This window comes from Cebidichthys violaceus, unplaced genomic scaffold (genome assembly GCF_023349555.1).
Source record: "Cebidichthys violaceus isolate CVI_PGR_0920_01 unplaced genomic scaffold, fCebVio1.0.p SCAF_11, whole genome shotgun sequence".
In the NCBI taxonomy this organism is placed as follows: Eukaryota; Metazoa; Chordata; class Actinopteri; order Perciformes; family Stichaeidae; genus Cebidichthys; species Cebidichthys violaceus.
The window spans coordinates 10,477,280-10,619,287 of NW_027176274.1; the positions used below are offsets into that span (position 1 = coordinate 10,477,280).

The 142,008-nt window shown below is 40.3% G+C and overlaps 9 protein-coding genes across 17 annotated transcripts; 6 read left to right on the forward strand and 3 right to left on the reverse strand.

The window, feature by feature from the left end:
• Positions 1–371: 371 nt before the first annotated feature.
• On the forward strand, positions 372–2,891 carry dlx1a (distal-less homeobox 1a). The gene is made up of 3 exons (XM_068735142.1): positions 372–827; positions 1,109–1,308; positions 1,727–2,891. The coding sequence occupies exons 1-3, from the start codon at positions 518–520 to the stop codon at positions 1,976–1,978; spliced, it is 762 nt and encodes a 253-aa protein (XP_068591243.1). The 5' UTR covers positions 372–517; the 3' UTR covers positions 1,979–2,891.
• A 4,640-nt stretch (positions 2,892–7,531) lies between these two features.
• dlx2a (distal-less homeobox 2a) lies at positions 7,532–9,820 on the reverse strand. The gene is made up of 3 exons (XM_068735154.1): positions 9,340–9,820; positions 8,703–8,887; positions 7,532–8,579 (listed from the first exon to the last, which is right to left on the reverse strand). Exons 1-3 carry the CDS (start codon positions 9,650–9,652, stop codon positions 8,253–8,255), a joined length of 825 nt encoding a protein of 274 aa, XP_068591255.1. The 5' UTR covers positions 9,653–9,820; the 3' UTR covers positions 7,532–8,252.
• Positions 9,821–18,869: 9,049 nt separating this feature from the next.
• itga6a (integrin, alpha 6a) lies at positions 18,870–37,263 on the forward strand. 3 transcript variants are annotated; one of them, XM_068704471.1, is made up of 26 exons: positions 18,870–19,132; positions 26,626–26,750; positions 26,861–26,940; positions 27,053–27,314; positions 27,501–27,632; positions 28,492–28,705; positions 28,930–29,123; positions 29,204–29,298; positions 29,758–29,885; positions 29,964–30,053; positions 30,145–30,206; positions 30,292–30,461; positions 31,296–31,439; positions 31,543–31,658; positions 31,893–32,055; positions 33,023–33,109; positions 33,192–33,271; positions 33,362–33,439; positions 33,523–33,625; positions 33,715–33,891; positions 33,998–34,087; positions 34,664–34,771; positions 34,863–34,961; positions 35,061–35,186; positions 35,766–35,886; positions 36,358–36,443. In XM_068704471.1, the coding sequence occupies exons 1-25, from the start codon at positions 18,930–18,932 to the stop codon at positions 35,871–35,873; spliced, it is 3,234 nt and encodes a 1,077-aa protein (XP_068560572.1). In that variant the 5' UTR covers positions 18,870–18,929; the 3' UTR covers positions 35,874–35,886; positions 36,358–36,443. The 3 variants fall into 3 exon arrangements, with proteins under 3 accessions (XP_068560572.1, XP_068560563.1, XP_068560579.1); XM_068704462.1 differs by lacking the exon at positions 35,766–35,886 and having other exon boundaries at positions 36,358–37,263; XM_068704478.1 differs by lacking the exons at positions 18,870–19,132; positions 35,766–35,886 and adding an exon at positions 26,465–26,519 and having other exon boundaries at positions 36,358–37,263.
• A 427-nt stretch (positions 37,264–37,690) lies between these two features.
• nup62l (nucleoporin 62 like) lies at positions 37,691–40,396 on the reverse strand. The gene is made up of 2 exons (XM_068704489.1): positions 38,216–40,396; positions 37,691–38,114 (listed from the first exon to the last, which is right to left on the reverse strand). Exons 1-2 carry the CDS (start codon positions 39,851–39,853, stop codon positions 37,956–37,958), a joined length of 1,797 nt encoding a protein of 598 aa, XP_068560590.1. The 5' UTR covers positions 39,854–40,396; the 3' UTR covers positions 37,691–37,955.
• Positions 40,397–40,721: 325 nt separating this feature from the next.
• Positions 40,722–46,522, forward strand: pdk1 (pyruvate dehydrogenase kinase, isozyme 1). Its single transcript, XM_068704504.1, has 11 exons — positions 40,722–41,143; positions 42,209–42,350; positions 42,434–42,505; positions 42,584–42,768; positions 43,361–43,456; positions 43,546–43,623; positions 43,746–43,810; positions 43,904–44,002; positions 44,096–44,206; positions 45,140–45,253; positions 45,335–46,522. Exons 1-11 carry the CDS (start codon positions 41,035–41,037, stop codon positions 45,473–45,475), a joined length of 1,212 nt encoding a protein of 403 aa, XP_068560605.1. The 5' UTR covers positions 40,722–41,034; the 3' UTR covers positions 45,476–46,522.
• Positions 46,523–46,622: 100 nt separating this feature from the next.
• On the reverse strand, positions 46,623–67,736 carry ppp1r9ala (protein phosphatase 1 regulatory subunit 9A-like A). Of its 3 annotated transcripts, XM_068704514.1 has the most exons (20): positions 67,584–67,736; positions 65,056–67,087; positions 56,815–56,947; positions 56,590–56,710; positions 56,115–56,219; positions 55,652–55,787; positions 54,037–54,195; positions 53,837–53,890; positions 53,449–53,678; positions 53,088–53,184; positions 52,877–53,003; positions 52,543–52,694; positions 51,686–52,001; positions 51,546–51,603; positions 51,391–51,462; positions 50,758–50,956; positions 50,271–50,315; positions 49,271–49,387; positions 48,068–48,256; positions 46,623–47,828 (listed from the first exon to the last, which is right to left on the reverse strand). In XM_068704514.1, the coding sequence occupies exons 2-20, from the start codon at positions 66,928–66,930 to the stop codon at positions 47,670–47,672; spliced, it is 4,344 nt and encodes a 1,447-aa protein (XP_068560615.1). In that variant the 5' UTR covers positions 66,931–67,087; positions 67,584–67,736; the 3' UTR covers positions 46,623–47,669. The 3 variants fall into 3 exon arrangements, with proteins under 3 accessions (XP_068560615.1, XP_068560624.1, XP_068560625.1); XM_068704523.1 differs by lacking the exon at positions 50,271–50,315; XM_068704524.1 differs by lacking the exons at positions 49,271–49,387; positions 50,271–50,315.
• Positions 67,737–73,281: 5,545 nt separating this feature from the next.
• rapgef4a (Rap guanine nucleotide exchange factor 4a) lies at positions 73,282–106,645 on the forward strand. Of its 4 annotated transcripts, none has more exons than XM_068704528.1 (31): positions 73,282–73,684; positions 77,151–77,293; positions 77,397–77,485; positions 78,008–78,154; positions 91,757–91,829; positions 94,172–94,236; positions 95,347–95,397; positions 95,511–95,617; positions 96,023–96,144; positions 96,245–96,428; positions 96,525–96,609; positions 97,094–97,154; positions 97,324–97,400; positions 97,518–97,664; positions 98,584–98,699; positions 100,058–100,143; positions 100,507–100,585; positions 100,698–100,848; positions 101,661–101,749; positions 101,919–101,949; positions 102,031–102,109; positions 102,795–102,941; positions 103,810–103,907; positions 104,269–104,394; positions 104,545–104,723; positions 104,829–104,919; positions 104,994–105,044; positions 105,224–105,311; positions 105,440–105,504; positions 105,584–105,638; positions 105,817–106,645. In XM_068704528.1, the coding sequence occupies exons 1-31, from the start codon at positions 73,617–73,619 to the stop codon at positions 105,942–105,944; spliced, it is 3,078 nt and encodes a 1,025-aa protein (XP_068560629.1). In that variant the 5' UTR covers positions 73,282–73,616; the 3' UTR covers positions 105,945–106,645. The 4 variants fall into 4 exon arrangements, with proteins under 4 accessions (XP_068560629.1, XP_068560637.1, XP_068560653.1 ...); XM_068704536.1 differs by having other exon boundaries at positions 95,350–95,397; XM_068704552.1 differs by lacking the exons at positions 73,282–73,684; positions 77,151–77,293; positions 77,397–77,485; positions 78,008–78,154 and adding an exon at positions 79,663–79,716.
• Positions 106,646–107,928: 1,283 nt separating this feature from the next.
• map3k20a (mitogen-activated protein kinase kinase kinase 20a) lies at positions 107,929–129,692 on the forward strand. Of its 2 annotated transcripts, XM_068704562.1 has the most exons (20): positions 107,929–108,100; positions 109,649–109,838; positions 110,811–110,898; positions 114,777–114,878; positions 116,574–116,639; positions 116,763–116,791; positions 117,392–117,529; positions 118,850–118,936; positions 119,101–119,175; positions 119,269–119,375; positions 121,535–121,670; positions 125,052–125,096; positions 125,193–125,223; positions 125,324–125,463; positions 125,579–125,641; positions 125,753–125,842; positions 127,839–127,955; positions 128,121–128,195; positions 128,366–128,516; positions 128,686–129,692. In XM_068704562.1, exons 2-20 carry the CDS (start codon positions 109,680–109,682, stop codon positions 129,405–129,407), a joined length of 2,421 nt encoding a protein of 806 aa, XP_068560663.1. In that variant the 5' UTR covers positions 107,929–108,100; positions 109,649–109,679; the 3' UTR covers positions 129,408–129,692. The 2 variants fall into 2 exon arrangements, with proteins under 2 accessions (XP_068560663.1, XP_068560671.1); XM_068704570.1 differs by lacking the exons at positions 125,052–125,096; positions 125,193–125,223; positions 125,324–125,463; ... (4 more) ...; positions 128,366–128,516; positions 128,686–129,692 and adding an exon at positions 122,490–124,035 and having other exon boundaries at positions 107,930–108,100.
• A 1,295-nt stretch (positions 129,693–130,987) lies between these two features.
• cdca7a (cell division cycle associated 7a) lies at positions 130,988–135,057 on the forward strand. Its single transcript, XM_068735167.1, has 10 exons — positions 130,988–131,134; positions 131,841–131,978; positions 132,088–132,213; positions 132,296–132,496; positions 132,623–132,700; positions 132,785–132,976; positions 133,082–133,210; positions 133,311–133,460; positions 133,547–133,683; positions 133,777–135,057. Exons 1-10 carry the CDS (start codon positions 131,114–131,116, stop codon positions 133,808–133,810), a joined length of 1,206 nt encoding a protein of 401 aa, XP_068591268.1. The 5' UTR covers positions 130,988–131,113; the 3' UTR covers positions 133,811–135,057.
• Positions 135,058–142,008: the final 6,951 nt, after the last annotated feature.

Here is a 142,008-nt window from a genome sequence, read left to right on the forward strand (position 1 = left end):
TATTATCCAGCGCTGCTCCGATGTAGGTGACGGTATTTTATTAAATATTACAAATTTGGATAGCGCTGAGACAAAAGTGGATCAGGTGTTTATTGTATGCAATATTAGTACAAAATTGATTATTATTATCTATTTGACGATTTGTAAATAATAATACTAACAAAAATAATGATAGCGAATCTTGACATGTCAAGAGGTGTCTTAGATGTTTGTGGTTTTCCTTGACTTTATCGGCTTCTTCGGACCCAGCCCCAGCGTCGCCAATCGGCTTCCCTCTTGGAGAGAGTGGACCAATCAGCGACAGTCTTTGATGAATATTCATGAGTCCGAGATTCAAACCTTTGAGCGAGTTTGTCTTGGTCCACAGCATCATACCTAGGACTTTTCACAGGCACAAACTACATTTTCTTATGAATGGAAACAGAAAAAATCAGTTCGGCTTAAATTGGGATCCAACCTTCACTGAGATCATAGAAGGAAAACAACAAAAGCAAGACAAGGGGAACCGCCAGAAGAGATGACAATGACTACGATTCCAGAAAGTCTTAATAGCCCTGCCTCAGGAAAAAACGTTTTCATGGAGTTTGGATCCCCGAGTCAACAAATGTCGCCTTCCTCCATGTCTCACGGACACTATCCAATGCACTGTTTACATTCTGCAGGTCATACTCAGCACGACAGCTACAGTCCAGCCTCGTCGTTCCCCAGATCTTTGGGTTATCCATACGTAAACTCTGTCGGCAGCCATTCCACCAGTCCATATCTCAGCACAGTACAGACCTACCAAAACAGCTCGGCGCTCACACAGACGCGGTTAGAGGAGACAGGTAAGTGTGCAGCAGCATCTTTGGATCCTAAATATGAACTTTCTATGTTGGCACGGCTTTCATCTGTATACAGTCCTCGCTGCAGCGAAAAGACGACCCAGATGTTGGAATTAGGCTTGGTAATTATTTATTGCGTAACGCTATAAACAATGTATGCAATTAAGGGTAATTATACCTAAAGTACAGGCTGTAAAACTTGCACAGAGTATTCAAAGCTGCGCAGCACTGTTGGCTATACAACTGCCTCCTCATTCTTGTTCTCTTCTCCGTCTCTCCCTCAGTGCCAGAAGCAGAGAAAAACACAGTGGTCGAAGGCGGAGAGGTTCGATTCAACGGTAAAGGGAAAAAGATCAGAAAACCAAGGACTATCTATTCCAGTTTACAACTTCAAGCTCTAAACAGGCGATTTCAACAAACTCAATATTTGGCGTTACCGGAGAGAGCTGAGCTTGCAGCGTCGCTGGGTCTCACTCAGACACAGGCAAGTCCATGAAACCATGAAACACACTCACGAATAGCGCTCCACTCTGCAGGAGCACCGTTAGCCTTTTTTTTAAATTTATTTGTTTACACCTTTTAGATTTATTTTTTCCCACACAACAGGCCTTTTTCTAAAATTGTTATTATTGTTATTATTATTAATGAAAACCATTCATCAAACAAGGAAATATTGTTTGACACCAAGCTATGGGTTAATTTTGTTTCCTGTCACTCATGTGTTAATTTCAATGACATCTTAATACAGTAATAGCCTTTTATAATCAAGGGCAGGATATTGATATAGGCCTATTAAAAAATGTTTTGCTCTTGACTTTGTACAAGGAAACCTGTTGCGTGCGTAAAAGTGTCAAATCCTTTTACAACAGTCAATTTTCTAATAATCTCCTTTGTCTCTCCAGGTGAAGATTTGGTTTCAAAATAAGCGCTCTAAATTCAAGAAACTGATGAAGCAAGGCGGGGGAACAATTGACACCGCCGCTTTAGCCACCGGCCGCGGACTGTCGAGCGGTTCTCCCTCGGTGGCACCTGTCTGGAGCTCGCCGACCACCGTGAAGACTTCGGTGGGGACGACCGGATCTTACATTCCCAGCTACACCTCATGGTATCCAACCGCACACCAAGAGTCTATGCAACAGTCACAGCTCATGTGAACAGGGACCTCAGCCCTCGACTCTGCCATGGCTCGTGTATCACGATGGTGAAGGGGCCTCAGCGCGGCCCAGCACTGATAACACAACAACAACAACAACCCCGGAGTTTGCTGCCGCATGCCGCCAGCTGACACAGTGGCCTCTTCATACCGGATGACGGCAAGCAGCTAGAAGAAGCAGGGAGCTAAGAGACTCGGCACGCAAAGCGCCCAAGGGCAACACGTCTGTGACAGTCAGCGGAAATCGTAGACCAATGGATCTTTTTTTAGCTGCTGTTTATCACTTCTGTGGCAGTTTCTTTTCTTCTTCTTCTTTTTTTTTCTTTTTTTTAATTATACTTGTGTGAGTTATTCTGTTTGTAAGAAAACACGTGTTTGTTTACACCAGATGTTGGGCCCAAAGTGATGATGACCTGAAATCAATCTGCATTCAGTAACAGTTAAAGGTTCATTCTTTTACCAAATAATGATAATTAATACATTCCACCATTATGCTTTCCGCACACTCAAGCCCCAGGGCATATTGTGCAAAGCCTCAACTCGCTACTATGTTGTTTATGTGTTTGTTATTTAAGTTAAATTATTCAGACTAGTTTTTCTGTTGAGGTCAGTCTGTGTTCATTTTGTAAGTGTGTTTTGAAATTACAACACTGTGTTGTTAATGCTGCACTAACGCAAGCAAAGCTTTTCTATGCCGTGCCCCGATGTTATGTGAAAAATGTAAAAGGCCTGACAATTTGCTGCTTTACAAAAAAAAATATTCTGAGGGTGAGCAGCTCATTTGTTACTGTATTTTGTATATAATTTTCAGACTTGTTTTGTGCTGTACTGGATACGCTGTGAAACAGGGTTTTAGGCTTTCTGTATTCGTCGAGATGTGTTTAGTCAACATAGAAAATATTTAGTTTTGTATTGATCACTTTAATTTATTTATCTGTTTCTGAAGTTTATGTACATAATGTGCAAAGGTTCAAAAGCAGTAAAATAATGATTTAAATTATGTCAAGAAAGGTGTCTGATTGAACCCCCCCCCCCCCCACACACACACACACACTCCTCCATCCTCATCTCATGTGAAAAGAAAGGCTTCAGCATGGTGCAGGTTTAATGTGAGCTGACACAAAGCAGTATCATGTTGGTTATTGTAGCGGACACCGTGTGAGCTGCAAAAGGCTCGTCGTTTAGATTTATGGTCGTGTTTAGCATTTAGTCCACATGGGTTCCTGCTTACTGGTTGCAGATGTTGTGAAACATCTGGGGTGACCTGAGAATTATAGAAATCTGGCGTTGAATCTAAACAAATCTCTATGCATCTACACAAAACGGGATATGTAAATGCATTTTACTTCGCCTATTTAAAAAAAAGAACATCAGCTAAAAAGGCAAAAACCACTAGGAATAATTTGGCCGATATAAACTGCATTTTTGGGGATTTAACCGTGGCGGTGCGGGAGACCTGGATTCATTTAACATCGCTTATTTCTTTTCAGCTTTTCTTAAAGATAATCTTCTTTCAATTTGTCTTCCGACAATCCCCATTTTGTGCCATGAATGGGAGAGATCAATTGTGTGTGTTAAGTGAATAATCGCGCAAGAGGCAGGTGCTGCTGCAAAAGACTGGATGAGCACGCGGGACATAGGGCGGATCAGAGGGAGATCAGTGAAAGTGAAAAGTTCAAAGGCCTTCTTGTTTGAACTTCACACTTTATTCATTAACTCTTGTTTCACGATCTTGAAGTACGCCTTTTCTTGGTTGAGTAGGAATTTTAAATATGTGTTTTGTGCTTGAATTGTATTCATGTTGGGTTTTCTAAATGCCAAAAGAAAGAGAGTGGAATAACCTGTCCATTCAAATATCGTATACCGAACGCTTATACATGCAACAACAATAATGAAAAAAAATAGTCAGTGAAAAAACAACAAAACTGAAAAATTGTTCTAATAGGGCGAAATATTTTTGGAAAACAATTCAAACAATGTATCGGAAATGTTAATGTTTTTCCTGGAAAGAAACAAAGAATGAAACAAAGACATTCAGATGCACGACTTGTAGCCAACTCGCTCTCATCCAGCTTCAATGTCTCTATGAATATATACATGTTTTGCAATTGTAATGGGAGATTTGATGCAATCTGTGAGGTCTGCAAAACATCCCTTTTACACGGTCCAGCTTACATACATCACATCATAACCAAGAACTTACTTCTCTTCTCATTTGTTTCATTTATTCATTGCTACAATAATAAATCAGACCAACATGATGGATTATTTTTAGTATTAGTATTATTATTATTATTATTATTATTATATAAATGCTGGTGCAGTCTTGATACAGCAACCATCAAAAAGCATTCAGCTACAGAGAGACTAAAAGGAAATAAGCTTTGGTCTAGTTTATATTGTCCACTCCATAACATCCCTTTCGACCTGTCTCTATTGTTATTTTAATACAAAACTCAGGACATATACAGTCCTTTGCCCACAGAAGGAGAATAGGCCTGCATTTCCATACCATTAAGAAAGAGTATGAATTGTGCTGCTGCTGCTGCTGCTGCTGCTGCAGTGAACATAAATCTGCCTACCTAGCCCCAGAAAGGCGCAGCTGCACATCCAAGAGGGTCAGCGTTATTTCGCTGTATTCTCCTCTTGATTATACGAGCTGGGCCCATCAAACCCAGCATAATTACAGTAATTTCGCCCTTATTTATTCTAATGCAGTTTCCCATCTCTGAGGTAATTATGAGCATTTTTTTTTCGCACGGAGGATCTTTCTGCGTTGACAAAGGAGATAGTGCTCTGAAAGAAATGTGCTGCTGCAAATAGAAAAAAAGCGAAATAGGTGAGCTGCCATTTCGTCACTGTTCCCTTAGACTTATGTGTAAGGCTGGCAAATTGCTTGCAGGTGTACATCACAGAGTTTTCAATGCGAAGAGGCCTCAAAATTAGCAAAGCACAATGTAAGAGTAATGAGAGCAGCGACTAGATTAAAAAACAACTTGTGTGTCTTCCCTTCCTTACATCCTCTCGACAGCTTTCTTTGCTATAAGACTTTTTGTCCCCACAAAATTAGCACACTGAATACATTGGAGACTTTAACAAAAAAAACAACATTTCCAGCCTAAGATTTTACTCGCAATGAACCAACCAGTCCTAGAAATAGTTTGATACCATGAAAAATCAGCAAGATTCAAGCATGTTTCCTGTTTTTTTCTATACTTTCAATGAATATTTAAGATATAAACATTTAATACACACCTCTCTCCTTGAAATGAAGAGGCAAGCTCCCTCTCAGGATCTCACAGAAAGCTGCATGGAGGAAGATGAGCAGCAGCATCCTGCAGCAGATACAAGATAAGCGAATAAATCCCACAAAATGTGTCGCATGTGTTGGTCTAAGCTATAGCAGCAGAGTTCAGAATATGACTGAAAATGTCTGCTTTATTTCCCCTCTTTATAGCTGTTGGGGGGAAAAATGTAGATTATTAGCATAAATGTTTACTCCTCATTACGCTGATGACATTGTGCACTCGAGATCTTGGTAATCTTTGGGGTAAATTATGAGTATTTTTTTTTATTTAAAGCAGCAGTTACCATGCAATTCAGGCTAATTCTGCGTAGGCTTCACACGGATATAATTATCGTTGAGTCAAGATGTTAGACTAAAAAATATGCATTGATATCCCCATTTATTATGTACATTCAACTTTGACAATTTTGATGCTTAAAATAGCGGGAAATTGTCTTGTGTAAAAAATAACACCCCATATTAGGACATCTAAAATTGCGAAGAATTATATAGTAATTGCAGGCTTTCAGATTTGAAAGCCAATGCTCAAACCAGAGCAAATGTGATTGAAATTACAGATCAGGGTATAAATTAGGATAGGGGGTATGGCATTTACAAGTTAGCTGGAGAAATGCAGAACTGGGCCTATAAACCACAGTATGTCTAATTAATGAAGGAAGTCACATGGGGCAACATAAAACATCCACAATAATCAATTACCATTATTTATTTTTTTAATGGACGAAATCGATGAATAGTATTGTTCATAAATCTGTGCTGATAACTTCACAGCTGTCGTAACTAAGTAATGAGTGAAAACCAGCTAATATTATTTCAGTCCTCCCACAGTTCAGTTATCACGAGGGCCAGTCATGATACATGCATTTATATTCTCTGTACTGTAACAGCATAGACAAATGCAATCTACAAATGTCCACTCAAAGGTATATCCAGGCTTATATATATGTCGATGTAATGTTTTGGCGCACAGCAGACCTGCTGCATGCCTGGGATCTGATCCTGTCAGCTCCATCATAGAGATCTAGCAACCGCTGACAAGCTACAGTCCTAATTATGTAGGCTACAAGGAAACGATCCCACTTGAAGGCCCGTGCTTGTTTGAAGGGAAGCGTGTGGGTAAGACAGTGATGATCATGAATGAGAACTAAGTGATGGGACTGTGTATTAATAATAACCCCCTCCCCCCTCATCTATCTATCCATCGGAGTCAAAATAGCTCAACTACAACAGACTTTACTGGCAGCAATACTGTTGGACGTGAGCCTATACGGGCCCTGTGAGCCACATAAATAATGTAGGTCAATGTGCTCGTCTTCTGAGAGATCAGAGGCTTTAACGTTGGCCTACTTGTGAGAAATGTTTCCATGATGTTGTAGCTCCAGGCTGTCTTGGAACTAGTTCCTCTTGTTAGGCTGAGTTCATAAAACGTCTGGAAAGCGATTCACTGACTCCACAGAGTCTGAGGAGCTTGTACTCATTCATACCCACCCTCATCTTCCCATCTCGCATGCCAAGGCGTGTTGTTGTGTTGCCTCCCCCCTCTGCTGAGGCTGCGCCCCGGGCCCCCTGCCTGCCTGCCTCTGCCTGCCTGAACGAGCTCCGGTTCGGCTAACGCTAATCATGAGCGGACTGAACCGGGTAAAATAGACAGCTGAGGAATTGTTTCACGCTTGTCCACGGTTCTGATAGTACCTACGCCCTTGTAGCTAATTAAAACAACCAAGTATCACTTAAGAAATCGCTTAAAATCAAACTAATTTACAGCTAAGCTAACATGGTTGTCGAGCAACACAACCAGAGGTAAGTGCAATAAGGCTATCAATTGTGTTAGCTACAGGTGTGCGTTTATCGGCTAATATATTGCAACCAAAATACAGGTAACTATAGTTTTAATAAAGCACAGTAACATGTTTGCTGCAGCCTGGCTCCATTTAAGATGTCAGAGTTTCCCAAAGTTACATTTGTAATATTAAGCAACATTATAATTTTCTGAAATAAAGCTATTTGATGTGCGAACATTATGCAGCGTTTACCAAGCGTTGATTGTACGCTTTAATACATTGCTGTGAAATAAAGCAGGCTAAAATACAATTATTTTAAAATGAAAACAGTCCCTATGCAGTATTAGGCTCATTGCAAAACGAATAAGACACAAATTCTCCCCAGTCACAAATGACTGTCAAGGGGGGAAAAGGAGAAATGCATGTGCACAGAACACATTTGTGGAAAGAAAAGGAGGGATGCATATTCACAGAAAACATTTTTATTTAAATAACGTCTGGTCATATATAGAACATTGCTAAAATAAATAAGACAAAAATACAATTAAGTGTGATACAAGTAGCCTAAATCAGAGGATAGGACGATCAGTAGCTCAAGGTGGGTAACAGATTTGCACCAATAGCCTAATAAAACGAGTCAAAGCAACACGGGCTGTCAAAAAGCTGTGGTAAAATATTTACAAACATGGATTCACTTATCCCCCCCATAGGCCTATATTGAAATCAACTTGACATAAGGAATGGATAAAGGTACACTGTTTTATCGCACAACAAAATGAGGTCATATTGAAAAAGGCACCATACAGTTAACTTGTGCTACATTTGTGACAGGTTGTCCTGCGATGAAGGTTTTGTTTTTGCACATATGGCAGAAAAAGTGACGCCCGCGTAAAAGTAGGCTTTGCGCCCAGGCTGCGATTGCTTTGGGTAATAGTGGTTCACTCATCCCTCGACATAAACAAAATAAATAAATACAAAAATAACTGTAGAAATCTGTGACTACCATTTCCTAGCGCAAAAACTGACAAGGTCCATGAGCCTGTCTGGCTCCCTTAACTTTTCTGCTTGCGCGTAACGTTCGCATGGCGCGCACACACGAGGTCTGTAAAATTGAAGGTAATGGCATTTTTTTCTTTCTATTCACCAGTATTGTCCGATTTAAACCCTTTGTTTTTTTGATTTGTTTTTCAGAATATCGTTCCAGCGCTTATGGCGGAGTTGTGGTGGTGCTGGATCAGAGGTGGCTGCAGATGCATTGTAGAGTTCGTGGTGGAGTACCAGGAGTAGTTCGTCAAAAACGAAGAAGGCGCAGACGTGTTGGGAGGGCTGCTGCTCTGAGGTAAACTGGAGTTGACACTGTTCATTCTTTGAGTCTGTGGAAAGTCCCAGGCAGTAGTTGGCGGAGACGCGCAAGGGGGAGATTCACTGGAAGCAACGTGTTGCTCTGGCATGATTTCTCCACTTTTCCACAACTTCTTGAATTTTGAGCGGCGGTTTTGGAACCAGATTTTGACCTGAGAAACACATGGCAAGCGGAACATTGATTAATCGTTATTTCCCCCGACCGTTTTAATCAATTTCAGATCAGACCCGAGAGTGGATTATTTGACAGAATATAATGTCTTTGATGCACCCACCTGTGTTTGCGTAAGGCCCATCGATGCTGCCAGCTCGGCCCGTTCTGGTAGAGCCAAATACTGCGTCTTTTGAAACCTCCGTTGAAGTGCAGCCAGTTGGAAGCTGGAATAAATGGTTCGAGGTTTCCTGACCTTCTTTGGTTTTCCATTAACCATCCGGATTTCTGGCTCGCGCTCTTCTTTTTCTGAGGGAATATTCAAAAAACATTTCAAGTTATGCATGAAGAATATTTTTTTTCCCAGTTGTATAGAACTATTCATCATTTTTGCACGGCCATCAGTTTGTGTTTAGAAGGTATGCTAAACCTAATAATTCATATATTATTTTTTTTATCAGATGTGTATATTATAATGACAGAAAAAAATCAGAGGTAGTGAAAGGTTGCTTAAGATTTGTGTTTAACAATAAACCTACATTAATTGAAAATTCACTATCGGTGTTTCGTGCGCATCTGAAAAGTTGTCTGTGTCCTCATAATTTCTGAACACATAATAGGCCAATTATCTTGTCCATTATGTGTTATTTATGATTCAACTCGCTCTTCATACAGTCCATGCAATACGGTTGGTCTCAAACAAAAGCATGAAATTAATTCAAATATTATTTAAACTAAATAAATAAAAATAGCTTCTTTACCTGTGTCGGCTGGAGTAGGAGAGGAGTTGGAGCCGTAGGAGCTGTATGCACCATAAGATGAGTTGAAACCAAGGTCGTACGTCTTTGCGTTATATGGCACAGTGCTCGTGGCGTTGCCGTGGTACTGGTAAGAGCCGAGTTGGCCAAATGGAGAGCCGTGGCCAGGCTGTTGGTTGTTGTAGTAGCTGCTGTCCGTTGCAGTGGACACTGGCAGAGTCGGGGACTCCTGCGATTTATGCAAACTGTGGAAATTGCTTGAGGTAATCTGGTTCGAATGCATATCAGTATTTAAGTTCTCAAAAACCCCAGTCATCTTCGAGTTGGATCGGAGCAGCCTCGTAACCTATGCGCGAAAGAAAAATCACAAAATTGCGAAAACTGCAAGCTGAAAACACGACTCAAATCTTGGACTGATGACACCTTTTCGTGAATCGAAACGCATCCCCGTGTAAACTGCGGCAAAAAATCAGCGGAAGGTGTGTCCCTCTCACAGTGGCCTGTGATTATCTGCTACGGTCGGTGGTGGGAGCACATTTATGAGAGAGGGAGAGCTACTGTGTCTGAGGCAGCCAATGAGTAAAGGCTGCACGCCTGACTACTCCCCACCGCGTCCACCCTCCATTATTTGCTCAGCTCTGTCTGGTCCGGTTGTCTGCAGAGAGTTTTCTCTCAAAGCATCTCAAAAGAATCAGAGAACAGTTCCTGCGGGCCCACCAGGTCTGGTCCTATAACACAGACTTTAATCAACTCTGTGCGCAATCGGCCATCTAACCCATGGAAGATAAAACGCATGACTTCAGCATATATATATATATATATATATATATATATATATATATATATATATATATATATATATATCATGTACTTGACTACACAGTGAAAGGCACAATTCAATTCCCACAAAGTAGTTTTCACTTGAATTGCAGTTCAATTTTACGCTTGTCAGTATAACAGATTTATGTCTGTTTGTGGGTTTTGGGGAAACAATGCCTTTTTTGTGTACTCTTTGTTGACATTTTGGACTGAAATAAGCTCAAAACCAAGTGATGAGTATAGTCTACAGAACGAGTCGGAACCACACAGAGAAAGGGAGGGACGCTGGGAGTAGGACTAGGTCAAAGGGGGATCTAAATGTGTTGATACAAAATTAAACCCTATTTGATGCTTAAAACGGTGACAACAGGAAATAACTACAGCGCCCCCAGGTGTTGGAAATCTGACTTACTTCTTCTTCTCTTTTGCAAGAAAAACAAAACACAACAAAAACATGAACCGCTTATTAAACAAACTCCTATTTACTGTGACAAGGTTCACAGAACTGTGGTTCACCACAACAACTTCATATTGAGTCCAAAGTGTTGGGGATGTGTTTAGTTACAGTGCAGTACAGTAGTTAATGTGATGACAAAGTTGTTGAGGCACCTATGTTCACCGCCACAGGATGGCAGCATAGTTTCTTTTATGAACACAACTGAGACAGAGTTACTCAGTTTTCTGTCATGCCACTACCATGTATTGATCGGGCTAAGCTGCGAATTGTCAACTTGGTTTTTGCTTCTTCTTTCGGCCAGAGCATCACCAAGCACTCCAGACAGTGTCATGAATATACAGGGCTTGTTAAAATAACACTTTTACAATCTAATGCAAGCCAAAACAATAGTACACTACTATCTTTATTAAGCTCTCCTCTCTGTTAAAGACATGTTGAACTATGGTAACTTTGCGTGAGGTGATTTGTTGGTATATTGTCGCCAATATTTTGAAATAACACAAATTTCAAAATGACTCAACACCACAGTTAAAGTCTCACTTTTTTATTTTAACTTTAAAACATTCAACTCAGTGGGACATCACCCATTTCAAGCAAATAAAAGAACAAAACGTCGAAGTCCTGCGTAAAGGGGCCCTCCAGCAATTTAAGACTTACTGGATCCTACAACTACCATAATGCAACTCGATAGGGATTTACCAGATACAGCCTGGTAAACATCCTCATATTTCAAACTCAGTCCACCCAGTTTTCAAACACTGGCTTTCTGTTATATATAACAAAATACCTGGATGATATAAATGTTCCCAATCTGAGTATTCCTCCCTATGACGGTGAACTAATGTTCATGTGTAAAATTGGTAGAATGTCCCTTTTATTTTCTTTAGTCTGGGGAAGCCTGAGTTAATTGGTGTTCCATTTCAGTGACTGATTCTTTTTTTAATCCATTTCATGACACATTGTTGTTATTTTCCTTTATTCTGCCCATTTGCCAGTGCAGGCATGATGAGACCCCATAGATTCAGTCCACAGAGGCGTCTATCTGCCCATTGTTTCCCTGAAAGGCAAACAATCCTCTTCCACCATGGGCCAGTGGGGCTGCATGTCACTGCTCATTAGAGGAGTACAGTCTCTGTATTCAGCTGTCCGGCATTAGAGCCAGAATGAGCAAATCTGTTTCTCTATAACACTGTTCCTCTAATTTACTATTCTCCTAGTTAACAACTGAAGTCAGTTTGAGTGTAAAAAATGTTTGAGTGTAAAATATCGAGCTATCTAACAGGGAGAAAGTAAACAGCATCTAAGTGGATTATAAGAATAAGGAGGTTCCCCTAGAGAATGCACAAGTCATCAGGTTTTTAGATCGTGGTCAGGAAGGATTTCACAACATAGTTCCACAATCTTAGAGTTCAGAGTCAACATCTGGACGTGCCAAAACATTCATCACAGCAGTGTGTCGACTGCATGGCAACACAGCCCTTATCATACCTTTTCTTTCAGCCTTTCATGAAATAGATGGTTGCTATTGCTGCTTAAGTTCTTGACAGTCACGCCCAGTTGGTTGATTATAATTTCAATCCTCTGCTGCAGAGCAGCTGGTGTAGTGGATCTTCCCCCAGTGTTCAATGACATGAAAATGATGCCAAATGACAGGACACAGATGTAAGCTGCTTTTATCATGCATTCCAAATTCCCATTTTTACAGGAGCTTCTCTTGACTTGGCCTTTAGCTCAACAGCCAGAAAGCTTTATTTATTCAGATTCTTTTCTTCCAGTTTATAGTGTCTCATCTTTTTTCATTCTCGGTGTAAAGAAGGACGAAACAACACTGTACATAATCAAAGCACTTCTCTATATCTTTTGCTCTGCTATCAATAATTCAACCATTGAAATAACTAGCCATTATTTAACATTTCTTGACTGCTAGACATTATTAAAGATGTACATCTATTGTGAGTATAAGTATGAACAGAGCACACAACGTACTGAATCAAAAGTTGCAAACAAGTGACAAAAGGTCTCATAACTGTACGGGAGACAAATAGTACACGCAATATGGTTCTAATGTAGCCTGTTTCAATCACCATTGGACTACAGCCTCTACATCATTTCAAGAGAAAAACATGCGCTCATGAAAAGGAAACACTGGCTGATATTGACATTTTTCCTTGAGGAACCAAAGTGCACAAAACGGGAAGTCATTGTGAAAGATAACAACCCAGACATTCTGGGGAGTTATTGATCTTGAGCATCTGTTATCTCGGTTTTTTGTGTTGCAGTAGCTCAAAAGGCAACAAAAGATGAGATCCTTTCAATGACACACCATTTGCACACTATGAGTTGACGTTTTTAGAAATAGTAACAAGACGCAGTAGTCAATAGAGCAGTATGGCGTAAATCAACATAGCGCTCCATGACCACACAGTGTCTCTGTGTTGTCAATAGTAATGCCACTGTCCAGTACAAAAAGTGCAGTACAATTAGCAATACAGGAGCCAGAGGGGGGCAGGCTACTCTGCCCACCTCTTATGGATGTTATATACTAAATAAAAATCAATGTATTTATTCAGAAATGGATGTCAGGAGCTTTTCATTATGTACTGTACTCGGGGTCAACAGAGGCAGTAATGGTTTCTAGCTCAGCAGAGATTTGGCTGTTGCTGGGTTCTCTTCATTGATCTCCTGCTGGGTCTATTGGAGCATACATCACCTTGGCAACGCACCCTTTTAGTGAGATCAAATTATACTGCAAGTTTTTCAGCTTTGGCTTAAAAGTTTAAATACCTCTATGAAAAGCTTCCAAACAAACCAGAAACAGTAGGAGGGTTTCTTCCATTGTTTCCAAAATGTTTTTAAGCTTTAGCCCACGTCACAGAGTCATCAAATTTGAGGTGCACAAATCCAACTCATGTGCTTCTTGCAAACATGGAAATGATTTACCAAGTGTTTCTTGACCTCTCCGTCTGAAAGGTTGAGCCTGTACTGCATGGCTGCGGACATGAGTGGAGGTGAAGTTGGAAACCCTCAGCATGGTGTTCATGATTGAGCATGTGTTTCCTAAGAATTAGTCATGGTGGCTTTTCCTCTGAGGAGAAGTTATTTTTAACAGCAAAGGCTTCATGACAAGCGCAGGCAGAGAATAACAATTGGAAGGAAGTATTCAGTTTTGAGCCCATAACAAAAATAAAGAAACGGCAGAACTCAATTGATACAATGCTGATGTATAAAAAAAAACATAACCTAATCTTTATACTTTTTTAGAGTAATTTCTTGGTCTCCAGCAGGTTGAAACATACCCACAACCTCTTGAAATATTCCACTGAAATATTGCAAAACAGCATAATGTCTGATGTGAAAACACACTTCTTAGTTCCTCATGAAAATTGGATCATTTTGAAAGATTGATAGAGATGGTTTTCACAAAATAACATATTCCAGCTCAAGTAAATTCCCCGCCAGCTGTATGATTGTCATGACATAATGATAATACACCCTATGCAATACCTTCGCATCAATGCAAAAATTGGTTTGCACTTTGCAGGGATAACAAAGGAATCCCCTGAATTCCCTGTGTCATCTGCACGGCCTGCCTGAGAAAGAATTCAGAGAGGTCTGCGAGGTCCCGCTCCCTTCATTGTTGACTCAGTGGCACACCCCCCACCCAGGACCCATAAATGGAAGCAGTCCTTTGTGCGAGGGGAGTGGAGCAGATTTACTGCGGATGGTCTCCCTACAAAGGACCACGGCACTGTCACAACAGGACCAGGATCAGCTGCTCCCCTTTTCACACAGTATGATTTAACGCCGCGCTTCACACAACCACTGATGCAGACACAACTTCAGCAGTCACTCAGCATCCATGTACCTCTAAGACTAAGTTTGTACTTACTATACTTTTGCTTATTATAGTAATTCCAGTCTTACTAGCCATGTAAGTCTGATAATTACCTCCTTTCTTAATTTCCCCCACTGGTCATATTTTAGACCATGTTACCACAGATTTGTGTGTAGAGTCAGATAAGTAATACACTAACCAAAGATGTCGAAAGTTCATTATCAGCAGGGTTGGTCATTGATTTAAGTCTATCAGAAGTAATTTAGCAACAACAGCCATCTGTTTTAACTTTGCATTACGTTCATTAGAAGGATTTCTTGGCACACCAGCCCCCCCCTCCCCATAAATGCCTAGGCCAACTGTGCATTTTGGGCAGGCTGCCTTGTCTCTCCTACAACTTTTTTGGGTTTGGTTTCCTCCACCAGTCTCTTATGTTGACTTCATTACTGTGAAACAGAAGGAGTTGGCCCTTCTGTCTTACCAAGGTTTTGAGTTTCAGAGCTCTTAAAACATAATCATTTCAGCATGATGGTGGCGAATCAGTGAAATCCAACCGTTACCACTGGTACCACTCGGTCGTTGTGAGTCGTCCAGATTGCAGCAAAGATGTAAAATCCTCACAGGTTTGCTGAATCAGCATGAAATGTTATCAATTTGACATGCCTCTGTGTGCTGTGTAAATGTCATCATCAATCCAACTGTGCCTAAATTAAAGTATTCCAGATGCGTTTTAAGTAACAACACCCATCTGTTTGCATTGCATTGTAGTCATCACTATGCCCATGACAACTGTGCATCTTGGGCATGTTTCCTTGCCTCTCTGATAACTGTGGGGTTTGGTTTCCTCAACCAGTCTCTGTAATGTTGATTGCATGGCTGTAAAACCGAGGAGTTGGCCCTTCTGTCTCACCAGATTTTGAGTTCCAGAACATCTAAAATCTAATAATTTCAGCATGAAGGTGGAAGGTTGGTGTAATCCAACTATCAATAATAATTAACTATTCACATCTCAACAGAATCTGATCTCATAAAATCTCATGTTTACTTATAAAAAACTAAAGGATCGGAAATTTTGTTTGTAGCTAAATGGCTGTAATTGCAATGTTCAGAAAGGCAGGCTGAGGCTAATAATGGCATGCTCATAAGTATTACATATTTATATATAACTTTTCTGCAAATACAATTCTTTTTATAGAAAGACACATTTTGAACATGCTGTTATTGTGAAAAACGTATAGATGGTCTAGTTAAGAATGCCAAGGAAAGAGGTTTCCCATTAACTAAAACATGTTGACATTAAAAAGTTTGAATAAAAACAGTCTCCCTGAATATGAGAAAGACTGTTTCTCTGATTAAGACTAGGATAATCAATATTTAGCTTTAACTATGGAATATGTATGTAGGTGGCACTAGAAAAAGGAATCTAAATCTTTACCTACAGATAAAACTGAATATCTTCACCAGTGATTTGACGAGGGGGCCACACAGACCTTTCTGAAGTCAGCGTTCTGCTCATTCAAACGTGAAGCTAATCTGTGAAGAAAGGCCTCGTCACCTGCAGGAGTCCACCTGTTAAACCTACATCAAATCTCCGGTTTCTCTATTCCCACTGACCTGAGACAATACGAGACCATTGAGCTTTACCTCCTCTCGCAGCTCGTGTTACACAACCACCCAGGGCAAAAGTGGACATGAAAGTGCTGTTTGGGTGGTTGGGTGAACCCAGGTAAAGGCAGCTACACACCTTTTTGCTCACAGGGACACACACAGACCACACTCATAAGCAATTTCAGAAACCATTATTTTGTTCTTTAGATTTATCAATTGTGCCAATAGGGATCTACAGTTTTGCAAGCATACCAGGATATGCTTTATTTTTTCTTTCCTCTATATTGCACCTGTTCCTATAATAATACACATAAAGTATTGCAATAGGTTATTTACCATAGCATGCATGATATGATGTGTATCTGTCCATGTAAAAACTTTGAGTTTGTTGCTCATCAATATTACTGCAAACTATCAAGAATAACTATATTAGTGTTAATCAGAGTCTAATTAATATTTAATTAGAATGAGGGATATCATTTATTTAATAATAGTGAACAGTCAAGTGAAATGGGATGCTTTAGTATAGAAAGCAACAATTGTGTTTAAAGTTGAGACCGTTGTCCTCGACAGAGACGGGGAAGCTTGTTTGTATGAATGAGGGGGCGTATCCTTATCAATGAAAGAATTATCTTTCCTCAGTGAGGAGCCTGTAGAAGAAGGTCAATGGGCTGGTTACATCAGTGAAGAGGCTTGTGATGATGCATCTGATGCATCCGTTACCAAACCCACAGCAACAGAGATGCCATTCACATATCTCACACCAGAACCTCCCAAGTCATTTGCTGCAATTAGGAATGTGGTTAAGACCACCACCCCCCTCAGCCACTGCCTGCCTGCCTGCCTGCCTGCCTGCCTGCCAACACACACACACACACACACACACACACACACACACACACACACACACATGCTTTCTAACTTCAACAATGCCCACATTGTGTTGTGCTCTGCTGAGGCATTGTCAGCCAGGCTGATTCAAACTTCACACCAGCATCAAACACGGGCCGATACAGTGATAAAAGTGAGGAGGCGATACAATGAAGCTGTTTTATGTTTCCTGCAGGTTTGGCTGGCTCATATCACTGCTGCTGGTGGGTGGAATACTCAAACCTTTTGCCAGCTTTTCAGTAACTATGGGGATGATCCTTAAGGAGAGTTTGTGGAGGTGTTTGTGAAAGCATTTCTTAAAGATCATAAAACGCTTTAAAAATGAAATCAGTGTTGGGATGTCCTGAAGATCTCTCATGTGTTTCATGAACACAGAACCACAAAACCTTTTTCTGTACAGTTATTAATTATTTATGAACATGGTCAGGTTAGCAGGTGTTGTTGATGAGGGCGTGCGTTAATATTTTATTAATTCATGAATGGATGATCAACCCCCAAATCAGAGTATATTTTCTATGTTCAAGTAGTCACACAGTGATTTATTGGGAAAATCAGGGTTTTCCCAATAAATCATGACATTGACTGAAATTCCAACCCCTCCAAAGATAGTTCAGCCTTTTAGTGACCTTCAGCAGCTTGTCTGGCTGAATCTGGGAGGTTTATTTGTCCAGCTGAGTGAAACACTTGCTGTTTATCTGCGTTCAACCAACTGAAATAGCAAAACAACCTAATTAGTGTGGCCTTGGCTGTTATTTGTCTTATTTTATATAACAGCCATACTGTATGCCAGAAAAGTGCCCTTATGTATATAGAAACATAAGCTACTCAATGTTAAAATACAAATTTCATAATTTGGTTCTAATGGCATTACTATTTAATAACTCCTTAATAATAAGGAAAATTATAAAATTGGCCATGAATTTAAATTGTAATATATGATATAAATGTAGATAAGATTAGATTTTGATATTAATTTTGTCAAAAGCTATTTTAGTGTTTCTCAAACATCTCTGACACAATTTTTAGGTCTGAAAATGATCAACAACTCTGGAATTTAGAGAGCAATTAGGAAGCAGTAGGAATTTTAACTCCTTTCATACGTGAGCCAAAATTAACTAGTCAAATAGATATATTGTATTTCACATATGAACTAACAGCAGTGAATGAGGATGAGCTATGAAGCAAAGCTGCGAAAAGTCTGGGCTGTTGAATGGTTGTCTGAGTAGAAATGTTATTCTGTATGTGACATACTAATTTTCAAATTTTAACATGTGGTACAACTGATTATATGGAAATTATGATACATTTCATAACTGTTGCCTCAAACAATTTAGTTCAGCTTAATTCAAAAATACCTTATTTGTATATAGGCCCTTTTTTTCACCAGAAGAGATTTTGACATGCCAGACAACAACGCACAGGTCTAAATGAAAAGATTAATGATGCCTGAATTATATTTAGCTGCTTCAGTTTCAGGCTCCTGGTAATGTACATGCTGGCTCATTGTTAATATTATTTATTAACACCTGAGCGTTTCATGCTCAAGTCAAAATATTCTGTTGAAAAAGGCCAATTTGAAGCAAGCTGGTTTGCAAACATTACTCATAAAATCACAACAAACAAACACATTAAAATCCAGATTATATTAGCGTAAAGATACAATGATAGAATGTAGGGCCCAACAGTGCATACAGTGTATAAAGGCACATAAATGCATTATATATTAATCATCTTTTTGCTATTATCACTGGTTTTATGTCAACATGGCTCAAATATATATGATCAAAAATCCCGACTGCTCCTTTACTTCCCTCATCGGTACTGTTCGCTGGTGACCGAAGGGAGCGCTGTGGAGCGGGAGCGCAGAGTCCGGCGGGGGAACAACCAGCCTTCAGTTAATAGAGACCGGGCAGAGCGGAGAGGAGCAGCGGGGTCAGCGGCTCTACAACTTTGGACTACTGCACTCACCTGGACAGCGCTGCAATGCTGCTGCTGCTGCTGCTGCAGCGGGGAAGACCCGCTGCTGTTTATGCTGCACTTTTATTTTATTCTCACTTTCTGGAGCCAACTTTGGTGCTCGCGTTCAACCTTGACACCAGTCATGTCATCAGGAAGGACGGAGAGCCGGGGAGTCTGTTCGGGTTTTCCCTCGCCATGCACCGGCAACTCAACCCGGATAAAAGAATGTGAGTGGTGTTCTTTCACTGTACACCTTTACTGCTCTATTGGCTTTCATCCGCCTCTGATTGTAGTTTAAACGTGCACCTGACGCGTAAGATTCCTGTAAATTACTGACAGAAGTCAATCTTAACTCTTCATCCTCATTCTAATTTCATTGTCTAAATAAGTTTTTCTGTGCAGGAAGCACATTATGTATTAGGGATTCTGCCTTTTCAAGACACATTGATTTGCTGCAACAACCTATAATAATACTGTAGTGATTTTCTACTAAAGCCCACAGTGTTTCCTCTCGTGTTTTTGTTCTAATTTTCAATAGCAGTCTCCCCGTGGAGCTTTGAATATAAAATGGTAAGGAGTCTAAAGACAACAAGTGAATGCACAATGGTTACAACTGTGATGCAAATGTGCCTGTAAGGTCAAACTGAGAGGAGAGCTGTAATGTTGCAACTGTTCTCAAAGAGGTGGTTCTCTGGACAGCATGTGAGAATTTGCTGCTTTTTCTAATTTTGATAAGATTGTAAATTGAACATCTTTGGACTGTTTGTGAGAACAAACAAGCAATTTTTAACCAGTTTCTGATGCTTTGTTCACTAATAAATAGAAGAAGAAATTATTTATAGATTAATTATTAATGTTTTAGCCCAAGATAGATGTATTCAGTGTAAGTGTTACATTTAGATTTGTTTTTGTTAATATCTGTAATTTCCCACTAATGAGTGGTGTTTGTTGGGGTTCTCTGTAAAACAGTAAGGACTAAGCTGTTGTATTCCCACACAAGTTTTACCTAAAGTGTGTTTTAAGAAAAGTACTAAGAAGGAAGTACTAAGAAGGAAGGAAGCACATTTATCATTCATGCACAAATTATTCAGGGCCCACGTTTTGTAATTGTGCCAAAAACATGTAAATAGTTTCCTTTGATCAGCCCTGAGGGAGCAGAAAAGACACCAGTGTATAGTGATCCCGATCAACCTGCCACACAAGTGTAACGGGGGTGAAGTGAGGAGATGGGGGGGGGGGCATTGGGCTGCATGCAGCAGGCACAGGGTCCTGCAGCAGCATGTTGAGAAACAGAGAGCATGGATAAGGAGCTCTGATAACAGGACATGGAGGGTTATCACATAGATCAGGCTTAACTTGTGGAATTTTATCTTACAAGTGTTTTGACTAATGTGCAAAGGCAGCTCGTGGTGTAATGAGTGAACTGGTCAAGAAAGTTCAAAGCTGTCATTTCTTTCTTCTTTTTTTTTTCTTTTTTTTTTTTCCAAGGATTCTTCCGTGCAATGTCTGCATCCTGAAAATAGGCACTTATACATTTGTCAGAGTTGCCAAGTGTAAAGAGAAAGTCATATTTGTTGGACAAACAGAGGCTTGAAATGTAACACTAGCCTGATATTTGGTTTTCAGCCAGTAAAAGTAAGAGGAGAGTGAAGATTCACCTCGCTTACATGAGGATCTATGAGGAAGCTGCTCCAGTTTTAGCAATCATACTACACAAAATCTGCCAACATAAAAAAAGCTGCTTCTCAAGAACTGAAACAAACAGCATCCTTACATAGGTTTGCAATTTTTGGCATATGCTTAAGTTAGCTTAAAGCTGCTACAAGGACCTTTCATTTTGTGTTGAATTTGGCAGTCCCTGTGGACAAAAGTGGTGGTGCTTCCGAGCATCAGATTCCCTTTAGAAAACCTCTATTTTTACTGCAGCAGGGTCTGACAGTCGGCCCTGTTCAGTTCTGGTTCTGGTTTTCCTGCGCCTCTCTTCTCTCCTGCAGGCCCAGCAATACGGCTTAGGCCTCCAGCAGCATGGTGTTGGCTCCCAGCGGGGACCGACGTAGCAGTGAGGCGAAACTCTGAAGCTGAAGGAGTTTCTGGTGAACCTGCATGATTTCATATCATTAACAATAACTATACAGATATAGCCAATCGTCCTGCTGATGGTCTTGTTAACTCATATAGAGGCATCAGTATAAAATTGAGATTGACTTCTTAAGACGTCACCTGTTTCTGGGAACTTGAAAATGGTCACTGTTCTATGATATTTTATAGGCAACAAGAGCTTCAACCAACCAAAAAATTTCCAAAAATTGTGTAAAAAATGATTCCAGAATTTCCTGAAGCCCAAGGTGACAAATGTTCTTGTTGTCTGAGCAACATTTCTGACTAATCGTTTGAGCTCTACTGACAGTTAATTGCGTAACAACAAAATACATAAATAATGAAGTCAATCATTAGTTGCAGCCCTAGTTCTCATTGTCCGCATTGTTGTCCTCTCACATCCTGGTTGAAAACACATTGAGTCTGTGTTACGGTATGAAAACGCTGCACGTTATTGTAACCGACAGCGACTCCCCCACCTCAGCTCCAAATCCTCATGTGACCCTGAGATTTTCAGCCAGCCGAGTCAAGTGAAAGCTCAGTAGAGCACACAGAAGTAGGTAATGAACAGCCCCGTCTAACTCAAAGCTGTGAGGCACATTGTAGCCAGCAATGCATCACACACATCTGCATCTGTCTCTTTTGTGCTTAATACGAAAATGTTTCTGATGATCACTAGCAGCTGTAAAACTCTACTCTACCGGCTGTCACTGCGTATATTAATGTGATAATAATACATTATGTGTGAAGAGAGAAGTCTTTTCTAAACACTGAATATGTTTGGTGAGCAACATGTGTGACTAGTAGATCGATTAAATTCCTCTAATGTGAAACCCCAACTGGCCTTTAATCCCTTCAGAGCTAAAAGCCAAAACCTGCCCCACTTTACTGCATTTAAATTGCATTTTTTTTTTTTTTTGAGATTACAGTGATTTTAAACTCATATTGCTTTCAACCACGTGTGCCACTCTGTCTATGTTGTTCCTCTAATGGGTTCATTGAAAAGCAAAACTTGGCTTCTCACGGTGTTTATGGTGCTATTACGCCTCTCACTGGTCTGTGATGAGTGGAAGAAACAAGGAGATCCATGTTTCAACATGAGACGGAACAAAAACGCGGCATTGTGCAAAGGAGCAATTGGATGCCCCCTCCATGAATAATGTGTTGGGTTAATGATGTGGATATAACATCCTCTGAATGAAACCAGAGAAAACGGACATTTGACTGGACATACACGGCCATCTGTGCACATGTAACCTGATAGATTAAACTTATCAGTGAACCATCAGTCGAGACATTCCAGTCAAACTTCCCACTGACGTTCAAGAGTGATTGTGTTGCTTAAAATACGGTTAGTAAACAGTTAAAATAGGCGACTTAGTCTTTGTTTTAAACTTGATTCTTTACTTAAAGTTGGTCTGTATCTGTAGTGAATATTCATGATTTATTCTGTGATGTGTACCCAGCCAATCACAGGTCAGCACCAATCAACGTGTGTGTGTGTGTGTGTGTGTGTGTGTGTGTGTAAACTGAAACAGTTAGAACAGCTGCAGCAGTTCTTGTGGCTTTGAGTGCACAGCTGTGGAAGCACTGGACCACATCTGTTAACAAAACCAGTGAGCTCACTCTGTAAACCCACACCAGTCACTGTGTATTTCCATTTACGCTGCACTGAAAGACATGCTGCATGATGGGACGTGGCTTCACGCTGTAGCCTGGCTGTTACTGGGTTCAGGCTCTGTAGTAGTTGTAGAGTAAAGAATACAGCCTGCAGTTTTATAGTTTATATTATAATCAGAAACAATGCATTCATTTCTGCTGCAGAAAGTAAAATGAAATACAGAAATCTAGTCTTTTTTTCAAACTGAAAAACCTGTGTCTGCTATCGGGCGTGTTGCATGTAAATGTCAATGTTACCCGTCAGCTACTTGCTAAATTCTACAGCTGTCACTTTCCAGAGTAGCTGTGCTGCTGAGTTGGAGGTGTTGTTACGGTCTCTTCATAAATCTGGTGTTGTTCTGCATAAACACCTGTGAAATCTACAGGGCTGTCCTCGACCCAAGAGATTTTTAGTCGACTCACATGATTAGTTGGTTTAATCAACAGATCTGTAAAACTGAGTTTCTCCACATCGAATCACACAAAAGCACCACTTTAAATCTTGTGTTTACCAGAGATGTGCTCTCAAGTTTCTTGGAAATAAGTCACTCAGCATGAAAAAGCATAAAGAAATTAGTTACTACCTAATGAAGTCTTAGTCGACCAAAACAATCGATTAATTGACAAAGAGGGGGCCGCCTGAGAAATCTAAATATGGTTCTAATTAACAATTACTTTCATAAAATCTGCTGATTATTAGATGTCAGAAATTTGTACAATCCTCTACGAAATTCCCCACAGTCACAGGTGACTTATTTCTATAGCTTGTTGAATTTGACAAAATATATTCTGTTTGCTACCATATATGACAAAGAAAAGCATCAAATCTTGACTGGAGCCAGCAAATGTTTGCCCTTTTTGCTTGAAAAGACGAAAATTATGTATTGATTATAGAAATAATTGCTGATTAATTTCACTAATTGATAGACAAATCAATTGTTGCTTTAAATCTAAAGCAATCAAATATAATTTAATGGTTCAACTCTGAGGTAATTTCTGAGGCAGTAGATTGCAGTGGTGTTGTGTTGGAAAATATTATTCGGTTTGTCTCATATAAAATAACAACGTTGTCAATGTTTTTCATGTTCTGCAGTTCTTATAGAGCTAAACTACTGTCACTCAGAAGCTGAAGTGTCAAACTGAAGCCGACTTTGTAAAGGCTCTTGTTTGTATTTGCATTTCACTGGGTTTTGTTTGAGGAGAGGATTTGGTCTTCAGTCTCACATCAGTCCTCCTCAGTCACACGAGTCCTTGTTTAAGAAATGAGGAGCCACGGGGCCGTCCCAAGGATCAATAGGTTACTGAGGGAACTGCAGAGTCACAGGGAGGAGAAAAGGGTGGAGAGGATTTCCTCTCAGTCCTTTGACAAAATTCCTACACTGAGCTGACCAGCCTAGCTCACACGTGATAGTGCAGCTAATAACTGTGACGTATGCTATTTGCAATATTTCTCCCTTCACGGCAAATGAAATTTCAAACAAAGAAAAAAAGTCTTATTTCGGTAGTTTTGACAATCTTATTACAGTAATTATACTATAGTTTAGTGTGAAAAATCTTAGCCTTATCATGCAGTTTTTGTTCTGGGTTCAAAAATGTATTTGGGCTAACCAGTCATTAGTGACTGAACATTTTTAAGTCTTTTGACGCAAGTCCAAACCAAACCCGAGTCAAGTCTTCATAAGAACATTGCGAGTCATTGAAGTCTTTCAGGTCATTTCTAAATTGTGTGTTACGGTTTAGATCTTGTTGAGTTGTTAGATAGCCATGACACAAAGTCTCTTCAATTGATATGAATGATAATAAAGCAGCTATGCAAGTTTGGCCCATTACTGTCTTATTTATTTAAAACAGTGTCAGTTGAAAAGATTAAAAAAAAGTTTTTAACCAACTCACAGAGCTAAATTGCGTTAGCTTAATTAGCTAGCTAGCTACGGCTGATAAGTCTGACAGAGACAGTCGTCATTTCAGCCGACAAAAATTGGTGGTTGCCAGCTAGAAGTGGGATGCCTGCTTTTGTTTGTTCGACTGAAATTAAGGACCCAATTGTTTAAACAGTTACTAAGAAAACCGAGTGGCAAACATGTCTCCATTATCATGTGAACCGTGTACAAGAAAAAACAGTTATGGGGATTAGCTAATGGCTAACTGCTGACAAGATAAACAACAAGATGTCATGGAAAATGAAAGGTTAAGTACTTAACTATGAACCAAATTGTGAAAACATAAATGTTGTCTAATATGAGATGATTTCATCAACAAGTGGACTTTTATTCTATGAGAGATTTTTTTCTGTTGTTTTCTCAGTATGCACGATGAACTCAACACTTTTCAGGTGTCCAATGAAGTAAAGGCATGTGATAGTTCACAAAGAGAAATAAAAAACTATGCCTGCTGCAACCAAATTAGATTATCGTGTTGTTGAGTGAGTCATGTCCCGAGGCATTGATGATATTTCATTCAAAAGTACAAATTCACAAATATTGTGACTTTACTTAATTTAAAAGAGAGATATCTTTGTTCTTGAATTACTGTGTAAAAGAGAAGTTCATAAGTAAATTGTTCCAGTTGCTGCAGTCACCCAACTAGAAACACATTGCTTCTGCATGCTTGCTGAGGCTGCATGATGATGTGGGTTTAGCGAAGAAGTTGTCGTCAATGAACTATGGTTGATGTGAACATGCTCCAAATTGTCTGCTTCACTGCTTCTTGTCAGGACAGTTGTCTACTGTCCCATTCAGAAGTTTTGTTTCTTATAAACTACAACAGCTTTTTGTACACAACCATTTTACATTTTTTTAAATCATCCTTCCTGCAAAATATGTGCATTAACCAAGGAATATATAGAAACAGCTTTATGTCCATTAATATTTACTATTATTAACTAATCGTACCAGAGGGAATAGAGCATTTACAGGCTTTGAAAGGACCTGCTTGAGTCAGAATCCTCTTTTAAATCTCTTCTTAAAACATACTTTTGTTTCAAGACATTATGCTGGGTGGCATGCTAACAGACTAACATAGAATGGGGAATATGGTAAACATAATACCTGCTAAAGGTGAGCCTGTTAGCATTATCTTCATGAGCCTGTTGATGTTGGCATTTAGCTGCCCAGAGACACTAGTGTGGCTGTAGACGCTTGTTGTTGCGCTTTATCCCAAATTCATTCTACAGACTTAATTAATGTTTTAACATTTTGTATAAAAAAAAGAAAGATCAACATTTTATACTAACTGGAAGTGACACAATGTGGGCAACATGCAGCGTCCATCAAACTGCCTGTATGCAAGTTAAACTTACAGATTTAGTCTTCCTTCTGTCTGGTTTGAGTATACCTCATATTTACAGAGTGAACACTAATACTACTAAACCAAAAATCTGCTTAGTATTAGTATGTAGTATGAATTTGGGACACACAGTTAATCCTGTTAACCAACTGTTAGTGGCTTGATTACAGACAGGAATCAGAGAGATAGGAGTAGGGGGTATGACCTTAACTATTAGGCCCTACTGTTCTTCATTCTGGTTGATACTGAAAATTATAGAGATACTTGCAGCTAAGCGACATGTAACTTGTTAATCTGAAACAAGCTTGTATTGTCAATTGGCTGTTTTTCATAGTTCTTCTACTTCTTGACAGTTTTTGACAACTTTGACAGTCGGATGGAGAAATTAAGAAACCACTCGCCCTGCCAACAGCAGCAACAACATGAGCTTTTCAAGATAACAGCCAGACGACATGTTGCACATTTTTATAGGCAGGAAATGCCATTTCTGTCACTGCCATTGTCGATCTTGTAGCTAAATTCAACAAGCTGCTGCCCTGGAGCTTAGAAAAGTAGAAAATTACTTTACTGAAGGTGTAGCAGACAGTTACCTCAGAAAAACCTTCTCAGTACATATCAATACATCTTGGTTTGCTTCAGAAAATAATAGTTTGATAAAAAAAAATTTTTTCTTCTTCAGGCTATTGATTGGAGCACCCAGAGCCAGAGCTTTGGGAAAACAGACAGCCAACATCACAGGAGGCCTTTATAAATGTGAAATCACTCAGTCCAACGATTGTGAGCGTATTGAATTTGATAGTGAAGGTGAGTTGTCTGTCTGTCTGTCTGTCTGCATATACAGTACAGTTTCCAAATGTATGAATATATGAATATAAATGCTTACATTTTTGTCTTGTGTTACTAAACTATGAAAGAGGATGTGCGTGTCGAGAACAAGGAGAATCAGTGGATGGGGGTGACGGTTCAGAGCCAGGGACCTGGGGGAAAGATTGTGGTGAGTCTAACTGAGCATGTGAACCAACGTTCCCATCAACATTCAGGCCTACTGTGGTCTTATGGGCTATAAAAGGTATGAACTTAAACTCAACTGTGTTTTGCAATTTTAGACCTGTGCTCATCGCTATCAGAGGCGCTTGTTTGTGAACACGCCTCTGGAGTACCGAGACATCACTGGGCGCTGTTTCGTCCTGAGTCAGGACCTGACCATCGACCCGTTGTCTGATGAGGATGGAGGCAACTGGAACTTCTGTAAGGGCAGATCCCGAGGCCATGAGATGTTTGGATCTTGCCAGCAGGGTGTGGCTGCCACTTTCACCAAGGACTACCATTACGTGGTGTTTGGAGCACCAGGAGCTTACAACTGGAAAGGTCATTAACTAACCACACACCCACACACCCACACACCCACACACACACACACACACACACACACACACACACACACACACACACACAGTGATTCACACCATTTACTGAGAGAATAAAGATTCAGATTCTGTTAAATAAGAAATGGAATTTTTGTGTTTTTTAATTATGAAATAAACATTTCTGCAGGCATAGTTCGAGTGGAGCAAAAGAACAACACTCTGATAGAGATGGGAGTGTATGATGACGGCCCGTATGAAGTTGGAGATGAACATGTTTTGAGCCCAGAGCTTGTGCCTGTACCTGCAAACAGCTACCTCGGTGGGTTTCTATGAACAAAACAGAACTATATTTGTAGGTAACTTGTATCCTGTTGGTTCATCGATGCACTGTGGTTACTTCCTCTGTATTGTACAAATTTGGCATGAGAATTGTTTTACTGAAGCATTTTCTAGCTTTGCCTCAACATTAGTGTTCATTATTGTGTGAAAATCTTTGGTATTTTACTGCTGAAGACAGATGACCAGAGGGGACATTTGGAGTTGAATTCAACACAACAGCTCTGCCATGAATTCTACCTTTAAAAACTTTATAATGTACAGTTTTTGTTGGAAATGCCTATTGAGGTGCATTTCTAATTTTTTTCCTACCGATTTAAAATTCACGCCAGTAGAAGAATATACCATGGCAGTTTAGGGCAAAATTATATTTCTAATCTTCACATCTGAAACTAATGACATGCTTGAAGCAAACATGCAGCTCAGGTTCTTGATTATATCTTTTAAATGAATCTTCACTCCCTTTGTTAAAACAAAAATTTCCACAATATTGTTACCAGTTGATTACATTTCCGGCTGGTAAAGACGGACATGACAGAAAAAGTTTTGGAACCGCTGCAGTAAACATCATTTTCAGTGACAGACATATTGTCGTTGATGCTGCACTAGTGACTCCAAGTGGTTCATCAGGGCAACTGCATATAGGTAGAATTACATTATTAATCTGACTGCCGCCCGTCTGAACTCCTCACTGGCAGGTAGGTGAAAAGAAAGTGCTGCACTGAGACATGTGGTTGTCTTTACCTCACTATTCCAAATTAGGGGACAAAAGGGGGTGAAACTCTAACTTTTCTTCAGTGTAAAATAAGATGTTTGTGTCCTACAACATCTCTCACACTAAGGATTCTCCCTCGATTCGGGACACAGCATCACCAGGAGTCGTGGCCTGACGGTGGTGGCTGGAGCACCCAGAGCCAATCACAGTGGAGCTGTGGTCCTGCTGAAGAAAGAGAGCCAAACCTCCTCCAAACTTTTGGTGGAGCACACTCTGCACGGGCCAGGACTCGCGTCCTCGTTTGGCTACGACGTGGCTGTGGTTGACTTGAACGGTGATGGGTAGGGAACTTTTCATCGTCTCTATTCTGCGGATACAGATAAGTAATGTTATCAGAGAAACTTCTGTACAATTGTGAGATTTTAGGAAAGGACCTGACTTACTTTAAGGTTACTTTATTATAGTGGTATCTTATTTGCTTGTAATGTATATATTCAATCAGTTCTTGATTTTTTTCATATTCTGTATGATACTTGTCCATTATTACCTCCCTTCTGTGCTTCAGATGGCAAGACATAGTTGTCGGAGCCCCTCAGTTCTACATGAAGGACAGAGACGTTGGAGGAGCTGTTTACGTCTACATCAACCAGGCAGGAAGGTGGGACAGAATCACACCTGTTCGTCTAAATGGGACCAAAGACTCCATGTTTGGACTGGCAGTGGAAAACATTGGAGACATCAATCAAGACTCATTTGAAGGTAATTTAGCGGCCATTTTGTAGCTTATTTATGTCTCTCTATCAGTCTCTGTCACATAAACTGGTTTCTTTCTCATGCAGACATTGCCATTGGAGCTCCTTATGATGACGGCGGTGCAGGAAAAGTCTACATTTATCATGGCTCTGCACAAGGAATCAAAACCAGCCCTGCACAGGTCGGCTTTGTGGAGCTTTGTGGCTGTTCTCTATATTTTCATATTAACAAAGGTTCACATAGGGATACTAAATCACTAGGGTTTGAAAGCTGATAATTTTTCAGTGTTGCGTTCAAAGCATATTTCTGCTGCCCCCATGTGGCCAAAACATCAGTTACTGCTGGTTTAAGCTCTGAAACTATTGCATATTTAAGACATTGATTTGTCTGGACCTTCCTGTGGACAGGGACTCACAACAAAGCTTTCCCCTGTGATGATCCATTAACCATTTCATTAGTATTGATACATAGTTTTGCTCTGGAACCCGGAGTTATTGAAGTACTTGCTGTCAAAAGTCTCAAAGTCATTTTGGCTCCTGATACTAAATATAACCCTTCAATGTTGTGTTATTTTAAAAATTAGCTGACCACGTTTTTTTAAGGCCTAATTCTTTCTTAAATTTGTCCTCCGTTGTTACAGATCCTTTCAGGAAAAGAACACAACATGCAACTCTTTGGATATTCTCTAGCAGGGAACATGGACTTGGACAGTAACTCTTATCCAGATGTGGCTGTGGGCTCTCTGTCGGACACAGCCCTGATCTACAGGTAATTATCATCCATTATTAAGTCAATTTAAACACTGATGATTTGTACCACAACTTCTTTTAACAACCTTTATTTCAGGGCACGGCCAGTCATTAGCATCAGGAGAGATGTTAAAATATCTCCACAGGAAATTGACCTTACAATCAAAACCTGTGGTAACAGTATTTGGTAGGTGCTCTAATATTCTTACATTTCAACAGACCTCATAGTGAAAGCGTCCTCTGTCATTGTTAAAAACAAATCCATGTCCTGTTCTTAGCTTCACGGTGGACGTGTGCTTCACCTGGAGAGCAAACACTGCATCTTACAACCCCAGACTAAGTAAGTGGGATGCAAAAAAAACCTTCTTTTACAAAAAATTTTTAAATTGTTCAGTTCATTTTGAATGCTTCCCTCTTCACTGCAGCTATCAGCTACTGTGTCGAGGCGGACGGAGATCGCAGGAAACATGGTTTGCCCTCCAGAGTGATGTTCCTCAACAACTCCCGCACTGAAACAGACTACCAGTTAAATGGCACCTTGGACCTCCGCGGCCAAAACCAGAAGTCATGCATCAAGATTACAGCCAAACTAAAAGTGAGACAAATCTCCCGCATACTTAAATCACATTCGTAGGATAAATTCTACTCAGAGAGCAACAGTTAGGAACAGTTGGAGTTAGTCTGCACTTGTTAAGCTCAGCAAGTACTGCTTTCAAAATATGTTGCTGCTAGTAAAACAGAGAGGTATATTTAGGTATTTTTGTGGCAACACATCTGAGCACACCACATACTATGTGTCAATAAATTTTATGTCACAGAAAAAATTGCTTTTGAAGTTGCAAGCTTACTTTCTTAGCTTCTTAAAACCAATCCTACACATATTAACAAGTTGATTAATCAATCAGTTGATCATCAGAAAATGAATCGTCCACTATATTTGACAATCAATTAATCGTCTCAGACATTTTTCAAGTTAAACATTATCTGATTAGAGCTTCTCAATTGTGAGGATTTGCTGCTTTTTATCTTATGTGGTAGTACATTAAATATATTTCAGCTTTTGATTGGGTGATATAATGCTTTAGAAAATAAAAAGATGTTGCCTTATTTTCTGACACTTATAGACCAAAGTATTAATCAATTAATCAATATTGAAAGCAACTCTGTTTCTGCATGTATGCAATGACAATAAAAGCCACAGAAACAAACAAATTATATATTTAACAATTCTAACAAAGGAAAAAAAAAATGAGGAGAGCCAATCAGGAGCCAGTAGTGATACAGACTACAGTTAGTATTTCCTAAAATGCTACAGCAAAGGATTGATTTTTGGAAAGTATAAACAGAGAAAGATTTTCCTGTACAATAGAACCCATGTAGAGCTAAATAGTATGCGCTGTACTATGGTGGCTGTGTCTGATTTGCACAGGACAACATTAAGGACAAGATGCGCAGCATCCCCATCGAGGTGTCTGCAGGAATTGTGGGTACTAAACGACAGAAGACGAGGAACGGCCTCTCTCAACTCATGCCCATATTAGACTCCTCTCAGCCAAACAGAGACGTCATTGAGGTAAACATTCGGACCACAACATTTATTATTAAGTTAATGACAAAAAGGTTCACAACGGAGCAAAGTTTTTACATGGTTTTGTTGCGATTTGTTGTTGCTGTAGGTCAACTTTGTAAAAGAGGGATGTGGAAGTGATCATATTTGCCGGAGTAACCTGAAGATGGACTACAAATTATACTACAAACAAAGCAACCTAGACGTGTACTCCCCACTGCCCATGTGAGTAGAATGTCATCTAGAAATTCTCTGATGTTACATTCACCAGAAAAATGACTGTAATGCTGCTCTAGTTACATGTTTGTTGCTCAGTGTCTGCTGGTAAAATGTCCACCATAACAGCTTGATAAGCCAATTTTAATATATGAAAACACAACTATATATTATATACCATAAAGGTGTTTTTTTCCCATAAAAATCCAGCTGAGGTGAGTGGTAATGTTTGTGTATTTGCAGCAATAACAACGTCCCTGCGTTCCATCTGAATTACGAGAGGAAGGACTTGGCTCTGCGTGTGACAGTCAACAACATGAATGAAGATGATGCATACGAGGCAAAGCTGGTGGGGACGTTCCCAGACACGCTGTCTTACTCTGGAGTGCGCTCACATCAGAAAACGGTAAACAAGACCGGGGGTGGAGGGAGACTAGAACATTTTACCCAAGTTATAGCACTGCTGCTGAAAAGACATTTTACTCAAAAGCAAGTCAAATAAGAATGAACTTTAATAGAAGTAAAATTTAAATTAAAGAACACAAAAAGGCTACAAAATGTGCAATATGTCATCACATTACAGAGTCCTTATCTCCAAACCAACAGAATATTACTTTTCTATTGATGACACTTTGCAGCCTTATCAATTATAATAAGCTGAACAACCTCTTAACTTAGTGTAGCCTCACTAGAATTATCCAGAAAAGATGACATAACTCAATCAATTAAACCCAACTGACTGACAATAAATTACAAGTTTATAAAACACTGGACACAAGCATTAATGAAATAACCTTATAGAATCAACAGCAGAATAAAACATACACCGTATATGCACCGTTTTAATACACTGTGTAGTGTAGTGCACATTATACGTACACAACGCTATCTTGCTCTTACATTTGTTGTGGTACTCACCTGTCTGAACGGCACTCTGTGAACCTCTGTGAAATTCGCGTGGAAGTCACCTGGAAGATCCACCACGGGCATATTAGCATGTTCGCCGCACCCAGAATGCACCTGTTTATGATGTAGCTTCATGGGTGCGTTTGTTTTGGGTCACGTAGCTGCTGTCCGGGTAACATTAGGTGCATTCAATCGGTCTCTACTCAAAAAGCAAGATTGAGCCTGAAAGTGCAAATATGATCAATATGACCCAAGTTTCACTCAAGTCTTAATTTACAATATTGACATGTTAGCATGCTATGTTAGCATTGGTAAACTGACACTAATTTGGTGTTATGTTTTAGTATCTTGTCATGAATAACAAATAATAATAAATGATAATAAATTGTTGGATGAGTGAAAAGTTGTACCTCATGGCAGCGCTCGAGGAAAAGTTATTACCAAGTTTTTTGATTTTTGTTTCCCAGCTGGAAAAGCCAATCATCTGTACAGCCAATCTGAACGGCTCTCAAGCAGACTGTGAGCTGGGGAATCCTTTTAAGAGAGACTCAAAGGTACGGACTAGTTTCACATGTCCATCTTGACACATAGCTGTTGTATTTCAAATGTGAGAGATATTTTGTTTTTTTCCCCCAGGCTACATTTTACATCATCCTGAGCACTGTGGGTATGACTCTCGACACCACAGAGATTGACATCGACCTGCAGCTCCAAACGTAAGTGTTGCTGCTTCCTGTATTTTCAGATAGGATTAAATTAACATGAATAAAAGTATTGCACTAAATCAGTGTATTTTTTTCTTGCAGTGCAAGTGTGCAAGAAGATATTGCCCCTGTTAAAGTGAAGGCTAAAGTAATCATTGAATTGCCATTGTCGGTCAGTGGGTAAGTGTGTGGAACTAATGTTTGACTACAGATAAAGTGCCTCCAAAAGTATGTAAATGAATATGTTTGCTTGTTTTCATCAGAGAAGCCAGCCCTAATCAGGTTTCTTTTGGAGGCGTTGTGAAAGGTGAAAGTGCCATGAAGACAGAAGAGGAGATTGGAAGTTTGATTACTTATACATTCAGAGTAAGTTTATTCACCCAACCTTTGATTTTGAAATCACTGCTGTCATAGAACCTGATAATCTAATCATAACATATTGGTTTCTCCTTCAGATTAACAACTTGTGGAAGTCTTTGAAGTCTTCTGTCAAAGCCTCACTTCACATTCAGTGGCCCAAATGGAACAAAGACGGTAAATGGCTTCTGTACCTGGTGAAGATCACTGCTGCAGGACCGGAGGACATCCTTTGCTCTCCCGAGTCTGAAATCAACTCTCTCAAACACATCCAGGTAGTATTTCTAAACCTTTACTTTCATGTACTCAAGGTGAAATCAGCACTGACCTGAAGTCTGCTTGGTTCCACTTTGAAGTAATGAGAATCAAATGTACTTTCAGGGTGCCTCTGCGTCCAGGACAAAACGTGAAATCGGAGAAAGAAAAACTTTTGGCAAAATGTCGTCACTGTCAGAAAAGAAAAAAGTTTTGGTGAGTCTTTGTATGGATGTATTCAAATTTGTTCATAAACAGTCGTGAAATGTAGCTAGTTACATTTACTCAAGTACACTTTAAGTATAAAAGTGAGGTACTTGTGCTTGAGTACTTTCTTTTCATGCCCATAGTTACTTTTCAAATTCAGATTTATTGCAAAGAAAACATATGAAGAGCTTCTAAGATACAATGTGTTAAAAATTATACTATACCAACAGTAAATACAAGTACAGCTGAAATGATTAGTCGATTAACTAATTAGTCTATTGACAGAAAATTAATTGGCAATTATTTAAAAATATTTTTTTATTTCCTGGCTTCAGCTCCTTCAATAGATTGGCTGCTTGTCCTTTTAATTATTTCAATTTATTTCTAATAATTTTGAGGTTTGGACTATTGGGCTCTTGACTAATTGTGATTGTGCATTTATTACTATTTTCAGTCAATCAATGAGTATTTTTTACAGTGTACTGATAGCAGTTCAACACAAGTAAAAGAACTAAATATGTCATCCCATCACAGTTTATAAAGGTGTAGATCGCTTTGATGTGTAATGGACTCTCTCCTCCTCAGATGTGTGACAGTGAGATCAAATGTGTGGTGCTCAAGTGCCCCCTTCAGGGCCTGGACGGTACATCACTTGAGCTGAGATCTCGTCTCTGGAACTCAACCTTTATTGAGGTGATACATTGTCTTTCAGTGCGTTCCATGTGTCTCATCTGTGATCTGGAACGACTGTCTGACCTGAGCGGCTGCTTTTGTTTTCACACAGGATTACGCCTCTATCTCAAACTTGCACATTGTTGTGAAGGCCTCCCTCGTCCTCCACACTCAGGCTAAAAACATGATCCTGAGAACTCCTCACACTGATGTAAGCAGCTCAACAGCTACCAACATCTTATTCACGTTTTGTCTCGGTCCTGACTCACCTGGTCTCTTGGTTTTTCCTCGCCTTGGTGTTTTATTGCAGGTGACAGTGTCTGTGTCACCTGAAGGTGCAGTAGCACAGCACAGTGGAGTTCCCTGGTGGATCATACTGGTGGCGGTTCTTGCAGGCATCTTGATTTTGGCTTTGTTGGTGTTTCTGCTCTGGAAGGTGAGATACAGGGATGTTACACCTTCATATCACACATGTTTATAATCCAGGATAACAATAGGAGATAAACATAAACCTCATTGAACTGCTTATGTTAGATCAGAAGACACAAGAGTTAATCAAAGAGGACTTGAAAATTAATTTATCCACTTTGTTTTGGGGGTTTTATTTGCAGGTTACAGATTTGAAAATAATAGAATTTTGGATCTTTTTGATTCCAAGTTTGTGTCAAAATAATCATTATTTGAAGGCGTCATTATGGCTGTGGTAACCGTTCTTTTTTGACATAGTATACTAAACAATGTGATTAATTGGGAAATAAAGAACAGGATATTAACTAGTGATTGACATTATACTCTATAATAAAATATATATATATGTCATAGAATACCTAAACAGATGCTTTGTTCATAATGCATATATTTAGTTTTGGTGACATTTGAGCATCAACAGAATTCTCCAGATAAAGTATTAAAACTAAGTACTAAAAAATGCATTTTCTCTGGTGTTTTGATGGAAGCCATAACAGCTATTGACTATCATGTCACTCTAAGCACTTCATCACTTGCTCCTCCTCAGTGTGGTTTCTTCAAGAGACCATCAAAAGACCAATACGATGCTGCATATCAGAAGGCAGAGATCCATGTTCAGCCGTCTGACAAAGACAAGCTCTCTGCTGAGGCCTGATTTATGAACAGGGGTAAAACAAGCTGTCAGCATGGAGTGTGACTACTGCAGTGACTAATGAACTCACTTTCCAGCCAGCTGACTTCATGCAGAAATATTCAATCAGACACATAATGTAGTTAGCGGATGAAACCTTAACATTTACATTAAACAATATAAAAAGTAATGTATTGATGAAGTGCTTAAGGTTTCTGCTATTCATACAATATGTGTCTCTGAATTTTTTCCCCCAAAAAATCTTTGCATTTTCTTACCAACAGGCTTATTATTTTAATTTTTTTGGTAATTGTTCTGCTCTGCAGGTGCTTTTTCTGACATCGCTGTGACTGCTTGGCTGTTTGAAACGTCCAATTAAAAACCGCAACGCATGCTCAACATTGCTGCACATCTCCCCTCTTGCTGTTTACAGTGCGCATGAATATTTCTGACATTTATCAGTTTTTAATAATGCATCTTGTTTGTTTTTTTAAATCTCCCTTCCCAGTGTGGATTCTTTAAACGCTCCAAACAAGAGGACAGCGTCCCTCGTTACCACGCAGTGCGGATCAGAAAGGACACTGCTGAGTGTAAAGATGGGAAAGTCAAGCTTGATCCTTTTGAAAAAAAGCAGTGGATGACAAATTGGATGGACGGTGAAAGTTACTCATGACTTAACGTTAAAATGATTTTTACAAACAGCTTTAACCTGATTTCTCGGATGAACTTTGTCTTTTCTTGTTCACTTGGAGAACATCAGTGATTTTCTTTTTTCAGGATTCAGTTGAGTTCATGTCTTTGAATTTTTACACTGTATGGATGATGAAATGTTTTTTTGTACGTTTTGTATATATTTAAATACTTCTGCACACTGTATATTTATTTTTTGATAAGAAAATAATTTCATGCAGCCAAAGAGTTTTTTTCAGTGTCATGTGTCAGAGGAAGGGCGGATATTACAGTTTCTGTGGCGTTGTAACGTCTTAAAAAAGCCAAAAATCTATGCAAGGAAAGTGCACCTAGCTCAGTATTATCTGAATAGGAATATGTATTCTTGTTTGCTGTTTTATGTCTAATTTTTTTACATTTCAACAAAAAAATCTGTCCTTTTGGAATGACTTTTAGGTACATTATCATTTCACAATAATTAACGGAGCATAAATGAGCACAGCTGACTCACATTGCCTGCAGAGGTCTTGTCCCTCCACTTCTGTTCGTTGATTCTTCACCTCTTCTCACTGTTGTGGCATCAGGTAGCATCCACTGTACTGTAGGTCAACACTGAATCAAGACTGTTCTATGTAAGGAATCCAAAGGGAAGATGGTCAGTAGAAACTGCAATGTAAGTTTTATAGATTCAATTCAAGGTGAATGACTTGAATTGTCAAGTGTAATAAAATGCTTAAACATTGAACGCTACTGTGGCTTTTCATTACCATTAGAAGTATAATCATAAATAACTGTAGGGCTGCACCTGATGATCATTTTTATACACCATTCATCTGATGATTCGCTTTTCCGTTGAGTCTATAAGCCAACAGAAATAATGAAAAATTATCACAATTCCCTGAAGCCAAATGTGAAATCTTCAAATTGTTTTGTTTGACCAACAGTCAAAACCCAAAGATAATCATTTCACAGAAGAGACGCAGCAAATCCTCACAACTAGGTAACGTCTAGCTTTTTAGGATAAAAATAGAGACTTAACTGATAATCAAAACAGTTGATGAAGTTTCTGTCAAGTAATCATACATGAGCACAAAGGTCTACCTCAGTGACTTTAACATTGCCACTGAGATATATGGCAGACATTCTTATTTGTTATCCAATGAAACAGAGCCTTACTTCATCGATTCATTTAATCATATTATTTAGAACAACCATAGCATTTACATGGGAACAGATCATTTCACTATATAAAAGCTACTGCATTGGAAATATTGATCTTTATGCAACCAAACGAAAAATAAAGCAAGTTAACAGGAGTTGCAACTGGTTTTGTTTTTGCATTTAAAATATCTAAACCCCCTAAAAAGATTTCCCTCTTTAGAACGACTGACAAAAAGTATCATTAGTCAATATACATGTGAACACATTTATTCCAGATCAGTCAAATGTCAGACGAAAGGTCTTCTCCTGCTCCTTGCGCTGGTTGTCACACAATTTAGACACTTCTTCCACTCTCCTCTGCAGAAGAACAGAGTTCTGATCGATCCACTGAAGTGAATCCATGTGGGTGTTGAGGATTTTACAGATCTGCTGAAGCTGGAAAACAAAGAAACAGAGATAAAAAGTGAATTTAAATGTGCCAAAGCAACAAAAAAATGTGTCACGGAAGGTTCAACTTGACTGAGGTCTCGTCTCACCGGGTCACTGGTGTCTGCTGGGCCGCTGGACGTGTTCAGGTGCTCGATGATCTCCTTCAGATCCTGCGACATCCTCTTCAGCTGTGCGTCCACGTTCTCGGCAAGCTTGTACGTTCTCTCGCGTTCCTCGTCGGCGTTCTGCATGTAGATGGTCCCACTCTGCTCTTTCACAGACTCCTCGAGCGGGCAGAGCAAGTCCTCCAGCTCTTTCTGTTGGGAAAGGATGAAGTCCAGCTCCTGGTTGAGCCTCCTCTGGTCAAGCTTCACCTTCTCCATCTCCTTATGCAGGGATGTGATCTTCTCTCCGTTCTCCACCAGCATGCGGTCCCAGGCGTTCACCTGAGTCGCCTGCTGCAAGAAATGTCTCTCTTGGTCCTCAAGCTCCAGACTCCACTTGTTAATGAGACCCTCTAGCTGGGCGTAGGTCATCACCGGAGGAGCAGCGGTTGTAGAGATCAATGTTGCCGCAGAAGTCGCTGCAATACCTGTGCCGGTTGAAGGTTTGAGCCCCAGTGTGAAGGCCGTCGCAGCACCTGTTGTGGCAGCTGCAACAGTGGCGGTAGGGGCAGGGACAGAGGTGGAGGTGATGGTGGCTGCCCCCAGAGGTTTGAGCATAAAAGCCAGGCCTCCACCAGCTGCCGTGGTGGTTGCAGCAGTCGTGCTTGCCGCTAAAGTTGGAGCTGCACCCAAAGTAAAGCCTGTACCTGGTGCAGCAGCAGTAACAGTAGCAGCAGCAGCAGTGGCAGCTGCGGCGGCAGCAGCAACAGCTGTAGAGATGGGTGAAGCAAAGAGAGACGGGCCTGGAGCTTGGACTGCCTGGGTGGATGCGGGAGGAGCTGGAGTGGATGAGGGTTTAATCCCAAAGGCAAACCCTCCACCCTGACTGGCTGTGACTGCAGCAGTGGGTGCTGGCTGCTGGGGCTGCATGCTCATAGTGAGGTTGGATGGAGCACCGGTGCCGAAGCTGAAGCCCCCTCCTGGGGCAGCAGTAGGTGCAGCAACGGGGGCTGCAGGTGTGGTCGCCTGGACCTTGGTTGCTCCAAAGCTGAACCCTCCAAATGAGAGGCCGCCTGCTCCTGTAGTCGCTGTTACTGCGGCTGTTGGTATTGCCGCAGGTTGGGGTTGCATTGCAGATTGGAGTTGCATTGCAGGTTGGGGTTGCATTGTCGGTTGGGGTTGCATTGCAGATTGAAGTTGCATTGCAGGTTGGGGTTGAGTTTGAGAAGGCGTACCAAAGGCGAATCCCCCTCCTGCAGGAGCGGCAGTCTGTGGTGGGAAACCCCCGCTCAGGGTGAACCCTGGCCCCGCAGCTGGAGCTGCTGTGGTGCCTAAAGTCAGCCCTTGTGGTGCGGCTGCTGCGGGTTGAGGAGCGCCCATGCCAAACGAGGCGGTGGGGGTCCCAAAAGAGAAGCCTCCGACGGCTGCTGTGCTCTTCGCTGGGGTGCCAAAGCTGAAGGAGCCGGTAGGGTTGGTGGTGGCGGTGGCCTGAGCCGGAGTGCCAAACGCGAAGCCCCCTCCAGTGGCTGCAGGTACGGCGCTAGTCATCCCAAAGCCCGTGCCGGGGCCTGCGACTGCTGGCTTCAAAGCTCCGAACGAGAAGCCCGTGGAGGGTTGCCCGAAGTTGAAACCGCCACTCATTTTCGTTTCGCGGGACAGCAACTTAAATATAAAGCTATCGAAACCAGCTAACTCACAAAATGGTCACTTCCTCGCTGAACTTCTGCGGCTTTTGGCGGGTCACCAACACGAGCTGGTTTAACCCACGAAACCGAGGGAATAGTTTCTCTGCTACTATGGCTTTCCAGACGTTAGCGGTTATTGAAGTCAATCACGGGTTTGGTAACGTTACGTTAACCCTGACGGAGACTTAAAAACTAACAAATCATCCTTCGCAAAACGTGGCCCGCTGTTTCGCACTTCTTCAGGCAGGCATTTCTGTCGACGACTAAAGGAAATGACGGCAGATAGGACCAAAATTTGGTGACAATTGCCCCGAGTCTTGTCTGCCAACGCACAAAGCCTGCCTCTTGGTAAGATTGAAAGCTCTAAAGCCCAATTAAGGCCCGGACCAGACTCAAACTCAAATGTGATTGGTAGAGCATGCTGCCTGAAAGACTAATCCCAGGGAAAATTGAACAATTTTTTTCCCCCAAGAGTACTGAGTCTACGACAAGATAATACACGTTATGCACATTAGGAGCCGTGTAGGAAAACGAAACACTAACGTAAAACTAAATCTAAAAGAAAATATACTTACAAAAGGATGTATTTAATTGCATATTTTTGCAGTCCTAATGTCAATTACATTCAAAAATATATTTTTTCTGAAAGACTGTACTCAATACCCTTTTTTGTAATAGCATTAAAAAAAATCTAAATAATAAAATATGCCATTATGCTTTCACATTTATTTTATTTCTATATCTGTTTTATGTTTATGGTATATGTTTTATGCATATAAAAGAAGAAGCATATTTTGATTATTCAAGTTTTTTTTTTTTTAAAGTATCTTAACCGAAAGGTACTCACGCTCTTGACACCGTTATGACTCTTCGTCTGGGTTACCCGCATAGCCTTCTCTCCGTGTTAACATTTATTCCACTTCTCTATGAACAATTAAAGTAAGGGCGATTAATAAAACATTTACTGCGACTATGGACTCACAAATTTCACCGAATCACTCAGTAACAGAACGTTGATTCCACGAGTGTGTTTGCGTGCTGCTGACGTTAGCGTGGCTGCTAATGTCAACAACAAAGATAAGCTAACTTAACTGCGTGTCGGAGCTGTGGATGTGACTAACCAAAGCATCTGTCACGATGAGGATTTTAAGGTTTTTGAGGAGCAGCGTGTCCATAGGAAAGGACATTGACTATTACTCCAAATTCTCGCCCTCTCCTCTGTCAATGAAGCAGTTTCTGGATTTCGGTAAGAGTCGGTACACACCGAGTTATTAGCATAACTAGTCAGGGTCACACACACACACACACACACACACACACACACACACACACACACACACACACACACACACACACACATATATATACACTGATCTGCATGTATAAATAATTCACATAAGATCACGCTTTGGTCCCCCAGCAGTTGAGGCTGGGGGACCAAAATAAAAAAAGTACTGCAGTACGTATACAACAAACAAAAAGAACATGAAGGGCTAATTCTGTTGAACAAAAACTGTGTGCAGTGTATACATGTCCTAAGCTAACACCAAGAAAACAAGCGTGCAATGGCATCAAAAACATCAATGACATTCTCAGACAGGTCTATGTGTCTTGTTTTACTGAGAGAGACTCGGAAACTAGAACATGAGAGAAGACTGCTGCTGAAACACCACTGAGCAGGCAGCAGAGCAGTCAACATGGTTCTGTGGTCGGCCAAAGCTCGTAAAGAACATGAAGCACCGGCTGACGGTTCGACAGAGGCTGAAGTGCAACATCACAGCTGACTTAAGAAAAAGCTAAAAACAAAACAGCTCGCTCGCACACACACACACACACACACACACACACACACACACACACACACACACACACACACACACACACACACACACACCAGTTTTTCCCTACCAGATGCAAGGATCCAGGCACAGAGGGTGTCTTATGCTGTACAGATTGTAAAGCCCCATGAAGCAAAGCTCTGATATTGGGCTTTATAAATAAAATTGATGTGACAGAAGGCAAAATGAATGAGAAACTCTGTCTAGTTAAAATAACCAGACTTATGTCTGTTTTTAACTAATCCAACAAGGAAAACACCTGACAAGCTAAGGAAGTGCTTCACATGAATGCAAAAATCATACAAATCTATTATTAGCATAACTAGTCAGGGTCATTGCCCATGATGGCCTTTTGATAGCTGCCTCAGCATGAACTGCATGGCAAAATTATACATTATCATATCACCCAACCTGACAACATCGATGATTAATCATTTTTGTCTCCCAATAATGTTTTTGTTTACACCCTTCAGGCTCAGAAAATGCGTGTGAGAAAACCTCGTTCACCTTCCTCAGACAGGAGTTGCCTGTGAGGTTGGCAAACATCATGAAAGAGATCAACTTGTTACCGGACAATTTACTGAGGACTCCATCGGTGCGGTTGGTCCAGGGCTGGTACGCAGGCTTCCTTCTGCTTTTTCTTAGTCGTCTCTCAAAACTACGCCGATGCCAAATAAATGGTGATGTTTCATGTACAGGTACATGCAAAGCCTTCAAGAGATTCTTGAGTTCAAGGACAAGAATGCAGGTGATGAGAAAGTCACATATGGGTAAGTAAATGAAAACACAGTTCAGGGATGTTTTATTTCCTCTATGTACGATGATCTAATCGTTGCGTCTTTATTTAGGTTCACAGACGCGGTGATAAGAATCAGAAATCGGCACAATGATGTAATCCCCACCATGGCTCAGGGAGTCGTGGAGTACAAGGAGAACTACGGCACGGACCCCGTCGTCAGCCAAAATGTTCAGTATTTTCTGGATCGTTTCTACATGAGCAGGATATCCATCAGGATGTTGCTCAACCAGCACAGTGAGTAGACCGACTTCTGCTCCACGAAAGATGGTCTGCAAGCTTTTAACGCCACTGCCACAGTCAACCAGCCTAGACCTGGATGTTATAACAATAATGATGATAATACATATCGTTGATATTATTAAGACACACAGTTCCTGCTTTGTGCATGACAAACACATAATAAGGAACAGGAGGCATATAAAAGAAAAGAAAACATTACAATTAGATTAAGAGGATGGAAGAATGAAGGAAACACGCCAAGGTTTCAATCAAAAGTTTGACAAAGAAACATTAACAATGGACTTCTTTGTGTTTAGAAGATTAGAGAGTGCAGAGCTAGAAATTTATATCTTTTGGTCGTCATGCTCCCAGTGAGTCGGGACAGAGTGAAAGTGTGTTCAGTGTCAGAATTTAAGGTTTCGAGTTGAGAAATAACCAAAAAATTGGAGAGAATTAAGTAAAAAATCTCCAGTTTCTGATTAAACGTTGCATTTTTCAGACGGTCGATCAATTAATTGAGAATTGTCTATTTTGTGTCTATTTTTATTAGAATAATGAACACTTTATATTGTAGCGCACGGTCATATCCCTGTGTGTCTGATTCCAGCACTCCTCTTTGGTGGGAAGGTGAAGGTGAACCCAGCTCATCCCAAACAGATCGGCAGCATTGATCCAAACTGTCGTGTCAGCGAGATCATCAGAGGTGAGAACACAAACGTTGTATGAGGAAATGCTCAGAAATGTCGTCATTCGTGTTCACAACGGAAAAAAAAAACCCTCTCTTCCCTGCAGACGCCTATGAAAATGCTCGAAACCTTTGTGACCGGTACTACATGAACTCTCCTGAGCTGATACTGGAGGAATTCAAAGGTAACTTGTTTAGACGTTAGTCAGAAAAACAACACTTATTAATGAATAGATACACATGAATTACTGCAAACATACCTGATTAACTTTATTCTAATCTTTGATCATCTCTTTGTCCCCGACAGTCAAACCCATCACTGTGGTCTATGTTCCATCCCATTTGTATCACATGGTCTTTGAACTTTTTAAGGTAGGATTTGCTTTTTTGAACTCATAATTCGACAGCTGGTTCACCCGATGCAGTTTCACGTCACGCTGCTATCTGTGCGTTCAATCGCTGCAGAACGCCATGCGGGCCACCATGGAGCTGTACGGCGACGCCATGGAGTATCCTCCTATCCACGCGCAGGTCGCTCTGGGAACTGAAGATCTGACGGTCAAGGTAAAGCTGTGCTGCATACGCCAGTTATCACCCCCCCCCCCCAAAAAAAACCAAAACATGCCAGTGTAAACCAAACAAGATGTTCTTCTCCAGGTGAGTGATCGCGGCGGAGGCGTGCCGCTGCGCAAGATTGACCGGTTGTTCACGTACACGTACTCCACGGCTCCTCGACCCAGCATCGACGGGGCCCGAGCTGCTCCTCTGGTCAGTACCCCTCACCTGTGATCAGCACTCCTCTGACTTTGCTCTCGACTTATATATAAAACTTATATATATATGTGATATAAAACCTTTTTCACAGCAGACATCATCACTCGTCACAGAGAAGCACAGGTGGAACTAATAACTCAAAGATAAACATAATAACCTCATAAAGCGTTGAAGATGTGTCAGAGGATACGTCTGGGACTAAACTACTGTTTCTACTACTTATGTCTGTAGTAAGACTGGAGATAATTCAGTATTATTGATTATTGACTTTTTCCAACAAAAGGGAATTTTACTAAAACAAATTTTTGTTGTAATTAAAACAAGAAAAATGTTGCGTACATTCCTATTTCATGATCTATGTCAATAACAGGCCGGCTTCTCATTGTTGTAACATTGATTTCAGCCATATCACCCAGCTGTTGTAACTGGATTTAAACCAGTAATTCAAATCTCAGCGATCTGTCCATTTACTGAAATGACTATACAGTTAAATGAGGAAACAGTCCCAACTCAATGTCCACGTATTCACTTTTTCCAGAGCTTTCGACATTATCAGACTGTCTTCTAGCTGTGTGTTGAAATGCTGCCGTGATTTAATCCACAGCACTTTAAGGACTTATCACTTTACAAGTTCTGTCTTGACCTTTTTAATGTAGTCAAAATTAATTGCAACTGACCTGACTTACTTGCTTTCTCCTGGAGCTTTCAGTGCTGTCACATGGTCTTCTTATCGTGACATTGCTTCAAAAGGAGAGAACATATGAAAGCATTTCTGTAATGTTCCCTCCTGTTCATGTTTACAGCAAATACAATCAGTATTATTGGATTGTTCCAGTGCCAGACTAACTTCACAGTAACACACATGCCTCTTATATCATTTTCTTTTTGCCATAAAACTGCTGACTGCTCCGTTTTACTTGTGTCCAGGCTGGTTACGGGCATGGCCTGCCCATCTCTCGACTGTACGCCCGCTACTTTCAAGGGGACCTGAAGCTGTACTCTCTGGAGGGTTATGGAACCGATGCTGTGATCTACATCCGGGTAAATGAGTTGTGCATTAACATCATGTGTGTGCGTTATTTACAGCGTGTTATAACTTTGTCCTCTCAATCTTCTTGTTAGGCGCTCTCCACGGAGTCCATCGAGAGGCTCCCCGTGTACAACAAGTCGGCCTGGAAACACTACAAGACGATCCACGAGGCCGACGACTGGTGCGTCCCCAGCAAAGAGCCGAAGGACATGACGACGTTTCGCAGTTTCTAGATCCAACAGGCTGCGGTCCTGGAGCAACGTATGCAAGAGAGGTGGTGTTGTGCCATATTCTTCATAGGTCAATAGTTTCATTGTGAAGAAAAATGTGTTTCCTTCTCACTCCTACTGGTACCATGAATGGTAATGACTGGGACTTTCCAGGTCTCTGGAAAGCCACATTGATGTTGAAAGTAAAGCCTAACTAATGCTGGAAGTTTCAGGCTGATGCTATTGATAACATATTGACCGTGTAACATCACCTTCAGATTATCATTAAGGATGGTTAATAAAGAACCGCTGTCCTGAGCTGACGTATGCTGGACAAACAATAACGTAATCGTTTCTAAAGGACCTCAAACTAAACTAAACTCAGCTGATTAAATCAGTTGAAAGGTCATTTTTCGATGCTTTGAGAACAAACTAAATTCCATTTAACGACGCGACATCGTCCGAAAACGTCACCAACTGAAACTATCAGCATGGTTAAGGTTTGAACTGTTTGCTCTGCTGATTTACAGCTTTTCCTTCAACGCGTAGCTGCTTTCATTTAGCTGAAAGCCAAAAAGCTTTAACTGTTACAGTCCGTCTGTGTGAGGAGCTCTGCTCAGCTCCTCTGCTTCGTGGGAAGTTGGAAACTTGTTAGATAACTAGTTGCTGCTTGTTTCTTTTTTAAATTCGTTGGAAGTTTCTGCTGGAGTCTAAGTGGTTAAAAAGTGGCTATTCATCAGTTGGATGATGTACACGAGCAACATGTGATCAAAAACATTGATTTTTCTGTCTGTAAACAGACATTTTGCACCTATCTTCACTTGATGTATATAAGGAAAGTGGATTATTATAAGTCAACATTGCTGACGCACAAATCTGTAGGCTGATATGTTGTATTGGGTTTGCAACATATTTACTTTTCATATCACATATAAGAGAAACATATTTGGATTACTGTGGTTGTATTAAGACTCATCCTGTCAAATAAGCTACACAATATTTTCCATGTTACACTGAAGCAGTTACTCTGTATAGATCATGTTCAGTGAAAAATAAACATTTCAAAACAGACGGATGTGTTTCTGTTTCTGTGGATGGAAGTAATGGTGGAAACTGTCACTCGACGTGTGGCACAATACGGTAAGCTAGAACACAACACAAGCATACCATATAAAGTGAAAATTAGTTTATTGATGCTGTATGTACCAAGAAATGTCTCTTTAATTCACAAGAAATCATGATTTTCTTGCATACAGAACATGACGTCATGCGTGAGAGAAGACGAAAGGAAGCACTTGGGTTCGGCTTGTGAACAAATCATTGTTCAGCCTCACATTCATACTCGACGCTGTGCTCCCGACTCACACGGGTCCTTGTCATGGGCACTCTGACCGTCTGATGGAGCGGCAGTGAGGGGTACTGTAGCAGACCTGCATGCTGTGTGTATTTACATGAAGCGTCGTGTTACTGTCTCAGAGACACACAGCCGAGTCAGCAGAAGCAGCATTCACCTCGTCACCTCCTCCATCTGTTTGCTGCCACGGCCTTAGCTATTCTACTTAGTAGAAAAATGTATACAGTATAAAATGAACAATGGTATTTAAGTAAAAAAAAAAAAAAAAAAAAAAAAAAAGGATATGCAGTTAATAAGCTCATGTATAAAACGTATTTATACATTTAAAACCTTGTCGCCCATTGAAGCTTAAAAGACAAATATAGTGCTTTTATCTGAATTGTACAACAACTGTTCCTGCAGAAGAGTTCATGTACATGAAAACAGGCAAGTTATACTAGCAAATATATAAAATGCTGGAGAAGCAGTCCACATTTGACTTCCATAGATAAATGTGTGCATGATCCGCAACTACTACATTAGATTCTTTTATTCTGAAAACATACTCTTTTCTTTTCTTTTATAATCATAGCTTCGAGCTTGTAGTGGTAAAAAAATGTTTGGATGGACTCCATTTTTGGTCACATACCCAATGTGTTTTTTTTTTTTTTACATTCCCCATCTTTCATTTAAAATGGTTTGAGCTGATGTTTGTTAAAACATTCCAGAGAATCAGTGAATCAGGAGCTACTGGATGAACGTGAATCACAACTGGCACATCAGTCGGCACACCTGGCAGTCATTTCTGTGGTTGTTGGGGTCCTCAGGGGCCCGCTAGTGATGAAGTTTATGGGATGCATGAATTCAGAGAACAGAGCTGCTACCTCAGCAGACAGAGTCCGCACTGACCGGCAGTCTCCCACTGCGCCGCACCTCCTTCTCTCTTTTCTCCCTCTGTTTCTCCAGCTTCTCCTGGGCCTTACGCATGTCCTTCAGCTTTTTCTTGATAGTTGAACGGTCGCTTTGACTTGACACACCGAGTGCCTGAAGGAAAAAAGAGCAGAGTTAGGACAAAATAAAGGAAAAAGAGCAGTTAGGACAAAAATAGTGCTACCACGTTCTGGCCACAAGGTGGCAGTGAAAGTTTGACAATGTTTGACTAAAGAACAACTTCTTTTGCAATGAAAGAGGCCTTGTATGATAAAAATAAAGACCTCATTATACCCTCACTCTTAAACTATCATTCAGTTATTATACAGGTAACTCAAAGATAATTTTTTTACCTTCAACTTTTCACTGTCCAGGCACAAGAGCTGTTGGCCGTCCACTCCCTTAGCTGTGAATTCTGGGGTGTATTGGTCCATGTTCATGCCCATCAACCAGTGACAGACCTGTTGATTGGTCCATTCACAGACAGGCCGGTTCTGCCACTGATACTCTTTCCCTGTGGCTACTGGCTCATCATCTAAAGTCTACAGAAGACACAGATAATGCAAACAGACATTATAAAAGTAAGAGTGAGAATTTCTGTGGGTTCAACCACATCGTGTTTCATGTCATATGTTGTTGTACACTAAAGGAAAAGGATTGCTCATGTCTAGTGTGTGGGAGAATACCAAAAATATATATAGTTGTGCAACAGCCATTCGATGCCATGGATTGTACTGTATGTGTTTGACAGTGTTGATCAATGTTCCTAAAGCACAGTTAAGTGGTGAAATGCAAACATTAATCATCACAAAATCACTTAAATAAATGCTGTTTGAAATGAATTCCTTTGAGTAAATTAGTATTTCTATAGGTGGAGAAATTGCTGAAAAGCAGTTGAGGCTGGGGGACCAAAATAAAAAAAGTACTGCAGTACGTATACAACAAACAAAAAGAACATGAAGGGCTAATTCTGTTGAACAAAAACTGTGTGCAGTGTATACATGTCCTAAGCTAACACCAAGAAAACAAGCGTGCAATGGCATCAAAAACATCAATGACATTCTCAGACAGGTCTATGTGTCTTGTTTTACTGAGAGAGACTCGGAAACTAGAACATGAGAGAAGACTGCTGCTGAAACACCACTGAGCAGGCAGCAGAGCAGTCAACATGGTTCTGTGGTCGGCCAAAGCTCGTAAAGAACATGAAGCACCGGCTGACGGTTCGACAGAGGCTGAAGTGCAACATCACAGCTGACTTAAGAAAAAGCTAAAAACAAAACAGCTCGCACACACACACACACACACACACACACACACACACACACACACACACACACACACACACACACACACACACACACACACACACACACACACACACACACACACACACACACACACACACACACACACACACACACACACTGCATTCATGATTCAATCTCAGCTGTGAAAGGGGGAAACAGCTCAAAGAGCATGCTTGAGAATGTCCCCTTTCAGCCGCATCAAGGCGTCCCACACGGCTTTTGTGACCGTGCAACAAGGAGAGCACTCACCTCACTGGAAGAGAAGATTAAAGTGTGTGAGCGCCCAGACAGATTGGGTTCAGCGACTAACCCAGAGGTGTCTGAACTGGGGCTGGCAGGGTTAGAATCATCTATGACTGAAAAACTCTGGAACAAGTGGGAAACAAGGAACGCATTTACTAAAGCAACACATCACCAAACAACAGTTCTGTACCAGGACAAGCAAACACTACAGCTGTGAGGGGCGAGAGCAGCGCTGTCTCCAAAAGGACTGAAATGATCGTGATAAACGGTTAGAACTGGGATTTCAGTGGCAGCAATCCAAGTGAGTGACTGTGATATTCAACACACTATTCAAGGTAATTAAAACCAATCCACCACCAAAGGTACATCAACAAACCTCTAAACTACATCAACTAACTATACTACCTCTAATTAAAACACACAAGCACACAAAAAACAGGTATGGGGTAATGTTTTTCATTTAGTTGAGTAGACGCTATGAGATTCATTATTTGATTCATCAAGAGATTGTTTTTTTTTTCAGTTAAACTGTGGCTTGTTTTTCAGACTATATTTGGAATCAGGGAAATATTACCCAGACTTGCAGGCTTATTGCACCAGCTATGCGCAAGTTCATATGAAGTTCCATTTCAATGTAGCGGAAAAAGTACACTCTAAAAAAACATGTTGCACTATTCAAGTTAGTTACAACGTAGCAGTTAGTGTTGATGTTACGCACACATCTCAAATCAAACTTCCCATTAGCTGGTGCAACAAGACCTACAAACTACGTCTGTCTCCGTCTGTTTCCTCTTAACACGAAGTATGAGGCTTTCTGAATGTGGATAGAAGGACAATTAGATAAGATTAGTTTCCTATAACACTACCACATACCCAGTTGAAAAGAAAAAGGTGAATTATTCATAGGATGTGTGGGGGTGAGCAATTACAAATCAGCAGAACTCTATTTGTTAGTAATGCTCTAGCGTGGCATCTAAAATCAAAAGGTAAATCAAATATACTGTACCAAATCTAATGAGCGACTGAATAAAGAGGACCAGGAGAGATTTGTCTGTTTAAAGGAAACACGGTTCAGTGAGATAAAATGTCCAGGCAGCAAAGCACTGACAAAAACAACCATAATGCACACAGCAACGAAACCAAAACTATTCTCAGTATTCATATTTTCCAGCCGGTGTCTTGAACTCATTAAACGGCTTGGTGGGAACAGCAGCACTGTGTGACAGTTAGCCACGCGCTTCTCTGGATGCGTTTGATGCATCGCTATTTGCAAACTCATTGAAAAGCCACCAAATCCTTCCCTGCTAGCTCTCTGGCTAACATGTGGATCCACTTATCGTTGCCTTTGCATCATGTATCTTCTGTAGAGAACTAGCCAATGACGGCACATGTCTGGCTACTGCCTCCTCTTATGTTTCTACTAGTTTTACTCTTTCAATGAAGACAGAAACACATTATGATGATGGAGGACAAACAAGGACTGTTATTCGAACCTTATTCTTGCGGTCCTGGCTTTGCTCACTGCTGGTCTCTGCAGCGTACGGCAGGCTGCTGCTGGAAGAAGAGGGCTCTCTGTCTCGGTCCCTCTCTTTGTCTCCGAACCAGGAGAAAGGCATGCAGGTGGGGATGGAGGTCATCGAATCCGCAGGAGACAGGTTCCCTCCAGACTCCTCCAGCAACTCTGCCGATCCCCTGGGCATTGGAGAATCAGGAAGGTTCAGTTATTCATACTCACCTTAAAACATGCGACAGATTAATACATCATGTGTTGCATTAAACATGGCTCAGTAGGTGATGCCCATCAGATATAGGAGGATAAACTACATTTTTGGCGTAAGATTTGGCAACAAGAAAGTAGAAAGCCAGTCTTGTGTAGCTCAATATGGATTCCAGTAATACTGCAGCAAACGTTTTCATGCAGTTTAGCCATTTACTATAAAAGGGCCTTTGTTTGTTTGAGTAACGTTGTTTCCATTAATAATATAGTAAAAAAAAGATCTATATGTGGCACTTGCACTAACACCTACAGCAACATGGAGCAACAGATAACTCAAAATGTGTTACATAACTATTTGGAATATTTGTCACCTTTAAATTGTCATAAATTAAGTTGAGCAATCACAAACCTGCTGTCCAAAGATGCTCTCATAGCCTCCTTGTCATGTTTCTTCCCTTTGCCACCTGACTTCCGGAGACCTCTGTTGATGTAAAAATGTTTTTGTTAGTGCAAATAAGGAAGTGTCTTAGGAGACGAATGACAGTGATGACGAAGGAGTCTCACCCAAAGTCTGGAAATCGTCTTTTAGGTTTTCCTGCTGATGAGGCTTCATTTAGTTCCTCTGTAATGAAACAATAGGCTCAGTAACAAAGCAACAAAAAGTGCTGCGATTGCAGACATCCCATATTGGTCTACTTGTATACCTTTGAGCTCTTTGCTCTTTCCTTTTGACTCCCTCTTCTTGACATTGCGCATGAATCCAGAGGGGGAATGTGGGGACAAGGTGCCTTTTGGAGTGGACAAAGAGGGGCTTCCGCTGCTTTCCATACTGTCTCCCTGTGATGGGGACAAAGACGGGCTGCTGGACAGCTCTGCCTTACTCTTGGATCCATCCCTAGTCTCTCCTGGATCATCTTTTTGTCCATTCCCAGGATAGCAGACAGGCACTGGAAGGGACAGGCTCTCCTGGATGGACCTCCTCCTCCTGGGAGATTCCTGCTCCTCCTCTTCTTCGGTTTCCTGTAGGGACAAAGCTAATTATTTAAGGACAATGCAAGGAGGGGATAAAAGCTCATTACATAACAGAAAGCTCTGCTCTTCAGTTCCGATCCGCTGAGTCATGAACACACACACAAATTATAAAAAGGTGCATTATTGTTTTGTACAATCAAAAAGACACTCGAGGAGGTTCCCTCTTGTGTTTTAGAGCAGCTGTGAGTATCTTAAGGTAATTCCCTATTTTAGGCGAAGTGCTGCCTCAACAGTACAACAGGGAGTTTTTCAAGATTTTGCTTTGACAGCAAGAAAACAGATCAGCCACAGAAAAAGGTGGCAGTAAAATTGTCAGCTACCATCACAGCAAAAAAATCACACTCATATTCACCAGGTTAAATATTACTCAAGTTTATATGTGCTCTGCTTCTTCTATAAAAGGGTGAAACGCTGCGTTTTGGCACCATTAGTTTTATCTCCAAGATAGCATTTTGAGCATGACATGCATTGATATGGTTTTAGGTTCCATGTCATAGCAATGTGTCACTAATAGATGCTCCTGGCTGACCTGAGAGTGACTTGAAGCCACTGCGAGGCTCTCCTTCAGTTTGTTCCTCGATGGAGGCTGACGTTTGGCCTTCTGAGCCAGCAGGCCTTTTGCTTTGTGTGCACTGGTGTCCAAGCGCTCAGTCTCAGGCACCAACTCACTCCAGTCCTTTTCTGCACAGGAGGAAAAAAACAAACAGAATAAGTCATAAGACAGTGTGCACAGTTTTAATCATTTACCAGGGTCACTGGAGTTTATGATGTGGGCTTGTGAATGTTTAACAGATCACACAATTAAAAGTGTGACGCGCATAGTCCCGTTTTAAATTCAATTATGTTCTAGTAACCCTTTGTACCGAGTAGTGAGTCAACAGATTGGGAGTTGGCGGCTGGGACTTGGCCGTTTAATCTCTTGTCTGCTGCTGAGTGCTGACCATTGAGACGCTCCTCGTCTGAGGCCCCTCTGGACTCCAGCACAGCTATCTGTAGATAAAACATCACTCAGGCTTATTTCAGTGTCTCTGCTGCGGTGTGTGTGCATTTCCTTTTCAAGCGTCGGGGTCTTACCCTGTTCTGCAAGCTCTCCAGCTGCTCCTTATACCACTTGTCTTTTTCATCGAGAAGTTTTTTCAGCTCCTCCTCTTTCTTCACAAAGTCGATCTCTCTGAGGAGGAAACAAGGAAATGTGGTTTCCTTTCAGTCCTTCAGCTTGTAAACACGTTCTAATTTATGTGGTTATCACTACGCCACTGAATTCTAAAATATAAAATCAGATCTTATACTTTAGTTTAACAATATTTAACTTCTATGTAAAATAACTTGTTTGCATGATCTTGGTATATGAATAAATTGACTTGAGTGAACCACTGAATTCAACAACGTTGAGCCCTCCAACAGTAAAGCATCGCGTAACTCGAGACAGACTTACTTCTGCTGGTAGTCCTTGAGCAGCTTCTTGGCCTTGTTGTACTTCTTGTCCAGGGTCTCCTGCTGGGCCTGAGTCTCAGCTAATTGCTCATTCACAGTCTTACACAGACCCTGGGCTTCCAGCCAGTAACTCTCCAACTTCAGGATTTTGTCATTGCCATCCTCGATCTTTTGCTCCAGTGCACACTCCCGTGCTTCCCACAACGATCTATCCTCCTCAGATGTCCTTAGCTGTACAGAGAGGATGACATGTTACTTTGGGTGAGCTAATTGAATTTGCAGGTGGGCCACTGGCATAGGACAGTCTCTGTTGCTTGTAGTATTAAATAGTAATTTAAACAAACTAGGTCTCACATTGTGTAGAAAATGTTAATTTCATCTTTTCGTACCTTTTCCTTTAGCTGATTTATTTCTGCTGCAGCAGTGCTGTGTTTATGCTGCAGCTAAGGAACAAAAATAGGAAAATAAAAGATTTGGTTAAACCCATCACTGTATGTTAACCTTTAGTTGTCAACACAGAATACTGAAACTTTTGATCTATATTGTATATCACATGAGACAGAGAGTAATGGTGAGGGGGGGGGGGTACCTCTTTAAACTTGAAGACCATCTGAGAGCTGTCCATGCTGGTCGGCATAAACAGAGCCTCTGTATCAGGCGGCTCTAACAGCTCCGCGTTCTGCCCGGGAGAGAAATTGGAGCACAGAATCCTCTCTTCCACCCCGTCCTCCTCCTCATAGCGCTCCTCCTGAAATATGACGTCACACATGGCATCACATATTGCAAACACCGACACACCCTTCTAGCCCATGAACATGCCCAGCGTGTGTCAACAACACTCCTAGAGGCACAGGTCACCGCAGTCTGGAGGGAACGTTGTAATCAATACATCACAGCCAGACGTCGGAGAGTTGCTTCACGGGAGGCAGTTTGGCTACACGTCTGTAGTGCGTCCGCAGCGTCGAACACATAAACGTTGAACAATGTTCTCATTGGATAACAAGACTTAACACACCTACACACACTTTGCATAACCACAGAGTCACTTGGAAACGGTGTCCACTACTGCTGAAAGTTATGCAACATTCCGTTTTTGTCTTTGTCAATCCCTCACATATTCTCTGCCCAGAGTCTCTACAGTGAAACAGGAGACCGGCTCCTAAAACGTCAGAAAACAAACATTTCACAACTCTGCCAGACAGGCAAGAGGCCGACTGCACCTTCCAGCACAGCAGAACGGTGACACATGGATTGACTCACAGCCAGCGTTTCATTTCCTGGTTGAGCTGGGTGGGATTGGAGCAGGTGTGGCTAGGGGGGCTAATGTCATGTCAGCGTAATATTAATTATGACTGTTAAACTTAAATAGCATACACATCAACACCCAAGTCATATTTATGACCGAGAAACTGGAATTTTTCTGGAAACTCCGATAAAACCAACTGGGCACATCATCACAGAGAAGCTCCTGAAAACCACACAAATATGGAAAGCTCACATCAGTTAATTAAACCAGAATTTAATGGATATAATGTTTTTTTTCAACTGTAAAGAGAGGAATCTCTTTCTGTGTGTGTGTGTGTGTGTGTGTGTGTGTGTGTGTGTGTGTGTGTCCTTCACATATCTCCAGAAGCGCTCGTCCGATCTACTACACACGGTGTAGCGCTGGGGACAAAAGGGAGTGCTTTGTTGAATTTGGTGCAATTTTAACACTCGACAAGTTAAATATTAATAAACTTTGATATAATAAACTTAGTGGTTGAAGCAGAAGGCTACTCAAAACTTTATAAACTATTAATACCACACAGTGAAAGTCCTGTATTCAAATGTTTACTTAAAGTGAAGAGTGAAAGAGGCATTATCAGGACAAAAATAACATTTAATTAACATCTGTTCAAGGTAGAGCTCTTAATTATAATATGATACTGGGTAGTTTAATGAATAATAAAGTATTATGTTTGAATTTGTCAGGTAAATGTAGTACTACAATGTAGTAGAAGTATACAGAAAGTAGTGTACAGTTGAGATGCACATTTTTTACCTGGTTTGAAAGCCTTTATTTTGTTATTTTGGGTAACAGCTGGTTAAAATAGGACCATAATTCAGCAATTTCCATATCTAAACATCATAATAGATTTATAGCTGTTAGGCGTCCTTGTAGTTTACATGGTGGAGCAGTGACTGGTCCTGTCCAGCTAACTCACCTCCTCTGTAGAGTGTTCATAGGGGTCCTCCAGGTGTTGTTGCTCCTGCTGCTGGTTCTTCTCCTGCTCTAATGTCTCGCTGATGAGGCGGGCCACCTCGCTTTGGGCCCCTGGCTTCTCCCGTCCAATTAAGAACCTGTTTTTCAGAACGCAAAGCGTTAGCGTGCCATAAAATGGAATATTTTACATGTTGGCTGTAAATAGCTTACTGTAACTTACTGTCTTTGCCTTACCTTTAACAGGGAAATGCAAATGAGATGCAATTTAGTTTCATTTCAAATCAACAACATGCCACAATACTTTGTGTTGCCGAAATACACACAAACAATCATTCATGGCCTCTGGACTCTCAAGAGATAAAAACACTCAATTGTTCACCACGTTTTACTAATTATGATAACAGTGGCTCAGTCTGGTAATCAATAAGATCCTTTCAATGAGGTTGATTTAAGTGGTCTCTGACCTCACTGTGCCTTTGGTGTTCTTCAGGACTGTTGCAGCAAACAGTTGGGTGACGCCCACAAGACTGACACCATCCACCTCCACTATCTGGTCATTCACCTGTATGCTAGAGACACAGATGATCATCGTTATAAGGAGAGGTTCATGGAAGAGTTATCAGCATAGTAAAGATGAAAAAAATACAGCAGAGTCAATGCAGCTGGGAATAAGAAATCTAAACACGCATGGGAAACAGAAGTAGCAACTGTTTTCTTTAGCTTCCTCATATGGTTATTAATAAATCTGATTGTTTGTGTCTCGTGTGTCACTGGGCCCTGGGGGAATGAGCAATTCCTAGAGTGTGATGTTAAGAACTGTTGTGGTGGAGCAGTGTACAGTGAGTGTACAGCATGTATCCGGTTATATACAAACCACTACCGGTAACAAGACTTGAATGTGGGGTTGTACAAAAAGGAGGCAACAGTGCTCTAACTCACCGTCCATCGTTCTCAGCTGCTCCCCCTTCAGTTATGGTTTTCACAAAAATTCCCAGCTTCTCCAGACCCTGGTCAGCTCCCACTCCCATTCCAATGATACTGATGCCAAGTCCATTGTCTCCTGAAGGCAGGAATATCATGATATTTTAAAAGGTGCGAAAGAAGAACTGCTCACTCTTTGCTTATCGTACGTAGGAATTTACCTTCAGTGTTGACTGAACTCACCTTTCTCAATTTCCACAGGGAACACATCCATCTTCTCCACTCTCTTTTCCAGCTCATACTCTGCGGAGGCTGCGACTGGATCCACATCGTCATTACGCCGATCGTATTCCTCATTGGAGAAGGTGCTGAAGACCTGCGTCGGTCAAAAATATCAAGTGCATAGCTTCAGTACACCACCTTCTGTGTCCTTACCAACAAGTCAGACAGATTTATGTTGAGGGGTATCTATGGAATCTGCGCAGACACACGTATATCAGTTGTTATTTATCTTGGCAGGGGGAACAAGGACACATTTTTCATTTGAGAGAAATTGCAGCAGAGCCTTTTGATGATGATTTGGACAACTGGCATTGAAATTCATTCTTTTATTTATCAAATTCTGGTCATTTTTCTCACAAAAGTGAGATTACAATCTTCAGTTATCTAACTGTATAGACTGCATTGTCAACTCTAGTTTATAATCGTTTGCATCTTTAATGAAAGCTATATCAATCACATTTTTGAAACAGATGTAAATGAAGCAACACTGAGGCCTTTCATCTCAGTTTTAAGACGTGAACTTTGCAGGCAGCCCTCGCAAAAGAAGCACTGGATGTGTCCCAGAGGCAGTTTTCTGGTTGGAATTATAAAAGCGCATACACACAGTAGAGCAGAACATGAGCAGCGTGGAAAGTAGGGCACAGCTGGGGAGCGCTGAGCAATGGATGCAGCAAAGATCAATGTCCAGAGGCGACAAGTGTTGTCAGCAGCACAGTTAAAAGACATATAGTAAAGAACAATACAGAGAAAGAAAGTAATCTGTCAATGGGCATTACCCGGTACACAACACCAGCCTTTCGTGTTATTACATACAACACTATGTGCTATTTACCTTGAATACCAATGATACCAAACAGAAATATTATTCTTAATCCTCTCCGAACACTCACAGGGTCAAGCTGAGGTGAGCACAACAATATTCAGCATGAAATGGACTGGAGACGACCATCTGTTGTGACTCAGCTGGTACATGAGTATAAAGTATGAGTATTTCATTATTGATTAATCTGCTGAACTTTTCTTGATTCATCTTTTAAACATCAATACAGAAAACACTATAGTAAGGTAGCAAGGTAGCAAAATCCAAAGATTGTTCAGTGCTTCCAGCAGGATTCTGTGAGACTCTGGTGGGTGGAGCTTGGACCCTCTAGGTGGGTCTAGGTGCATGCTCCTCCCGAGGAACATTTTGTAAATTTTAAATAGCGGTCTAACGAACCATTGTCAATCCGTGACGTGCAGTTATTTACAATGTACGTTTATCGGGGATAAGCGAACAGAAAGCATAAATGCCGCTGTCTTGATCGCATATTTTACTGAATATTGGCCGCATAACGGTCGCCAGTAAAACTTTATTTCACGCTGTGATTGTTAACGTTAAACGGTGTAATTAATCTGCAGTAATGAATAATGAATAGAAAACACTGTTGTTAACTTATCATTAACAACACAAAGGACTAAGAAAACCAGCATACAGTACGTTCACATTTAGAAAGTCAAAATAGTGAATTTTTGCTTTTGGGAGATACTTGGCCAAACAAATACTATCAGTCTTAACAGAACAATGAGAGAAGAAGCAGATAGTGAGCTCAATTATGAGGGACTCATTTATAGACATAAAGACAAAAAGGCTTGTTGATAAAAAAGTAGATTAGAGTTTAGATTAGAGGCTAATGACTGATTAAAGGGATGAACCCAACAGTGGGTCTGTAACACAACCCCTACTTGGTCATCATTAGTCTTAATCTGGGTGGAGTCATGATGAAAATGCTGGTGGTGGTGGTGGTGGTGGCAGGGATGCTGGCAACAGTGCCCGGGTGCTTCTGACTGAGTTAATATCAAACATAATCAGGCTCCTCTGTGCATGTGAATATGAGACTAATTGGATGGAGCAAAACAGAAAAGTTGCCTTTTGGAAATAAAACAGAGGAAAGTGGGGAGATATAGGAAAGGATATGAGCCGCAGGTAGAAGATGAACAAAAGAAAAGAATAAAGTAGTCTTCCTATTGAACTCTTGCTAGGCTTCATTCCATTCTACTGAATCTTATGAATGACCTAAAAGAGAGAGAGATATAAAAGATTTTTAAAGCAATGAATATAGGGCATAAACGTTGGATTTCTTGAAACTTTGGATTTGAATTTGAGATTTATCTTTGGATTTTATCCTGGTCTTTGATTCCATCTTGTATGCCACAGGTGGAGAATTTGCACAATCAAATGATTCACCGAGCATGTCACTTAGAGCCTAATAAACTCAGCACAGGGCCACATGTTTGAGTTGTGGTCTCATACGACTCCCATGATATCATAGAGAGCGCAACCTAGGTTGTGAGTAACACAATAAAAACAATCTCACAACCATGGGTGACTATTTCTTATAGGATTAAAGGATTGATTGCAACATTTGCCATGAGGATGTATGATGTAATCAAGTAAACATTTCCACACGAGGCAACCACGTCTGAGGTGTAGATCCTACAGCATGTCAAGACCTGAGGAATCAAATAAAAATAGTGGTGCAACGGATCATAAAACTCACCGTTCGGATCAAAAGATCAGCACAAAAGAAAAAAAGGAGCAAATTGTAATGATAGAAACCAAACATACATGTACTGATTTGGTACACTTGCGGGTACCTCTCCCATGTAGCCTCTCAGACCAAACAAAAAAAAGATTAGAAACTTGAGGATTATGCACACTGGTGCAGCTCTGTGGTGCAGGCAGGAATGCTATTCATGGGGCCTCGACCCTCCATCAACCCGAGGGAGCCCTCCGTCTCAATCCTCCTCCTTCCTTTCACACTCATCGCCATGAGTTTATAGAACAGCTTTTAGTTTATGACCCATATATTGTGGAAGATAGCTGTTCTCTTCATCACATGAAGGCAAAGCCATTGCACATAGCACCAAAGAGCAGAGAAAACTTTTAAAATAACCAACAAGCTACTCAATACATTTTTGCCCTGCTTGCATGTTGAAGCTGATTTTGCATGTCTCTGAACAACAAGCTTGAAAGTGCCTCTATAAATAAGACAAAGCTCATCAACTTGTAAGTTAAAAATGGATTCAAAGAACTAGAGCAGACAGAAATTTCATTAAGGATGAAAGATGCCTTTTTTAGGTTAGACTTTGGAGACTTAAGTAATTAAGGGTTGAAAATGAAGGCTAATAGACTATATGGAGCAACACTGCATCCTTGGCCCCGGCACAAACTGAGCAGTAGCAGTAGGATTTGCCTCTCCTCTACTTCCCCAAAACTCCAAAGTCTGACTTTCCTGTTGCCAGGGACTCACAGGCCTTTATCGAACAATGTTCTGTCCTTTTCTGAAACCTAATCACTCAACAACTGTTTCGAATAAAAATGTCATTATTGGCCTCTCCCTCACAAACGAGCCTCATACACGTCTCAGAAAAATACTATGGATGAAAGCGGCGGGAGGTTGGTGACTGTTGAGCCCACATCTTTACAGAGACCTGGCTCTAGACAGAAGACAATGAAATTAACCAACACTGTTCCTGTTTATTGACTGTTACAAACTTTAAAAAGACAAAAGCAGGACTAACTCGAAATCCATAAAACAAGCCTGAAAATGAAGTAAATCTAAACGATTGCATGAAAGCAGTATAGTATAGCCTAGTATAGTATAGTTGTCGGGTCCTGGTAGGAGCTGGCCAATGGTACGCTATGATTGGTCAGTCTGCGTTCAAGGGGCGGGATTTAGCAAAGGGTCAATTTCTCCCCTAAAGTATTACTGCCGTCACTGCGGTTGTGATGTGGGTCAGCTGACTGCTATGCCATCTTCATATTTCCATTCCCTCCAGCAGTGTGTGTGGGCCTTTCATCCATCTTCAACAACTGCAGTGGTCTGTCCTCTCTATGAGCATCACATGCCCACACTCAAACCAAAAAAATACATCCCATATTTCCCCTCATTCCTCTCCCCACAACAGAACACCGATGTAGGGAAATGAGTCAGCAGCTGCGAGGAAAAGCAAACCAGAGAAATCTCTTTGCCGGTGCAAAAATGAGGGCTTGACCGCTGGATTTGGGGGAGCTTGTAATGTAAGCAGGCTGACAAAATGACAACAAATCCAAACATGCTGCGAGAGCGAGCTGGAGCTGATCATAGAGCGATTACAGAAGACGACGTGTGACCCGGTTTTTAGGTTCTGTGTAAACACACCAGAAAAAAGAATTAAAAAATAGTACTTCCTGTCTGCATGCACTTGGAATTATCAACACTTTGACTGTAACTGAAATAACAATGTTTATGTTTGAAGCGTTAATGTGTGACCTACAGCAGGAAGAGGTGGAGTCTGAGAGGAGCAGAATGGAATCACATTGCCAAAGGACTGCGACCAAAAAACAGGTTAAACAGGTTTGTTATACATGGAACACGAAAGCTACTCTTGTCCTGCAGAGGTTGCTGAAAACTTTTAACACACAATTACTGCTAATGTTCAGTAAGAAACACACAGCGTCTTCTAATGTGTTTGTCTGTAATCACATAATGAAAGCGTTTAAGGCAATCAGAATCAAGCGCCAGACGTGTCCTGTGCCAAGTTGTTTAATGAACAGCATTGAGCCGACCGCATTAGTATTCCGCCCAGTTTTTGTCGGATAGTCGCCCAGTTGCCCAGGTGGCTGGAGGGAAAACTCAGATTCCACAAGGGGAGGGCCTGTCTGCTGGTTGGATGAGGGTGGAGTCTTTGTCAGACACATTCCTCTGCCCAGCAGAAGACCTATCTCAGATAGGAAATGGAAAGCATAACACTATGGGATGGGTTGGTTACAGGGGCCAGAGTCCAAATGTGGAGGATGCCCCATTTGCTTTTCACAAAATAGATTTTTGTACAAAATAAAGATATGTTGACGGAACGAAAAAAGATGAACTCAACCGCATGAGCCCAGAACAGCATCCGGGAGATGTTGTTGACGATAACGAGCTAGGTTTATCTTGTAGTTACTCTTCACAAAAGGCAAGTGTTTAAAAACTTAATAATTAGCTTTCCATTATGAAAGTGAAGTATTTTTTTCCCTACCACCCAGAGACTTGCTAATATTAGGTGCAGTGGAGCACAGAACTCCAACACTAACACACAAGATGAGCCGACCAACGCACACTGCAGCACTTTACGCGACCCTCAGCGTACTCTGGCTGGGTGAAGAAAATAACTCCTTGCACAAACCAAGGCATGCAAATGCCCATAAGCTTCTGCAGAAACACCACTGGGCACCCATGAAACGCTTGTTATCTGGCTCCACATTAATGTCTACAAACTGTACTCTACCTGACAAAAGGTGAAACGTCTACAGATACTAAACAAAAGTATTACTGCGGGCACATGGGAAGACAGACGGACAAAAGGACGTGTATGCTTGAACATTGACCAATGTGGACGGTAATCAATCATCTACAGTGCAAACAAAGAATGCTGAATTCTTTCAGTTAAAATAAACTCAGTTTAAATCTTTTACCACACCCTGTGTGTTTGAGGAGGCACGATGTGTTCACTTGACCAAAAACTGCTGGTGGTACATTCTGTGACTGCGAGGGCGGAGCAAAGGAGCAGGTGTAGATCCTGGTTGCAGACATTTTCATTTTCAGTAATGGTGAACTGGTTTTGGACTCCTGTTCCAAATATAACCATGTGTGACATGGCACACAAAACCCAAGACAACCTCTCCAGCAATCCCACATAACTAATCTGAAAATGACTGTGCAGTCGAGCATATAACATGCCTACGGTAGATAGCGTTAATCATTCAATAACTTTTTCCCCAAACTATAAGGTTCAGGGTGGAAGTAAATTCCAGTAGATACAAACCTGTTAACTGCTTAAAATCCATTCTCCAGATAAGGTATTGTCTTCACACACCAACATTACAGGCCTGGTTTTTATTTGCAGTTACAGAGGAAACTCCTCACTAAACACCAAAGATATCATCAGTACGAGCAGCAGTGCAATATTTATACCGCTCCTACAGCTAGAGGGTATAGAAAACTTATATACAGCAGCAAAGGGATTCAATGCCCTACTAAAGTATGAGTCTGTGTTACCATATATGCAGAAGAATCTTCTCACAGAACATAATGTGTAGAATTATAGCTGTACCTTTTTAACAGCACCATGCAGTATTTTAGCTATTTTCTTTCTTTTTTAATCACAAAGCAACTAATTTAGCAACACATAAACATCTAGTATTTGGATTGACAGCAAACTTTCACTTTTAAGACTTATTGAGAATGTGTGCAGTAATCCTGACTGCTTTAGAAAGCCTTCTTCAACCAAGTTTGTTTTTAAGGTTTTAAGGGTGAAACATGCTGATCATCTCCTTTACTTCAAAAAAGGGACCTTTATTCCACACAAGACACCCCCTCTATCCAGAAGATTCGGGTTACCTCGGGACCTAAAGAAGCACAAAGCACTTCCTCTCTCCTTGTTAGCTACAACTCAAGTGTGCTCAATCCCAGAGCCGGCCCTGACTAGCAGACTGTGGAGAATGATGCAGTGCTGGCGGGAGGCCTTTGTTACCCGGGGCCACAGGTAGAAAGGTTGACTGAGGGACATTTGTGTGACTTAATTGGCTAACATGCATACCATGTAGCCTTGACCCCATGGTTTTAATCCAAGCGCATGCCATTGTTTTGACAAATCTCTCTGAGTTCTTTCCAGCCTGTCAATTGCATGCACTCGGTCATGCAATTAAAAAAGCTCATTTGACGCTAAATGTAAAAGAATGCTTGGACTTTTTTGGACTTGCTACTTATCTTCACCTTACACTTGTTAATTTGTTGTTTCGTACCTTTGTATGCCTCACTTTCGGATCATTTAGGTGCTCTCGCAGCAACCTAGTGAGCAGAATAGGGACCGGGGGAAAAAGCTTGTCTGAATTCTTTGAACATTGTACATACTAACTAATATTAAGTATTTACTGAACTTGTAAGGAGAAGTATGTGCCAAACAGATACAGTCTACCATATTGTTGTGAACTATAAAGCTGTGTTTATCTATGTCATAGCTTCACTTTGGGTAGAGGAGGCACACACTGCTGTTTGTGTCCACTCTAGGGTCAGCTTCTGGTCCCCTCTCCCAGGACCCCCAGCCAGGATGACTGGGATGGGGGGGGTCCACACCCTGAGATAACAGTGCATTTTAAGGCCTGGATAAACACTGAGCTGTCCACAAGCTATGTGTGCAATTTGTTTTTCCCTGCTTTAGCTAAATGTTTTTTTTTAGATTTGGTGATTGTAGAATATCTATGGTAGAAGAGCCCTTAAAAACATGTTAGCAAAATTGCAGTATGATGCCGTCTCGGCTGGACAACATCTCCAGCTGAGATTAGATAGAGTATGAAAGCACCAACAGTCATATTTGAAAATTGTCAAAGTCGATAAATATTGTAATATAAGTTATTCTGTCAACTGTCCAACTTTACAAACCTAACTGTAGGACTTCATCAATGAAGAAATGAGGAAATTTAGAGAAACTAAAAATACAGAATGTCATTCTCTGCTTTTAAAAAAAGATGTATATCCTTGTTATTGGATAGTAAAGACTCCCCAGCTGTAATAAGATAACTTAGCCATGTCTGTAAAAGAGATTCCTTATATCCATGTTGGAGAGAAGTGAAAAGTCCCCCATGATTCACCAACAGAGGGGAACTACTCTAGATGAGAATAAATACCCATGCAGTGTAGTGACTCAGAGGTAGCCATGATTTATTTTACTGTACAGACTCATGTTTCACATGTCTCTACCTCACTGCTCCTGCTTCCACAAGCTCTTACGTAATGTCAACAATATTTTCAGAAATACCACAAACAACAAACAAAAAAATGTTGCCAGCTAATGTCTCCAAATGTCTCCCCCTCTCTCTGCTGATCTCTTGGAGGGGGGGGGGGGGGGGGGGGGGGGGAATAAATGTACCAGGTGTTGAGGCGGTCAAACTACCTGACTCCCTAGTCAGCAAGATTAAACAAACCATAGCCTACATTTTTGATAATACAGTGCAGCAGCTGTGACGTCAACCTGCCCAACAAAAGCACTCATTCTCAGCCTTGACTAATTTGTCTTGTGTCTGCAGGGAAACATCTAGGTCAGACAGTTGCTGAATCAGTAGTGACGGTGGTTTATAATGAAGGTGCAGTGCAACATGTTTTCAATAGCTCAGATGTAAACAACATAACACATCATACTAACCTGAATGGGTCCTGTGGAGAACTTGATTTTCCTCTTTGGGAGAGGCTCCTCCTCATCCGACAGACCAATAGTCTCATAACAGTCGTCATAATCCCTATACATTTGATCTTCCTCCTCTTCCTCTTCTTCATCCTCCTCCTCCTCCTCTTCTCTGAGGACCTGGTCTACATCTCTGTCATCCACAAATGCTGCATTTTCAATGCCGTACACTACTGGTGAAGCTCTATCCAGGATGATCTGGTCCACCTGCTCCTCCAGCTCACTCTCCTCCTCTGCAACCTCATCATCTTCCTCACGATAATCGTCACCATCTTGATCAACAACTGAAACGTCCTCCTGTCTCTCCCTTTTCAACCCAAATCCCTCATTGTCCTCTAAAACTCTGCCTTCACCCACGGTCTCTGCTATCTTTTGTGTCTCTTTTGAGACGTGATGAGCAGGGTTACAGCTTGGTTTTTCTGTTGGAGAGGTTCTTTTCAGGTTTGTTATTAAGTCATCTTTGTGGCTTTGCACCTTCTGTTCCTCAAACACATTATCTTCAACGTTCTCCTCCTCATCCTCCTCGCTCTCTGAGGACTCATTCTGAACCACGACCAGTTCTGCCCGTACCACGCCCACCCCCCTGGAGTCCAGTGATGAGGTTTGGCTGGACGGCTTGTCCGTTGTAGAACTCCTGGCTTTTTCGGGGTATTTAGCCCTGTTGGTGTTCTGAAAGCCACCATCTGATGCTAGAGGCTGCTTCACATCCCTTGAGGGCACACTATGTGGCTTGCCTTCGTCCCCACCAACAGATGTCCGACTAAATCCATCACCGGATGATGAGGAGCGTTTAACTGGGCTCGATTTTTCTGGTGAGAGGGGTTTATGAGTGACATCAGTTGTTGGAGAATTAGATTTGCATGCCGCATTGGTAACTGGGCTGGTTGGTTTAACACTAGATGTTGGTCTGTTCATGGCACAAGCTGTCTGGGATGGATTCTTGTTAGTGGCATCAGTCACAGGAGTAAAGTTAGTGGCTTCTTTAACAGAAGAAGTGGATTTGTGTAAGCTGTCTTTTGTTGGAGAAAAAGACATTTGTTCAGTGGCACCGTGTTGTTTAGCAGACGCCAGTCCTCCCTTTGCAGAAGCTGTGCTGTTGTCTACCGAGTCATTCTCTGCCACATAACTCTCCAACCTTTTGGACATGGGTCCTGCATTCAAAGACACTCTAGACCCATGCTTTTTCTCACCATCAGCCTTCTCATCCGGTTGACATTTAACTGTAGAAGTCGGAGTTTGCTCTGCTTTGATAGTGGTCTCAGAGGATCCTGATACCCTCCTTGTGCTTTTCCCCTCATCAGAGGAACTTCCGAGGGACAGACGATTCACTACTCTGTTTGGAGACTGTTTTTCAGCTGCAGGCTGCTCTTTGACGCCCCGTTCAAAGAGTTTTCTGGTCACAGAAAACTTCTCTGCCAAAGCCACTTTGTCAATCTCAACATCTTCCCCCTTGGGTGTTTTATCTACATTTTGTGGTTCTGGGCTTGTGGCACTGTTGAGGGGAACTCTGTGAGTGTTGACTGGAAATTGCTGCTTTGTTGGGGATACAGGTGACACGTCGGGCTTTGGGGTCACTTTACTCTCTTGGCACTCCTGTTGCTGACCATCCATCTGCAGGAATATGTTCTTTATCTTGTTCACTCTGGTCCCAAAAGGTCTCCCCCTCGAGTCCTCCCGGGTGTCACTGGAACCATTTGCATATGATCTGGTATCGCCCTCGGATTTTGACCCATCAAAAGTGCACTTAATGGCGTGGAAGTCAGACTTGTATGCATTCCTGTGAGGGGATGCGCTCCTCAGGGTCCTCTCGCCTCCTTTGCTTTCCGCTTTGAGCATTTTTAGTTTTTTGTGACTGCAGGCCTATTAGAGAAGCTGGGTTTGGAGAGACTGATGCTTTTTGTTGGTGAACTATTATCCCTCAACTTTACCAAAGCGGTGTCATGGGGTCCGGTGGGGAGTTGTTGTCGTTGCTACACACTCACAGAGAAGGCATCTAAAGAGAGAAATGGCTACCGTTATTAAAAATAATAAATACAATATGTTAACACAGAGATACCATCATCTCACTATGTCCGTATTTAATACGAGTCAAAACAGAACTTACAGAATGTCTTTTTGTATGCAAACCAAAACAGCATCAAGGTGAAGTTAGATTAAATCATGAATATGACGTTTAAGGTTAGTTTCGGTGGTTAACATGCGTTAGCTAGCGTTAAATCAAATGGTTCTGAATTTAAAGTAACTTTAACCAGCTAAAAACTTTAAGCTAACTGTACTCAACTCAACCAGTCAACTGTTGCTAGTAACGCTTACGTTACAGCACAGTTAAAAAGGTGAAACAAAGTTAAACTTGCTGGGCCAACACAGCCCCAACCTAGTGCCTCAGTCTGAACAATTCATTGTGGCGTTTCAAGTACGAGCACTTGAAAATGTTAACTCCGGCTCCCCACACAACGCCAAAAGGTAAACAACTTTGAAAAAGCTCTCACCTCCTACTTGCTTCATCGTGTTAGGCGCCGAAAGATGGCCCACAATGTTCCAGTTTTACAGTATCAAACTTGTCCCTTTCTTCTTGCTCACCGCCATCATTCCCCCGCTCCAGCAGCGTTTTCCTGCGTCCCTCCTTGCACTTCCAGACCTGTCGCTGGGCTGCGCGCGCACACGAGTCTGTCTGTGCCGCGCGCGCCGCGGCCGACGAGAACAGAGAGATGGCGGCGACGCGCACACATTCCAGGACTGTAACCCACCACCCCGCTCCACCCGCCCCTCTTTCTCCACAGAGACACGAGGAGTTGCAGGAGAAAGGCGTGGGAAAGAGCTCACTGTGTATTTGAGCTCACCTAGACCTCTGCATCAGTCTACACCTAGACTACAAAAACAACTGCCTTCACTGCGCATGTATGTATTACAACCAGGGCTGTAAAAGGTACAGCAGACATGGAGGAGGGCCTTTAAAACTTTGTCCCAAGTCTATGCCCAAGTTTTCACTGAGAGATTGCCATCATTATATATTTGCATTAAAGGGACATCGCCGATTTTACATGTGACGTTCAGTTTCTACCTACTACTCTATATGCAACACTAAACGTTGCATAATAATAGTCTTCTCTGGCTCTGAAGAGAGTCCTGATGTCATCACGTTTATCTTAATTTAGGTTTGACACAGAAAATCTGTAATAAACTGGAGGGCTGGTGTTCAAAAGGAATTTAAGATAAGATGCTGTTCAGTTGCCTTATGGAAAATGTAAGATCCATTGTTTGTAGCGTCTAACTAATATATGTCTCGGCCGTTGCTGCTTCTTTTTGTCTTTTTTGAGTCCCCCAACTTAATGGAAGTGCAAAACCAAATTTATAGAGTAGCCCTTTAGGATACTTTGCTGAAACAACAGTTGCCAAATGGTGTAACCCTACTTATAGGCCTACAATGTATGGGAAAAAGACTCGACCAGGGCTGGATTACCAACTGGGCAGAGTAGCCAACTGCCTCAGTGCCACCAACCCCCAGGGGCCCAAAGCCCCGGGTCAATGGGTTTTGGTAAGATATTTTGACATGTTACACTCATAGTAGGGAAAGCACAGTTGAAAATAATCAAATCAGTGATGGCTGAACTTTTATTAGCAGCTTCAGTCTTGGTTTCAGCCTTGCCGAGGGTCCTGGTATTGTGTACGCTTCAATGCACTTATTGTAAGTCGCTTTGGATAAAAGCGTCAGCTAAATAAATGTAATGTAAATGTAATCTATGCTGGCTCACTGTCACACTGTCATGGTTTACTGGGACACTTGAATACAACAGAGCCATTGTTAACCTCTACTGTAAAAAATTCCACTGTGAGAAATGGAATTTACCCCCTAAAATTAGGCCTATACAATTTTAACGTTGTACCTTATTACAAGTGTACCTTATTACAAATCTTCTGAACGCCTCACTAGAGTTAATCCAGGTTATGATGTGGGACTAGTCTCACTACACAGATGTGTCATGTTATGATGTGACTCAGTATTCCTTCATATTACATACAGTAGGTCTGGTTTATCTATTATTGCAACTCTAAATTTGCTCTCAATAAAAGTAGGTCATCAACACAGTTCCTATATCCTGCATACATTTGCGTTTTGGGAAATTTCTTCTTTTATTATATGTTTAACTTATGGTCATATGCAGAAAATATCTGTTAACGTGATTTCTCAGGACAGAAGAATAATGGATAAAAACTCTCAAAGTGTAATGCATTTAGTTTTTACTTGCCAGTCATATTTAAAATCAGGTCCCCTCTCCAGAGAACAACACTGTGCAACTTAGCTCCTTTTTTACAGAACTGACATTTACTATACGTACGCACCTGCTTGATTCACAAAACAAAGAGATGCTGTTTTCATTGAAATCGTCACAAAGATATCCTGAGTGAAAGTCAAGTTTCCTTGTTGGCTGAGAACCTACATTGCAAAAATATCCTCCAGTCAAGCTGACCTAGCAAATAGAAGCCAGATCATGTGGGAGAAGATATTCTTTGATTTTGACTGAATATTTGAATGTGTTTTTTATATTCAATTTATGCATATATATAAGTTGATGCTTTTAAATCCACATTTTGATAACACATTTATCAGGTTATTATTATGAAATACTTGAAATACATTTTGACATATTTTGAAAGAGTATACATTATTTCGTGACCATATATGGAGTAAACATGAGGAAGATTATGTAACAATATGCAAAGAGCAATGTAATTATTGATAAATATATGAACCAGACTGCAGCAAGAGGCCTGAACAGATGGTGATCTATTTTGAAGGCATGACATTTTTCTGTTGCCTAAAGTGTAATCCCATTTACATTTTTAATTCCTTTAAACATGAAATATTGAACCCTCAACACTTTGGGGATATTTGTCTTCCACAGAGCATTGCCTTTGCCCTAAATTGTTTGTTGGAAAATATTAATATTAATCAAATAAATGAGCAAATTATGAAAATAATTATTTATTTTAGTCCATTTCAGCCCATCATATCAGAGTTGTAAATTTATTTTACTTTTTTTTTTTTTTTTACATTCAGAGACATTTCTCTGGAAAAAGTCTGGTCCTCAATCATTTCCCCTGAAGTTATCTGCCCTCACATTCCATTTGAAACATAGTTATCTGATAAATGAGCATTATATAACTTCGTATAACCCAACATGTCTATAAGTTAAGTAAGTAAGTACATAATGGCTTTCTAATGTGTTCTGTATTCATGTGTTTTACGTAAATTCATTGACATTTGGCTCTGGGGAGGTGAGCTGTGAGTCTGAACAGTGTCAATATTTTTACTCAGGAATTTGGACTTTGCTCGTTCAAGTAAGACTCATGTCTTCTGCAACAAATTTAACATCTCAACATTTTCATCTGACAAGAAGAAACAAATACATTTGAATGGAAGTTTGACCCTGAACATTCACTATATTATACTTAAGAGTTCTAAATACCAGCAGTAACAGATATTTTCCAAACGCTCATCAGCATCTGAAATGATGCTGTGTGTGCACATAAGGGCTGCATGTGTCGCTTTGTTTACCATTTCCAGCTTGCTGGATCATCTCCTAGCAACTGTGGTTCTGAAAAGCCATATACACAGTCAGTGGGCTTTCTTTCTCCCAAGGGTAGTAACATGGCAAGCCACAGCCAAGCCAATGGTCCCTGTAGCAACCCTTCAAACAACATTTGAATGAACAAGTCAAACCAAAAGGAAACAGGAGCAGGTGAAGAGCAGGTCACAGTAGCCTTTGAGACAATGTCTCAAACTCAATCCAGCCAGAACAAAACTGTCTCTACAGCGTTGTTCTTCCTTACTGAAAAGGGTGTCATGTTTAAATATTGCTTCTCTCATTGGCGTGCTTTTCAGTATGAATAGCAATTATAGAGCCTATTCAGGAAACAAGATTGTTTGCAATGAATAAAGATATGAATTACCCATGAACCCTCGAGGGTGCATGCAAACATGTGTGAGTTAAAGGTTTCTCTGAGAGAACAGTACTTTGCAGTGGTTTGTGCACTGGCTTCTCACTAGAAGTAATAGCAGGTTGTGGCAAAGTACTGCAGTGCATATTGAGATCTTCACGCATTGTTGTGTGTTGGTCGGATGCAGCTCTGAGTTGGTGGTATGCAGTATTACAAGGAATGTGTTTTGTGTTGTGCATGCCCCGGCCTGATCTCAGTCTTGCATCCTCACTGTTTATCTTAGCAAGAGAGGGGGAGACAATTTAAAGGGAAGGGTAAAGATGAAGATTTGCACCTTCGTGCTCATTCTTGACTATTGTAGCTTATTTAGTAATTTTACTAAATAATCTAGTTATTTGAACTTTTGTCAAGATATTTTGTCAAAGACTCTTATCAGGTACATGACAGAGTACTCATGCAGACAATACACATGTATAAAATGTCCACCACACTGTGGCTCTCAATTTTTTTTCAAAATGAGCTATAAGATGCAAAACATTTTTGGGAAAACACACAGTGGACATTTTTTCTCATGCTAATGAACTCTAAATATTTCAGTGTCAGACTGAGGCCTTGGTTACATTCCCAAACAATCTTTTAAATCAGTGTCAAGGCAGAATGATCCTCCCTTTTCACTTTGAATGGGGAGTTGAATTCTGCCTTGATATGCTCATCCTCTTCCTTTTACAGAGGGCATTCTACCATCTAGTGGCAGAGAGAAGTATGGGATTTTAAATATTGGTTCCAAAAATTTAATAAACATCAAAAGCATTCTAATCACCATTTCCCTAAATTAAAAAAAAAAAAATCATGATTTATGTGTGCCCTGTCCAAACCATGAAAAGAGCAGTAAATGTTTCATAATCATCACAAAACAGTTGAAAACTCTGGAGCATTTTGGATGCACTTCGTGGTTTTAAAAACATCTGCCTCTAAACCATCACTGACAACCATTATTTTATCAGTAGTTTACTGTATTTCTTCAAGACACAAAGGCACAGTTTGTGCCTCTGTCACTCCCACGTTGAGTACAAGGTCTTTGAATAGAGAACTGACACTGCAGCCACTGATGACGATTTGCGCATATCAGTAATGCTCATCTATCACAGGAGAGAAGCGGCCCATATTTTTAATTACTGTCATGTAACAAGAGAGAACTTCTGATGGGCCTTTAATTAAAGCTTTTGAAATAAAACCTTTTCATTTTTACTTTGGTAATCTTAGGTATTGCAATAACATGAAACAATTTTTAAAGCAATTTTATGTTTAGTCTTATTCCTTTAAAAATTGTCTTGATAGTAACCCTCAAACTTAGCTCTCATGTTTTACGTGGTGACAAAGAAAGCAGCACACAAACAGTTTTCTTCACACATTCGTCAGCACAGAAGGCATTGTGGAGCTGCAACACGGAGTCTCCGTACTTCTGTCTCTGTGGCAGTTTGTTGCCAAGGTAACTGAGAGAGACCAATGACCCTTTCATTATGTGGCCCCTGATCACAAAGCATACTTTTCTCAGGTCCATTATGAACATGCTGCCACTTTGATAGAAAGCAAGCCTTCAGTCCCTATAGAAAGCGTTGCAGGAGGCAGTTACAGTCAGTTAAGCAGAGTTATGCAAGGAGTCCCTGCATATCCCCGATGAGCTGTGGATACTCAAGATGATAATGAGGATGTTAGGCTACCTATAAGGTCACCCTTTAGCAACAGTACATGGTAATATCCACAGAGAAGTCACTCATTGTGCTGACTGTCCACTTTATTCAAGGAACATGTACCCATGTCCTCGACCTGCAAACAGCTGCCAATCCCTTCATGGTCAATGTATGCAGTCATGCACATGCCAATAAGATATTTCTACCACAATCACAAGGCAGAGATTCCAAAGACATAAACTGGTATGAGCAGCTACTCAATGTGTGCAAACTCAAAAATGATATTTAATTCAGACAACCATTCATACATATTATTTTTAAATTTAGACTCAGCTGTCTATTTATTTGGTCAACATAGCAACAACTAACACAATCTACTACAACAACCCTGTAATAAATGCTAACTCCATGACGATTTGTTGAATTTGCCAAAAGTTTTCTTTTTTTTTAGTTTAGCCTCACTGATATAAGTAGGGTGGGCGAAATATTAGACACACCTCCCAGTATATACAGTCCAACAGCACTCCAAAAAAACTAAAGCCAGTATGACCCTGAAGTGAAATAAACACCTCTCTAAACAAAATCTGAACAACTTCAACGAAGGCATGATTAATTGCTTGTATTGTTGTATTTCAGTTTGCAAAATGAGTCACGTTTTTTCATCAGAGCAAACTGGTGTTCATTAGCCTACTGCTTTGACTGGCTTCACGTTCATTACAGCTGGACTCTATTGTATTTCCTGTTGGTGCTGGTCAGGTACGCACTGAGCAGCAGCAACAGCAGCAGCAGCAGGGACAGTACATCGACTGTCAGCGGTGGATGAGTGAAGGCAGATGAAGTATTGTGGTCCAGCTCTATCCACCTCCGCAGCAGCAGCAGCAGGATCTCAAGATGGTAGCAGCGCACACTTCTTCACATTCGTCGGAATCTGTCGAGTGGATTATTTGTCTGGATAAGAGGTATTTATGTCACGTCCCTGCAACTCATTTTAGGCTACTGTGCAAGCGACTATTGACGGAATAATAAAGCGATTTGTCCCCCCTCCCCCCCCCCCCCCAGAGCTGGGCGTTGTGTTTCAGTAGCTGAATTGAAGCTCTGGAGTTTTAATTTCCCCACGGAATTAAGAGTGTTAATTAGGGCATCCTTGAACGCGCCATGTGTACATCCTTATGGTTATTGCGTTCATATCAGGACACGCGTTCATTTGGGCTTCAAACAACGTGCAACTGTGGCTCTGGTCAAACTAAAAGACTGGTGAAATATTGGAGCAAAGCTAAGAACAACTGAAGACATGCGTTTGATACGCTGTTAAAATATATTTTGCACCACTGAGTACATAAATCACTGAATGTAAATAGCTGTTTCAGTTCCTCACTTAAATTTGTTCTATGGATTAATAAGAGCAAGTAAAAGTTTCAAAAAGACAAGGTCCTTTGGCATTGTGCTCTCTGTAATGAGCAGAAAATGAGCCACAATGATGCTATTGCTTAATCCACATACATTATTTGGTCTATTATGTATAATATAATATAATACAATTCAGCATAATGGCCCTGCAGATTTGTGTGTTTTGATAGACAAGATGTTTGTCAATAAGCCATTAGAATATTTAAAATACCACGTGGACAGCTCTGATCATGATTATGCTATTTTGAGGTGCCTTAGCTGTACATTCTGCCCCAAATCACTGCAGAGCACTTGACCAGCAGCTGAAACTACTGCATGAACACCTGCCAGAGGACTTATTAAACCACCAAGCAGCTGCAAGGGTCTTGCTTTAAAAAGTCATCCAATAACAACACCTGATAAAAACTGAATAAAGTCTTTCAGATATTTATGAGTCACCATCATTTTGCATCACTGACAGGTGCAGTGTTGCACAACTCTAATACACATGTCTATCATCTACAGCAAAAAAAAAAATGCAATGTGTGTGACGATGTACTTGATATTCACTTTAATTGATTTATTCCATTTTGGGGATTTCTGACAGCACTTCCTTGTGCATACATTTTACACCTTGAATTCACACACTCAAAATGGGGGACAGGGAACATAAGAGCTTTAGGAGTCAAACAGCCAGGGATGTTGAACACATGGCTCAGGTGTAAATGATGAGGGGCTGCAACAGAGAAAAGGTCCAAAGTGCATCAGCTATGAACAGCAAAGTGACGCAGTCTGCCAGACGTGTTTACACAGTAATATCCTCTGGTTAGTCCTAGAAGCCTCCTGTGTCGCTCAAATCAAACGCTTCTTGTATGACTGACCTTTTCCGAGCACATACCTGTAGCATGTATGCTTCACTTTATTGTTCTGTTGCTAATTTTGAAATGCAAGTCAGGTGACGAACACAAATGTTTCCCTGCGTTTTTCTCATTTGAAAAGTCATTGGACTTCTTCACAGTATTTAGCAAATAAAATACCCCAAAGGTGTTGCTTAAACTGTTTATGTTGTCACAGTTTAATGCAGAGCTTCACTGTACTCTTTGAAGTCTAATGCTCTTGTAACTGAACTGTAAATTAGACACAGTATAGGTTTGTAGTGTTCATACTGCAAGAAGCCGCCCTGTGATGAAAACATTCTGTCCTCAGGTCAACTCTGAAACAGCACCCTTTTGAAAGCTTATTTTTGTTGACTTGGTTGGTTTCCAAATAGACACCTTGGCTTTGAAACTCGTGCTCCCACACATCTCTCTGTTGCCTTGTTGTTCTCATGGCGTAGCGTGTTCGACAAAGTACGCAGTGCTGAAATAATGCAGGGTAGGCTCCGATGTGATTATGCAGTCCAATCACGATGTGTGTAGTAAAGAGATACTTTAATGTGACTACTGTGAGTTGAAAGGTTGCCAGGGAATACATGATGAAGCTTGGTGATAACACTTTTATTGTACTGATAATATAGTACAATACATCATTTTCAGAGCTACATCAAGTCAGAGGATTGTTGCAGTGGCATAGTAAGAACTTGATTCCCTTTCTGAATTATTGATACTGCATAGTTTCATTTTTTAAAGGATGGATATGGATTCAAAGGTGATAGAAGCTACAGTACAACCACCCACATGTTACATCAGAGGCTCCACATTCAGTGTAACAAATTTGGGGCCGTGTGATACAGGCAAGAGAGGGATAAAACACCCTGATCTGTGATGATATGAACGTGATCAGTATTTTCTGCCATAATTTAGGTCCCTCACATTGTTCAAGCTCAATGTGATAAACAACAATGTATAGAGTTACTTTAAGCAATTCTATCCTTATGGAAATAGTCTCTTTTTGCATTGTCCAGTTGAAACAAATGGTGAGTGAGTAGCTTGGTTTCACAAACGTGCAAAGCTCTGTGCAACACTTAAACAAAGCTATTGTTGCAACCTAAGGCCCTGCAGAATTACCTATTCTGATCTTTATTTTACTCAACCTTTATTTAGGAGAGAGACCTTGCCAAGACAGCACACCAGTCACAATTTATATAATAATAAAACACAACAGACAAATACATACAAGGAAGAGACTAAATCCAGCTCAATCAAAGTTACATGGACTTTTAACATGGCTTTCAATTTTTCCAAGGGGACTATATTATCAAAATGTATTATGCTCTGCAGATTATTCCAAGTAAAGGGAGCAAATTAGGAGAAGGATTTTCCCCTCAGCTCAGGGTCCTTGGAACCTGGTAAGGAAACAATTTGTAGTAACGAAGCTGAAGATTGCTGGATGTCTGTGTTAGGAGATTACATATGAGGGGAGTTTACCCAAGACATCACCATTGTCTAGAACACAATGAATACTTTGATTAAGGATCTAAAATGTTATATATATATATATATATATATATATATATATATATATATATATATATATTATACTGTATATATTATACTGTGCACACAATAGGAAAAGTTGAAGAGGCATGTTAGTCTTTGGCGATTAGACTCTGAGTCGAAAAAGAAGGTAAAGGAAAGGTAGCACAGTGTGCGGAAAGATGCTCTTTTTGACTGAAGCTTAATTACCCTGCCATGAAACTGCAGTGCAGCACAGGAAATGATACATAAACTGTAACTGTAAAAACAATGTTGTTACCATTCTACATGTGTTTCTTGATCAAATGTGGTCTGCAGCAGACACTTGTTGCCTAAGTTCATGATGACTACAACAGAGTGCTGTTGTGAATTCTGACCTTCTGTCCAGGGCGCTGCTGTTGTGCAAGTTTAAGTTATGACATAAGAGCTGTAACAGGAAACCAGAGGACAGTGTTCCTCAGGGATAAATTGGTGTCACATCTCTTCTGCAGAGCTACAGGTGTTTTCAGAATCTAGGCCAAGATGCACTTACGCTGACTCAAGCACTGCAGCCTATTTAGGTGCCTTATGTACATTTATTTTTACCATTACCTGTACATTGGCCCCTTTCTGTTTCTTTTTCCAGACCAGGAGAGCGCTCTGGAGAAGATGTTGACATAATCCTGGCACGTCTGAAAAATGTGAAGGCCTTCGAAAGATTCCACCCCAGTTTGTTGCAGCAGATTTGCCTGTGTGGATTCTATGAGTGCTTGGAAAAAGGCATCACCTGTAGGTCAAAATACAGGCGCTGAAAGGATCATATTGTATATCCAATGTATGTATATAATGTATATAAGCTTGTTGATTTTTTCAAACTGTTCTATTTTTTTAGTGTATCGCCAAGGAGACATTGGCACCAGCTGGTATGCCGTCCTTTCTGGTTCACTGGATGTCAAAGTATCAGAGACATCAAGTTATCAGGTACGACTGATTAAATGAATGATAATTTGATGTGCTAATTTACAAAATTTGGCATAAATTCTGCATACAGTTCTAATTTTTACAATCTTTAAGATTTTAATAATTTTGTCAGTTAAAGTGCACTTGAAATTCATTACACTGTCAGAATAATTTACATCCAACCTCCAGCTTATTTGGAGTGTAGGCTGTAAAGAACATTTTGCTTATAACATTAGGGGATATTGCTGATTAGTTTTTAATACCGCATCTTCATGCACCTCAGTCAGTTTGTTTGGGTGCTGATTGAAGTAATTTCTCTACAGATTGGAGAGTGTCCATCTATCTAACACAAGTGTTCAGGTGATTGCCTGTAGCCGTTGAAAGTGATCTGATCAGTGCTCCTCAAGTGCCTCAAAAAAGGGCCATTCATCTAGCAGAATAAGGACATTGCATTAACATTTCCGAGGTTCTTTGTCTGGGTGCATTTTTGTATGCTTTCAGAGTAATGGTCCGTGTAAAGCACCTTCGCTGTTTCTGTTACAGGATGCTGTTACTATATGCACGCTGGGCACTGGCACGGCATTTGGGGAGTCGATCTTGGATAACACCCCCCGGCACGCCACTATTGTCACACGGGAATTCAGTGAGCTCCTACGCATTGAGCAGAGGGAGTTCAGGTCTCTGTGGGAGGTGAGTACCTCTGTCTGCTCCATCTGTACTTGAATCATACTACAGACATTCTCTGGCTGCATTGCAGCTTGTGACACATCTCCGAGATTAACTCAAGGTCGATGTTTGTATCAGGAGATCGAAAAGAGCTGCAAGCAAAGTATATCCAAGCATGTCTTTCCCAAAGTTCAAAGTATCTTTATTGTCTCTTACAGGGAAATTAGTTTGCAGCCAAGTTACATACAGACACACAAAACCCTAAACACTGATGGACAGCAAACAACAGAACATAGTTTACAGAGTAGTTTAGCAGTAGGTTCTGAAATACAAGTAAACGTTTGTCATTTTCTTTAGCCTGACTTTGTTTCTCTTTAGTCACAGGACTAAAATTAGAGACATTACATAAAGTATTTACATTTCTTAAAACAAAAATGACAAGGATGCATTTAACTACATTTTCTGGAATGAAACTAGTTCCATATCTCTGAATCTCTGTTGACCCGTTTTTTTTTTTAGCAATTAATCAAATAGTGAGGCGAAAACTAAATTCAGTCTGATTATGAAGCTGTAATGAAATGGTAATTCTATATATATAATCACCCTCAAACGGGTAAATGCGGCTATTTATTCATATTTTCAGTAAAAATTATATTATTTTTTTCATTGTTAATGCCAACAATTTTAGACATAAAGCAGATCGTTAACAGCTGAGTGGGTAGCTTAAAGGCAGCTTGCATCTCTGTTCATTCATTCTTTCTGACCTAACTGAGGGGGCTGCTTAACGCCAGTGTAGAGCCACCTGTTTAGTTTGTTCTTGTTGCAATTGAAATGTGAAATTTGAAAACTGTGACGAATTGAGCCAAGCGCAAGCCAAAGGGTAGGTGGCGTATCGTGGCGTATCTTGTGGATCAGTGGAGGTTGGATTGTTCATTTATTGTTGCCCCACCCCCCTGCAGAAGCTTCTGCTCCCAGGTTTGTGTGTAAGCACTCCACAACATAAATGATCTTATCAGGGAGTAGAAGATTTACAGTGCCTGACCACTAGATGGAAGTGCAGTGCTGAAGAGAAAAAGGTTCATTCTGGGTCTGCGTTTACTGGGGCCTTAATTGTGTGCACTAATTCAGTCACTCAGCACAAGTATAACACAGACCAACTCTTCAGATAACCTACCATATTAGTATAGAAGTATATCTCACTGTGTCAGGACCAACCTGAAATTCAACATACTAGAAATATTAGATTGATCCTAACAAGATACTTAAGAGAAACAGCATTGTTTATGGTTGGTCACCATGCACCACCTAACTCTCCATCTCCTGCATGTTAGTTGTTCGATGTCATGCTGCGTAGAGCCCCTCGTCTCTCTCAGCTCCCCCTCTGCTGGAGCTGCTGCAATGGGCTGGTTTACTGAGAGAGACAGCCCATTTCCTCTGGGACCGAAGGGCATAAGGGGCTGTTAGATTATGGGCTGTGTGTCTGTGTGTCAGCATACTGGCCAGCAGCAGTGTGACCGGATCCTCAACGTGGAAGTACTACTAGGCTACACGTTTCAACTCTGCCCTCAGACGACCTCTCCAGTAAGGTGTGTTTCAGATGAGATTCTATGGCTTCTGATTCTGGCACCCACATCGTCATATCTGGTCCTTAAGATAAGATCTCTTTGGTCTTGGTTGTTTTGTGTATCGACACACTGTGAAGTGACTGCGTTTAGATGTAGTTCAGGCACAGAATGGATTGGTTCTGATTGGGAGAATGGTTCACAGATATTACGGAACTGCTTTTCTTTGTAAAGGATCTGGCATGTTTGCGTTGTTATGTCTATAATCTAGTTATGAAGAAGCAAATACCCATTTCATATCACACATTTTAACTAGTGCAGCTGCAGTTTTGTTAATCGTATGTTTATGAGCCAATCATCATCCAATATGCAACTATCACAAGTGTGATGTTTTAAATTGAAAACATCCTGTGCTCAAATGCTATAAATCGATTTTTCAGGGAAGCTCATCATTTGTCAAGCAGTTGAACAATTTACAACAAAATTTTACATGCTTTTAAATTCTGGACTTTTCATAAGGGAGAAGGATTAGGATGTTGTTTGAGGTAGTGTTGACGTACTTGAGATCGGTCTTGGTCTCAAGACCGTCTTGTGTTGGTCTCAGACAAAGAGGATTCAGTTTTTGTTTTCAAGACTGGTCAAGACCGCAACTGCAGGGATATTGTCTGATTTATTTATTAACATCATTAATGTGATTGCTCATAGAAAAGTAAGGAAAATTCACCTCTGCAATGCTTTTTAATTATTTTATCAAGACTTTTCTCATGGTACACTTATACATACATCCATTCACAGTACAGAGTTGGATTTGTTTTCTGTGGGTGTTTTTATGGGAATGTAGATTTATATCAATTTGAGGATTGCCTATGATTTGTATGTCCCTCGTTTTAGTGTCATGCAGTGAGGGACTCACACTGGTCTGGTCTTGGTTTTGACTTTGCTTCACCCCTCAAAGTCCTGGTCTTGTCTTGGTCTCGATAGGTCTTGGTCATGACTTGGCCTCAGTTCAGGTGGTCTTGACTACAACACTGATTTGAAGATTTTTTTAACAAGGTCAGAAATTCCAAGCAGAGTCTAAAAACTTGTAGATGTTTGTTTCTTGTTTCAGTCCAGGTTCTCAAAATGAGACATGCACTCTATTTGCCCTCAGTAATGTTTCTAGATGTACTTCACCCAAAAACACTTTACTATGTACAGCATCAGCATCAATACATGGATCTTTTGTTGTTAGATGTGCTGAGCTGGCTTTACCTTGCAAGTTGGCCAACCTATGACTGAAGGGCTATCGAGTCAACGTTCACATAATCAGCTTGTTGACAGATAATCTTTACTTTAGCTCCCAGTATTTTCCAATTTGTTGTTCGAACAACAGTTTCCCCAAACTATTCTACCTGGCACTGGTGCTCATTTATTCCTCCCAGTATTGCCGCAATGCAGTACAATTGCTTATGTAGTATCCTGATGCACTGTGGGGCCAAACTGCCTCCAACTTCCCTGGGTGTCTCTCTGGCTGTTTAAATAAATTAAGTTCATCTACATCACACTGGCTTTATTAAAGTTGAAATACATTTTGTGGTGCATAAAAAACATTAAGCTTCATGAGATCAGTATTTTTTATGGCTTACAGCCCTGAACACCAGGGTGAACAGAGAAATACTCCATTTATTGATGCCAGGAGGAAGCCCTGAAACAAAGTTACACACCTCCTCCTCCTCCTCCCACACAGATCTGTCCTCTGTGGCCGAGTACGCTTACAAAACTATACCAGACTGAGCACATCATTGCCCTAATAAACCCATGGATAATATTATTTGTTCATGCCTATCCAAGTCAATTATTCAGTGTAAATCTGTCTCCAGTTTTCCCTCCTTTTCCTAACATCTTTAATTGTTCCGTAAATTTGAGGTTATGTATGTTTCTTGCGTGTGGCGGTAGTGTATAACAAGTGCATGAATTAGTGTCTATGGGTACCACTCATGCATGCAACTCGTGCAGCGCGCTGTTTGTTTAACAGAGCAGACATGAGCCGAGCTCAGCACACTCGGGCACGCTGACCGAAGCTCGGGCCTGATCATCAATTTGCTCTTCCCTTTGTTTCCTGCTTCCGATGGGCTCTGTGATTGAAACAACACAGTTGTGATTTTTGTTTGAAGGGTCATAAGACAGCTCTCATACAATCACGTCATCCTGCATGTGGCCTGAACAGACTTGCTTTCATTATCTGGAAGCTCTGATATATTGGATTAGATGTGACAAATTACACATCTTAGGAGGACAGTTTGATAAGCACTGCATATGCTTTGAGTTACATTGTGTGTAGACGCTTTTGGCTGTAAGTATTTTGCAGGCATGTTTAGGCTCCAAGCGTGTCTGTTGGGTGCTGAGCAGAGAGAGTGGGTGGGTGGGATTGGTGTGTCATCAGTCCATAGAAGCAGCCTGGTGAGCAGCCAGTGGAGAAGGCTGATGAACAGGAAGTGGCAGGAACGCAGCGTGCCCTCTGGTGTCTGAGGATTGGGTGGAGAGGAGTTGGAAAAACAAGGCCACATGGATCCTCTGGTGGTTCAGTATCCAAGTTGTATGCCAAATCCAGGGCCGGAATCACTCCAAGTGCACAGCGGATATGTGTACAGAAAGGGCAGGAAGATTATATCAACACACTTCTGTTTTATTCCCTTATCTCTGAGCACAGAATCCTTATATCATCAAAAGATGATGTAATGAACTCCAATCTGGAAAATAAAACAGATTTATCAGCTCAAATTGTGCTTCCTTATTCAGTCCACAAAGTAGTATTTATGATTTAGATGAAAGTAGATCAATGAGATAGAAAGATCTAGGATGAAAGTTAACAGTTACAGCAACTGTAAACTCACAAAACACCAACACATTTCTGTAGTGCAGAATAATGTGTCCAGTAGAAAGAACAATGCTGTACTAAAATCGTTCAGCTGGCACACAAACTAGATTTCTCTCAGCTTTCATCTTCCATATCGTCACCTTGTTTATGCGTTTGCACATGTCACAAATATATTTTTCTTTTTGCTTAGTTGATCTGTGTATTCAAGTTAAATCAAAGCATGGAGGAGCAGACTAAACTGATGTCAAACAAAAAACAACAACAGTGAATCAATTTCAAATCAAATTTGCTGCTGGCATGGGGAGTGAAGATGGAAAATGAAATATATTCTTTTTCCAGTGACTCAGTCCATCACATTAACATCCAAAATACATTTTAGAAAATTGCCTTGTCTTAAATTGGTCCCTGTTCAATACAAACCTTTATTCCATTAAATTCAGGATGACCATGATGTCACATCCAAAATATGACATAATTTCATCACATGGTTTTACTGAAAGTGTAGCAGATAAGCTGTTTGTTTTTTTCAGTCGGGAGTGTGAAGTGACAGAGAGTCAGATTTGACATGGTGCGTTAGTAACACACATCCACACCTGCTCAGCCCAATCTCTCTATTTTTTAGATACATCCATTCCCCGTCTTTATTTCTTGATTCAAAATCAGTTTGATGGCAATTTAAGTCTGAATTTCAGTTCGACATTCAAAGCATTAATAACAATTTGCTGTGTAAAGATATAGTGGAGTAATGTCTATCTGAGCAGAGAATGAAGTCACTCCCCCTCTGTCTGTTTTGTAGTCTGAGCTTGTTAGTGCTTTGTTGATATAGCCAAGCCGGCTGCACGTTACGTTACAGTGCATGTTCGTGCATGTGAGCGTGCCACAGTGGCTAGCCCATGGCTGCACTCTTCACTGCGCTCATGCTGCGGTCAGAGCTGACAACGGCATCCTGACTGATGACGTTGTCACGGAAGTGTAGCGTCCACCCTCCACTTGGCAATATTACGAATCCTATTGTAGCGAAGGCATGATTCGCCCTACTCTGCCTGTGATTGTCTTGCCCTGATATTCTTACCTTAACGCTAACCAGTCTCACTCCTCTAACCCTAACCCTAACCTCCTAACCCTACTCTCACCCAGGCCTAAACCTAACCAGTCCAACAAACAAAGGCAACAAGTAGCCAATCAGAGGCAGAGTAGTGTGCGTCATATTTTTGCCATTGCAGGTAATCACTGTTACCTCTGTTACCTTTACCTTTGTTTGCACTGGTTGTGCTGTTAGCTGCCAGTCGGCGGCTCAGCCGTCACAATTTTGGGAGTCATGTGAAGGCAATAGATATATGCTCTGAATTTCTAATTGAGCACTTTTAAATAAAAGTAAACACCAAATGTGGTAATGTATAAGGTTGTTTTAATTTTTTAATTTTGAATTCACACCTTGTGTGATTCATCAGTGTGATCAGTGTGGTTTTTAACATTTTATTCTCTAGTAATGTTCGCATATTTTTACTTTAAAAGAAAGGCTTGGATCCCTTCACATTGTTAATTTTATCAGAGATTCAACATTACAACATGGACCTTCATCAGGCATCAAATTGATATTATGAAACAACAACATCAATAAGGATCTATAAAGCTATGCACTGCAAACACCTGAGATGATAACCAGATCAATTATTAATGAAAGTATCCTTAAAATTAGACAAATGATACAGTAAATACAACTAATGTTGGGGAGGCATACATATTATGGTGTGACTAATTTCTTGGTTTGAAAATGTTCAAGAAGTTCAGTGCAGCTGTCTTGTGGATTTGATAGTTAACAAGGTCAAAGATAAGATGCCATCTGGTCTGTGTCCTTGAGAGGAAGATGCTCAGTGATAGGAACACCATACTGGATGGTAGACTACTGTCTTTACATTTTAGAGTTGGATTGGAGGCACAAAGGAAAATTCACATGTTTAACTAAATTCTGCCGGTGTGTCCACGGAGGAAATGGCTCCCTGAGGAGTTATAAGTTGGTGAAAGCAGCAGAGACACTTTTACAATATTTATTTTATATATTTCTGTTATTTCGGATCCTGTGAGACTCTCTGCTTTAACTCTTCCTTTGTGAAGGTGGCCAAGCAGAAAAGGAGCAACTACTCTGTATTATTGTATTATGTGTGAAGTTTAGCTAAGGCTTGAGAGAGAGAGAGAGGGAGAGAGAGAGGGAAAGAGAGAGAGAGAGAGAGAGAGAGAGAGAGAGAGAGAGAGAGAGGGAGAGGGAGGGAGAGGGAGATGGAAGGAGAGGGAGAGAGAGAGAGAGAGAGAGAGAGAGAGAGAGAGAGAGAGAGAGAGAGAGAGAGGGAGAGGGAGGGAGAGGGAGAGAGGGGGAGAGGGAGAGAGAGAGAGAAAGAGAGAGAGGGGGAGGGAGAGGGAGAGGGAGAGGGAGAGAGGGGGGGGAGAGAGAGAGAGAGAGAGAGGGAGAGGGAAGGAGAGGGAGAGAGAGAGAGGGAGATAGGGTGAATATGCTCTCCTGTGTGCTCAGTGACTGGAGTTGATCACCTAGCAACTGCTGCTCAGAAGACTGACTGGCAGTCTGCTGGTCTGCTCACTCTGCTCTCAGAGTGGCGTGCAGGCTGCAGTGACGAAGCTGGATCATGCTGGACCATGCTCAACTTGACCCATGACTCTTAGGACTGGATTTACATGCTTGGAGTGTTTGTTAACGCCTGGATTAAGAAGGTGTGGAGGACCTTCCGGTCATTAACAACAATAACAAGCTGCATGGGACGCTGGTAGCAGCTTTAGGTAATCTTTGCCAAACTTTTAAACAATCCAATGCATTTGTTGCATGTATTATATGTGGGGAAAGTGGAAGAAATGCTGGTTAGAAATTTGTTCGGAGTTGCTGGTGTTGCAGAACTATCTGGAAATTCAGAATTTGCAATCCAAATATCAAAAGTAGAATTCAGTATTTTCCTACTAAAAGTAAGAACATTTTGAATTTATATTCTGTTTCAGTTTGAGAGGAAATCTGACAGAGCAAATGAAAAGGGAAACTCTTGGAAGGACTTTTTCACCCAATTGTTTCCCCCAAGTGGCCTGAAGTGTGCCTGTCAGAGTTCACAATAATCAGTGACTGCTTTGAGAACAGTTTGCACTATGTGGGTTATGTAATCTGGGGTGAATTATTCAAAATACAGCAGTGCATTCATGCACATTGATGCTCATAATGCAATAATGTGATCAAGCATGAACAACAGAGGAGTAGCTGGAACTGCACTGAGATGACTTGGTTTATATCTTCACTGATGTGTTTGTTATGACACAGATAAGACTAAACTCATCTGTGAACTCTGGATAGCATAGCAACAATATGCATCAGATAGAGGTATGGACTCACTCCATAATGACAATCTTTACTGTTTTTATACACAAAGTATGGGGGAAAAAATACAGATTATTAGTAGAAGACGGGGTTAAGAGATGTGTAAGAGCTCTGCTGCTGTGAACAGGGAAGTCAGTGTATGAGAGCAGATTAGTGTAAACAGTTGACCAAGCTTCACTGGAGGAATACAGAATGGCACATCTGTTTTTGAGAGACATTCGTAAACCTCATTTTCATGTAACGATAAAAGCCCTGTGATGATGAATGCAGGATCATAAGCACATTTGATGATTAGTCAAGTACGTCAAATATTAGTTATTTAAACTGTTTGAATTTCCAATGTTTCCGAAAATATTACTTTCAGAGGTTGGAATTACATTTGCTTTTTTATCAGAAATGATTATCAATCTGTGTAAATATTGGTATTTTGTATATTTAAGTCAAGTTCCAAAGCTCTTCAACTATTACTACAATCAGTGGTGCAGTGATCGTTGATGAGGTGGTTGTACTATAGGTGGATGGGTTACCGAGGAGGAAGTGAGTATTCTCTTCAATTTATTTCAGTAACTTTTTGGCTGATAGGTGGGTTTACTGTAAACCACCAGAAAAAGATGTGGGTATACCCCATTCACCTGTATATTCCCTCCTCTACAGCACTGACAACAGTACCCATGGCCCATCCAGTGTATCTTTCTAATTATTGTGCCACAGCCTAGCCACTAATGCTGCTTTCCATTTGAACTGTGTTGCAGTTTTTTTTCAACTGATGGCTGCCCCAACTTCTATCATGTGGACACATTGCTACGGAGTTTGTATGCTCAAAATACTGGCGTAATGCAACGGGTATTGCTAACTATGGCAAACAATTGCTAACCTTGCTGGAGCAAAGTTTTCCGACATGTTGGACCGGAACGCCGTCCACTCGGGTGTGACGTTATTCCCAGCTCCAACGTATGATTTCTGAGGTAAATGGAACGCAGCATCACTCCCAGTTATCTTTCAGTTTGAGCACTTTTTGGATGGGCGTGACATTTTTCAGTTTGAGTCATCAAAATGAGAAACCAAAAAATCTGTACAAAACAAAGTACAAGACTGAGTGCTTAAAAGGAGAGAAGTCAACCAAAACTCTAAAAGAGCAAAGTAAGAAACTTCCCCTCATCAAGCTTCAAATTGTAGCCGTTAGATATTAGATATTAGAAGCCACCAAGTCAATACACTGTCGGATTCTGGATCAATAATGGAAGAATTTAGCTAATTTCACTATAATGCACTGACTTGTTATTGATTATAATTATTCTGAATTTGCCACAGCTCTTACTCACATGTCTGGCTGGCACATTTGTCATGCTTGCCTTGCTTATGCATCATATTTAACACAATTGTGTAGTTGTTGTGTATCTGATCGTTTCAAGATATTGTTTTATGTCCGAATGCTTTTGTTTCAATCTCAGTCATATTCTTTGAGCGACTTTAATGCTAAAAAACAAAAAAAATGTATTGGTTCTCCAACTAAAATAGGCTACCTCTACTATACAATTAAGGAATATGTCAATGTTTAATTTTACTAATTGTAATGGAATTTATGTCAGGTTGAAATTTGTCAAAAGGGATTTTTAAGTTGCCTTTGGGGATCAAAGACCTCTTATTGGAAGACAAGGATGTGACTCCTCTTGAACGTGCAAGTGTTTGTAACACTGTCAGTTGCTCAGAGTAAATCAATGAAAGAGAGATAAAACAGATTGTGGTCAATTATGTTTCTTCTATAAACACAGATTGACGCTATAAGCTGTGTGACTACACCATTGTGCTTGCTGTCTGGATGTCGTGACAGATTATTTGACACAGTTGAACACGCCTAAAGGTTTATCCGTACTTTACACAGTGTGCAGCAGAAACATTTGTACAGCTAATACAAAGAGGACGTTCTTTTCAGAACTGTCTGTGAGTCCCACCGGGGCTTGTTTGTGCCTTATGACTATTGACTGTCCATTTGTTGAGAAATGTTGATGTGTAAAGTGAAAGACTGAGGAAGAATAGCTGCACAAATCACAGCCAGTGGTTGTTTTATTGTGACTTGAATTGTTGTCATGAATATTTAAATTTGTGCTTCAAGGGAACATGACACATTTAGATCTATGTAAACAAGGCTTATAAATCTTTAAGTGTTAGGGCCTTTTATGTATTAATTATAAAATTGTATCACAATTCTAGTATATCTACTGTTTAAATCTCTGATTTCATCCATCCATCCATTAGCTTCTGCTTATCCGGGGCCGGGTCGCGGGGGCAGCAGGCTTAGGAGGGTGTTCCAGATGCTCCTGAGCAGTGAGATACCCAATGAGAGATGTGAGATATATAATTGGAGCACACTCTCCAGTCCCCACTCCACAGGCACTGTCCTGACCTCCATGCGATACTGAAGAGACGTGTCAGCCAAGACAGCCCAACAATGTCCAGAGCCTTCAGCATCTCAGGGCGAATCTCATCCACCCCTGGCGCCTTGCTGCTGAGGAGCTTTTTGACTACCTCAACATCTTCTCCCGAGTCTTTAAACTCAGCCTCCCCGATGAGGGATGTGTTGGTCGGGTTCAGGAGTTCCTCAAAGTGTTCTCTCCACCACTCAACGATATCCCTAATCCGGGTCTACAGTTCTCCTCCTCTGCTGACAAGCCCTGCTTTCCCTTTCTGAGTCGTCTCACGGGTTGCCAGAACCTCCTTGAGGCCCACCGAAAGTCCTTCTCCATGGTCTCCCCAGACTCCTGCTACACCTGGGTTTTTATGAACCGCAATATGCTTGAACGTGGTGTTTGTTATGGCTGATCCATTACTAGCAGACAACAACAGAGCACCACTTGGGTTTAGATCAGGCAGGCCGTCCCAATCACACCCCTTCAGGTTTCTCCATAGTTGCCCACATGACAGTTGAAGTCCCCCAGCAGAACTATAGAGTCCCTAGTTGGCGCCCTTTCCAGAACACCACCCAGAGACTCCAAGAAGGCTGGGTACTCCAAACTGCTGTTCGGTGCATAGGCACAAACAACAGTCAGGGACTTCCCCTTAGCGACTCGCAGTCGCATAGAGGCGACCCTCTCGTTCCTCTGTGAAAACTCCAATATAGTGGCTGCCAGCCGGGGGCTCGTAAGTATCCCCACACCCACTCAGCACCTCTCACCCTGGGCAACTCCAAAAAAGAATAGAGTCCATCCCCTCTCCAGGAGTTTGGATCCAGAACAAGTGCTATGCTTGGAGGTGAGCCCAACTATATCTAGTTGGTACCACTCCACCTCACACCTTCCTTCCCTGCCAGAGAGGTGACGTTCCACATCCCTAGAGCTAGTCTGCGATGCCAGGGGTCGGCACAAGAGGCCCCTTCGCTGACGATCTCCCCTCCCAGGTCTGGCTCAAGAAGGGGGCCCAGGTTTCTCTTTTTTTAATGCTCTAGCAATCTTTTGGGATTCAAATGATGAAGGCTAATGTGAAAATAATCACACTGATTTATTTAAAGTAATAGTTAGACATTTTCTAGAAATAGACGTATCCACTTTCTTGCCAAGTGTTTGATGAGAAGATCAATACCACTCTCTTGACTTTATGGTAAATATGAAGCCACAGCCAGCAGCTGGTTAGCTTAGCATAAAAGCTAAGCTAAACATGAGAGTGTTATCATTCTCCTCATCTGACTCTTGGCAAGTAATCAAATATTTATTTGTCCCAAAATGTCAATTTAACTCTATTCAGTACCAAACTGAGCTGTGTCGTAAATTGATATTATATGTGTGTGTGGCGTTAATGATGAATCCATCATCAAAATAGTTGTTGATGAATTGTCTAATGATTTCAGCTTAAATAGAAGATAGACTTATACAAAAAAACACTGAAAAGTCTGTGACTCAATGTCAAGCTGGAGGATGTAAATTAATCAAATGTATGGTGTGTCATTAGAGTCAGAGACATCAATACTAACAGAATAGAAACTGAGTGCTTTGTACACACCTGACAATGGTCCTAAGCCTCTTCTAAAGCAACACCCCCACCCTGCCTACTGGATTCAATCCCACAGGGAACCTGGCTTTATTGGCTCAGAGGGGTTGAGTTCATTTGTTCGTCTGGTGCTCAGTTTAAGTGCTCCTCCCTAATCCTAAATCCTTTAATTGTCAACAAAGGTACACAGATAGACTTGTTGAGGTGACTCTTTGAATATGTAAATCTGTTGTTTGCATGTGAATCCCCTCTACAAAAGATGCATTTTAATAATCTGAGTATTGCGTTAGACATTAATCTGTATCTTTTAGTGTATTAATGAGCACCAAGTCAGTCCTTATTTTGGAGTAGATACGTGGTTTAAAGACTGAGGTCACTGAGCGATTCTAAACTGCTTCTTAATTGAGGGGAAAAGCTGTGTGTCCCTGAAGGGTTGCTAAAGTGATTAACTGACTTCAGGGGGTAGAATCGAATTTAAAACATGACCTCTGAGAGTACATTACACATGCAGGAACAAATGGCTCTGTGGTTCTAGCTTTCGTTCAGTCTCTGCTGACCAGATGATAGCGAGGTAGAGAGAACTAAGTGGTCCTCAATCAGCTTTTATCGACTCAGAACATAGTTGCTTCGGCACATAATACGTTTTTGTCTTTTGCTGCAAATTAATGTTTAATCTTGATCAGTCTACTGATCATGATTGAAAATACAATTTTTAGAATCAGCACAGATCTATTAGAGTAGATACTAAATGTAGTGGGGATGCTTTTACATCATCAAATGTTTCTTTTAGAGATGCAGGGTTGAGTACTTTCTGTTAGAGAAGAAGCACCCCAGGCAGAATAGAAAGCCCCATTAGATAATAATAATTAACAAACTCTGTTTTGCAAAATGTAAATATTTCGGTACATTTTGTTAGCCAATGTATGGTTATGCTAAACCCAATTTTTTAAGTCTGCTAAGGGGCCATTAATATTAGTGTATAAGGCTATATATTGTTATGGGTCATTGGCCTCTTTGTACAACACGTGTCACGAAAAAAACATTTACAAGAATGTATGAATGCAGTAGGATGTTCATTACATAACATCTGTGATGCTGCAGGGCTCTGTGATGGTACAAGGCATGAACAGTTATATCGTCATGCTCTGTTTGCTCTGTGGCTATCTCTGGGTGGCTGTAGCTCTGTGGGTTGAGCAGGTCTTCCTATGCCGGTTCTTTCCCCGGCTCTTACTGTCCGTATGTCTAAGTGTCCTTTAGTGAGACTTTTACTTTACAGCAGTAAAGTAAATGTGTTAAATGCCGAGGTCCGATTTAATGTAAACAAAGTTTAAGTTGCAGCTTGCACAACATTAAGGAGTAAGTACTCTATGACTAATCAAGGTAATAAAAGAGGACTGTTGCTATTATTTTGTCCACCCCATTTATATGAACTCCAGATACCCAAATCACAAGCAAGCAACTGAAAAAGTGAGTTTTTCCAGACATGTCCCCTTTAAAATACATTTTGCTGCCAATTTTTTACTTTTACTGAGGTAAATGATCTGATTATGTCTTCACTGATGGTGATCCTGAGCTGTAGAGCTGTGTGTGAGCGGTTTGCTAAAAAATGCAAGATCTCAGGTCAAAATCTAATTTTTTTCCCGAAACACCAGCTGTGAATGTCAGCTGTTGGGTTACAGCAGTTACCTTACACCATTGTCCAGGCGATAAAGTGATGAGACATAAAGACAAAGTTTTCTTTACCAAATACACAATGTGCTGCATTCATATTACCACTGTTTCACACATTTCTGTTAAACAGATCATTTGTTGTCCGCCATGACTGATTTGTTCTTGTATTTTCTTTATTTTCATAGAGATATCATCAGTGCATGGCTGGACTGCTTGCCCCACCGTATGGTGTGATGGAAAGTGCTTGTAGTGGTGACAGTAAGTAATACTGTTTACATTTCTGAGTGGTTTAGGCTCAGTATTCACACATTCTATCTATATATTTGTCACAATATAGTTCGCGGTTGTGTTAAAGTTCACACAGTGCAGGCTGTGGGAGATTTGAAAGCATTATATAAACTTTTAAATAAATCTGATTGGGGTCTTCAAGACAACATTTGACTGTAAAATATTACAGTGCAGGCACTTCCAAATGTTCAAATGTTGCAGTTGGTGCACACGGTTTAGTAGGATGTTCAGTGACAGTGGTGCATCATCAGAAACAGACTGAGCAGTGCATTTGGTTTACTTTCTTATTAGTTACTCAAGATTTAAAGGTATAAATAAGAAATTATGAAATTATAAAGTGAATGAAATGTATTTCAAAGTTTGAATGCAGATTGTATCAAGATGAAGAAAACTGTTTACAGTAATCCCGTCACTTTACTTTCTAATATTCCCAGAAGTAACTCTTTGATTTTGTTTGTATAATGAGATTTCACAATCTTCAGGTTGTGTAATATAACATATATAATCTTATTTGGTGCAATATGTAATAATACGTTTGTGTGCCTGACTCCATTACTGTCTGACCCTCCTTCATCCTATTGCACTGTGATAAAGGCCGATACTTTTATTTATGCTTTTCTGTTGCAAGTTAACTCAATATTTACTTCACTTTGCTCAAACAGACCACTTAACTTGCTCAAAGTCATGTACTATAAAAATGATGAACAGCAGTGAGAAAATCCAGCGAGTTTGTCGGCTTACTGGCAGCTTGTTTACTGTATGTTGTAATTTTTGAAAAGGTTCGTAAATGATGGATTGTTTTAAAGAAAATGTTTTCCTGGTTTATGTTCCAATCAAAGATGATTTGATTGGCTACTGCAGCCTCATGGGCTGCTTTTATGAGTCGGTGTGTCTGCTTCAGTATTCATCACTGTTTCGTGCTATGGAGCAACACTATAAGAGCAGGGCTCTGGGCATTTTTTGCAGAATACAGTACAATACTTACAGTATGTACTCTATGCATGAATACACCAAGACAGAAGTCCCACAAGCATCAAGCAGCTGGAGGCTGATGCACTTTCTTGTATACAGTACATCCAGAGTAGCTTAGTGGTTCTGTAACTGTAGTGGTGAATGAATTAAACATATTTTTAAATAGTTTTCTTAGTTACAACTACGCTGTGCTTTTACAGCACTTTGGTGCTTTTAAAGTCAGCATTGTTTCATTCAGTCATGCATTCAGTAGCACTCCACCTTTCAAAGCACACTTGTGTTGCCATTAATGTTCAATAAAACAAAACACTTCCCTTCTGTATACTATATACACTTATACTCATATACTCAAACTAAATCTGATGTTTTACCAAAAAATTTGATTTTAGATTTTTGTAATTTATATCTACTATTGGATTCATATCTCACTTGTAATGAATTGGTATGCCACTTGAATGAGTTGCTTGATATCACTTGGACCAGCATGGCAGCATCACAAATATAAAGATGTACAGTTACAGTGTTAACTTAACAAAAACAAAAACAATACACAGATTATGTTCAGACCCGCAGCATATAAATATAAATGCAGTCCAAGAGTGTGTAAGAAGATGACCGTTGAAGCGGCTATAGTCAGTATATTTCCAATAACAATGTATTAAATGATATTGTGAAAACAATGTGATAGCCTTCAGCAGCAAACAGTCACAAGTAGTCACTAGTTGGTGAACAAAGAGGAGCATTTAGCAGCTAAAGAGCCAGATATTTCCCTCAGCAGTTGGTGGAGACCAAACACAAAGCTTAAAGAGAATATTAGACTTACATTCATCAGGAGGCCAGAAACATGAATCCAAACAAATGGTAATGATATTTCAAAACTGCTGGATGTGTAAATATACAACTGTTTGCGAACAAGAAAGGACGTAAAAGGTGACGATGCGTTGATGCTGTGTTTGCATCACTGCCCCCAAGTGGCCAAAAGATTAGTTGGTGCAGATTTTACGTAAATATTAATTCTACAGTTGAAAATCTTTCCTCTCTTCTAGTGACGCTGACATACAAAAATAATTTTCATCACAATAAAATTGAATAACTCCTAAAATGGTAAATGACGAAATCCTCATTGCTTTCTAAAATAACCAATATAATTGTGAATCAAATGAGTACTTTGGTTAGATTTAGGCTGCTAAAACTATTGTTGAAGGCTAAGGAAATATTCTACTTTGTTCGGGTTCATTATGATATGTTGCATCTATTTCATTGTTTTAAAGTCATACTAAATATATTTAGATATACAGTATGGTGTTGTTCTCATGAATATGTTTTTTTTTTGCCAACAGGAATGCCGGACAAAGAGAACATAAGCAACAACTCATTTGTTTCTGTCTCCAAACATCAGAATAAGGTATTTTGCCTGACACACATGAATTATTTATCTGATTTATTGCGACCACAAGTTATGAAAGAGAGAGAGAGAGAGAAACTGAGAGGGTGAGACAATGCTGGTTCGCTGGCCTTGTTCCTGTCCCGCAGAGTGTTACTGTACGTGAACATTTTGGCACTTAAACCTAAAGACTATAACTCATTCTGTGCTTCTATTTCACCTGACATAACAGCATTCTTTACCAATACTTGCCTCTCCAAGAGAAGATGGAAAACAGCGTGGAATGTGAAGTTTGTTTAAAGTTGGTCTAAATATAAACAAGATGACTGGAGTTTTTGTCTCCATCCATAACAGTTCCTGTCCCACCTTTCTCCTGTTGTCGTTTCCTGCGTTGATAATGTGGCACTGCAGCAGATTTATGATGCCCTGTGCTTTATTCCTACAAAGAATGTAGTCACAACATGGCCACAGAGTTGTACTGTTTTGTAAAAAAAAGCTTGTATTCCTTTTATGTAACAAACAAACTGCTCTGATTTACTTTAACATATATGAATAATGCTTATTTATATAATGCCCAGCTTCTTTTTGTACTGAGTGGAGACATTCTTGTAAATAAATAATGAACTTAAAAGCCTTCACATAAATGCACGAGTTGCGCTGTTCTCTGAAGCATGCAGAATGCACTTTAAATGTCAAAGCCCCGCAGCCCACCCCATGGCCCCAGTGGGGGAAAAAACACATTTCCATACAGTAATTGACATTATCTGTGTCCCATTTAAGCAATTGAATGCAGCAGTCAAGATTCTGATAACAGACTATTATTTTAACTGAGATGCAATATAGAAAGACATAAGTTCAATTAAAGTTGACAGCTAATGTCAACTGTGAGTCATACAGGAGCGGTGAAGAAGACATCCTGTGGCCCGCCGTGAGAGGAAAAACACTTAACTTGTCAGACATATTGTTGCTTCCCTGATGTATTTTATTACCAATCACTGAATTGGTGTTTCTTACAACAACAAACCTTTAATTTCACCAAATTTCTGTGATGTTGAGCCTCAGTTTTATTGTCATGCATGATGTGTTTTATTTAAATTCCTCTTATATTTTGCTTCTTTTTTTTTCTCGCAGAAGTCATTCATTGAAAGTCCAGCCAAATCCCACCTTAAATGCATTTCCCAGGTAGTAAACACAATCATCCTTCTGTATGTAGCGCCCAGTCATTACCTGTTTATGTGGCAGCTACTCAGTAGGACTCTACTGTGCTTAGATTTAACTTGAGTTTGATTGTGCAGGTCCCTTCTGAGAAGATACTGCGGGCGGGGAAGATTCTCCGTAACGCCATCCTCTCCAGGGCGCCTCACATGATCAGAGACAGGAAGTACCATTTGAAGACATACAGGTTAGATGGCATCTTAATTCTTTGATATTTGTGAAAGATTGCAACATTTTATTTGATTCAAAATACTATATTTGTTCCTAAAGGGGCAACCTGTGCAAAAACACATAAGCTTCTCCGGTCAGGAGCAGAGCTTCGTCTCGCCACTACAGTAAAATGAGAGGCTTTTTAAAGGAACTCTGGTGCTCGGAAATACTATAGCTTTTGACCACAGGGACCGCCAAAATCAACACAACATTAAAGTTTCTCATAGTAGCTTTAACTTCCTGGCTGAACATACAGACTCCTTTTTGGCAACACCCTGTTAGCAAACAAGAACAGGCAGGTTCAAATAATAAAAACAGACAAAACATATACTGCTTAGCCTTGTATAAGATCTTATACAGACCGTTCCTGTCTTTTCTATAGGCAGTGTTGCGTGGGGACAGAGTTGGTTGACTGGCAAATGCAGCAGAGCTCATGCATCCACTCTCGTGTTCAGGCTGTGGGCATGTGGCAGGTTCTGCTGGAAGAAGGTGTTCTCAACCACGGTGAGACTCTGTGTGATGTCTGTGTCTGCAGCACATGTACGTGCAAAGCAGTGATTTTTAAATTAATTTGAGCCCTGCTGTCTGTGATGTTGTGACGCAGTGGACCAGGAGCTGAGCTTCCAGGACAAGTACATTTTCTACCGCTTCCTGGATGACGAGCAGGAGGATGCTCCTTTACCGGGCGAGGAGGAGAGGAAGGAGAGCCAAGAGGAGCTGCAGGACACCCTGCTCCTCCTCTTGCAGATTGGACCTGATGCCCACATGAGGATGATTCTGAGGAAACAGTACGACTATAAAACAATACTCTCTAAAGCAATTTTAAATAAATTGAACTGGTGTTTCGGTGTTATGATTTTCTTTACATATTTCCTGTTTTGCAGTCCATCTGAAAGAACAGCAGATGATTTAGAGATCATTTATGAAGAGCTGCTCCATATAAAGGCCTTATCTCACCTGTCCACCACTGTAAGTCTCATGTGGCCGTATGAATCCTGTTGTCACTGTGCAGACACTAAGATTGCTTCTGTCTCTGGTGGCAGTAAACAACAACTATCCAACTCCTCAGACTCTTGTCACAATCAGGAGCAGAGTGAAGGACAAGATGCAAGCATGCAAACTGCACACCCTCCTGTACTTGTGTAGTCATCTCAGTACTAATCATCACATATTTTGATTGATGTTCTGCAAGTAAAATCATTCATTTGCATTCATTTGGTTTCACTCAAAGTTGGGTGAGAACTACTGGAAACTGCCTGCCTTTTTTTAAATGGATTTTTAGCTCACATTCAATTTTAGGAAAATCAGTTTTACACTGGAGGGGTATTGACTGGCAGGAGAATAAAACTTTGCATGGTTGTACTCTTTCTGGTTGCTCCCAGTTGCACTAGTAAGTAAACTTAATTTCTCTTCATATTGATCCTTCTGAGCTATGAATCTGTCTACTCTGCAGGTAAAGAGAGAACTGGCAGGAGTGCTGATCTTTGAGTCTCATGCCAAGGCAGGAACAGTGTGTAAGTAATGCGATGAAATACGTAATGTGACGGTAATGATCTTTCCCAAAAACCTGATACCAAACAATTGAATTTATAAATTAATTACAGAGTGAGAATTAATCCAACAAATCCCAGATTATGGAATACCAGACTACCAAAACTTTTCTTTGTTTCTTTTCTCTCTCAGTATTCAATCAGGGCGAGGAGGGCACATCCTGGTACATTATTTTGAAGGGCTCAGTCAACGTTGTTATCTATGGAAAAGTAGGTATTTCTCCAGATGAGATTACACTATTTTAAAAATCTATCAAATAATGATGTTGTTCTGACCAGGGCATTAATTAATCGGTAAGTAACTGATCAGTACGCTGTGTGTCGCAGGGTGTTGTTTGCACTCTACATGAGGGAGACGACTTTGGAAAGCTCGCTCTTGTCAATGACGCCCCTCGCGCTGCCTCCATTGTCCTGCGAGAGGACAACTGTCACTTCCTGACAGTGGACAAGGAGGACTTCAACAGGATTTTGAGGGTGAGTTTCTTTTGATGCTTTTACAGTAGTATTTCAAATAGTTATATTGCCCTCTGTTGGCAAAACCTCAGCATTGCAGCCATAAAAGTTATTTAATGTATCCTTTGAGATAGTTCTCCAGTCCTCTGCACTCATTAGCTTAGTCCTCTAAATATGAATTATATTGGTAATGACTTGTGCTACTTCAAGCTAGCGATAAAAGGCAGCTTTGGGGTTAATTAGCTGTGGATGCAAACTTGTTGTGTGGAAAACTTCTGTCTGGGAGTTCAGAAGCCGTCATTAATTTACTGTTCTGGCTGAAATACAGCAGCAGAGATTAGACAGTATGAACCAAGGGTAAAACACTTTTTTTTTACAATAACACTGAGAAGTAATCCAATCTGTCAAGTTAGATTATATTTTTAAATATATTCACATTTCTTATGAACTAACAATCACCACACTAGACTTTAGACTGTGTTAAGACTCACAAAATATTTATTTAACATTATTGCATTATCATGAACCCTATCTAAGCCTTCTTCCTGCTGCTGTTAGCGTGGTTGTGTGCTGACTATATGCCAGAGAAGCCAACTAATCCACTGCTCGGTGACCAAAGCCAAGTGTCATGCCACTTTTTCTGCAGCAGGGAAAATGACAGCTGGCTCTGATGCAGAGAGCAGAGAGGAGTCAAACCTCTCTGTAATTTTGAGACGATGGTGTCAACATTGTGTTCAGTTTATGATGTATTAGTGTTGGAAGGGACACCTCACATTCACTGAAACAGAAATAAGCTCAGATATAATTACATACACACAACCTTCCAGTGTGTTGTTAACGTGATATTATTTTACTGTTAGATCGAACAGCTTCTTGCTCACTCTGTATATTAAAATGCATAACTTATGTGTATGCACTGTTTGTGTGTATTTGTGTGAAGGATGTGGAGGCCAACACGGTGCGTTTGAAGGAGCACGGTCAGGATGTTCTGGTGTTGGAGAAGAGTCTCAGCAGCAGTCGAACCTCCAGCCACGGAGCTTCGTCCTCCCATTACAAGTAAATATACCTACAATCCACTGCACTGGTTTCGCACAGGAAAGGTTTAAAAGCAGTGTGTGTGTGTGTGTGTGTGTGTGTGTGTGTGTGTGTTGTACTTATTTCAACATTATGAAGTGGCATAGTGTGATATTTATTCATTTGTATTCAATGTTGATATATTTATTATAAATGCTAAATAGGGGAACTTAAAGGTTTGCCATTTTAACAAACACCTGCCAGACAATTAGAAATGAGTATTTGCATGGATCATAATGTTTAATAGGGGTGCCATTTAGATTAAAAGCTCAAACGCAGTTCCATTTAACAGTTTACCTGTTATATTATCTATTCAGTCAGAGAGTAAGACATTACTCATACTCATTACTAATTACAATACTTTATACTTTGTTTCGAGTTCAGTCAATGGTGATATATGCCTTAAAACTTTGGATGATGATTTAACACAGCCTCCCTTTTTTACTATTGAATTAATCGTGATATTTTGAGATATATATTTTGATATTTTTTTTCTGTCAACAAATCTCACTGGACAATCTTGAAGATCTTGTTTCTCTTTTATTGTCTTTGGTAGCACCATTGGCGATAAGCAGTTATTGCAGGTGCGTTAGTAAGTTGAAGAGGGAGTCTGTTGTGTTAGCTACACAGATAATACTTGCTCCTGTTGGTTCATTGTTTGTTTTGGTCTTTCAAGAGATTTCTTGGCAAGAAGAAAAATATAAAATATCATCAGCTTTATCCTTAAAAACATTGAATACTGACTCTATCAGTCAGTGTGACAGCAGATGAAAAGGCTTCCTGACCATGTCTGAAGCACAGGCACAGAGCAATCCTGTGCACTGCAGCCAACAAGTGTTATCTTAATAGAAGCATCTGTCACTGCACCACGGCGGCTGTAATATAGAGAGACACATTAATGGTAATGATGGCCCTTTGCTCCTTGGGGGAAAAAGAAGGTCTGGCAAGTCACAATTACTTGTTTGGGGTCGCCCTCTAATCAACTCGGCTCCTCACACATGAGAGTGTCAAGACTATGAGGAAGACACAACAAGTCTTGTGCGGCTCCCTCTTGTGATAATGAAAACAACTGGGGCTGGATTGTGTTGATTCTCCTTCACTGACGAGATGCCCCTACATTTTTATTTTGGCTTCTCTCACAGCTCTTAGCCCAGACTCCCCTTAATCTTCAACCGGGCCAAGAACCCTGTGATTGTAAATAGGATTGTTATCAAATGAAGCAATCACAGACACACGTTCAAGTAAGACAAATCAGTCAAGGGCCACAGAGGTGTCACAGATAATTTAGAGCCAGTGTTTCTTGATTAGTGAAGGGTGGGTCTTGTCCTGTGTTGCTCCAGGTACAAGGTAATGTCGGGGACTCCGGAGAAGATTTTGGAGCACCTCCTCGAAATGATGCGAATGGATTCTCAATTCACAGAGTCAGGTACTGCTCGGCATGCAACTTTCAGCATGTCAGATTGGAGCCATCGAATACAATCTGTCAGTATGATGATCATTTTTGCTATGAAGGGTTTCCTTCTATGCTGTATATTTATTCTCTCTGGCTCAGAGTTTCTCTCATCTGTCCGCTGCCTGCTGCTCTGCACTGTTTGTTCTCATCTATAATTAGCCACACGTCACAGAGTTGATCTAATTACTCTCGCTAGTGTGGATACATATGGTCTTTATTTGCCTGCAGAGGTGACAGAGACAGCGCCATGGAGGATCAAGGCATGGTGGCTCTGGAGGCCCTTTGATCTGCTCTAACACAGGTGTCTGACATAACCTTGCCTTTTTTTTGTCACAGACTCAGCCTTAGATGACTTTGTGCTCACGCACTGTGTCTTCATCCCAAACAGTCAACTTTGTCCGGTGTTGATGGCCCAATATCCTTTCAGCACTATGCTACCAAATGTTGTTATATGTGAAACTGACCTGAAAAAAACCCCTTTCTCCTCTGCTTTACTTACACTGTTTTGATCTTTAACTGCTGTGCACCTACCATGCCCAGGCTTTGCAGGGCTCTGAACAGGAACAGTTGGACTACACGATTAACAACAAGCGCAGGGTGATCCGCCTGGTGATGCAGTGGGCTGCTGTACATGGAGATCACCTGCAGGACGAGGACGTCTCTGGGGCCTTCCTAGAGGTCAGCATATAGATACAAGTAACATTATAACCACTGTTACAACTACTGCTATAGGTGCAGCATGATCACAATAATAATAATAATGTGATTTAATAATCAATGTAAAGTCAGTGTTTCTATTCGATTTCTAATTTGTATTTGAGTCTGTCAGTGACAGTGTATGTTGCTGTAGACCAACATTTAACAATTTAAGTCAGAAGAGATGTAACATATTAAATACCCCTCAGGATTTACTTTTTGAAAAATAAATAAAGTTTGTAAATCTCTTAAAGACAAAACAACCGTACAATAACAGTCATGAAAGTGGTGGTGGAGGTCAACTTTGGAATAATAATAATAATAAAGCAGAGAGGCAAATAACCACCTGATGCAAAGAGGTTTGTGAGAAATCAACTTGTCCAGATTCACACAAATATAATTTTTTTTGATATTGGTTGCAAAAATAACATTGCTTCCAAACTCTAAAGCTAAGTCTCACTGTTTTTACCTTAAGTGTACTACTGGCACCTTTATTTACAACAGCAAACAAATACCTGCATCAGACGTGTCCAGTCATAAGTGAACACCTGCCAACCAATCAGAGTAGAGACTTCTCCCTTGTTGACCATGGAATGAAACAGATTTACGAGTCTTAATAAATGTTTACAACATAGTTTATACTTGCCCTGAGCAATAAGGCCAGGGGATGAATATTGCCTGCTTTTACATGTTTGTTCTTTGATTTGTGTCTATGATAGAACTCCAGATGTTACTCAGAATAAATAGGTTTTTGTTTACTAAATGCTTCTTTTTATTCTTGTTGTCTTTTGCAGGAGTTTCTCATGGCGGTATCTAATGATGCCAAAGCAGTTCCAGCCCTCAGGGATCAACTCACAGAACTAGAGAGAAGTGTAAAGCGAAAGTAAGTGAATGGATGAATCTTAATCCTAAAGCTGTGTATTTATCATTCTGTGCCCACCATGATCCTACTGTATGTGCATGTAATTAAAAGGCAATTGGCAGGTTTTATTGGTAGATGAACAAATATGCAAAACTTTTACTTAAAAGTTGCTTATTGTTTCATGTTTCAGCACTGAAGATGCCAGAGTCTCACAGAAAAAGGTAAGACACTGACTCTGTCCTTTTCAAATTAAAGTTCATGTGCAAAAATGTCATGATAAATGAACCTGTTAAACTTCACAGCACAAAGTCCTACTGCGGCAGTTCAGTATGGGAGATGAGAAGCTTCAGAAACGTCAGCCCATCAAGAGTAATGATGAAAGTGAGTAAAGGATGTGTCTCCACATGCTTAGCTCAATGTATGATGCAACATTTGTCCCAGACTAAAGAGGATCATATCAGCACATTGTTGCTACACGCTGCTGTCAGTCACTGTTACATCATATCCACTATTTGAAACTTGTATTCAGCAATGTGTAAACCTCAACACTTACACCTCTTTGTTTAAAGTTTGGTTGATACCTGCCATTTACCTGCTTTCCATGTAAAAACACATGCCCACTTCTGTTAGCAGAATGTATTTACTTGTTAATGAGGATCTTATTTCTGAGTAAGAGGAAATGAGTCATTGGTGTTCTTTGCCTCTTTTGCCTGCACAATCACACACACATGGACATTTAATGTTTGCATATATGCTTAATCAATTTAAATTTTCATTGAATATTGCTGGACGTAGGAAGCTTTAACATATTGAATCCTAACCTTTTTAGCTCATCTCCTCTTAAAATAAAGCAACCTGTGTTGTTTCACTTTGTTAAATCTATCCAGGATTTCACAAGAAAAGCAAAGATTAGAGTAATTGTAAAAAGATATGGTTGTGAATCATCTCACGCAGATTTTGATCTATTGCTTTAATCTAAATGCTTCCATATTTCCAGCACTGCTTTACCGCTCCTTTTTTTCCTTCTTGCTGACAGTCGCATATTTGCTCTGATTCATGCCTCCAGTTCTGCTCAAAGTCTACTGCTGTGACCACACCTACACAACGATTCGTGTCCCTGTGGCCGCCTCAGTCAGGGAGGTCATCGGTGCTGTGGCCGACAAGCTGGGGATAGCGGAGGACCTGCTCCTGGTCAACCTCAGTTCAGCAGGAGGTGAGAGCGGTGGCAGCTACATGTTAATCAAATGGTCGAGGGTGCCACAAGGAAGTGCCCAAGCAGGGGGATGTACTAATGAATCCCCAGCTGATTTTGCAGAATGGGATGGCTGCTACAGTAGGTGCTAAAGAATGGCATTTAAACCAGCTTGAGAAAAACTTGAGCTCAGTTTTTCTCATGGCATTCAACATGAGGCTGTCGGTGCTCGTGGCTACTCCTTAGTGTTGTGATATTCCATTGTCTCTGCCAGAAAAGTCTAATGCAGCTCTTACTTGTCCACACTTGCACTCTCCTTATTGAAGGCAAGTAAACAGATACAGAGCTGTAGCTGCTATCTTGCTTGGAGCTCATTATCATACAGCTCATATATTTTATCTCTAACCAATGAGCTTTGCAAGAAAAAAATCAATCAAGGTTCTTGCTTTTTTGTGTTAATATGCTAACATTTAGTGATAAGCACTCAACACAAAGCTGAAGCTGATGGTTTGTCATAGATTTGCGAATTATTGAACAAATGGACACTAAAAAATAGGTAATTTTGACATTATGATGGCGCTATAACGTTAAGGGATCACCAAAGTTACGTGAATATCTGTACCCGATGGTCTGTACCGAATTTCATGTTAATCCATCAAATAGTTGTTGAGCCATTTCACTAAACAGAAACAGAAAAGTTGACCTCATGATGGCGTTATTGAAAAAGTCATGGGATCGCCAAAGTCAGTAGAATTCATCCTCTGAGAACCATGAATGGTTGTACAATATTCAGTTATTCATCAGATATTCCATTCCATTTCCATAAAATCATCAAATCACAAATTTAAATCTTTTTTAACCTTTTTGTGTTATGTTGTTGTTTCTACAGAGAAAGTCATCTTCAAGCCCAATGATGTTTCAGTGTTCTCCACTCTCAGCATAAATGGACGGCTGTTTGTCTGCCGGAGGGATCAGTTGGATTCTTTGGTGGGTTAATCTCTAATTACACAGCACATTCTCATCATACTAACAACTAAAAATATTTAAAAACTGTTGCTCTAAACACACTTTTCTCATTTTATTCTACATGCTTTTAGAATCCAGCTAGCTTTTAAGCAAATAGTAGTAAATGTGCAGATTTATTCCAAACTGCAGTGTTTACTCTTACAAGCAATGATCTTGTCTCTTTTTTAACATTTGAATGTATTTTGGCTAATATTTTTGTATATTATGAGGACCTATGCCTCAGTTGATCTTAGCTGCAATTGTTTTTTTAATTGCAAAACAAATATTCCTGATACAGTACATAATTATCAAATATAAAAGACAGTTTTTTCTTGTTTTCTAGACCCCTTTACTAGAGCAGGAGGGTTCCTCTACAGGGCGGTTGGCCAGCTTTGAGTTAATGAGCTCCAAAGATGTGGCGTACCACATAACTTCCTATGACTGGGAGCTTTTTCACTGTGTGCATGAGGTACGACTGTGATATGAGACCAACAGAACTGATTCATTACTAGTACACCTGCATTAATGTTATTGCATGAATTAAAGTTCATTTGTTTTCATTCTTTTAGTTGATGCACTATTTTGTTCACAAGAACTGTTTTTCTTTGGTGTCCAACAGCTTGAACTCGTCTACCACACATTTGGGAGGCAAAACGTCAAGAAAACCACCGTGAACCTGGATCTGTTCCTGAGGAGGTTTAATGAAATTCAGTTCTGGGTGATCACAGAGATGTGTCTGTGTTCTCAGTTCAGCAAGAGGGTGCAGCTTCTCAAGAAGTTCATCAAGATTGCTGCTCAGTAAGTGGACTGTGTTTCACTGTCTATTCTGCGTTTCTTTGACTCAGCTTGCAGTTTTGTATATTCACTACGCTAACGTATACCTTTCCATGTTTTATGTCAAAGCTGCAAGGAGTACAAGAACCTGAACGCCTTCTTTGCTATCATTATGGGACTGAGTAACCCAGCAGTGTGCAGATTGAGCCAGACCTGGGAGGTGGGTACTTGTCTGTTTCAAAATTATTCTTAGCCTACCTGCAAGTTAACCTTTCGTGTAATCTGTTTTCGCAGAAACTTCCCAGCAAATTCAAGAGGTTTTACGGGGAATTTGAAAACCTGATGGTAAGTTCAAACGACTCATTTTGTACTTCAAAGCGTCTCCATCTTTGAGTTGTCTGTCCAGCCTTTCTTGCCCATCATCTGGTCAAGTGTGGGTTCAGCAGCATCATCCTCGGGCAAGTGTGATGGATCTGTTTAACATGGCGACGCCAGATCTCAGAACAGTGTGATTGTTTCCACAGGACCCGTCCAGGAACCACCGTGCGTACCGACTGACAGTTGCCAAGCTGGAACCTCCCATCATTCCCTTCATGCCGCTGCTTATCAAAGGTCAGAGTCGTTGATTTGATGACCGTTCATTTTTAATGTAACATAATTTTGACCTGCACGCCACATTTCTTATGTTGTTGAATTTTTTCTTCAACAGCTTTAACTATCTAAATAATTGATCTTTACAGACATGACATTCACTCATGAGGGCAACAAGACGTTTATCGACTATCTGGTCAATTTTGAGAAAATGGTTGGTGTAAATCTTTTTTTTTTCAGCTATTCAGTTAATTGCTGGTATCTGTTGCTGATAATAGCTCTTTGTCTTTCAGCGGATGATTGCTAACACGTTGAAAATAGTGAGATACTGTCGGAGCCAACCATTCAGTGAGTGTGCACCCCAAAGTTTTATTTTAATGGAAATTGGGAGTAAATGGTTTGATTACAAATAAAGTATTTAAATTATACTCCAGTTCACTGTTCAATTTTCAGGGAATGACATTGATTAATTAATTAATTACATAATTAATTTAACCATTTTTACTCCTCTTTCCAATTTATTCAGGCCCAGATTCACCTCTGGCCAGCAAGAACCACCCAGAAGTTCGGACTTACGTACGTCAGCTCAAGGTGATCGACAATCAAAGGACGCTAACTCAGCTCTCTCACGGACTCGAGCCCCGCAGGTCTTGAAACCACTCAGGGACAGAAATGTTACACTCTGATGCTGCTTCACTATCAATGACATGTGCTTGCATTTGGATGCATTTACTCCAACACAGGCAATCACATGAGTTGTCAGATAAAGGGATATTGTTTCAGATGCCTGACTTGTTAAGCCTTTTATTACAGTAATTTGTGATACTTTAACAGCAGTAATTGTTGGTGGGTGAAGAACCTCTCATATCACAGTGCTGCAAGTCAAACAAGAGCGACAATTGAGGGAATTAACAAGCTTTTGAGGGGATCTCATTCATCAGATTAACATTTCAGACGTAAACACTATGTGACGCTGATGCTTTAAAAATGCAGAGTCTTGATATTCCTGATATTCAGTTGTTTCGTATCTTTTGTATCAAACAATATTTATACATATTTAAGTTTGTGAGAATGTTATGTGCTGTAAACTGTATGCAAATATTTATTTTGACATCAGCATGCAAAGAGTTATTATGATTGTTTGCCTTTTTATTCGTGTGAGCACATTTCTCTTTGGAGATACAGTAAATGTCTGAAAACCTTTTGTGTGCTGAAAGTATTAAATATTTTAGATGTATTTCTGTGCTGTATTGCCATTTCATTAATATATTGTTAAAAAATCATTGCATGTTAAAATAACTTTTGTAGTTTTCAATTTGATTTTCCATTCAATAAAATAGGTTATGTGTTGTCAATCAGTATAGTGGAGCATGAAGTTACTAGTTGCTTAACATCATCTGTGAGGATTGAGGAGGAGAGGAGCACGATATTTGGGCCAATAGAAGGTGAGAAACCTTCAATCCGAAGTCAGTATCATGATCTTCTGGAATCCGCTCTGAAGGAACTGAATAATAATAATTAAACTCTAAGTGACGTTGAATCTAAAGTTTTGTCAACTACACTTACAAACATGAGGGGGGGATTTAAAACACATTTTAATACAATGCAGTCTTGTACAACTAACTATGACACAACAATAATCATTTAATTTAATTAAAACCTGACATGCATTGTAATCTGGCAGATCTGTTGGATTGCTTTAAATTGCAGTGGTGGAAGAAGTACTCTGAGCTGTTATGTTATAAAAACACCACTGAGTGAAAACACTCTGTTAGAAGAAACAGTCCTGCATTCAAAATCTTATTTAAATAAAAGTACAAAAGTATTAGCATACATGTACTTCTACCAAAAGTAAAAGTACTCATCAAACAGGATGGCCCATTTCAGAATAATTAATGTTATATCACAGGATTACAAGTATTGATGCATTGATGTATAAATCACTGTACATGTTTCAGCTGCAACTAGCTTAATTCATTATTGATAATAATACATACTAATGTATTAGTTGATTTATATTTTGTATTAATAACCCAACTCTGCCAAGTAACTTGTAACATATATTGTCAAATAAATTAAGTAAAAAATGTAAAAAAGTATTGGTTTCTAAAATGCAGTTGAAGTGAAATATAAAGTAGTCCAGAATGGAAATACTTTGTATATACTTTACTTAAGTAAAGTGAAGGTACCTCAAAATTGTACTTGAGTACAATACTTGAGTAAATACTTTGTATCTACCTCTGACATATAATAGAGTGTTGTAACATAATATTTACTGGCAAATCTAGGAACGGTAAGAGCTCATTATACAATGCATACAAATACAATGTTTAAACCACAGTGAGAGGAACGTTATAGCAAAATAAAATTGACACAGGGACAGCTGACAGAAGAATAAAAGCTATAGAGCAGTTCCAGTATTATTGGAACATTTTGAGGGACCTACGCAAAATTATAATGGGGACCTTGGCTGGTCCGCGCACCACACATGGATCACCACCGTCCCGGGACGGTGTGGAAAAACAACAAGGTTGGAGAACCTCGGAATCTGTCCCACTTTGGTCCGGCGGGGGGAGCTGTTGTCATTGGGATCGTGAGTGAAAAACAGTGCCATCCAGTCAGTGTAAACTGCTGCTGCTGCTGGTAGAAGTTGTGCAACCAGTAAAACCACCTCGGGGTGAGGGCAGACATTAGAAAATCGTCACATGAGATTTCCCGGAACACTTAACTTCTCCGGCTTTCTTACTGAACGTTTGCAACGTGCACCTCGACGAGCTACGCAGGAGAGGAAAGCTTCCCACTTAATGTCGGTATGTATGAACATAATGTCGGAGTGTAAAAGTTAGATACGGTATTCACATGGTGGCTCACTGGTATCCATGAGTATGAGGAGTGGTCTTATGGTAGACTGGTTCATAATCTACAGTAGGCTACACATCATATTTGTACAGCTTTACTTTTGGTTTTGAATTGTTGAGTGTGAGACTCAAAGCAGTGTTTGTAAAGGGCTTCTGTAAAAGTGTAACTATAACACGTACAGTCGTAATAATGCTGATATTTATAGGAACATATTTTCCACTCTGCCAATTGTTGATACAGTAAACTATGCCCATGGCTTTTTCAAGTTTGACTATTGAGAAATGTTTGCTGTGCATCATGTCTTTAGAGAGCTATGTAGTCATGCAAATTACCACAATAATCTAAGCCACACAGAGCATGATCAATGTCATGCACTGTAAGATTATTGATATATTTAAGATTGTGATATCAATGTGTCTGTGATTAGACATCACCGCTGCAGACTGTTTTGGATGTAAAATATAAAAGTTGACAGGTCACCCTCCTATCTGCTAGCTTTGTGTGATTTATTTTTTCATTTATTTTTGATTAGAGTAATGACCTGTGGTTTGACATATGGCTATCAGGCCGTTATTGTTGCAGTGTTTGCTATTAAGTGAGAACAGGCAGGAAGGCGATCAGGAGTGCTACCATATCCCAGTAACCCTGGCTTCTTGAGTGGACGACAATACTGTGGGCTGGTCCACTGAGCAGATTGCTGTGAGGCTAAGTATAGCATGCATACAAGTAAATCAGCAGAGAGCAATGGCCCCCCTTTGTGACAATGGAGGCATTTCCCGCTGTGATGGATAGCAATCCCAATGAATACCCAGGTAACAGCCTTTTAAAAGCCATAATTGCTAAGCTTGAAATGGGAAACCTATGAACAAAAACAGAACTACAATTTCCTGTAATGATGGAATTATGTCATTTACAAGATGCTTTTATGCTCTTACAGACAAACAAAAGGATGCGATAATCAATCTGTGTGGACTCTAGTTTGGGAGCATCACATTTCTAACGCTGACACGTATACTGGATGTATGGCCTTAGAGAACATGAGGTTTTTCTCTATGGTTTTGTCTTGAATCAGTCTGAGACAGTTCATTTTCTCGCTCTCTCTACTTGTGGCCTTACTTGTACCGAACACCGTAGACCCTGCTGGAACAGTGTGTGACTTTGGCTGCATGATCACAGCATACCAGGCATGCCATCGTTCGTATACAAGCAGAGTCTGGACCCTGAGCTCATTGCTTACTGGTACTGATGATGAGGAGTGTGTGTGGAGCAGAGAAAAGAGACGGTCAGTGAATGACAGAGCTAAAACCAGGGCTTTCACACTGACACGACATGCAGAATCAGCCACAGCGGCCCCTTTCCAGGTCATGTCGGAGTCTCATCTAACCCGTGTATTTCAGAGTGAAGCTATTCTTTGAAGCATCTTGCACAGCAGGAGTTTTGTTTTACCATACAGGAATCTGTTGAGTGAACTTCCTTCCTTAACTGTGACCCCTCCACAGAAGCACTCTTGGTGCCGACTGTCATTATGAGATGTTGTCTCCAAGCGCCTCCTTCGTGCAAATCACGTTCAATGACATCCACTTCTACGAGAACTGTGGCGGCGGCAGCTTCGGGAGTGTGTACCGAGCCAGGTGGATCTCCCACGATAAAGAGGTGGCGGTGAAGAAACTGCTCAAGATTGAAAACGAGGTAGGAGTCATAATTGCCTGGGCTTTTCATATACTTTTTAATTGTCAGTATAATACTCATTTTAATTGCTACCCCATGTAGGGGGATGTGGTTACTTCTGTACCCATCACTCATGGTCATTATACACCCCCACTCTCAGAAATATGCAGGGAAAGAAACAGTATTGCCAAATGAAAGAATGTATTTGGCCCAATTACAGCAGGGACTGTTCCTGAGATCTCTTTGAAAGCTCAGGCTCATTGTCTTACAGACAAAAAAGAAATATCTTTGAAATCTTGTCATGGAAATTGTATTATATTTGGCCTGTGATAGGATGTTCAGAAAGCAATTCATGGTTTCTTATTTGAAATTGTAAAAGATCACAGATATCCATTCAACTTCAGTCAAGTGTTGGAGAGATGATTGTTGAGTGAAAATTATAATGTAATCCTTTCACATTGAACCAATTGTTCATTTAATTACAGTGTTTGCCTACAATTAAATAAATTGGTTTTGTCAAGTTTCTGTTCATTCAAGGAATAGTTTCACAGAGATCTTCATGGTCATTTTTTACAAACATTCATGGTCCCAAGTGGGTGAATGTTACTGTTTTGTACCCTGACTTTCTCTATAGTGCCACCAAGAGTTTGACATTTGGGTTTTTCAGTGAAATGACTAGATTGCTATGTAATTTCTTATTTGTTAAAAACATTCATGAATTTTACTTTGTCCAATACTTACGTTTATGACAAATACCTGCCAAACTAATTCCCATCAGCCTCCGTTGTGTTTAGTTTAGTGCTAATTACCAAATGCTAACACACTAACATTAAACTTAACTTGCTGACGTTAGCATTTAGCTCAAAGCGCCACTGGCCACTAGGATAGCTGCAGACTCCTGTTTCTTTAGACCCTGATATAAAGATGTTCAGACATTTGTATAGCATTTGCATCAAAAATACCCAGCTCTGTTTTCCTGTGTTTATTGTTTAGGCTGAAATCCTCAGCGTCCTCAGCCACCGTAATATCATCCAGTTTTATGGCGCGATTGTTGAGGCTCCCAACTATGGAATCGTCACAGGTAAGATATTTCAAAGCATTCACATTGGCCGTGTCATAAATACAGGATGTCTCAATGATGATCAGTGTTCACCAGAGCTGCTTGGCTACATCATGATAGAAAACGCAGCAGCTGAATCTGTTTGCATCAGTTGCAGTTTGCTCAACACTGAATGGTGCAGAGGTTTCTATAGAAACATGAGTGAATGCCAGAGGGTTCGGGTATGTGCACACATTGATACAGTAGTTGTGTGCCCCTTTCTTTGTGTTTAGGTTATAGGCTGAGAAGAATAAACCTTGTGTAGCAAGGGGCCCACAATGCATCTGCACACATTTTTCACTTTACTGTGGAGATGTCATTTAAGTTTTATTGTATTTTAAAGTCTTCTCAGAATCAGCTTTAATGGGCAAATAAGTGTGAGCACATACAAGGAATTTGCATCTATAAACATACGGCTAAAAGGCAAAAGTGCAAGGAGCTCAGTTAGCTAACCTGGTAGAGCGGGTGGTCCATGTACTTAGCCTGAGACGAGGTTTTCAAATGACTTATTTTGTTCGACCAACTGCGGAAAGATATTCAATTTACAAGTATGTAAATCAACAAATGCACACATTTCAGAAGCTGGAAGCAGCAAATGTGAAGCAGCAAATCTTGCTTCATAAATTTGGCTTGACAATTAATAATTTTTCAAAATGGTTGGCAATTGGTTTTCTGTTAATCGACTAATCAATCAATTAATAACTTAAGCACTATGTGGAATTGAGATTTAATTTACAGTTGCAAAAATGTGACTCAAGTCAATAAATTGCAATATCTTGTCCACAAACATTGCTCTTCTTCCAGGAAAAAGTTAAACACCCTGTCAGTGAAAGTTGTAGCACCCCTCACTCACATCCTGAACAGGGAGTACCACCTCCTCTCATCATGTGGACAACATACAACATCCCACAGTGCAGATTATACACATAAGAGATTCTTTTTTTTTTCCGGCGGTCAATGCCACTGATAAATAAAAGAGCCCATAGTTCACATTGTTCCTTACTAAATCAAATGGATTCATGGTTATCTAATACAGTAAACTGTTTCTTCTCCACAACCAGATGTGTTGTTACATTACATTTATTGACAAAATCTTTAGTCTAAAGTACACCATACTAAATACATTAAAATTCCTCAAGACCAAGAGCTACTGTAGATGTAATCAAAAATCATTGTGATAATAAAGAGTACAAGTTATCTTACTTTAAAACATGGCTTGATTTAGAGGGTGAAAGGCGAATCATAAACATTGAGAGATTGTGGTTCTGCTTTTCTTTATTTACCTTCATAAAGATGCCATAGCTCTGCATTTGTTTGTCTATTTTGCATTTCTAACAGCCTCCAACAGTATCCTACATACTGTTAAGTATCGCTAAAAGTATCTATTGTACAAGTAAAACTACACACTTTTACTGAGTGAATATAGCATGAACTTTATTTTATTTTATTTATATTAGCTGTCTGGCTAGGTTGGCAACAGGGTTGAGACTGGGATTTAGGAGTGTTATTGGGGAGTGTTTTTATTAAATGGATGTGCTCAAATTAAAAGTCCACAATAAATGAAAACTGTAAATGAATAAAGAATACATGTCAAGTCAAGGCAGGTAAATCTTTGTTCTCTCTTGTCCTATAAAGGAGAAGTTGACATGTAGCTACAGTTAAAATTACCACACTAAAAAATAAGACAATGAGTCAGAAGAGGCAATAAGTTAAGACAATAAACAATAAAAACAACAAACCAATAAAAACACTTGAAATTAATTAATTGTATCAATTAATAGCAGCACATAAACTGGGATCATATCAAGTGTTATATTTATTTATTTTGATTTAATCTTTACTTGATCAGGTGAGGTTGTATATTGTGATGTTCAAATGGTAGAATTTCATTTGACAGTGTTGGTTGGTTTATTTATGTAAGGAGTGTCAATGTGTGTGATTAAAAAAACAAGTCAATATCTCTCTACTGCAGTGCTACAAAATTACTACAGAAACAAAAGGCCGGGTTTTGACAATAGGTTACGCAACCAAAACTGTCTTTCAGTTTACAAAATAGCAACCACATGCTCCTCAGTAAAGACACACATAAAAAACATCATTCAAAATGTGTATTAAAAGCCTCTAGTGATGATTAAAACAAGGAAATTAAACTCTTTTCTACTGCAAAACTTCCCTGTCAGGAAATAATTTTTTCCTCACATCAAACCCACTGAAATGTTTTCCTTGTGCGACACATCCATCGTTAGCATGACTACGGTCATCTCAGGTAAACTCCATAACGTCCGTGACCTTAGATTTCTGTTTTTAAATGTCCATCCCCATGCTGATATAACTTTTACTGATGACTATCCTTTTCTTGTGGAATGGAGAGTGGTAGAAGAGACAGAATTATGAAACGTCACCTCGTACAATATGGCACTGTAACAACGTTAAGCAACTGGTGCCTCTATAGAGTTTCCCATCTTACGTTCACATAGCTCCATGTCCTGCAGGAGAAGATTGTGATTATCATGAGCAGAAGTCTCTCATGTGAAATCAGTGTCTGCACTTCAGTTAAATGTTATGCAAACCATGCTTTCTATGTAATAGCAGTGTGTGGGAGAACTGTATAAAAAGAACATTCACGAAAAACTCACGACACCTCAGCAGCCTCTATAGTATTTTGCAGCTGTGAAAGAGAGAGGTTTTGTTTGTCAAGTCGCTGATTGATGCCTCTATTTGTCAAAGCACAATCTAATTAGCAGCAGATACAAGACATTTTTTTATTGCCATCCTGACCATGTCATGTCCACATTCATCAGCTCTGTTATAAATGTCCTCTGTCTGTTGACATACAGCATTTGGCCAGGCAGTTCCCTCTTTCTGCAGCCAATATCTACAACCTATTTGAGAAACCTGTTTGTCTCTGTTCACCTGCATGAGTTGAACAATATCGTTGAGTCACTCAACGACCTCATAAACCTAATAAATTAAGATCAGTTATTGTTTTGGAGTAAAGGTGCATTTACCTGTGAGATACACTGCAAGGTTGTTTGTTGTTGTACACAAACTGATTAAAACTTTGTGTATTGATCAAATGAAAGTGCTGTTTTCAACAGAGCCTCAGGTAGTCACATTATTCATGGAATGTGGAGGAACGTATTACAGTAAAGTGCAGAAGCTGTCTTGACTTGCACACACAGGTGAAGTCAGGTGAACTTATTTATTATGAGCTTATGAGCTTTATTATTTGCAAAATCCAGACTTATAAAAAAAAACATCTGTGTATTTTATGATTGTTAATTAGACTCCTACCTTGGCGCCTATGCATGTTTACACTGTGTTGTAACATGATTGGGTTATTATGCACAAACAGAGGTTTCCTGGTGTTTTATCTGCTATGATGGTGCTTGTTTATCTTCATTCAGGTACTATACCTCACGAGGTCTCTGTCTACACATATCTGTATGTCTTGGAGAGCTTTTGTGAGGGGGATTTTGCAAAAGGCTACATGGTTGTCAAGACTCATAAGAAGTGCCACATTCCAAGTCTATTCAACTTTAAGAAACAGCAGATTATTTGTGTTTTATAGAGTTGATAACATGTGGGCTTCTAAGGGAGCAGTGTTCATTTACACTGTGATAAATTGAGGTCATATGCAGCGACTGGTCAGTGACAGGAGCAATCTGTAAACAAGACACAGACAGCAGGCTTCCAGGAGTCCTCTGGTGAAATCTATTCACATAATGCTCTCACATACTGCACTAATATGTACAATGCAACGCTTGAAGAGAAAAAGCTTTTCACTATAAGACATTTCACCATCACAAGTCAGTCACTTCCAATAATATAAACTCAAACATGATCACATTTCTCCGCAGAGTATGCAAGTGGTGGATCGTTGTATGATTACCTGTCCAGTGCTGAGAGTGAGGAAATGGACATGGGGCAGATCATGACATGGGCTGCAGAGATCGCCAGAGGTAAGTGTGACTTTTTTATCTCCTTGATTATATTAGTAACTAACAGCTTGTGCTTGCCAATAACAGTGTCTTTGTATTAATCAATTCATTGAAAACCTTTATTTTTGCAGGGGTAAAAATTCTCTGATTACAGCTTCTTAAAATGTGAATATGTTATGGTTTCTATCCTCCTCTGTGACAAACAAGACATTTTACGATGTCATCTTGGGTTTCGGAAAACACTGATCAACATTTTGCACCATTTTCTGACATTTTATAGACCAAACAACCAATCGATTAATCGAGAAAATAATCAACAGATTAATCAAAAATGATAATAATCATTAGTTGCAACCTTAATAAATGTAGTCAGTAGTTTTAATATGATAAATAAAATATGACAAAGACAGCAGATAAAGTTTTCATACCCTTAATTTTAGAACTTAAGGAGGCTGGTACAATATGCTTTTTTTCTTTTTCATAGAAAGCAGTTGTAATAAAACTGTGATATGTACAAATAAACTATGTCACCAATGTCATTGGCGAGACAAAATGAACCCTCGAACAATTGTTTACTAGCTTCAGTAAAACATTTTCTTCTTCTGTAAAAAAAAAAGTAAACTTTGAGTTTAAGCTTCTTTGTCTGCTCTTTAATGTGACCCTTGCAAACCATCGTGCAATCTCCACAACATGTGAGATACTTTGCAATTTAATGAACAAATACAAATAATATAAATATATGTAAAAAAAAAAAAAGAAGATATTCAGAAAAGCACAAACTTTCTTCCAGTTGTATACACTTTATACAAGATTGAGATCGATGTGTGATTTTTGGATGCATTTAAAACTGAGCTGCAGATTACGAGAAGACCTAAGAGACCTAATATTAAACCTTGAGGAACACCTGAATTGATGTTAGGAGTTTCAGAGAGTCTTAAGCTACAACACCTTGACAACTGTTTGGCAGTTCATATCGCAACTGGACACAAGTAATACTAATAATGATAATAATTAACTTTATTCAAGTATTACCATTCAAAACACAGTTACAAAGTGCTTTACAGATGTTTAAAATGCAAAGAGAATGAAATGAACTAAAAGCCAAATACTAACCACATAAAAACATTGAGTAAAATGAAAATCTTTTAAGACAAATAAAATCACAGAAAATAAATTCTATGAAGTCGGTTTTTAAAAGTAATTTAAAATACAAGGCAGGGTTTGTAGTCCTATTAAAGTCAGTATCTGTAAGAATCACAAAATTGCACAATATATGCATCAAAGACCTACAACAGATCATTAAACAGCAGCACTATGCTGATTTATCAGCTGTGAAAGTATTAAGAAGTTTTACAAAGTCAAGAAAAAATGCTAAACTTTTTGTTGACTCCAGTCATCATTTGTTGCAGTCATGATTGATGTTCACACTGATAACCAATGTTTGTCTGCTTAAGTGTGTGCTGGCACTGTCGGTGTACTTTTACTTAGCAATATAAATACAAGTCAATGAGTCACAATTTCGCTCATGAGTAAATTATAAATAATAGACGTTTCTACTCAAAGTATCGGTCTCCCTCATTGCTACTCTACACATACAGTATTTCAAACAGGATAAAACAAGCATGATTTTCTCCTGATTGAGTGATCAGAGCCACCCTGGTATATTGTGTTTCCAGTGACCTGCCTCTGAAAAACGTCTCTTTATTTCCGCTTTAGGAATGCACTATTTACATTCAGAGGCCCCCGTTAAGGTGATCCACAGAGACCTGAAGTCCAGGAATGGTAAAAGATTTCATTTCTAGAATATTTTTGTGTCCAAAGCAATATTTATTTATACATAGATAAATGTTACATATTCTTTAAAGTGAATACAAAGTTTTATTGACTTTCTATTTTCTCTTGCAGTTGTTGTGTCGGCAGACAAGGCTCTCAAGGTGGGTTTTCATTATGCCTTATACTCTGTTGAGTTTCATCTCAGATACATTTTGCTGCACAATAAGAGTGCTCTGATGAGGTGATACACTCTGGTTCACTACATGTTTCAACTTTTAACTCAGAATTTAAAAGGAATATGAGCATTAAATACTGGTATATTATTTACCTTCAGTATGTGGACACAAGAGGGCAGTGACTAACTTAGCATTTACAAGTACCAGCATTACTGGTGTGCTTTACTGTAGACGAGATTGGTAGAAAGGAGATTAAATACAACTCTTAAAATATAGGTAGTATATTATGGAAAACTATTTAGTAACTCCAAACATTTTTTTAAGCCTATTTTGTATCTGAAGTATCAAGCAAAACAAGCAATTGTGTCCAGACCTCAATGGTGAGATTACAGTACAGTATATACCCACGTTGTAGCATCTAATAACACCAGCATCACTTTACAGACTATTACAGACACTTTTTCTGTGAATTACTGGTTTGATTCGTGCATAGTAAGTGAATTGCTGTATGGATGGTAGCTATGGATACCAAACTGAACATTTAGATGCAATGATAACCTTAATTTCATTTTTTTGTCACTTCAGATCTGTGATTTTGGGGCATCCAAGTTCCTGACCCACACAACACACATGTCCTTGGTGGGCACGTTTCCCTGGATGGCTCCGGAGGTGATCCAGAGTCTGCCTGTGTCTGAGACGTGTGACACTTTCTCCTACGGTGTGGTGAGTGACAGGAAGGAAAGGATGGGGAAACAGCATTCTCACAAGTGATGTCATATTTAAGTTTCCAATTCTGTAGATCATTGTTTCGGCACATGTTCGCCTTCTTCAGGGTACGAGTCAGCAGACATCTGACTGACATGTTCACTGTGTTCTAAATCACATACTTTTAGTTTATACTGCCTGCCAAAGATCAAACAACAAATGATTGACAAGAACAGTGAGACTCACAGCCTGATCCAAAAAAATGTTTTGTTCTTAAAGGAAATATTGGACTGACAATAATGCTTAAAAAGCAAACCTATGTAAAATGTAATTAAATATGTTGTTAAATTTAAGTTGCACTAAAGTCCCTCACAGCTTAAAAAAAACAGTCAACCAGTCCCACTGATATTTTTATTTCTGCATTTCTTTCTCTGCTTAAGTGGACAATACCATTTATTTTGACCTTTGCAGAAGTAAAGCCTCTTAGAAAATGTCTTTGTCTTTCTTCCTCCTGAAACTCTTCCTGAACTTGCTGAATTTGTTGTCTAAAGACTTTTGGAAGTCATTTCAAAATGGAAACCAGTTAATGGCTCAAAAAAAGTGAAAAAAAAAAAGAATCTCTGATACAAAATCTCAAAAATATGTTTCCTCAGATATACAGTAGGATTTTACGTACTGAACAGTCAATGTTTATGATTGCAATGAGTGCTTTTTGTGTCAGAGGTAAAGCAAAAATAATTGCAGATTTACAGTAAGTATGCAGTCTTCCCGCACTGACACACTTCTGAGAAGCTGATTTCTATAGCAAAATACATACATTTAATGAGAGGCAGCTGGCAAGTGTAGAAATGTAGAGTACAGTAGAGCCCTTGGGTGTTTAATAAATGGCTCTTCTCCACCTTTTCTTAATCTCCTTTTTTGAAGATGTCGACTCAGGTTGAATACCTGACACTGTTGAATACCACCTGAGAAGCACCTAAATGATCAAGGGAGTACTGTTATTGCACTTCAGAAGTAATTTCAGCCTTTAATCATTTAAATCTAAGAATATTTCTTTTGTCTATTTTGTATGTTGCATTTGGTCTTCAAGAAAGACAGAAAAGTGTTTTAAATGTTTATTTGTATATAAACAAACAACACAAAATGATAAATGCTACTTATTTGCTCTCCAATATTTATTATTTATGCAATATTTTTTCTGTGAAACCCACTGGGGCAAAACAAAAGATTCATAGATGTGTGTATGTTGACAGAGCGTATACATACATCCATGCGTATACTTTTACAGTGTTATAACTTTGTTTGTTTTCTTACCGTGGCTCTTTACTTCTGTGACAGGTTCTTTGGGAAATGCTCACCCGTGAGATACCCTTCAAAGGTCTGGAAGGTTTACAAGTGGCCTGGCTCGTGGTGGAGAAAAATGAGGTACTCTAGTGTGTATGTACCGTATACAGTAGTGACCCTTGGAACTGGGGCTTAGCTTTAACTCTCAGCAAGAAAGTGAATAAGCGTAACTTCCTAAATGTCAAACAATTCCTTCAAATCAGCAGCCCTTCAGCTCTGACTACATCTGACTGTGTGTGTTTCAGAGGTTAACCATCCCGAGTGCCTGTCCTGCCAGCTTCGCTGAGCTCATGAGGAACTGCTGGGCAGCAGAATCTAAAGTGAGTGGTCCACTAAGTTACATTATGCAAATTGACAACATATGTATGCTTTCATTTGAATCATACAGAGCAAATGTGTGTATGTTGATTCAGGAAAGGCCAATGTTCAAGCAGATCCTCTCTACTTTGGAGTCCATGTCTAATGACAGCCAACTTCCTCAACAGTGCAACTCTTTCCTTCACAACAAGGCTGAATGGAGGTAATGTGATCAGCCATTCTCCCAGGCCCAGTAAATGTATTTATAACTCTCTTTTTCACCAATATACTGCCTCAGCCTAAGGAAATGTGCGGCTGTTTTCAAAGAGTGATGTGGAAATGTAGCTGATGGGGGCCGTGGAATACAAAAAGGACTTGAGATCGTGCATATAGATCTTTAATAATTACACTGATAGCTACATAAAGGCATGAAAACCTCCACAGAATCATCCATCTGGATATACTTCCTCTCTTTACCCATAAGGCCCTAAAAATAATCACCATCTTTTTCAAGTAGAAGTGTTTAATTGGGTTGTATGAGCAGCTGGAGGTTTGGTGATGTTCAGCACAGCCTGAGTCTCAGCTGTTACTTTATTCTCTGTCTGCCTCTCTGCGGGGCTTGTCTGTGCTCTGAGGTTTTTCTTCAGAAGTTGTGCTGGTGGCATCATGTCCAGGCAGCCATCTGCAGGTGCAGCAGGTTGGAGTGAAACTCGCTGCTGGAAAACAGAAACTGAGAATGTGTGAAACAGAAAGATGCATTTGTTGTAGCTCAAGAGGTTTGATACTATAAGCTTAGCTGGCTTGTGGAGCTGGAGGTAGCTTCACCAGATAGGGCAGTGAGATATTATGTTGGCCATATATGTTTTTATGTACGCTATAACAAGACTAAAAGTCTACTGCCTACTAGCAGCGCTGTGTGGCTGCACTTATGCACACAGCGCTCATCACTTCATTTTCATGGACACTGTTAAGATGCTCTTATAGCCAATTAAAACACCTTCCATTTAAAGGGGAGGGTTCCTACTTTAACCTGACATTCATGTCAGATCTACCAGCAAATGGTGTAATGGTCCAAAGCAGCTGATTTAATTCAACGATTGCTAAAATTAGAACTTGAATTTTGTGATCTAATTATTTGTCTTAAGAACTAAATATAGACTGAGTCACATTAGTTAAATATGATGTAAAACTAAACAGACGGCTTATGTTACACTCTGTATCAAACTAGTTTGAACAGAATAGGAACAGAGTCATTTCTGTCTGGATTAGTCATTCTGCAGTGTACAGGACGATGGGAAAAAGCCAAAATGTTTGTCAGGAAAGTGAACAAGATGTGAACAAATTGTTTGGGAAGTTGAGCAAGAGTGGAAATTGTTTGAAGTGGGAAGCGTTGGGGTGGAGGACCGGAGGACTGGGAGGAGTAAGGATGGGCTTTCCTGCTACATGTGTTTATGAACTGAGAGAGTGTGAGAACCAAGTTTTTGTTGGGCTGAAGCTCAGCGTGGATTTCCACGACATACTGTGCAGCCCCCCCTGCTGGGCAAAACAAACTTCCCCCACATGAGACATTGTCCCGTCCTTGGCATGCGAAGCTTTAGACACAGCCTAATCACCTTCTGACTGCAGGGCATCACTCGTGTTTTTTACAGTTTTACTTTATTTTGTTTTAGTATGTGCTATTGCTTACTGCCATCGTACTCTAACTCGTATTCATGTCATTATTCTTCACACTGGGTTGTTTAAAGGATAAGGCTGGTGATATTTCATATTTTGTTATTGTCAACAAATCCAATAAAAAGACCAAAACTTGAGCTGAGAGCTCTTTAACCTTTAAGCCACACTGAACTGCCAGTGAGTTACTCATTACATACAACTGCTCTGTGCCAAACCCACATAACTTAATTTAAAATTCTAGTGGAAATCCTTAAGCTTCCAATGATGCCAAATATATACATTTAATAGAATAATGCAGCAAAAAACCATGGAGCCTTACAAATATGGCATGTCAGTTAACCTTAAGGCTAATTAAGTGAAAATAAGAAGGTAAACCTGGATTTTTAGGGGTGGAAACTCACCAATGGGCCACAGCGTTGCACTGGATTACACGTTCCTTCATTTCAATTATCACAAGCACTGTAGTTTACTGAGTCAATCTCACATCCCTCACACCCTGCTGAAAAAATAGTCTATAGGGCACCAATTATGTATTAATCCGCAGCTAAAAAATAGTCTACTGTACAACAAAATCACTATTTAGTCCTGACAAAAAGAAAAATATGAAATCATGCCAGTCTTTAACATTTGAAAAAAGTGTTTGTTCCGATATTCAATGTGGAGATATTTGGTAAATTGTTGAAATTGTTCTGTTACTGTCTATTGCAGGTGTGAGATTGAAGCTACGCTTGAGAGACTTAAGAAGCTGGAGAGAGACCTGAGTACCAAAGAGCAGGAGCTGAAGGAGCGAGAGCGCCGTCTAAAGATGTGGGAGCACAAACTCATCGAACAGTCCAACAGCCCGGTGAGTTGCTCATTATGTCCTCTCCACCTTGGTCCACCTTCACCCGCAGGACAGCCGCCACCAGCTGTCAAGTGGTTACAGCAGCAGCACCTCACGTTGACACTGCTGTTCACATGCTAGTTTCCTCAATCCCATTGCGAGAGGGACAGAATCCCTCTGATCTTCCTGACATGGAAATGGGAGAGCAGTGGAATGAAAATAAAAAGTGTGAATGAGGTACATCATGGGCACTGTGTATTATTGGCAGTACTTCATTTATGTGCAGTGTAGTGCATGGTTGCCCAACAAGTACATTTGCATCATGATTGCACAGAGTGAATGCTGCATTTCTTACCAGAATTCATATTGAATTGTGAGCGTTGCAGAACTGCAGTTCACTGCGTTGCTGTTTTGCTGTTTTGCGGTTTGTTTCCTTGCATTGTAGTATTTGCATGCAAAAGACACAACAGATTATGTTGTGTTTTTTCTTGTTTGCACTTTGTGTTTCTGTGAACAGAACATGTTTGCTTTCTCAAAACCGTGTGTGACAGAATGCTACAGTAGTGTACAGTATAAATAACGCGAACATCTTTGGATCAAGTACACTGAAATCTCTTCCTGTGTTTCCCATCATTTTCAATCCTCCACTTATTCTTTTGTTCTGTTAACCTTCTTTTACCATCTAGTTTTCTTCTTGGGTCGGGGTTAAGATTGTCCACTTTTCTTATTTACACTTATGTTGTGTTTTGAAACTGATTACTTACTTCCTTTTCTTTTCTATCCTCTCTTCTTTTCTTTCACCCTGTGTCCCTCTTTTCTCCACCCGTCTCTGCCTTTCAGCTCCTCTTACCTGTGGCTAAAAAGATAAGCGCTAAGTCATTCTATCAGTCTAAGACGGAGGAATCAAACAGTTCACAGATGTCATGTCAGATCACAACCTCCAGTAACGAGGAGGTGAATCTGCAGTCCATGACGAAGGGCTTTGAGGACATGTTTTCCTTGGACTTTGGCCGGCCTATCCTGCACTCGGGCATGCAGGTCAACATGCAGGCCAGGCAGAACTCCTCCGTGTCGAGCTGTGTCAGAGAAGGACACAAAATCAACATGACTCTGGGAATGGGACGCTGCACTTGGTCTGACGACAGTGAATAAAGCTCTCTGACGCTCTACGTTTCCACGGCTGCATCTGTCAAATACTGTAATCTCACTTGATGCTTTATTGGTTTTGTGGAAGCAATATTTCATAATTAATTACTTGTTAAGTCATGATTATTTTGATCATTTCAATAATCATGAGAAACACCAGAACACATATATTGACTTAATATTTCTTCTGCATTGTTCAAGATGTATTCAGAAATCACTCAATCTAGCACAGAAAGCTATTTTAGAATACTTTTAGAGCCCTCCACCTATGTATATTATGGATGTCATTTACCGTATGTCTAATGTACTGGATGTATAGTGCCATGCTGTGAAGAAAGAGCCACATGAGCCAGTTGCTTAGAGAGGGCCAGGCTTTTATGATGAAGTGACATTTTGCTGACATTAAGATTGGCCAATTTGTTCTGGATGTGTTGGAGTGCAGTTGTTGAGACGCAGTCTCTTACCAGGATGAGAAACTACATGTTTTTTTCCTCTGACTGACCCAGGTTCAAAACAGCAGGAGAAGGATGTGGCTGTATGACTGTCAGCTTCATTGCTCACGTCACATTTTACTTTTCAAGACAGGCTTCTGGCTTAGGCCTTACAAGATTTACAAAAATTAAGAAATAAGGAATTATAAATAACAACGTGTCTGCGCTAAAAGACCTGATTCAGAAGTCACGGATTTTACCAAACGTAGATTTTAATAGAATAATTTCCTTCTGTTGACACATTTTTCATACAGAATCTCACCATCGGTCTAACTGAATATTCGCCTCAAGACCTGCACTTTACAATAGAGAAAATCGTATTAGCATTAGTGTTCAAGTAGGTATTAGGCTTCATCTGGGGGAAGGACATGCTTCCTTGAGCATAGCACATTAAATTGTCCCATTCACTTGTTATCATCAGTCAGTCTCATGAGGATGTAATCCTCTGCATTCCTGTGTTGTTGCTTGTTAGCATCCTGCCGTGAGCTAATATTCAAACATCGCCTGTACTCTTGTGCCTTCAAGCCCTATACACACTGGACTAGACATAACAATTAACACAGACTCCTACCAATATTTACATTTCCCTGTGTGCAATCCAGACACTTCAGAAATATTCAGCTTCCACACTTGTTAATAATCTCCACGAGCTTTCACCAAAATCATACAACCAGCAGCTTGATGTGACTTATTTTCATGCATCCTTCACTGTTCTGTCAATAAATCAGTTTCTTTCAACTCTCTGCTGATCTGTTTCATGAGAATGATGTTGTATTGCCACTATTATTACCAAACCCTTTATGATAGAAGACAGAACAGAGCGTGACTGATAGCATTTTAATAAGATTGTAAAATATATTGCTTCACTGGGCATTCATGTTGAGCTGTTTCTTGTGATGTTAACTTCATGCCACTTTGTAACTCCCAGTGTTCATGGTCTGGTTGCTCATCATCCACTTAGTCCACATGGGGGCAGAATTGTGTGAACTAAGCCAAAGTCTTTCCCCCTACAGATTCCACACACATGTCATAAACACAAAAACTGTGCACCCCATTTTGAATTAGAGAAAGAATCATGGCAGCACATTTGTGAAATACAATATGCTGCTTGAAAAGTGATGTTAAGTCACTCCAATGAGACTTTGGCAGCGGCAGAATGTTTCTGAATCTGTTTACTTCCGAACCGCAGCACTGGAGGAGGCGGAAAACGCTGCAGTGCTGAGTGGCTTTGTGAGGCAGCGGGCTGCACTGAAATGTATGGCAGCGACTGTCTATTGAGACCGGCATTCAGCTCATAATCTGAGCTGTTATCAGATGTCGTGGGAAGAAGACAGTGAATGGGGGATTACTCATTCATTTAGTCATCTTTCCTCCAATTTTCCATTGCATTATTTCTGTCATTACACACCAGTCTCGTGATCACAATGATGAAATCTTTATTTTGGCTGGCAAGTTTCTGCCTGATTACATTTAATGAGCAATAAATGATTTATCATTCAAACAGATCACGTTAGATCAGTCAGATGGACATTTCGGTTTGATATAGACCATTAGAGGCAAGTCGTCTTCATCCCACAGCACAATAACCGGAAAAGTAATGGCTTCACAGACATGGAAAACATGTCTATTTTCCATTTTAATAACATTTACTTAAGTCTGGTGATTTTTATTTAAAATCTGTCTGTCATGAATACACATGTTATACTGTCTGCATCCATCCATGTTCTATTGCTGTTACTTCTGTTTGTCTTTTGTTTTGATGCAGTTGCTGCCACACTTTGACATCTATACATGGACAGAAGAGCATGTGGTCAGTATCATTACTAACCTCATAACTAATATATTATTTTAGATTTCCACCCACCATTGCTATTAAAAATAATGTATTACCATTTTATTCTTTCAGTATTTCTGGATGCAGCAAATATTTGGTGCAGGTTTGTTCATGTACTTTATCTTTAGTTCAACTTTGGCATCTTCGGACTCTTTATTTGTAATCTGTTGTTTAAAATATGGGTGTGTCCTTTTCTATCTCAGAGGAGGGTACATGTGGCATGCAGCTATATGCTGACCTGTTTAAAGAAAATCACATCACTGGAAAGAGGTTGCTGTTGCTCACAGAAAACGACATGAGGGACATGGGGGTCAAATCCAAAGGTCACGTCATGCATCTTAAGGCAAGACACAGTTAACCATTAACCACACCTGACTTATTTCTTTGAATCCATTCGTCATTTACAGGATGAGATTTATGCTCATATATGTTGGAATCTCACCTTTTGTCTTCGGCAGGGTGAAATTGAAAAGCTAACAAATGATTACCTCGGACTGGTCCACTTCCCACCTCTGTTGAAGGTATAAACGTTTCTTCTCTATCTTTAGGAAGAGTTGTTTTTTTTGTTTTTTTTTGGGGGGGGGGGGGCTCTCTGTGCATACTTGGTGCTTAAACTCCACTTTTTTTCCCAGGATGAGCTGGGAAAGGAGGTTGAGATGAGCAAAACTGTAAATCTGGAGCTGGTGTTTGGGTACCACTGGAAACCAGGAACTGGGAAATCTGTAAGTTTATAGTGAAGCACACACACACACACACACACACACACACACACACACACACACACTGACTGCGTCAACATATTCTGCAGCTGTGAGCATCAGATGTAGTTCATTATTCGCTCTGTAAAGGATGACCAAAAAGAAATATAGGACAACCACAAATACATGTTGTAACTACTTTGATTATTCATTTTTAACATCTTTAATTGTAATATTGTTCCTTTGTAAATAGATGTACAGAATAATGTGTTTGCCATTATTGAATCAGTCTCCTTGTACTGAAGCTGTTTGTTCTGAGGATTCATGATGATGGCTGTTATACTGACCATTGAAGGCATCACTAGACATGCATAAAACCAGACGAATAAACATTTCATTCTCAGCCATGTACCACATCCACCTCGACTTGCTCACAGCCCTTTGTTAGGGTCTCAAACTGTGGAGAAAGGATGGCTCTTCACTTGCTGTTTGAATTTAATCAAAAATAGCCCATTTAGCCAGAAGTCATTTTCTTTTTAAAAGGCAAACGTTATTTAATCTTTCAGCTGTTCATTGTCCCATCATAAATAGTCCTCTTTCAGTGTGTTCGGCAGGGCTGAAACGAGCCTGCTAATTGCCTCCCATTTCTTCTGACATGTGGTGGTTTAGTGGGTAGAAAACACAGCAGGGAGAAGGAAACAGGAGGCTGAGAAAATGAGAGCTAATTATTTTCCCCTGCCTGGTGTCAGGTTCCGTGTCAGCCTTGTTTTTACAAACTGGAAGGATTTTTGCACTAAATAAAACAAACCCGCACTGCATTTTTTTTCTTCGCCCCTCTTTGCTGGCGATGTCATGGAAGCAGCTGCACTTCTCAAAGACAAAATGAGGGCCTGCGATTGTGCGGCCACCATCTGACAGCCACTGAGGGTCCCCTACTAATGAGGATATCACCGTGCAGCCAAGTGAAAGGTGCTGAATTATGTATGAGTTGTCATTAGACGCACTCGGGTCCTAGGCATCATTACCAGACATTGTTTCTGCTGGAGTGATTAGACTAGCATGGACCTGGAAGCCCCGGTGCGACCGTCCAGTGCCGACAACAGGCCAGCACGGGGCCACTGGTGTGTTTCTGAGCCAGAGGCTTGCTGAAGCTTCCCCTTTGAGCCGTTTTCAGCCCCTGGGGACGATGCAGGAGAGGGCGAAGGCTCCTCAGACGAGTGTGTTAGTGCCACTCCTCTGATGTCTTTCTCTGTGATCACTACACAATGGATTGGCCTGTGCCATGAACCCTGTGTGGTTAAGCGGTGACCTGTGGCTTCGTGGTCGGCTTTAGGGGATTGGCAGAATCATTACTGCTTCGTCAGCATTCAGTATGCAGGAGAAGAGGTCTGGGGAATTGTTCAGATTTGTGCCTCCTAGTGAGGATTTGATGTGTGCCGCATGGAGCAAGTCATGAGGAAAAACCTTCACCTTTATCACCTAAAATCGACCCGATTCCTGCGCCAAGAAATGAATCCTGGATTCCACCGAGAATAATAACATCTAGTGTTTGACAAAGAATTTACAATGTCTACATCAAAATATTTGCTTTTCTCTCTCTTATAGAATTTTATGAAATGTGACAATTTTCACTACAATGTTGAGACATTAGTACTGATTTTGATTAAAATCCATTCTCTAAATAAGGTGTTTCGAAATCATACACTACACAAATTGCATTATATACAAGTTCCCGTTTTTCGATATATAATTTCTGTCCTCCCTAAGTGGCTTTGTGGCCACTACCATCAAACTACCTCTAGGTTGTGCTGTTGGTTTATATACAAGAGTTACCAAGTTCTACTGCAATTAGAAACTTTTCCATACGATCAGGTGTTGTTTGTGAGTGCGCCAGACAAGACGTACATTTTCTCACCATTCTTCATCTTTCTTTTTTAATCAGATTTTATTGCAGTAGTACAGTAACAGAGATGTTTGTGTCACAAAAAAAATGTTCAACCCATCTTTTTTTCTTTTAAAGGACTGCAAATGGAAGATGTACCTGGAACTTGATGGAGATGATATTGCAGTAACCTACATCAAAGATGTAATCTTTAATGTCAACCGACAAGATGTGGAAATCCTGCGGATGACTAAGGTGTCGTCAGAAACACATTTGCTGACCGAGTTACAAATGACATGACCACTCGTGTATTAATCAATGCTAAATGCTGTCTTTGTTTCTGACCTAACTGTTTGCATTATACCTCTAAGATTGTTGTATTGTCAGATTTTTTATTGAACTAAAATCTTTGCAATGCAGCCACCTTTTGTGATGGACAAATGGATCGTTGGAATACAGCAGAACCATAAAGTCGACTACACAGTCAATTACGAGGTGAGCGGTACCTCACAAAACAAAGCAAATATACTATATCAGCCATTTGAAATATGAATTTGAAAATTCATCAAATGCAATCACAGAACCCAGAGCATCAAGTAAACACATTTTTGAATCTAAATATATTACATTATATACTGTATTCTCTTCCTGTCTTTTGACTTCAGGATGATGTCAAGTCACCAAAGTGTACCAGACACAGCTGTCCAGTGACGTGGAGTCACAGTGGTAAACAAGACGAGATCAAGACTGTGGAGCTGGCCATCCAAACAACTCCAGCTAACATCAACTTGAGCTCCATGGACAAGTCTTACTCTGGTAATTGTTTTATTTATTACTGTATTGACCTTAAGAGTGGAAGAGGAACAGTTTTCACTGCTGGACAAATAAAGATTGTTGAATTTCCTCATTTGAAGATATCACAAATGTATTAGTGTTAAACACAGACTTTCCCCCAAATTTAATCAATGCATATCTTCCTTTTTAGATATTGATACCACATGGATGTACAACGTAAGGCAGAAGCAGTTAAAGACCCAGAAATCCCAGCAGACTACTGCTGCTCTGACTGCCTTCACTAGGTCTGATGCCCGCACTCTGCCTCAGTTCCTGTCTGCACATGAAAGCCAGGGGTTTTCTTATGCTGCAGCTGTGCGTCGCTCTCCAAACCGCGCCCATGTATCTAGTTGGATTGACTCTCGCAGCTCCTCGCCAACTACCAGCCTGTCGGCCAAACTCTCCTCGCTCCATCTCGGGTCAAAGGGCAGCAGCCCTTCCAGCACCACGTCAGAGAGCGCCTCGGAGAGGGAGCGAGAGCGCCCACTCAGTGCTGGAGCAGTGCATGACCGCCGCAGAAACCTCTACTTTGGCAACACATTAACTGTGGGAGGGGAGCAGGGTGGGGGAAATGCATGGACCAATGCTAGAGGTAACTATGTTCATAATAAAACTAGCAAAACGTCGCGCCAGCCAGGGAGGCCACGGTCCAACAGTTACAGTGTCACACCACAGAACCGCCCCTCCATGATACCAGGTATATTGTCTGTGACAGAAAACCCTAGTGAGGAAAAAGAGGGGGCCAAAGCCAGCGACGGAGGGTGGATCAAAGTGGAGCGACAGAAAAGATTACCGCGTCAGGACAATAAACAAGTCAGAGGTCGACAGAGGAGAGGGGGCAGGGGAGGGCGTGGCGCTGGTGGAAGAACTTAATGTGGGCCACACATGAACTGACAGCTTCCTGACATGTCATGCTCTCAAAAGGTTTTATATGAATTATGTCTGCTTATATGCTGAAAATGAACTGCTTGTTTTAAGAGAATCACTCTGATGCCTATGATCGGATGTATATATGTATGAACATAAGCTTTTATTATTAAAAAAAACTGTCAGGTTAATATAAATTATTATATTATGATTAGTATTTTTATAAAAAAATGGACAATTCACTCCTTGTTCTTCATTTTTTTCCTTCCATTAAAAAGCAGATGACGACCAGTAGTGTGGATTTATCATTTTTTTTAAAATATTTTTATATCAGCCTGTTTTCTCTCAAGTAATCAAGCTTATGACAAGTTATGACACCTTTGCCCAAGATAAAATGTTCGTTTGTTCAAATTCATTCTTTCTGAGCTGCCTCTTTAGTGTTTTTTAGGTACAGAAATATAACATGGTGATTCCACTGTTTGACAACGGTCACATGCAATAAGATGAGATGCGCCTTTATTGATACCCAATGGGGAAATTTGGTTGTTGCAGCAGCACAAGCACAGAAATAAGTACAGCTAAATAGAGAAAGAAAAAAATAATAAGAGGTATACAATACTAGAATAAGAATAGAAGACAAAAAAAAAAAATATTAAAAGAGCATTAAAGACATAATTACAAGGCAAATGTAACAGTGGCGGGATGTAATATGTATACAAACAGCCTACACCAGACTACAATATAATATGATAAAGTGATGAGACTTGGTGTTTGTCTGTTTTAATGTAGAAATATAATAGAGGTATACTATAGTGAATAATGTACTAAATGAGTATAAGATATTAACGTATGTAATATAATATGATATAGCATGGGATATAAGATATATTATAAGGTAGAAGTAAACTTCATAAACCAAGATATGCAAAGTTATAATAGGTCTACTAGCCACACCCCAGTCCTGTTATGTTCATGCTTCAATCATTCATATCCACTTCCTGTTGTTTATGTCACCCAGTTTTTTGTCTTATCTCAGCTTTGTTGCCAGCCAGTGCTATCTTTTATTATTAGCCACTTTTACTCAGCTTTATTAAATTGAATTCCCATATCTCCCTGTTTCCTCTGCCAATATATCTCCCTCCTTTAATTCCTTTATAAACTCCAAACCCTCATAAAGTGTAACTGGAATATCCCTATTTTATTAAGTCTCATCAAAGAGTCATATGCTTCATTTCTAGGTCCTGTCTGCTATAACGTGAGGGTGAGTGATGTACCTCAGCAGTTTAACTTTGCCCTCTTTAAGGTTGCAAAGTTGGACAGAGTTCAACATTTTACCCGCCATGCATGCAAATTCACAAATAAAAAAATTCGCGCCACGGCAAAGCACATGGAAGACCCACCGCTGTCACCCCCCGACTGCGTCAGAAAATAATACGTTTGTGACGTTTAATCATCTAAAGAAACATCAAACATATTTTTAAATCTTGATAACGAGTATCAAATATGAATTTGACCTCCCATGTCTTTTATAAAGTGTATTACTCCGTCAAACTACGTGACTGCATTTTATGTATCTTCCAGGACTTTCCGGTGGCGCGGGAAACGAACAGCGTGAGCAGCGTGCAGCTGCAAGATCCGTATTGTTCACTGCAGAGCTGCTGCACGGTTCACTTCTGTGTCACTGTTTGTGTGCGACTAGTATTCAAAGAAAAATGCCAGCCACCCGCTCCAAGGTAAGAAAAGCTGCCTAACACTTTTCTTCATTTGATCCATAACTATTAATACTACTTTATTATCTTGTTGATAATAAAACATCCTGTTAGGACCACTTTGTAACAGTTAAGGGTCACCTTTATACGTTTAGATGTTAAGTTAACTTTAAAAACAGTTTAGAAGGAGGAAACTTTAATGTTAACTTGATATTTTTCAACGACTAAAATCCACGTCAGTTGTATTGAAATATACATGAGGCAGTTCATACGAATCGCTCACATTTGACCAGGTTTAACCAACAGGGGTGTGTCCCATGTGCAAAACTATGTTAAAGTTTGATCTGAAACATTAGTGTTAGTTGATTAAGTGATTCGTCTATTGACAGAAAATGTATATGTATAACACATTAACACTTAAGTCATCTACTTAAGTAAAAAGTGAAAGGAAAACTCCCCAAAAGTACCTGGTTGCGGCCAACATTAAGATATCTGCTGGTTTTTAGCTTCTATGACTGGATTATTTGGGCATAAGGCATTTCTTTAAATAATTGAGAAAATAATGTAGATGTTGGTACATCCTGATTAGATGCTCTGCTGTCCACAAAGTTCAGATGTCGGTGGTATTAGTTCTCAGGGCTGGTATTGTCAGCTGGCATGTCTGTAGACACAGAGGCCTTCCTGTGCACTTTGGTAGCTCTTTCCTAAACTTACTTGGTATGATTTACAGAAACTGTCCGCCCCGCCTCCATCTACCAGGATGAGTTTGAGGAGCTTCCGCAGCGTCCCTCTGGTTCCCGAGACGTCCTCTTCTTCCTCTGATGACAGTTGTGACAGCTTTGGCTCTGATGGAGGCTTTGCAAACACGGTAACGATGCAATATCAAAGTCTTCCTGCTGCTAATACAACGGTGGTGAACTGTGTTTTTTTTTTTTTTTGCAACACCATCTGCAACTAAAGAATGTGTCTGTGTTTAGAGGAGCAGCTTAAGACCGATGAGGAGGATGACAACGGAGAAACCAAAGATGTTTAAGGCGTCATCGGAGGAGGAGACGCGCAGCAGGTTTGAGGAGAGTGTGATCAACAGCCAGATGAAAGCCATGGTGAGTTTTCTAAAATCGGAACATATTTCAGGACTCCCTCAGACAAAGTTTAGTTCTAGTTATTAATTGTATTTTCTTTCAGAAAGTAGACTCTGAACCTCTGAGGCGTGGCCGCAGGTCCACCATCCTGAAGGTGGCCATGACATTCCCCACCAAGAAGACCGGCAAGAAGAGGCCTGCATCCGAACCACTCGCTCAAAATACAGTACAGGACTCCGACTCTGAGGGAGAGGAGAACTTCATCACCAAGAGAGCTCTGAATATTAAGGAGAACAAAGAAATGGTACAATTTGCTCTACTTCTTTCACATTATTTACTTTCATTATCTGGTATTATGAACTGAACGTTGGCCTGAACAGCCTCCATTTTTACTCTTTCATTCATGTTTTTATGAATTTATTTTTTTTAGCTGGCGAAGCTCATGTCAGAGCTGAACAAAGTACCCGGACTTTTCCCAGGACGGAGGGCAATGCCTGCATCTACTACGGTAATTAGACCTGACAATAAATATTTGACACATGGTAGGTTATCAGTGCTCTATATTAATTGGTACCATTTTTGTCTTATTCAGCGTCGACAGGCACCTCGGTGTTCAGCGGGAACTCCTGGAACTCGTTGGAGAAACTCTGAGCGTTTGTCTCGCCCCCACACGCGGTCCCGCTCGCAGGTGGACGGACCCCCCAGCCCGACTCCAGAAGAAGAGCCCGAGGACGACTTCAGCCTGGTTCGCCAAAGCCGCTACTTCAAGGAAGTCGATGAGCCAGTGAGTCGCATCACAAACCGCCTGCGTGTCTCGTTGCCTTTTTACATTGTGTCAAATTCTCTTAATGAACAGTACGGGCATTAACTGCATTTGTTTCATGCGCAGCCCCGCCGCCGTTCCTTCTACGGCGCGAAGGCCATCCCTCACGTGGTGCGGCCTGTGGAGGACATCACAGAGACGGAGCTGCAGGGCATCTGCAACAACGTGCGGGAGAAAGTCTACAACAGCTCCTCTGTAGGTCCCGCATTCGCTGCAATGCTGCAAAAGATTTGAGCGGCTGCATTTGCTTGTTGAGCTCTTTGCCTGAAGACTTCTCTCCTTTTTTATTTTCCAGGGTTCCACTTGCCACCAGTGCCGGCAGAAAACAACGGACACCAAAACCAACTGCCGTAACCCAGAGTGTTTCGGGGTGAGGGGTCAGTTCTGCGGGCCCTGTCTTCGTAACCGCTACGGAGAGGAGGTCCGTGACGCTCTGCTGAGTCCGGTGAGTACCTAAAACGTACGAGGTTGTGTTTACATGTGAGTGTGTTGGGCAGGTCTGACTGACTTCTTAATCGTTGTTGGTGGTAGGACTGGCAGTGCCCGCCATGCAGAGGGATCTGTAACTGCAGCTTCTGTCGGGCCAGAGACGGTCGCTGTGCTACAGGAGTGTTGGTGTACCTGGCAAAATATCATGGATTTGACAATGTGCACGCCTACCTGAAAAGGTGACCGGAGCATTTGCAAAATTTGAAGTGTGTTTTATTTAGACTTGACCGTCTGTTGTTTTAACACTGAGACTCATTTTATGTTCACTGCAGCTTGAAAAAGGAGCTGGAAGAGAAAGGCGAGTGAGATGCGGAGGAAGGAGCTGATCCTGGACCTGACTGACCTGTTCTGTGATAATTCCTACCAGTCCAAACATTCATGGTGTTTCAAGCATTATAACACAATGCTAGTTGTTGTTCCCGTTTATGATATTTCACCTACTTTTGTTAGCATTGACTGACATCTGGAGGAGGGCCATGCTGCCAGTTCTCTCCAGCCTAAAGCTTGCTTTGTTTTTGTTTTCCTGCCTGTTCTAAAGAGTTTTTACATTAAGACTGGTTGATTGTAAACTAAGGTGGACCAAAACCAATTTTAGGAAGATGTCTCATACTTGATTGTTGTCCGAACATTCCCGTGGATCTTAAGTGTTTTAAGACACATGATGTATATATTCCCATAGCATGAGGTCATAGATGAATCGGCAAAAAAATACAGGCTTGTTTATATGATCTACTTTATTTTTACATTGTTTTAAATGTACAGCTTTTTGTCTTTTTTTTTTTTTTTTTTTTCGAGTTGCAAATTAATGCTTGTGTTTTTTCAAGTTTTGTAAATCTGCTGAAAGTGTAAATGTAAAAGAGAGACGCACACAAAAGGTTTGCTTTAGTTGGGACGTTCTGCAGAAATGTCCCGTTGAGCTGCATGCCGCTGAGGTGGTGCAGGTGTAAAGGGCATAGACTCTGGGGTCCACTGGCTCTCACTTTTAAACCGAGAGGAACTGTGTGATATACTACAGCGCCTGGTTAAATATCCTTCATTAGATAACTGTCACTAATGGTGTGGAAACAATTAGCACACTCTAATGGGAATCTCATACCTGTAAATCATTTTATCCTGTTAAAGCACATTCTCGCTCTGCTCCAGTCTCTTTGGCTCATTTTCTGCCTTCCACTGTTAAGTAGGAATCGTTGAAGGTGCCACTGAAGTGGCAATAGAGTTATGGCCTGCATTTTCTGTTCAGAAGTGCGATACTCTACGCGGAATGACACGGAATTAACCTTTGTGTCGCTCATCTTTGAAATGTACTTCATTCGACCTGCACCAGGACACGCTGATTATATGATACTGTTTCATAATAATCAACGGCTGAGATTTCTTCTTCAGTGTAATGGCAGGTGGAGGTTATCCTACTGCTGCTTGTATTTATCAGGCACTGTACTCCTAACAGGAAGCGTGACGCTGAACTGTTGATGGGAATATCTGTTATGCTGATGCTTGATTTCTGCTCATTGGGTTAACTGTACATTTTCATTAAAGTGTTAATCACTGCAGAATCGTGTTATCAGTTTTCTTTGACTTGACTTTTCACTCTATCCTGAACAGTGGCAGCTGTAATTACTGTTATTGAAACATGTAGGAGAACATGATGATAATCTTAAGGAGCGTGAAGGCTGGAAGTTTATTAACGTTTTCCACCGCTGTTAGCAAGCTGCAGTCAGTGTAGAGAGTAAGTTTGCATTCCATAAGAGGGTGAAACTAATGTTAAAAAGATCCATCCTGTCTGCACAAGCTTTAACGGGTCAAATAATCACAATTTACAACAATAAAGGTACTACACACACAAAATGCTAATAACATTTGTAACTACAAAAGGCATAAAATACAATAAAGAAGTTGGAAACTAGTGAATGTTTATATTTAGCATGATAAAAAAATTATTAGCAAAACAGTCTATTTTTCAATCAATCCAATTGTTTCAGCATTGAAATCATGGATGGACATTATGGGCCCGGCTACGTCAACAAAGCAAGAAGAAGCTCTGACAACAACACACACAGAGGGAGAGCAACTTCATTCTCTGCTCAGGTAGACGTCACTCCACTATATTCAACACATTTGCTGCACTATTACTGATCAGAATGTTAAATACAGCCGCTCAGACGCAGAAGTTTCCAGTTTCCATTACGATGTTTAGTAGAAAATGTCCCTGCGGCATGAAAAACAAGTGGGCTGACTATATGCCCTTGTTGTGGTCTTGGTCTCACAGCGTCTCTGAGAGAATTTGCTGTGTGTTCACACTAATAGGTAAAAGCAATGTTTATTTCCAGTTCACAGTGTCTATTGTCAGAATATGGCTACAGCAAATGAATAGTCTGCAGAATATTGACTTTACCATCTTAGACAATCAGTGGACAAATGTGCAAAGGGAACTTCACACCCTCACCATGACTCACCATGCAGGCTTTGAAGCGGTGTTCATGAATCCATCGGTCCTACGAGTTGAGTCTGTGTACATGGTCCAGCACTGTGTTGACTTTGGATTCACACATGAGCTTTTACATGAAAAAAACATCAGATCACCATATAGGATGATTTTATGACAGCTGCTTTGCTCTCCTTAATCAAATGGATTGTAGACGCAGCGTTAGCAGTACCTGGAAAACTATCACATCCTCATGTGGTGTTCATCAATTGAGAATAAACATTGTTAAATTCAAATCAGACTTAATGTATGCTGTCTGTCATTTTGATGCTGGATAACCACGAAAACTATTACTACTGTTTCTAGCAGATCAATGACTGGTAAAATGGCCCAATAGTGAATGCATAGTCTACACACACACACAGACACACACACACACACACACACACACACACACACACACACACACACACACACACACACACACACACACACATCATGTTTCTCTTACTAGTTACTTTCAGCTCAATCTGTCTCATTATATTGTTTGGGTCAGAAGTCTCACAGCAATATTTTTCGTGAAATTATTTGGATTTTGTATCTTATGGGTGGTCCTCAGTCGAAGGTTAGCTAATTAACGTTACTTTACCCAATATGAGCCTCTCATGTGTTACCATTACATTAAAGTCATAAGGATCTTTTTTTTTTCGAAGGAAAATACATTAATTTCTTACCGAGAGTTTGGTGACAAGCTCGCTACCACTCTCGTGTGTACGATAAACATGTACAGTAGCTGAAGGCAGCGGCCGGTTAGCTTAGCTTAGCATAAAGAATGGAAACAAAAGGATACTCTGGATGGGAGAAACAGCTATCCAGCTTTCAACAAATTGTGCCTCACACAGAGACGTCTTAAGTGTCAGAAATATAACATGTTCATTTGTGATTTTTAGAGGAAGTTGTAGGTGGATATTATGACCTTAGGACAGAGCCAGACCAGCTGTTTCCAGTCTTTATGCTCAGCACAATACACATGAAGGTGGTGTCAATCTTCTCATCTAAATCTCGGCAAGACAGCAAATGAACGTATTTCCCAAAATATCTTATAGTGTAAGAATTATAAGTATTCCTATAAGGTTTGGATTTGGATTTGTCATTGACAAAGTGATTGATTGATCCCATTTAATATTTTCTTCATCACACTTTCAAGTGTCTTTGAGTGACTAACAGTGACTAAACTGTTACTAACTGAAAATATTTAGCAATCCAATAATTGTGTCAATTTACAAATCCAATAGGTCCTTTATCATTGCTGTTTATTCATAATGAAGTCTGTAAATCTAGTGTTTATTAATTACACAACTGTTGACACAACAATGAAGCAAAACAATAAAATACAATATTATTGACACAGCAATATTACACAGATATTGACACAACAATAAGCATCATTAAAAAAATGCCAGGTCATATATTACCAGGAATACAAAAATTAATAACACATTTATTAGATACATTTGTAGCATCTGGGTTATGTTGTGTCTTGTCCCATTTATGAGTAGAACATTACATTTATTGCTGGGTTTTTTGTATTGTTATACATTAATAAAATAGTAAATAATTCAAATGATCCCATGATGATACTAACACAATGTAACTTATATTAAGCAACTCCTCTTTTTTCCTCCAAAAGGAATATTTCAAAAACTATTATTAGTATAATAAAGATGCACTTGAAAATACTAGTCCTGTATTAAATACCAATGATCATCCACTTTGGCATGATGAATATTTAGGGAAGTAATTGTTTACAACGCTCAAGCATTGAGCTGATCTGGTAATCAGGCTATGAAATACAATATTTATTCATTAGAGCAGATTTAATGAGGCCTTGCGGCGCTAATTATGAAAACCAGTGTAGCAGCAAATGAGTAGCGCACGGTGGCGGGCTGCGGGGTACCTGTAAGGAGGGACTGGGGGTTGAAGTGCCCTGAGTGCCATGGCACACTGAGCAGCAACACACAGCCCTGACTGTGGCCGTCCAGCCCACAGCTATACATCAGCCGACCTGCAGACAGGTCGCAGATGGGCCCCACATCCCAGCATGCCCTGCTCTCCTACTTCCAGGAATTAAGGCTGGCTTTCCCCAAAGCATCTTATTGTCCAGATTATCTGTTTTATTGCAACAAAGTAGAAAATCTCAGTACAGCGGTGCTTCAGGTGGACGTGCTCAGAGCAGCAAGGCTTTTAAATATTATGCCACTGATCTACTGCCAGCCATGATCCTGAAACAGGTTGAGCGCTTATTCTGCAGTTTCTATTTGTATGCAGGTCTGAAGATATGTGGTAGTGTTCACAGCATAATATGGGTTTTGATTGACTGATATTTTCATTATGGCTGCAGGGTAGCGTGGAGACTGTTAATTTGCTTGGGAGTCCTGCAGGTCTACAGTGATTGTAGTAGAGCCAGAAGAAAAGCTGAATAAATGAAACTCACAGGGCACAATCACAATCTGTGGGTCAAAATCAACTGATTAATTATAATTTAGAATCAATCTGTCAGGCCTCTGTAATAAACACCCTTTCAGACTTGCTGCTTAATAACCAGCTTTACATTGGTACAAATGTAACATGGTACACCTCGTAAAGCTAAATTATTACAGGGAATGCATACAAGATAATTGGATAAGTACAAATTGTGATAATAAAACGAGGAATTATGTAGACTGTTCCTACTTTGTTTTGATGCAGCTCAGCAAGATAACTTTCCACACAAGAATCTCCCTTCTGGCTCTGACCTCTACATCCTGGAAAGCGTAGTGAGGAGAGTGCTGTTAAATGCACAGTGAGTGACTCTGGGTGGCAGAAGGCTTATGACATGTTCCTTTCCTCCTGTACCAGCCTGTAAAGTGATGGAAACAGCAGTTTGGTCCAGGTGTCAGGGACATTATCAAAGAAAAGGGCTGCCGGCAGTTGCTCCATCTCACAGGAAATTGCCAACTCACCCTAACAAAGAAAGGCATAAGTGCACTTGCTGCTGCCTTCAAGGCGAGCGTGATAAGATGACATTATAAATACAGAATTGTTCATGGAGGTGGAGGGGTAGGCACATCAGGAAGCTGAACTTGACAATTCTGTTTTTCATGTGCGCGCCTAAAAAACCTGTATGGGTTTATCTAAAACAAAATCAGCTTCTTATCCACTTGTGATGCAACCATTTCATAAATGTGTTAAGCTGGTATTGTGGATGTTTGTATTTCAAAGTAGTTGCAGCTTCACATAGTTCACAACTTCAGCTCCAGGAGGAGTGAGACAACTAACAGAAAAGAAACACAATTTACAACACACTAAGAAAAAGTAATATGGGGATTTTAACTGCTTATTTTATTGGACACAAAGTATTATCTTTGTCACCAAAACATTATCAAAAAGGTTAAAAAAGAAAAGAAAATAAGCCACCAAAATGCATGCCCATGGTCTATCGATGCTGGTGCTAAATAATGTGGACATGCTGTAAGATAACTGCTGCTTCTCATGGCGTTGAGAGTTCACTATCAGATACATAGTTCTCTATGGCACCTGAAGGGGGAGCTCTAATACAGGCAACTTGCTGCACTTTATTTTCCTTAAACTTTCGACAAGTCTTCAGGAAATGGAGGAGAAAGTGAAAGGGCCATCAGAGCTTTGCCTCACATATCACATACATTCAATTAAATACAAGAAACTCTGCACACGAGGAAACACTCAAAGAGTTGTGTAATGTGTGACAGAAATTAAGTTGGGTGCACCTTATGCCTTTAAAGAGGAGGCTTTTGCACCTGCAGCATCAGAGCTGAATATTCAGCAATCTGTCAGCAGGACGATGACATTGTCTGAGCACAGTGTTGTGAGACTTCACATTAAATTCTCTTAAGGAGTCCAGCAGCACACTTTGACTGCAGGAGGGGGAGGGGAAGGTGGGTGTAATTATGACCAGGGGAACACAGGGTTGTAATCTGTAAATCTATTCTTACCCTAAGTGAGAACTGGTACATTGGATTGATTTTATTGAGATCATACATTATAAATGGGGCATGGAGGAGCTTACAGCCTTGAGATGGTGGTGCTCACGTGCTTCATTAATTTTTACTTCATTAACTCTCTCCTTCAGACCCTTCAACACACAATTCACTGCCGACCATGAATCCTGGCTACAGGCAAATGGACAAGCCCGGGTCGACTTTCAGTGGAGTGGATACACTGAAGTAACGCTGTCAAAACAAATCAGTAACACATGAAATATACATAACCTCAGATCAATGCGTATTCATGCGCGAGGTCAAGTCTTTTTTGAACTTGTGGCATTACAAATACTTTTTTTCATAAAGAATAAAAGTCACAATGAGATGAAGTGCTGTATCAATTTAGCTGTCAGAAAGACGTTCCAATCACAGAAACAAAAAGCATGGGAACAAAAACACTGAGGGGACAGAGTCCACAAGAAGTCTTATACATACAGCATTTCTTGTTAATTCTGCTATTGATTACAGGGCATTTTGGAACAATTCTGAGTGTCACTTTCATTGTTTTTTATGATTCATCAGTGATTGGTTTAAAACCCAACAATATAATTACAGATTACAGAGCCTCATCCTTACATAGCTGCTGTATTCCTGCAGTGTGCTTACTTCTGTGTTTACCAATTTACAAACCAATAGGTGCTGCAGCGGTCGCTTTTTTGTCTCGCAGCAAGGAATTTCAGAATTCCAGCAGTGGGTCCTTCTGAATGGACCATTTGTTTAATATTATAGCCTTAAACCTAACAATAGCAATCAGTCATAAATGCGCCTATGCATGCTGCTCTGCCCTGCGTCACCATTAACTCCAGACAAGTGATGGCCTTCGCTGGTTTGCAAGGTGAGGGAAGGGAGGGTGCCAGGAGGTAAAGAGGAATAAATGGATGGTGTTGGTTACGTTTGACTTTTTTTCCCCTCTTTTCTTAATGATTGACCTATTCAGCAACAGTGGGAGTGTGTGTGTTGTTGTGAAAAATCAACAGCGGGTGCAGAATTCTTGAGAAAAGTTGAAGAGAGACTGTTGTCTCTGTTGTTGCATGTGTGGCAGAGAGCTATAGCTGGGGAATTTCAGTCTGAACTCAAATGTGCATCATTTGACTTTAAAGACACCCTCCAGACATGTTTCAAGACATATCGAAATAATCTTCTTGGGGTGGGGATTTGTGTCCGATATGTTATTTTTTCCATTCAAAAAAAAAAAGTTTGATTTCTTCATTAAGAATTCTTCTTCTCCCTCTTTGCAAAAAAACTCAATCTATGAATATGCAAACATGTTTCACTAGACACAAGATGCCTCCTACTTTATCCATTCTCACTGTATGTGTCCTGTAGGCTTCTAGTCTTGGACCATGATTGGCTGCCAAACTAGTAGTGATGTCACAAAAATACAGGCTTTTCAAATTCAGCATTTGTATGTAGCTTGAGTGCATCTGTGTTGAGTCTCATATGGAGGCGGTGAAGTTGTTCAAGCTTCAAACCTGTTGTCAGACTCTTCCCTCACTGAGCATGAGAACAACACACATCAGTGAGCAGGCGCTAAGTGCTTTTCCTCTGAGGCAGCATAAACTTCTTAACATTTCAAATCGGTTACGACAGCTGTCCCGGAGAACATTTGTGAGATCTGTTTCACCACACATGTTGAAATGATGATTCTCTCATTACATTTGCCATCAAACAATATCTCTAAAGCTAACAGTTGACAAAATCCAGTTAAAACATTCGAGGGGAAAGCTCTTAAAGGAAGAATTAATGGGAGCAAAAGAAAAACAGCTCTTAGACAATTAGCACCAGAGACCACTCTATAATCTTAAGATTATTTTCACCACTTAAAAGCAGCACACATGGTTTGTATTGTGGCGGGGCAGAAGGAACAACACTTGAATGGATTTGATTTGGTCTCCCTAATCTGCATTTCCTTTAACATGCCTTTCTTCTGTTCCAAAATGTCAGTGTTGATCAAATCCAGCTGGAATAAGCCAGAGTGTGTCATCCCAGTTTCAAAATCTTTCACAAGATTTTTCCCAAGAGGG

Bases quoted from the DNA above. Each gene is read 5' to 3' on its own strand.
- ppp1r9ala (XM_068704514.1), bottom strand. From the start codon at position 66,930: ATGCTCAAAGCGGAAAGCAAAGGAGGCGAGAGGACCCTGAGGAGCGCA. The intron at 52,002-52,542 runs GTCAGCCAGGAG...TTGTCCCTACAG, and splicing joins TGGCTTCAAGTCACTCTCAG to GAAACCGAAGAAGAGGAGGA. The intron at 50,957-51,390 runs GTTTGTGATTGC...TCCAATGCCCAG, and splicing joins AGAGCATCTTTGGACAGCAG to GGGATCGGCAGAGTTGCTGG.
- dlx2a (XM_068735154.1), bottom strand. From the start codon at position 9,652: ATGACTGGGGTTTTTGAGAACTTAAATACTGATATGCATTCGAACCAG. The intron at 8,888-9,339 runs GTAAAGAAGCTA...ATATTCCCTCAG, and splicing joins TCCTACTCCAGCCGACACAG to AAAAAGAAGAGCGCGAGCCA. The intron at 8,580-8,702 runs GTGGGTGCATCA...TGTGTTTCTCAG, and splicing joins TGGGCCTTACGCAAACACAG to GTCAAAATCTGGTTCCAAAA.
- map3k20a (XM_068704562.1), top strand. From the start codon at position 109,680: ATGTTGTCTCCAAGCGCCTCCTTCGTGCAAATCACGTTCAATGACATC. The intron at 116,640-116,762 runs GTAAAAGATTTC...TTTCTCTTGCAG, and splicing joins AGACCTGAAGTCCAGGAATG to TTGTTGTGTCGGCAGACAAG. The intron at 127,956-128,120 runs GTGTCGTCAGAA...TTTGCAATGCAG, and splicing joins AAATCCTGCGGATGACTAAG to CCACCTTTTGTGATGGACAA.
- rapgef4a (XM_068704528.1), top strand. From the start codon at position 73,617: ATGGTAGCAGCGCACACTTCTTCACATTCGTCGGAATCTGTCGAGTGG. The intron at 73,685-77,150 runs GTATTTATGTCA...TTCTTTTTCCAG, and splicing joins ATTATTTGTCTGGATAAGAG to ACCAGGAGAGCGCTCTGGAG. The intron at 104,920-104,993 runs GTGGGTACTTGT...CTGTTTTCGCAG, and splicing joins GATTGAGCCAGACCTGGGAG to AAACTTCCCAGCAAATTCAA.
- pdk1 (XM_068704504.1), top strand. From the start codon at position 41,035: ATGAGGATTTTAAGGTTTTTGAGGAGCAGCGTGTCCATAGGAAAGGAC. The intron at 43,624-43,745 runs GTAACTTGTTTA...TGTCCCCGACAG, and splicing joins GATACTGGAGGAATTCAAAG to TCAAACCCATCACTGTGGTC. The intron at 43,811-43,903 runs GTAGGATTTGCT...CAATCGCTGCAG, and splicing joins TGGTCTTTGAACTTTTTAAG to AACGCCATGCGGGCCACCAT.
- itga6a (XM_068704462.1), top strand. From the start codon at position 18,930: ATGCTGCTGCTGCTGCTGCTGCAGCGGGGAAGACCCGCTGCTGTTTAT. The intron at 26,941-27,052 runs GTGAGTCTAACT...TTGCAATTTTAG, and splicing joins GACCTGGGGGAAAGATTGTG to ACCTGTGCTCATCGCTATCA. The intron at 27,633-28,491 runs GTGGGTTTCTAT...TCTCACACTAAG, and splicing joins ACCTGCAAACAGCTACCTCG to GATTCTCCCTCGATTCGGGA.
- dlx1a (XM_068735142.1), top strand. From the start codon at position 518: ATGACAATGACTACGATTCCAGAAAGTCTTAATAGCCCTGCCTCAGGA. The intron at 828-1,108 runs GTAAGTGTGCAG...TCTCTCCCTCAG, and splicing joins GACGCGGTTAGAGGAGACAG to TGCCAGAAGCAGAGAAAAAC. The intron at 1,309-1,726 runs GCAAGTCCATGA...TTGTCTCTCCAG, and splicing joins TGGGTCTCACTCAGACACAG to GTGAAGATTTGGTTTCAAAA.
- cdca7a (XM_068735167.1), top strand. From the start codon at position 131,114: ATGCCAGCCACCCGCTCCAAG. The intron at 133,211-133,310 runs GTAGGTCCCGCA...TTTATTTTCCAG, and splicing joins AAGTCTACAACAGCTCCTCT to GGTTCCACTTGCCACCAGTG. The intron at 133,461-133,546 runs GTGAGTACCTAA...TGTTGGTGGTAG, and splicing joins GTGACGCTCTGCTGAGTCCG to GACTGGCAGTGCCCGCCATG.
- nup62l (XM_068704489.1), bottom strand. From the start codon at position 39,853: ATGAGTGGCGGTTTCAACTTCGGGCAACCCTCCACGGGCTTCTCGTTC. The intron at 38,115-38,215 runs GTGAGACGAGAC...TTTGTTTTCCAG, and splicing joins CAGCAGACACCAGTGACCCG to CTTCAGCAGATCTGTAAAAT.